Genomic DNA, 121,896 nt, shown 5'->3' with positions numbered 1-121,896 from the left:
ATACTCGTAGAACAACAATGAGTGCGGCACCGCAAAGAGAGATCCACTAAAAGAATCATTATCTGGCATGTAGAGCCGATGTGAGCTCACGATTATTAAAGAAATTAATAGGGTGCAAGATCTTTTTCAAGCCGCGTAGTAACACATAATTAATATACTCTTCCAAGAATTTCATCGATGTCAAGTGATTTTTGATGACATTCCACACAATAATGCCTTGTGCGAATTACGATTGAAACATGTTTAACGTAATGTTTTATTGAAACATTATCACTTAACGCAAGTAACAGAGCATTCTTCATCAACGTAGTAATTAACTCCTGACGCGCACCATTTATTTGCATGATAATGTCTGCTTACATACTCTAGCATATATCGTGCGTGATCACTGAAGCTGTATTGATGGTTTCTTGGGCATTTTACACGGCACTAGTGCAATGTTTAGGTGCAATTGTAAGGGCACCGTACCAAGTAATATTGGAACAGTGACCATTGGTCGTAATAAACAACGCTACGGCGACTGCCGACGTCCTGGTTTCCATGATATTCCAAAAGTGTGGGTAAAACAAATGAATCACATTACAAGCATAAGGTGAAGACATTGTCGTGGCATGCAACCCAAAAAAAAAAACGGGGCGCGCTAGGCTGTCCCCCTTTGTGCGTTTCAAGAACGTCGAACTTCCCAGTGGCGATATGGGACACGTCTTCTTTAAAGAGACATCACGCTTTCTTACGATACAGGCGGGGCATAACATCTATTCCGGGAATGTTCACTTTCTGAGCGTTGTGTGAAACATTGCTGCATTAGCATCTCCAGTTTCTATTGTGCTGGCATTGCTGACGATGCACTGTAAGCGGAGGTGCTTTCAGTCGCTCCCTGGTGACTCCGCTGCCGAGCTGATGTGTTCAGGCGATAGAAATACAGGAGGCTGTAGCAGAAGTCGCGAAGAAGGCAGGGTACCGCTGCATCGCCAAGCATCGGCCAGCTCACGGCGTAATGACTCGGAGATATTCCTGCCGAAGAAGACGCAAATTGATTAGATAGATAACATACAAAGAATAGAAAATGTTATTTGACCATGGCTTTCCAGATTTCGAAAGTAAGGACATTACACACTCTTCTTAAGCTACAGCTTTCGGGCACGGCAGTGTACAAATAATTAGGTTTATGAATATATTACACTTATTCACCTGCTGATTTCCATGAAATTGCGTGGCGAAGTTCGCCCTCAAGGACAATAATTGACAGTGATAACAAGGACCAGCGCTTAGCTTCAACGTCTCGGTTGGAGTATTAGAGATACACGGGTGCAACATGTCGGTGAGGAGTCACTGCTGCGGCTGAACAAATGAAATAACGTGCTCGCAGCCACCAGACGCTTCCCAGGACTGGTGGGATGAGAAGCGCCTCCTATGGAGTTGCAAGCGTGGCGCACAGCGGTGGCTTAGCGGCTATGGCATTTCGCTGCTGAGCACGAGGTCCCGTGCTTAGCAGCAGTCGCGGCGGCAGCATTTCGATGGGGGTGAAATGCGGAAGCGCCCGCGTCCTGTGCATCGGCCGCAAGTTAAGAATCCTCTGCTGGTCAAAATTATTCCGGATTCCACCACTACAGCGTGCCTCATAATGAAGTCGTCGCCGTGGCAAGTAAAACAACATAATTCTGACATTCCTTCAAGGCGTCTCACCTCGGCAGTGCACGTGATGAGACTGATGGGAAACCGTCGTTGTTCATCAGCGCTTAGTGAATTATTAGGCAACGTTAGTGTACCTTAGCTTAATAGTTGTCCGTGCCCCTCAGACCAGTATACGCACAAAAATGCTCAACAGGAACGTCAGGATTCGTGCACACTGCCCTCATCAGCCTCTAGCAACACGTCGAAGGATTTAGCGCCTTTAATTTTTAACAAGCTGTAGCAGCTCAATGAGTTATCAGCTCAATGACTTAGCTGTACCGATCAATGAGTTAGTGGTAAGAGGGAAAATAGAGGAATTCCAGATCAAGCTGCAGAACAGGTATTCGGCTTTAACTCAGGAAGAGGACTTTAGTGTTGAAGCAATGAACGACAGTCTTGTGGGCTTCATTAAGGAGTGTGCAATAGAAGTCGGCGGTAACTCCGTTAGACAGGATACCAGTAAGCTGTCGCAGGAGACGAAAGATCTGATCAAGGAACGCCAATGTATGAAAGCCGCTAACCCTACAGCTAGAATAGAACTGGCAGAATTTTCGAAGTTAATCAACAAGCATAAGACAGCTGACATAAAGGAAGTATAATATGGATAGGATTGAACAAGCTCTCAGGAACGGAGGAAGCCTAAAGACAGTGAAGAAGAAACTAGGAATTGGCAAGAATCAGATGTATGCGTTAAGAGACAAAGCCGGCAATGTCATTACTAATATGGATGAGATAGTTCAAGTGGCTGAGGAGTTCTATAGAGATTTATACAGTACGAGTGGCACTCACGATGATAATGGAAGAGAGAATAGTCTAGAGGAATTCGAAATCCCACACGTAACGCCGGAAGAAGTAAGGAAAGCCTTGGGAGCTATGCAAAGGGGGAAGGCAGCTGGCGAGGATCAGGTAACAGCAGATTTGTTGAAGGATGGTGGGCAGATCGTTCTAGAGAAACTGGCCACCCTGTATACACAATGTCTCATGACTTCGAGCGTACCGGCATCTTGGAAGAACGCTAACATAATCCTAAACCATAAGAAGGGGGACGCCAAAGACTTGAAAAATTATAGACCGATCAGCTTACTGTCCGTTGCCTACAATGTATTTACCAAGGTAACTGCAAATATAATCAGGAACAACTTAGACTACCGTCAACCAAAGGACCAGGCAGGATTCCGTAAAGGCTACTCAACAATAGATCATATTCACACTATTAATCAGGTGATAGAGAAATGTGCGGAATATAACCAACCATTATATATAGATTTCATTGATTACGAGAAAGAGTTTGATTCAGTCGAAACCTCAGCAGTCATGGAGGCATTGCGGAATCAGGGTGTAGACGAGCCGTACGTAAAAATACTGAAAGATATATATAGCGGCTCCGCAGCCACTGTTGTTTTCCATAAAGAAAGCAACAAAATCCCAAGAAAGAAAGGCGTCAGGCAAGGAGATACGATCTCTCCAATGCTATTCACCACGTGTTAACAGAAGGTATTCAGAGACCTGGATTGCGAAGAATTGGGGATAAGAGTTAATGGAGAATACCTTAGTAACTTGCACTTCGTTGATGATATTGCCTTGCTTAGTAACTCAGGGGACCAACTGCAATACATGCTCACTGACCTGGAGAGGCAGAGCAGAAGGGTGGGACTAAAAATTAATCTGCAGAAAACTAAAGTAATGTTTAACAGTCTCGGAAGGGAACAGCAGTTTACGATAGGTAGCGAGGCACTGGAAGTGGTAAGGGAATAATCTACTTCGGACAGGTAGTGACTGCTGATCCGGATCATGAGAGTGAAATAATCAGAAGAATAAGAATGGGCTGGGGTGCGTTTGGCCGGCATTCGCAGATTATGAACAGTAGGTTGCCATTATCCCTCAAGAGAAAAGTGTATAACAGCTGTGTCTTACCAATACTCACGTACGGGGCAGAAACCTGGAGGCTTACGAAAAGGGTTCTACTTAAATTGAGGACGACGCAACGAGCTATGGAAAGAAGAATGATAGGTGTAACGTTAAGGGATAAGAAAAGAGCAGATTGGATAAGGGAACAAACGCGCGTTAATGACATCTTAGTTGAAATAAAGAAAAAGAAATGGGCATGGGCAGGACATGTAATGATGAGGGAAGATAACCGATGGTCATTAAGGGTTGCGGACTGGATTCCGAGGGAAGGGAAGCGCAGCAGGGGGCGACAGAAAGTTAGGTGGGCACATGAGATTAGGAAGTTTGGAGGGTCAACATGGCCACAATTAGTACATGACCGGGGTAGTTGGAGAAGTATGGGAGAGGCCTTTGCCCTGCAGTGGGTGTAACCAGGCTGATGATGTTGATGATGATCAGCAACCTACCCTTCATCCGAAATTCATGTCGTGACCATGTTACTTTTCTCACCGTAGTGATCATCAGAATAAAGTTAGAATTGGTGCATGTAACACGACATATTTTTACATTGGTTTTTGCCGCGTACGTCGAAAGATTGGAATGAACGTCCTTCTGATATTGTTTTGAATAATAATAATTGTAATTTTCGAAAAACACTAGCTAACACTGCATAACAGCAAGCATTTGTACGAACTACTGTTCGTTGTTTTCTGTTTTTTTTAATTTTAGTACATTGTATAATTCGTAAATATTGTTTATAAGCTCGTAATATATTTTCTTCCTATTTCTTCTATAACCCACTGTTCTCTCTAATACCAAAAGGACCTGAGGGTAAATAAATAAATAAGGGTAATATTAGCTCGGATGTTTTAACACCGTGGAAAAATTTGTGCAGTCGTGCGAGACATGCCAGCGGTTCAGAAAGACGCAAGAGAAGTGAAAATCACCGAGGGTGTTAGTAAAATTACCGAGCCGCTTCAGCGATTCGTGATAGGTGTAGTAGGGCCACTTCCTGTGACAGAGACAGGGTATCGGTACATGCTATGTTGCGCCCCACCACGAAGCTTACAGTCGTGCTTGCGTTGCGTGAGGTGGTGTCAGAAAGAACGGATTCGCTGTTATTGATCTTTTCCTAAGTTGGACTCCCTTCGGAGATCGAAAGTTATCAAGGCAGCGTGTTCAGAAGTATCCTCACCGCATCATATCTTGAGCGATGTGGCATAAAAGTAGTGGACCGCTCAATTCATTATCTACAGAGCAACAGCGTAGAGAGGCGGCGTTCCATTCTGAAGCGTGTCCTTAGATTACTGTGTTATGAAAATATATGCGAATGGGATGCACGACTACCAGCTGCACCTTTAGCTTTGCGGTAGGCGCCACATGAATCCATTGCTTTTATCCTCGCCGAGTTGGTTTACAGAAGGTCACTGCGCTCACCTTTACGAATGGTGCGGGAAACGTGGGAAGGGCGCGGAGAAGTCGCTACCGTGGTGCAGTTTCTTTGAATCTGCTGGAGGGTCTGCATAATGCTAAAAAATTGTGGAGGCCAGCATGAAATCAGCTCAGGGTCGATTCAATGTCTACTGCGATAGGACTTCCCGTCAGAGGACGCTCCGTACCGGTGACAAGGTATGTTACTGAGAGCCTCAAGAAAAAACAGGCTTGAAGTACAGTGGAGAGGGCCCGCGGAAGTGGTTGCAAACTCACACCAATTACGTGGTGAAATCCCAAGGAAACGTAAATATGTGCGCATTTATCACTGCCACCTAATGAAACCCTGCGTGCAAAAAGAGGCTGTGATGAATATGACCCTAAACTCTCTGAAGAGATGAAGTACAACTTGGTTTGTCTAGGTGGAGGGGGAAGTAGCGGTCAAGAACTCCTGAAGTGGACTGAGCAGAGAGACAAACTAAAGGAATCCTAGTTGTCTGATCATGGCGAAATAATGGCAGAATTTGATTAATAGTTCGTCGACAGCCCGGGCAGAACTGATTTGTCTGAGCACGATATTGGGCTGGCGTCCGAGGAGCCAGTGCAATCAAAGTGTTATCGATTCTCTCGTAGGAAGAGAGAAATCATTGACAGGGAAGTGAAGCGCATGCTTGAATCAGGAGTAATTAAGCCCTGCGAGAGCGAACACGCTTCGCCGGTGATCTTGGTGGAAGTTCCGAGTAAAGACCCAAGGCCCGTAGTAGACCATTCAATTTCAGTTTAAGTTCATTATTCTTTAAGTACAATGAATAGGTAAGATACAATATACAATATCGGAAATTAAATGCTCCCGCCAAGGATCAAATGCATCCAATCCCAAATATTAAGGAGAGTGTGGAACAGGTGAGTCGAGCAAACTATGTGACTACGCTAAAGCTTACTCGAGGGATCTGGCAAGTACACCTCAATGAGCGAGCAAGCAGATACGCGGTATGCGTCACACCAACAAGCACTTATCAACTGAAAATGTTGAGCTTCGGACTAAAAAATGCTCCCTTTCGTTTATCACGCCTCATGGATAGAGTTCTAAAGGGTTGTGAAGCATTTGCGTTGCCCTTCTTAGATGAACTCCCAGACTTTTCTGATTCATGGGAAACTATTGGTGCATCTTAGGGCGGTGCTCAGCCGTTTAGTATAAGCTAAGCTGACCTTAAAGGCCGAGAAATTTGGCCTTGCAAGGACGACCGTAGACTACCTAGGGCACCACATAGGCCAAGGTTTTACGACACCTATTCACGTTAAAATATCAGCGGTAGCAGACTATCCTCAACCGAAAACTAAGATTGACCTTCGGTCATTTTGGGGGCGACTGGATATTATAATGATTCCATACGGGATTATTCAATTTAGACAAGCTCCCTGACCGATGCTCTATTCTCTCTATTCTTCTGTACAAATTACTGCCCTGTTTGAGCTGTCTGTCGTTGCATCAAAGATGGACATTTTTCAATCCATCTGCCGTTCAACACTTTCGAAATGCTTCTGTAGTGTCGCATCTGTAGCGACTAAAACGCAGCAATGCAACGCGAGGTGCATATGCGACCTTGTGGCATTGCATGCATGCGAGAATGATATGCACACGCACCTGCGCAGCCGGCTTTGTCTGCTGGCCCTTCGCTGCTCGGCGTCGACGGCGCCCGACACGGTGGAGAGCACGGCCGGCAGCGACGACTGCGAGATATCTAGTGTGAAGCCGTACGAATCGTTGGCCAGCTGCTCGCCCAGCTTCGAGGCCCAGTCATGGCCGACACTCTGTGCTGCCGCTGGGGGCGCTGCCGCCGGTTCGCCGCCTTCCGATCGCACATGCGGTGAAGACGCGACCGCCTGGGACGCGTCCGCCTGGCTTCTGCAGGGACTCAGGACCAGGGCAGGTGCACTGGCCCGTCGCAATGAATGTACCGAAGCAAGCGGCGCATTTAGGGTGTCCAGGGAGATAACCTACGGGTAGATATCGCAAGGTATTCGCACTACCGAGCCTGGCTCGGCACAAGTTTAATAGCTTAAATATGCAGGCCCGAGCACACGTCTTTAGATCCCAGTACCAAGGTTCACAAGAAAGTTACTGTGCTAGAATTTCGCTAGGAGTAGGTGCCAGCCTTAACATGATATAATCAGTGAAGATGGCCAGCCGATGACAAATAGCACTTATGAACGAAAAGAATTGTAAACCATGAAAATTGCAGAGCTTTCCGCTCGTTGCAACAGAACTTGCCGCAAGTTCGTAAGTCCTCTTCGCGAATTATATTTCGTGTTATGTTTTACTGAACAGTTTTGTTGACTTAAATTTATTCATCGATACTGGAAGAGTATGCTTAGCATTTCCTAAAATTAGGATGGGAAAGAGCAATTTTCTAACCATTACCACTGCGTGAGTTGTGTGTTATATTTATGGGGGTTAATTGTGATAGTATAGTTAACCCTTTGTTTCCCAGGGGAATTGAACATAGTGCTCGTAACCAACTGATGTTGTTAGGCTTTCTTTTGTTCAAAGTATGAACCAGAAATAAACACACAACAGGTATACATTTGATAGAAGTTTTATTACTGCCATATATATGGCAGTGAGAAATGAGGCGCTGAACATAGGAAAACAGGTCTTGATTTCTACCTGCTCCCAGGAGGCACGGAAATCTTCGAAGCTGTTATCTTTTCAATATGTACCCACAAATACACCAACCTTTTTTTGCAGAAGAATCGGATGTGCCTTCTGCATGAGCTCAACTTGCAAACGCCAATGTTTTTGAGCCAGTTTCACAAGGCCATCATTGTCATGCCTCACAGACAGCTCTGCGTTGTGAGCTTTGTTTTATACTACAGGGTTACCCGAAACTTACGCCTCTGGTCTTGTGCCACTGAAGGAACAAGGACGGGTGACAGATCAACACATTCATTGTTCGATTCGGACAGGCCCGTCTTGCCAGCACTTCAAACCAAGTGCAACTGTTTGACTCAAAAGTGAGGAACTAAAACATATCATAATCAACAAGCTTCAGAAACATCTCCGAAGGGCCTCTCACTTTCTCCAAGCCATCTGCTCGCCTTAGAATGCTCTGTACTTCACCGCAGTGGATCTTGATGCCCTTTTTCGGTCCATGCCTTAATTTTTTCCGCTTATACTTGTGAGTCGATGTTACCTGCATTTCTAGCTCACGGCAGGCACGTACGCAGAATTACCCAAGGTAACTTTTCTATGCAAATGAGGGGGGGGATTTTACACGTACGCCTGTGCGATTCACCTCTCCTTTACTTGACAAACAAAGAACTATGTTAAATGGACTCGCGCAGGGAAGAAGCACCAAGAACAAATAAAGAAGCAAAAGTAAAATAAACATTACGTTAGTAAAATAGAACTGAAAAAGCAGCAGTTGGCAACAAAGGCAAACGGACCGCGCGGAGTTAGGTTACTCCGCCAGGCAATCACAGAAGTCAACAAAATCGTCGTCATGCGGTGTTTTCAAAATGGCGTCGTACTTGATACCTCCGGAGCGTGTGCTGCTGGTAAAGAGTCTTTTCATCGGCAGAAGCAATGAGGTGCGCAACGGACATGGACAAAATGTATGGAGTCTTCAAAAGTCTGCGCTGCCGTTCATTTCACTGCTGCGCCCGTTTTACTCACGAAACTTCACTGCCAACTGAAGTGAAACTTCACAACAAATAGTTGTAGCGAAGCAAGCATGTTATTTCAGTTCAATAAAGAATTAGGAATTCGCCATTCCACTATAATAGACGAGAGAAAAGGTATAAAATTACGCGGTCATAATTTTATTTTTATAGTTACCGCCTTATTTGGGTAACAGAAAAAGTTTCAAGTACGAATTATTTGCAGCCTCGCGGAGGAACAGTGGCTGGCGGTTATGAGGGTGTGGGCGGGGCTTCATTGCAAACTTCAGTTGTATGCGACTATATTAGCGTTTTTTGAATTAGCTCTGGAAGAATTATACAGAAATATACATTCGCGGAACACTCACAGTTGTTTTGGATCCCTCGTTTACTGCTCTAACAAGTGCCACAACCAACTCGTATTGTTATTTGGGATGTTACGCAACAATGCGTGGCCGCCAGTCGCGTACAACCGCGTAGAGCGCAGGAAGCTGCGATTCTAGACGTAATGCGCCCACCGCGAAAGGTTAGAAAAACACCTACATAAGCACAGCAAAGAAGTGGCTACGTTGGGCGGCTCTAATGATAACTGTAGAAGCGTCATTCAGAAAACACGGAATTGTCCTCCATTTCCGGCAGCGTTTTCTCTGTTTCCTTTTTAAATAAACAGTTGTTGATCCATAAATAATTTCATAAACAATAGCTAAATTTGTTAATTTTCGCTATTCCTGCCTGTTTGGCTGTTGTCTCGGCCCTCTCCCTTAGTAGATCGCTTAATTTCTCAGCTCCTTGAGACTCTTGTTTCCATTTGCCAATTGTACAGCACGAAAAGTGCTGTACAATTAGGGAAACACCAGCTGAATTAACGGGCGACAGCCATATTGCCTATGAGTTTAAGGGTTATTGCAGGGTTTGATGATTGATGCTGTCTCGCATTATATTATTTTCCACCTGATCTAACCCATATCACGGGTATATGGTTCCGAGGATCTGTCAGCGTCGCGGCGAGCCGTCACTCGAGCAAATAATGAAACAAAAAGAAAGTTCAACGCAATTGCCATTTTCTCTGGCCGCAACTCGTTTCACGCTCATACAGACCAGCTGACCACGAACTGAATCCCTTTCTTGGTCCCTGGATCAGACTAGACAAAGAAAGTTGAACTAACGGAGCAACAACGATGCGCGTGACCGCTGAATAGATGGTGACAACTGAATGCATCTCGAGTAAATCACGCGGGCACCGAATTGATGAGGAAACTGGCCTTCACATCCCAGGAGACGCCGATAACTACCGCCATCCAAAAGCACTGAAAAAGGCAACAAAATGTTGACAACCCAATAGCTGTCAAGTCTCAACATTGATTTGGCGGCGCTTTAGGAATCTGTGCGAGAAGTGGTGGCGTGGGCGGAGAGGGGGGGAGGGGGTATGCGCCGTAATTTCGGGGGGGGGGGGGGGGGGGCCCGGGCCCCCCCTTGGGTACGTGCTTGGCTCACGGTATGTAGAGCTTTCGCTGTCATTGTGCGACTGTCTCATTCGCAGAGTGTGCTTTTCGATGATTTCACTCGGATATTCAGGCTCAAAAACAATCTTTTGAATTTGCTCCTCTGCAACGCGTTGTCTGCATAATCGAAAGAAACTTTTTTCACATGTCAATGTAAACTAAAATGACAGCTAACAACAAGCGGATAACTTATTTTACGGTAAACGAATAAAGAACACATTACACAGCACAAGGACCAGCGTTACACTAATGATTGTTGATCCGCGAAACGGGACCTCATGATCCTGAGTGACACAAACGTGTGTAAAAGCCGAGACAATGCAAAAAGTATGCAACAATAAGTTCAGCAATAATAAAACAACCTAGGCGCCTTCCGCAGACTTCGTAGAAGATGTCGGTGTTTTCAACTTAATATTACAAGAAGTAAGCACAGAGAAACAAGAAAAAGTCGCACACTCCCCGTCTTAGCCACCCGCACGTACAAACCATGTTTGCAAGACACGAAAAGTCCTTCTATGGTACTCGTGTAGACATTTAGAAATAGCAAATGGGAGCATCGACTTCCACGTTTGTGTCCGCTAGGAAATAGGGGTTATGCGATTGAATATTCAAGAGAATCTTCAACAAAACTGCCACAAACGTGGCACCTTGGATAGAAAAGCGCCACTTTGAGCTTATGTTAAATATCTGAACACACCGCTTACAAGTTACTAAGCATCAGCTTCTTGCATACGCATCAATGGCTCCGGTTTATTGCGCGCGTGCCAATTCGCACATAAACCAGCGACTACAGAACTTAGCGGAGGGTCAGTTATACAAGTAAGAGGTGTTACGTTTGATCAAAATCCCGGAGATCTTTATATGTAGGCATGTTCGACTATTAATCCTCAGGGAATGAAGCTGCGTCTTCCATGTTGTAAGCGCGGGCGTCTATTACTGGTTATGCTATTCTACATATAACATAGCAGCGCGGCTTCGATCCCTCCCTAAAAACTATTTTCGTTGTAAATAATATATGCACCTCAGGTCTAAACAATGTGAAAGGTCTCGTCACCGGTGTATGCAATATATGATCAACCTGTATTCAAGCCACATACATATAAATGTCTTCAAGCAATCACGTTCATAGGAACTTCCAATCGGCATTTGTTGCATTTTCCGAGATGGTTGCCGAAGGTAGTAGTCGAAGTTCCCGCACTTCATAATCTAGTCATCAGAATTTCGAAACATAAGGAAACATTGAGAGGCTTCTTTTAAGGAAGCACTTTGGCCGATTTTGAACCTTCGAATTTTCTTCCAGCAAGTGCGCCACCAGGACATTTTCGGAAATGCGTACCGCGGCTGACCAGGGGGCCATTGCTGTCTGCGTTATGTTAAACGTCAAATCAGTATAACGCTAGCAATGGCTAGCCAATCAAACGTTTCAAAGTGCTATAATGACACGTGTTGTGCTTTATCTTTCTCTGGTGACCACTTTGACAGGGCTAACAAAGGCTAAACATTATCGCTCAGCGCAGGACGCGCCAGCCTGTATCGGAAGTTTCTCGAATGCTATCAATCGTTCTATCCGTTGTTTTTTGTCACCGAACCATGTGTAATCTGGTTGTAGGCGCGAAGCGAATTCGTAGCACTTTTGAAAGACACGCGAGCACCAGTAATTACGCTAGAACCTTCGGTGACTCATGTATAAACGCCGACACCCTTGAAGCATACAGAAAGAAATTCAACAAGAGGGGACGCTTGGCAAAAACTGGCAACAGGAAACAAGCCACGCCTAGTGTTAATCCCATCCGTTAGTTGACGTCAGCGTCGGGAAAAAAATTACGTAGATCCCGCGCACTGTGGGAATCGATGTAAGCGAAGCATTCCGTGCGGGATGATTTGACTGACGATAATTAGCGGCGATGTTGACGTCTAAACATTATTTTCTTCAACCTTTCACCTATAAGACGAGAGTGGTGATTTGACGTTAAACGTTACCTTGCGGACACCACTGCTGTTTATCTAGCTGCGTAGTACATAAAACACACACGGAGAGGTGTTTGCTTGAGGCGTTGTTGTGCACCATATTTCTTAACCTCTGAAAGGGTTGAGCATAGGCATTGCCTCACATGGCACATCACTTTGTGTCAGAAGTCTTAAACTTGAATTGGATTATGAGGCTATACGTGCCAATACCACAATCGGATTATGACGCACGCCATAGTGGCGGACTCCGCATTAGTGGTGACAACGTAATCTTCTTCAACGTATCCCCAAATATAAGTACACGTGTGTTTTCTACTTCGCCACCTTCGAAATGCGGCTGCCGCGATTGGGATCAAATCCACGACGTCTAGCAATGCCATAGCCGCAAAGCTAACACGGCGGGCACAGAAGTGTTGATTTGCCGCACGACCGCTTCCGCAGTGTCGCCTGGACCCTGCAGTGCACTTTCGTTAACGCGGCTCTGCTTCTGCACGCCCTGCGTAAGTTGCCGCTTGACATACTTGCATGGCGTTTATTTTTCAGAAATAGCAGCAACGTACAGTACGGCACATTGAACTTAAGCTTATCCAGTTTCCGCGCATCCGCCATCGCATAGTAGAAGGGTTTGCTTGCCGTCTCACTTCCCCACCCCTCCCTTCGAACTGGCACCGTAGAAGAAAAGGAAGCGCTGCAGTTTCTGCGATGCTTCTGATAGGAGCCACAGATTATTACAGCTGTCAAAAGGCTAATGTGGCGACGGCCAGGGAGCTCCAGAGGGCATTATGCACATTCGATGTGGTGGGGCAAAAACGAGTTTTTAGCGTTGGCTTTCCTCTCTGACTCGCGGTGTACGTCACAGCAGCAGCCACAGTAGCAGCCACAGCAGCAGCAACAGTGGAAAAGCCGGAGAGAGAGGTACAGAAAACTTCGCTCTAACAGAATGTGAAATGAACTTACAGACAACGTTTTATTTTTTGTACTCTTTCCCGCTAAAACTAAACCGTTTTGCGTATACATGAACTTATATATACCTCCTGACTTACTTGCGTTACCTAGCAACAAGCCAGCGGCAAGCCAGACGCGCCAATATCCAAGCGTCATGCGCCAGATGCCACCGAAACGCGTGAGGCCGGCTGCGCATGTAAAGTTCGTCTGTTCGGCAGCCCGTCTCTTTTGAGTGTAGCCTGTTTGTTGGGCTGCCGGCGTTTTCTTCCGTTCCTTCTGCATTTCAACACGGCACTAGTGCACTATTAGAGTACGGCAAATTGAGAAATATGGTGGTCTGCGACGCATTCCCAGCAAATTTAGGCCTGCGGCACAACACCGAGACTGGTGACCCAGTTAGCGGAAAAACAGCTGAGCCGTACTGGGGCAGTTAATTTGAGTTAATGACTCGTACTGAGAGATGTTAGCGATGTGTACTATGAGCCCCAATATCGTTGTAACTTATTTCGGTAGCTTTGGGGCACGTTCGCTGCACCCGGCTTTGTGACGTAGTTCGCGAAAACCAGCTCGACCGTGATGACGGTTACACGTGTACTGAATCTTACTGGGACAAGTTCGTGAAGCTTTCCCTGACCCCTAAGATTATTGTAATTAATTCAGCTACTTTTTGGGATACTTCTGAGGCACGCTCACCATGCCTGTCGTGACGCAGCGCAAAGCAGCCCGGCCCTTGACAGTTTGGCGTATACTGAATCTTAGTGGGACAAGCTTGTGACACTTTTTATGCGCCCGCAACAACATATACCTTCTTTCAGTACTTACGCTTGTCGAAAACGCGACGAGCGATTTCCAAGAGTGATAACACAGAAGTTTGTATCTTGTGCCGGCAGAACGCGCAAAAGATAACGCGGAGCAGCTCAAAAACCAAGAGCTTGAAAACGTTGTCTTTTAAACAAATGAAAACACGCTTTCCACCTCCGCCTTTGTCTTGAGTGCGAGTAGAGGGCATTCTGCGAGGGTCTCAGCTGGTCCGAATGAGAGCCAGTGCTGTGACCACCTTTCTGTACGTGGCGTACCATTGCGCCGGATGAGGCCAAGTTCTTTTTTGGAAACGCGCAGTCACTCGCTTATTTTTGCACGGAATAATGCCCGGGAAGGGGGGAATGCTTGACAATCAGGTTTATTGATATTTTATGGTATTATGTGGGAGGAGTCTATTTTTTACGCCATGAATGTGAAATTTAATATATTTGTAATGCCACCCACTTACCACTTACGCACGTTCCGTCTCTACACGCAGTATTCCTGTTAGGTCTATATACCAGAAGGACACATGCTTGTAATTTCTTTTTCAGCTGATGCAGTCCGGCGGAGCTTCGTACAACTGGTGCGGCGGGCCCGGGAGACAGGAAGAGCCGGGGGCCCCGGTCTAAGGGCGCTGTTAAGAACGGCCCAGCTGAGGTGCAAGTGCTGCCAGCCAGTTGCGACGACGGCGGCTCAACTTCCAAGGAACGCCACCGTTACACTCTAGCCTCGTCGCCGTTGTGACTGAATGAGCGAGGGTGGGAGTTGTGCGTGCGTGCGTGCGTGCGTGCGTGCGTGCGTGCGTGCGTGCGTGTGTGTGTGCGTGTGCGTGTGTGTGTGTGTGTGTGTGTGTGTGTGTGTGTGTGTGTGTGTGTGTGTGTGTGTGTGTGTGTGTGTGTGTGTGTGTGTGTGTGTGTGTGTGTGTGTGTGTGTGTAAGGCGTCCCGGAGAGAGGCGGCGTGCTTACAATGCCTGGACGAACGTATGCTCGAGACACTTTCTTAAGCAGTCATGTTGGACTGAGACACTCTCTGAAGCAGTCGTGTTAGACTGACGTACTTTCTCTCGAAGTCATGATAGACTGATGAACTGCATGTCAATACTGTAAATAAACCCTTATTCCTTGTTCTCGATGAGAAGCAGTCATTCCCTTCATCAACGTCGTCAGCGTGGATAAGTGGGACGACGGCATGGGCCAGCTACCTTCTAATTCATGCCGGACTTCACACTTGACAACGGATCACCAGCGATGGGATTTAGCCCCCAATCCTGACAACTAGCTGACCGCGGTGAGATGGACTTTGCGACGTGGTGCCGTGTCTGCGGTGAGTGCTTGGTTCTTCCTTTGACTCTCTAGGCTTCATTTTGTGGTTATTCTGATTAGAACAGTAGGGAAGCTAGATTGCTGAGTGTTAGCTAGGTTGTGTTTTCCTAGCTAGATTTAACGAGCAGGACCAAGGCAGTAAAAAGCAGCAATCATGGAGTTAAGGACACTGCTGAGAGACGAATTGTTGATTGTTGGTGAGGAACTTGGTCTAGATGTGGGCAAGGAAATGCTAAAATCGGAATTATTGGAGCAGATTTCCGATCAGGCGAGTGAGGAAGAAATTGAAATGGGATTGGAACTTCTACAATAGAGAGAGAAACGAGAGAGAGAGGAACGCGATAAAGATCACGAGTTAAGAAAAATGCAACTGGAACTTGAAAGCAAACGTTTGGAGTTGTCTCAGGAAGTGAAGGGGCTCTGGGACGATCAAGCGAGGCAGAATAGTACCGCATGGACAGGCTATTGCAGCCATTTGAGGTCGGGACCGACATAGGCTTGTTCCTAAGCAATTTTGAAAGGACTTGCGAGAAGATGAACTTCGGCCCGAGTACATGGCCACAGCGGTTGCTCTCTATGTCGCCGTGCGAGGCGGCGGAAGTAATCGCCGGTCTGAGTGCACAGGATGCATATGATTATGCAAAAGTTAAGGCTAGTCTCCTGAAGAAATACCGCCTTTCAGCCGAAGCTTTTCCGCAAAGGTTTGGGAGCACAGGCAAGAAAGATAGCGAGGGGTATCCGGAGTTTGCATACGGCTTAAAGGCCAACCTAGTCGAGTGGCTGGAAAGCGTGGAAGCGTACGACAGCAGAGAGATGATCATAGAATGCATGTGTCTAGAGCAGTTTTACAAAAGCATCCCGCAAGCTGTGAAACTGGGGGTGCAAGACAGAGGGAATGCAAACACTGTGGAAAGGGCGGCTGAATTAGCCGAAGAGTACGCAACGCGTAGAAAGTTGAACGCCGAGGACGGAAACTGGGACGATCGAAATGGACCGCGGAAACCCTTTCCGTTCAAAAAGGGTTCGCAGACTAGATGATCGGACGTGGAGGAAAAGCCCGCAGAAAAGAGCGAGGAGAAACTTAACGGAGAAACCGCACAAAAAGAACAGAAAAGAAAATTCAAATCTTTTAGACCAATTCGCTGTTATAAATGCCACAAACTGGGACATATAGCTGTAAACTGCGGGAAGCCTAGCGTAGTTTTCTCCTACGTGGAGGAAAAAGACGAGAATATGGAACTTTTAAGTCCATATCTTCACGACCTGCAAGTTAATGGCAAACCATGCCGAGTGCTAAGAGACAGTGCCGCCACGATGGACATTGTCCATCCGTCTTACGTGACGGTAGATGACTTCACCGGAGAAGGGTCATGGATCAAACAGGTTGTAGAAGAACACAGCGTGTGTCTGCCCATGGCCAAAGTCAAAATCAGTGCACCATTCGGGGAGCTAGAGACTGAGGCTGCAATTTCCAAATTTTTGTCACTGCAGTACCCTAACATCTTTTCGAATCGTTCAAATAAGTTACTGCTTGAAAAAAGGCTTAAACTGGGAGAGGGCATAGTACAGGCATTGACACGAGGCCAAACTCGTAAAATCGCATGGCTTTCGGCTGAAAATGCACAAGCTGCTCCAGCGGAAGCAGAAAAGGGGATAACTTCAATACCCGAATCCGGATGAAAAATGAGTCGAGGAGAGCCTGCCAGCTGACCAACCAGCTCAATGAGAGCGTATCACTAGAGTGTCGAAGTTCAAGCCTGCAGGAAGAGCGAGCTGACGCAAAAGCAAGCGAGACAGGGTCGTTATTATCACCGGCTTCAAAGAACTTTGATCAGCTCTTACGTGTGGATAGAGAGTCACTGGCAGCCGAGCAAAAGAATGATGAGAGCTTAGCTAAATTACATGACACAGCTAAAGAAGGCATTGCTAGGCGCAACGTGACGATACATGAGAGAGGAGGTTTGTTGTATCGGCACTACAGAGATCGAAAGGGTAGGATTTTAGATCAGTTAGTCGTACCTACTAAGTATAGGGAGGACCTTTTCAGTCTCTGTCATGGAAATGGGTGGTCCCGCCACCTAGACATAAGCAAATCAAAGGAAAGATTGCTTATGGAATACTACTGGCCTGGCTGTTTCAAAGACGTAGAAAAGTTTCTAAGATCGTGCGACGCCTGCCAGCGCTCTGGTAAACCAGGAGAGACATGGAAAGCTCCACTGAAGGTAGTGCACTTAATAACAGAGCCTCTCAGACGACTTGTAATAGACACGGTAGGGCCTCTACCAAAAACAAGATCGGGCTACAGGTACTTGTTTACCATGCTGTGTCCGGCTACAAAGTTTCCAGAAGCAATCCCGCTGAAAGAGCTCAGCTCCACCTAAGTAGTAGACGCGATTTTGACAGTGCTTGCACGAGTAGGGTTTCCAGCCGAGATTCAGGTGGATCAAGGATCAGTATTCACGAGCGCACTGACTTCAACATTCTTGCAAAAGTGCGGGGTAAAGTTAATACATAGTTCTGTCTATTACCCTCAGTCAAACAGTGTACAGAGGTGACATTCAGTGCTTAAGCGAGTTTTGCGTGCGCTCTGTTACGAGCATAAGGAGGACTGGGAGAACTGTCTGCCGGCAACTTTGTTTGCTTTGCGAACGGTTCCACATGAAGCAACAGGGTTGTCGCCAACAGAACTAGTGTATGGGAGGACACTCCGTTCTCCACTGAGAATGGTAAGAGAGATGTGGGAGGAAGAAGGGGAGTGTCCAACAGTGGTTGAATACGCGCTAAATCTGCTGGAACGGCTAAGCGCAACCCAAGAACTAGTCGAAAGGAACATGGCAACAGCTCAAAAGAACGCCAAATTCTATTACGACAAGAACGCGAGGCTTCGTACGTTCAACGCCAGAGACCAGGTAATGCTACGCACACCTTCCAGATAGAACAAGCTTGAAGTTCGCTGGGACGGGCCCGTTAAAGTGTTGCACACTTTCACATACTAACTATGCTCTGAAAATGCCCGGTCACAGGAAGGAGGTGAGGATATATCACTGCAATTTGATGAAGCCGTATATAGAGCGGAGCGGAGTCGGGAACTATACCATCAAAGAGCAGGATGGCATTAGTACCAAGTTAAAGGAGTATAGGGCGACATCCAACTCTGAAATCGGCATAGAAGAAGTAGTAAAACATTCGGTAAGCTCGCACGCTCTAAAACCCGAGCAGCTAGATGAGCTAAAAAAGGTGTTAGGGGAATATCTCGACAGATTCAGCGATCGGCCGGGTAGAACCGAACTAATAACGCATGAAATAGAGCTGACATCAACCGAACCCGTAAGATCAAAGCCTTACAGGGTGTCTCCAAGACAGAGAGAGATTATGGAGGTAGAGATACAGCGCATGCTAGAGTTGGGAGTTATTGAGCCCGCTGAGAGTGACTACACGTCACCGCTAATACTGGTAGAAACCCCTAACAAGGACCCTCGTCCGCGCGTTGACTACAGGAAGTTAAATGCCATCACTAGGGATCAGCTGTACCCGATACCCAACATTGAGGAACGAATTGAAAGAGTTAGCGCTGCTAAATACATTTCAACTATATATCTCGTGCGGGGGTACTGGCAAGTTCCCCTTTCAGAAAGTGCCAGCCGCTATGCCGCATTCATCTCACCTGTAGGCACTTTTAGCCCGCTCGCACTCAGCTTCGGGCTGAAGAACGCGCCGTTTAGCTTCTCTAAGTTAATGGATATTGTCCTAAAAGACTTGCAGGGGTTCTCCTTGCCATATCTTGATGATGTAGCAATTTTTTCAGACAGCTGAGAACAACACGCATCGCAGCTCAAACAGGTGTTCTCACGGTTAAGGGAAGCCGGCTTAACAATGAAACCGGAAAAGTGTAGGTTTGGTTATTCGCAGGTTACTTATCTGGGCCATGTTGGCGGCCAGGGCACGAGACGGCCGGCAGAGCTGAAAATAGCTAGATTGGAGAATTTTCTCAGCCACGCACGAAAACAGACCTTCGTTCATTTTTGGGACTTGTCGGGTACTATCAACGGTACATTCCGAATTACTCGCAAATGGCAAGTCCATTACCGGACGCCCTCCGAAAGGGAGCACCGAGTAGCGTACAATGGGATAAGGACAAAGAGAACGCTTTCCAAAGTTTGAAAACGCTATTGGTTTCTCGCCCTGTGCTTCGCGCGCCAGACTACACAAAGGAATTCATAGTTAAATGCGACGCAAGCGACAGAGGTATGGGCGTGGTACTTAGTCAGGTCGGCGACGATAACGAGGAGCATCCTATCCTGTATGCCAGCCGTAAACTAAATGTAAAAGAGGAAGCCTACAGCGCTTCAGAGAAGGAATGCGCTTGTTTAGTTTGGGCCAGCCAGAAGTTGTCGTGTTACTTGTACGGAGCGAAGTTCATCTTCGAGACCGACCACTGTCCTCTGACGTGGCTCAATCAAATGTCACACAAAAATGGCCGCTTGCTCCGATGGAGTCTCACTCTCCTAGAGTACAACTTCTCCGTTAGATATAAGAAGGGAAAGTTGCATAGCAATGCGGATGGTTTGAGCAGGCTAATTTGAATTGTGCGTTTGAGGGTCCCACCTAAATTTTAGGGTTACTAGCACGATTCCCTGCATGATTGCTGAATTTGTCAGCACGAAATTGCTTCAAAAATTTCCATAGCGAAATGCAGCATTTTTTGTTTCTGCACTTATGTTTTTTTTGAAGCATAGCGGGTCTAAAGTGAGAGCCAATATACATCATCTCGGCGCAAAGCCATGTTGAGGGGTTCATTTTGCAGTTGCCTGTCCTTGTTGGATGTTTTGGGGCGGTGACATCATTACACAAGTGGTTACTGCTAGCCAAGACATCACCCCCTGGCCACCAGCCGTTCTCTTCCAGCCCAGCCGTTATCAGCGCTGGACAGTCGAGACTTTCCGGGCCCTTGAGGCGCTGTTAAGAACACCCAGCTGAGGTGCAAGTGTTGCCAGCCAGTTGCGACGACAGCGGCGTCAACTTTCAAGGAACGCCACCGTTAAGCTCTAGCCTCGTCACCGTTGTGACTGAATGAGTTTGACGAAGCAGGATTTGTGCCGCAACACGACACCGCCAACCGGGTCGGCCGCGAGCGGGGGAGTTGCCGCGGGAACGTCGTCGGGGACCCGTTCCCACGCATCGACCAAGACGCAGGACAATGGCTACCCGGGGCCGCTGCGACGGTCCGCTCCGAGCTCTACGAAGTCCGTGTGACGTCGGTTCCGGACCGGACTATGAACCTGTGTGTGTGTGCGTGTGTGTGTGTGTGTGTAACCCGTCCCGGAGAGAGGCGGCACGTTTACAATGACTGGACGAACGTTTCCGTCCCCTTGTAATCAAGGGGGGGGTGTTTATAAGACGCTGTTGTGCGGATGCTCGAGACACTTTCTTAAACGGTCATGTTGGACTGAGACACTCTCTCAAGCAGTCGTGTTAAGACAGACGTACTTTCTCTCGAAGTCATGCTAGACTAATGAACTGCATGTAAATACTGTAAATAAACCCTTGTTCCTCGTTCTCGATGAGAAGCAGTCCTTCCCTTCATCAGCGTCCTCAGTGTGGATAAGTTGGACGACGGCATGGGCCAGAAACCTTCTAATTCATGCCGGACTCCAAACTTGACAACGGATCACGAGCGATGGGATTGAGCCCCCAATCCTGACAGCGCCTCATGCACAAGCAGGAAGACACCTGCTTGTCCTTTCTTTATTTCATAAATGTTTTTTCTCCTCTTCCTCCTTCGTACGGAAACTACTGCTGGGGCCCTATAACGTAAAACTGCTCCAATATGTTTTTATTCCAATCTCCTTACGTGAAACTTGCGTAACCGCCGACGAAAGCACCGGGCGGTGACCCGCAAGATTGTTTGAACAGACCAATCAAACGCTCTCCTTGTTCATAGGAGGTCACTTTTCTTTGCTTTAAAAACGAACACCATAGCCTACACTGAGTGGCTTCTCTTATCTAACTGGCTGGCAAGAAGCGAGGAGCACGCTCAACTGGAGAGGGATTCGATGGGGCAGAGCCAGTGCACTGAAAATCGATAACCGGACGAAGAGGGTGGTGCTGGCGTCTGCGATAGGTCCGCTTTCCCTTACTTAGCTTGCGGTGGCTGGTTGAAAATCGCGGCGGCATGCAACGGAAGGATAAGAATGCCGCTAAAGCGGATCCTCAGCAAAGAAAAGTTGGCAGAGCGGGGTCATAAACGTGCTGAAAGTGCTCGAAAACGTTACACTGCCACGCGAAAAGTTTTATTGTACGCAAATAAACCTAAGCTCTCCGGCAGGGGCAACTAGCTAGGGCCTGAGCGAACGGCGGCAGCCATTTTTTATTCCTTTCGGAACGGGGCAGCCTGCAGCTATGCAGAGGAAAATTCAGTTTTGCTCGGCATATTAATGCATTTTTAACACGTACACGTCACTTTGACGCGGTGAGTTTTCGCGCTTTTGTGACGTCGCGTGAGAGACAGGTGAAGTGGGTGCAGCTCGAAAACTTTTGAGCAATAGCCGATGGCTAACGGGGAAAAGGCGTCAAATCAGAAATAACTATTTTTCTTTTGTTCTGTCCAGTCATGCATAATCAGTGTGTACGCGTCATTTCTGATGGGGAGCTCGTATCCAGCTTTTCTGGACACAAGGGTTTAGTTCGCGTGAGTGCCACCACGTGGCGTACTGACCTTCAACTTTTCAAACTTCCCGCGGTGACGCGTGATGACGTCAACAAAAAAAAAAAAGCTATTCCTGCGCATTGAACTTCGCCACAATGCTTGTCCCGCCGGCGTTATCAGTGTTCTTGATAAAGTGTATTCGCTCGTCGCCTGGAAATTACTCGTCATCCTAAGAGCGTTTAGTCGCGACGAGGAATGGTTGATTCTGGGCTCATGAAGCGGTTCTTTTTTTTTCTTGTTTTTTTATTTTATTTTCCTTTTCTTTTTCTTTTTTTTCATTCTACGGAGTAAAGAAGCTAGCCTAACCGTCAGAAGCACTTCGGGACAGCCTTTCTTCTGTCGGCACACATTGTTAACGTCCGAACATCGCACAGCATCTACTAGAGACGTCGTCATGGACGGATTTTGATTTTGCCCTATCGAATTCGTTCAGGCGCACACAATTATTTCACTAACGACTTTTCAATGCGCACTCATGGGCTACCGCCGCAGCTGCAAATCTAGATGTGCTTAAGTATTAAGACATATGCATGGATATGTTGGTTTTTACCTTGACACAAAGTCACGGCACAAGAGTTGAGCAAACGGTCCCTGTGTCGTGGCAGGGTGTGAGACCGGGCTAGTTGGTATTCCATGCTAAAGTGACTAGCGCAATAGTGGACACAGGACACTAAAGAGGCGACAAGGATAAGCGTAAACTTCCAACTGGGCGCTTGTCCTTGTAGCGTCTTTTAGTGTCCCCTGCCTCTTGCGCTAGTGACTTCAGTCTGTGTCGTCGTCGGTTAGCATGCTATGGCCGAAGCTGCTCCCAATATTACGTCACATTTACTGGCCACCAGGCAAGGTACACCCTTGGGTACGACATATAAAGTACTTGCAGTTAGTTTCCAAAGTCGTCTCCTATGGCGGTTATCCACGTGCGTGAAGCAAGAACGCTCTTTAAAGTTATTGTGCAGTAATATATGCGGGATTTGTATATTCTTCACATTCTCTACCATGTTGCCGTTCCGCCTTTATTATATAGCCGCAATGTAGACTAGCAGCTATCGAACGCCATAAAGGCTATCCACATACTCAAAGACCTCGCGCACAGCTCCTGACACTTAATTATATTCAAGAGTTGTGCGTCTGTCCAGGACATCCTTAACGAATGTGACATAACACATTATGAGGTTTTACTTGCCAAAACCACGATTTCGTTTTGAGGCAGGCACGCCGTAGTGGAGGATTCGGGAATAATTTAGACCACTTGGGATTTTTTAACGTGCGCCTAATCCTAAGTACGCGGGTTTTCGCATTTCACACCCATTTAAATACGGCTGCCGTGGTTGGGATTTGATCCCGAGATCTCGTGATTAGCAGCCGAACCCAATAAAAGCTAAGCAACTACGGAGGGGAAGGAATGTTGGCAGTAGGAGGAAGGTGACAGCCGGCACGTGTCACAGTTTGTTCCCATCCTCATGGCGCGAGAATCGGTACCATCTGTCGAAGAATGACACCATAGAATGCACTGTGTTCAATGTGATGGAGACCGCATCCTATATTTCAGACTCGAATCATACTGTAACTATACTGACGACTAGGCATCTCGCTAATACGTGCAGTCGCTTGACAGCTGCCGAGCGCAGGCGTCGGCCACAGGACCTACTTGACCTTTGTTCAACACTTGCCGACATTCTCGCCTTATTTCGCACCATTGCGTTTCAGCTGAACTGCTTCAACAGCCAATTTATTTGTGCCAAAATTTGGCCACCCTGTCAACGTTATGGTTTCTTATACTTAAGTCATCTTTTATATTTAGGCTAATGCTGTGATGAAATTTGCAGCGGTTTCACCTTTCCCAAAATGCCCGCATTTTTTGAGGATACTTAATAGACGTGCAAACCATTGCGTGGCCCCCTGACCAAGCTGCTCAAAAAGTCATTATATATCCCTGAGGTCTTGTGCAAGCTTCTGCCTTCTTGCCGTTCATCAACCTCCTGATTTCCCTGTCAAGTGTATCCCATTTTCACGACTCCAAGCCCACGGAAGTTGGCAATGATATAATGTGCATGGGATTAAAGCCATTTAAATAAATTCTACTGTGGATACGACAGCCGCTTTTGCTCACTGTGAATGGAAATATTGCGTTAATGAGCGCCATTCTTAAGCATTTAAATTGACAGTCAAAAAATTATGCGGATCCCATGTATGTGCGAATCGATGTAAGGAAAGCTTTCTGTGTTTGTTGTCATTGTCATACGTAATCTCCACAGACTAGACAGGCACTCTCTAATGAAATGCTGTCAATGTTTGCCTGATTACGCCTGCCATTGTGATGCAAATAAACGGAACTTCAACTCATTTTCTCAGAAATAAACGCTGAATGAAATGCTGACGCCATCCTAAACAAGATCAACAAGCGCCGTAGTGCTCGATCTTATGATGTGCCTATTCGTAAGCTTATATTCGCGATTTATATATTTTTTTTTGGGGGGGGGGGGGGCGATGTGCTCTTGTACCCTAGAAATGTCCCTCGGATGTGTCTAATGAGCTCGGTTTTATTCTCAAGTGCCCAATGAAAACTCTCACCGCTGCAACTTCATGATGTCCTGGTGGGAGGCCACCATGGCGTGTCGCGCAAGTATGACCACGCTGATTCATTTGGGCTGACATAAACTATTTTGTGCGTCACACTTCGCCACATTCATTTTTAAAAGTATGGCAGAGATCGAAAAGGGCGGCCAACTCACTACGTCCCTTTCCCCTGTTTACTTCCGCAAAGTGTGTGTTTATCGCTGTGGGTACCAAATACGCCCAGTGGTATGCTACCACTCAAGCCTTTCTGGCGGCTGAGCAAATGAAGTCGCAGGCTTTATTCAACATGGCGTCGACGTTCAATATGGCTATCCTCAATTACTTTTCGCAGACTTCGCTCACCGCCGTCTCTCCCAGTGTCATCTCTTACACTACTCGCTCCTGCTAAACACAACACAAACACGCAGCGACCTTAATGAAACATCACTTACACGCTAGTTGACACGCTGTCTATGTATATTTCCGCTGAGCAACGGGATTGGAGCGTGGTCCTGTCTGTGGTGACATTATCCGTCTACAGCCTCGCTCATCAACACCGCTCGTTACTCGTCACGTTTCTTTTTGCCGGCGAGAGCATAGTGTATTTCCTCTGAATGTGCTTTCGGCTTTAGGTGTGACCTTGCACGCACGCTTATTCTGTTACGTTGACGGCGACCGTTGTCGTCAGGCTGCCGCCTCATTCTGAGCTTCGCAGTCACCAGAGAGCACAGAAAGCTGTCTTCACAAACAAACCACCAGGATTCGAGCCCATCTCCCAAATGCACCATCTTGCATTTGGGAGATGGGCACGCTAACCATTACACTACCACCTGCATCCACCAATTTCTGTTTATCTGCCTTCCCACTTCACGTTTTTGCCTTAGACGCAGGCAGAACGGATGCAGAACGAAAAAAAAGTAAAGATTGCTTGATCCGCCAGCTGACACATGACCTTAACTTTGACAGTGTGGTATAAAGTTTGTAAACAGGGATGAAGTGCCTCAGACAGGCTGGCCAACGTTTCGATAGGAGGACCTATCTTCGTCAAAGGCGGCCTCGTCATCCTCGGCGTGTTAGTTTTAAAAGGTTAGTGCAGTGACGTCACGTGCGGGTGTTGTCGCTGGCGGCTGGTTTTAAAGAGAGAGATTACAAGAAGAAACAAGCGCTGTCGTCCGACGTCTGTGAGCTTCATTCTCAAGACGAGAGGACAAGGGCGTGAGAGTGGGCACGCGGGGAGAGAAGAAAAGAAATAGAAGCAGAAAAAAAAAAGGGAAAAAAACAAGGCGGGGGGGAAAGCCAGGGCGGCACCAAGACAGACAAAAAAGGGGGGAGTGAAAGAAAAAGAAAGAGAAAAGTGAAATCTTTAGGAAATACGGGGGCTTGGGAGCGTGTTGGGGATGCGAAAGGTTAGGAGGTATTCAGGGGGAGTTGTTGGCGGCATGTTTTTGAGGCATTAAAACGGCCGGTCAAGCGGGCAGCGCGCGAGTAACACAAAAGACAAAAAAAAAAAAGGGAAAGGAGAAAACCCAGACACACACACAAAAAAAAAAAAGTATGAGTTGAAAGTGACTTGAGTAGCATAGTAGTAATACGTCCAGTAATTTTGAAATAGTTAAGGTGGCGACGAGGAGTCTGCGGTGCGATGTATGGGGTGACTGAAAGGCAGCGGCATGGTCTTTCAAGGGGCACTGCCCCACGCGCTTAACGTAGGTGTCGTTACGGCGGCATCCAGAGATGGCGATACTCTGGGTTGAGGCGCCGAAAAAGGCATATTGACTTCGGAATGTGTTGTCGAGGGGATTTCAAGACAAAAAAAAGGATTAAAAAAGAAAGGGGGGAAGGGAAGGGAGAGGGGGGCCGAAACCGGTATAACAAACAGGAGGGTGACGCGCGCAGAAGGGGGCAAGTGTACATGGAAGAAGGACTGTACGATCCCCTTCTTCCATGTACACTTGCCCCCTTCTGCGCGCGTCACGCTCCTGTTTGTTATACCGGTTTCGGCCCCCCTCCCCCTCTCCCTTCCCTTCCCCCCTTTCTTTTTTAATCCTTCTTTTTGTCTTGAAATCCCCTCGACAACACATTCCGAAGTCAATATGCCTTTTTCGGCGCCTCAACCCAGAGTATCGCCATCTCTGGATGCCGCCGTAACGACACCTACGTTAAGCGCGTGGGGCAGTGCCCCTTGAAAGACCATGCCGCTGCCTTTCAGTCACCCCATACATCGCACCGCAGACTCCTCGTCGCCACCTTAACTATTTCAAAATTACTGGACGTATTACTACTATGCTACTCAAGTCACTTTCAACTCATACTTTTTTTTTTGTGTGTGTGTGTCTGGGTTTTCTCCTTTCCCTTTTTTTTTTTGTCTTTTGTGTTACTCGCGCGCTGCCCGCTTGACCGGCCGTTTTAATGCCTCAAAAACATGCCGCCAACAACTCCCCCTGAATACCTCCTAACCTTTCGCATCCCCAACACGCTCCCAAGCCCCCGTATTTCCTAAAGATTTCACTTTTCTCTTTCTTTTTCTTTCACTCCCCCCTTTTTTGTCTGTCTTGGTGCCGCCCTGGCTTTCCCCCCCGCCTTGTTTTTTTCCCTTTTTTTTTTCTGCTTCTATTTCTTTTCTTCTCTCCCCGCGTGCCCACTCTCACGCCCTTGTCCTCTCGTCTTGAGAATGAAGCTCACAGACGTCGGACGACAGCGCTTGTTTCTTCTTGTAATCTCTCTCTTTAAAACCAGCCGCCAGCGACAACACCCGCACGTGACGTCACTGCACTAACCTTTTAAAACTAACACGCCGAGGATGACGAGGCCGCCTTTGACGAAGATAGGTCCTCCTATCGAAACGTTGGCCAGCCTGTCTGAGGCACTTCATCCCTGTTTACAAACTTTATACCACAGTGTGCTATTCCATCTGTCAGCCCCCTTCTTGTTTTTGGACTTAACTTTGACAGGTTATTCTCATTGGAGCGCATGTAGGCTTGCGGATGCGTGCAGATTGTGGGTCGCCTTAGCTTTATTGTAAATTTGCTTTCACCGGCTCTTTTCAGCTAGAACTGAAATGCCGGACAAAAATGAGACCTACCGTTGAATATTTTTTTCTTGTTTTCTAGGTTTAAACCAAAAACTCTCATTTACACAAATAGTGATTTTTTTAAGAAATGGCACAAGGATACTATATTTCGAGGTCATTTCGTTGTGTCAATACGGGCCCGCACCACGTATCGACGAAAGCGCATTACAGTGCCGATGCACGCGGCAGGTTACTGAATGAAGAAAACAGGAAACGACTGTGTTTCAGTTTTCGCAACATATTGTGCACAGAACACAAGGCACCCACCACCATGGCATTTTATTTTTGACAACAGCGACACACAGTGGCGCACTGATATACTTCCTTAAGGGGTTTCATTTTATTTTTCCATCGCAGAACCGCAAGCGCAGGTTGCGTCGCACGTATACCACAGCCACGTACTGTGGCCGCGCTCCTTTTTCTCTAACAATGTGGCCCCCGGCGGCTTCACGCGCTCCCGTAGGTGGCGGATTGGACTGTCAGTCCAGAAGTTTAAATAGATAACCTCTTTGCATAGAAACGACGGCATGATTGTTAACATATTGTTGGCTTGGATATGTCTGGCACGACGCCCAAGACCCTGTCTTCAAACGCGTTCTTATGTTTGCGTTCGCGTCTCTGTCTTGAAGGGACGCGCACCCTAACTTGCTGCATTGGTGCTTGCGTTGAGCGTATGTAAGGCGAAAAACGCGGTTCTAAAATGTCTGTTCACTAACGTGTGCAGTAAACCCATGTTTACAGTATTCGCGCAGTATAGTAGTAGTATAGTAAGAGTCACGAGTATGGCATCCGTAACCGCAAGCGTCATGTTATAGTCGTAACTTGTCGGGACAGCGTAGTTGTAATCCACAGGCCCTGCCACTAAGGAATACGTGGCTAGGCATGGCTGATGAATAAGTAATTGCGAAGATTGGTTTTCAGTAAAGGTTTTTTACCAAGAACAGCGGGAGCTTATACTGCCGCAAAGGACGGATGCTGGTCGGTGACTCCAATCATTTACTCGGCACATCACACATCTACACTGGAATTCAACTGGTTTCACCAACTCTTGCTTATATTCTCTCGCCCCTAAGCTGCGACTTCGCCTGCAACCCGGGCGTCAGCTTTTCCCCTTTGTCCCCCGCTTCTTTCCCAATCTGCTAAGACGTGCTTCCACTGATGCTTGCTCCTCCTTTTTCTAAATAAATGAAGGCATTCTTTCATGCATTCCTAAGTTACTGCAGAAAATAGCGTGTCTTTATCTCCTTAACCACCCTGTCCCTCACCTGGACTCTCCCATCGCAAATCAGTTTCTGTGTTGCAAATGCCTCGGCGTCACATATACAATTTTCTAGGAATGGCCAGTAGCACGGCGGGCAATTTTAGGCGTGTTACGAGACAGTATATAGAACACCTTCTCTGCCATATCCACACTCAGTGCTCTGCTTCGTGAGCTACTATTAGCAGCTACGACGAAGTACGAAATGAAAGAAACCTAGCTGGGCTGGTCGCGGGCAGCTCTTTTTGTATTCGTGATGCGTCGATTTGAAATATATATATATTTCTTATCTAAGCCTAAATGACAGCGATATAGGCGAGGTGAGTTACGGTAGCTCGTTGGCCTGGACTAACGACGCTCTTCACGCAGCACTTTCGTCTTATGTGTGTTTGCGAACGGGAATGAAAGACAGGTGGGTAACACGGCTTCCTGAAATGAAACATTCGGAATAACCCTTTGTTTGGAGGTTGGACATATGTCGAGGGTCCCCGATACGAACCACCTGCAAGTCTGTATGACCTTGCAAAGGGGAACTCAGATGAAACGTTGTCAAATGTATATGCTTTTAATTATCATAAGTATGTCTTTATATAAATTCGTTACCATGAGGTGAAAGCGACTAATAAGCATTTAAATTTTCTGTGTTATTGAAACGTCGTGTTAATATAAGGTTGCTGTGCTTTACAGCCCCCCAAATTAAAAAGTAACTTATGAACAATAAATTGGTGCGGTAAATGTGCAAACGCAGACGCAAGAAAAGGCTATAGCCCGTTTCCCAGTATTCACTCAATGAAGATGGAGCACCTCTATACTCTCACGTTGTAGTAATGTCAAGAACAAAACACTTCCGAAAGAGTCAGTCACGAATGTTACTCATTATAAGATGAGCTTGCGCTGGAAAAGAAAATAACACTCAAACATAACGATGGCTGCGCGCAAAGTGCTTCCTCTGATTCCGATCTACGGATCAAGGCGTCGGTTCGTCAGATTGGAATGCTCGTACATTGCAGCGCAATCTCGGGTCGTCAAATGTGATGGAGAATGTACGCCAGTATTCGCTTCACGCGCGCAATCTGATAAGATAACGCTCTTTCGCTATTGAATCCGTGACAACATACTGGATATTAGAAACACATGCAGGCGCATCTTGAACTAACTGATAACTTTGGAAGTGTGGTTAGACGCTAAAAAAAGCCCCCCCTTCCTTGAAAAATAGAGTACAGTTGCTTTCAATATTAGCTGAAACATAATGCTTGTGGTTTAAAAAGGGCCCCCAACACTGCACAGCGACGCCGACATACAGGAAATTCAAGAGCGAACCACTTTCCAATTACTGGTATTTATCAAACCAGCATATCGTGGTTCAATGTAGCCCTGTAGTCCAGGGGCCAGTTCCACCAGGGTACTGTGTCGGAGCTCATGTTTCATGTCAGCCTTAACTGTCACAAAATCACAGTATATTTTTCTTTAGATCTTATCATTAGACAGCTAAAATACATACAGCGAAACCCTCACCTTAATATTTCAGTACTTTTCGTTCTAACGTACATATCCGTGCTTATCCATATGTTACAAAGTACTGAAAATGTACCCAATGCTTTCCTCCAGGAAGCTGTTTTTATTCCTTATGATGCCAGGAAACCGAGCCTGATGCCACCAACGCTCAGAAACCTAATCGGGAGCGCGCACAATGTTCTCACACACCTTGTGGGATGTGCCGTAGCGCTGAGGTGCTTCTTGTATAATGTATGAGAATCGGTTGTAAAGACAGACGTGCAAGGTTGGGCCACGTGCTTAAGCTCATGAAGTTGATTTGTGCCAAGAGAACCTGTCCAAGCTTTCACACTTACTTTATGAGAAGTCTACAGCACCATCAATATGCCGGCTGCTTTTAACTGCACGAAACAAAACTATTGAAACGATACAAACAATGTTAACATCATTTTATCATTCGAGTATTCAGATTGGTAATCTCTAGATGGGCGGTGTAAGTTGAGAAGTTGTTTGCGTAATTAACAAAGCTACGTTAATTAAATTTTTAGTAATGGTTCTTATGTGGCTAAAGAAAATGAGCAGTTTGGAGCCCGTCCTCGAAATTATGCAGCCAAGCGAAAAACTTTCGACTAAACATGCTTCTGTAAGAGCCACGCGAAAAATTTTTTCCAAGTAAACACTCTTGGAAGGCGTAACTGACGCAGGAAAAGAACATCTGTAAAACCACAGAAAGAACAGCAGTTCACGACGGGACACAATGGAGGAAACACACACAAACTGCGCTAACTTTAGCCGCTGTTCTTTATGTGATAATGTAGCAACTAGCCCGTCAGTCATTGCTTCCAAACCTGTAAAGTCAACCTGACCACATCTAGCCTTTTGTGATGCTGTCATCAATAGTATGGCCCCGTGAACATGTTCCCCGTGGCCACATAGTCGCATTCCATTTTTATTCATGATGCTTTCTCGAAGGCAAGCATTTTAAAGTTTTGGTGTCAATGCGGCAGTGTACGTGTGCCGCCGAAAGCTTGCTTGGTCGCAGAAGCGATGCATGACGGAATGATGGTGCAGATTTAGCGCGTCGCTGGCATCAAGACAATGCGCGGCCGCCAAGGGATGGAAGATAACGAAAGTGAACAGCTTGGTAGCTGCTCACGGAGCCGTGCCGATGGTGACGGTGCCATCATGACGAAATCTGAGGCGGCGATATTGATGGCTGCAGCAGTTTTTTTTTTGTTCTTTTATTCTTTTTTTTACAGCGAAGTCGTTAAGAGGAAGCTTTAACACGGGCCCTACTCCGACTCGGCCTATTCAAATAGATGTAAAACGCCGAAACGCTTTTCTTAGATAACCCCTGGACCGATTTTAAGGAAATTTGTTGGATTCGGGACAGAAAGGTAAATTCTAGTGACTATTGGAAGCGGAATTTCTATTTAGGGCTTGAATTTTTGCAAGAGATATTCAAATATTCGAAAGTGCGAAAAGTACACAAGCACGAAGTTTACAAACTATTAACTCCGCATCAAGAACTGATATCGTGGTTCTGTAAACAGCATCCATTAGACAATTCAAAGCGGACAAATCCAATATGCCGATTTATATCTTACGTGAAGTCGTCACGTTGTGAACAAGGGTTATGGAAAAGCTGTATTTCCATATCATTAAATTTTTTGAGATTCATGCGTAATATATCAATTTTGTCTGCTTTAGATGTGCTGTTAGATACAATGTACATAATTGTGACATCAGTTTTTATTGCCGAAAGAGAGTTGTAAACTTGATGTTCTCGTTATCTTAAAATTTGCGATTTTTGACAATATTGAATAAACAAATGATGACCTAAATCAAGAATTCGAAACCAACAGACACTAGATTTTAAGTTTTTGTTTTAAATGCAACAAACCTTGTCAAATTAGATGCAGTGGTTGTCGAGAAAAACGAATTCAACTTTCACATTTATTTAGATAGGACCACCAGAGCTAAAGCTTCCTCTTAAGGGCTACTTTCCCCACTATCGCGTCCGCGTGTAGAGCCAAATCCCGAAGATAGCGTAATACCGGCCCGACCCGCAGCGGTGGTGAAGCATGCGTTCAGCGCTCCCCATACGTAGGCTGATCCCGAATGTAACGCCATGCCGGGGAGACCCGCGGTGGAGATGAAGCAGGCGTTAAGCACTCCCCATACGTGGGCCGATCCCGAAGACAGCGCAATGCGGGGCTGACATACGGTGGAGGTGCAATTCGCCATTAAGGGGCCCACATACACAGCTTTGCAGGTCATGTTTCTTCACAGAGTGGAAGGGCACTGAGCTTTTTTAGTTATCCGCGTTTATCCTGCATGCGTCTGCGATCAAAACAAGAAGCAGGTATGCCTGGAAAATCTAAGGTGGTGGAAGCAGGTGGTAGCGGAGAAGTTAGCATACCCAGCCCCTGCACGTACTTATATCTGCATTCACATAGGTTCGTGGTAGTGATAGCGACCAAAGCTCTACTTTTTCTGCGTACTCTAGTCATTGTGAAACTAAGGATGTGGTTAGCATGCCCAGCCACTGAATGCGAGTTGCAGCAGTTGCGAGTGGTGGAATCCCGCTGGGGCTGATTGTGAAGAAAGCTTCCTTTCTCTGTCCACTCTCGTGATGGTGAAGCTAAAAATGAGGAGGAGGCCTGACGGACACAACGTTGATCGTCACCATAACAGAATGGATGGACGATCTGCGGAAAGGACAAGGCACACCAAGTTTTTAGCACTTAACTTGTCCTACAGTAAAGCGCTACAATGGCAAGTATGCCCTCATGGGAATGGTAGACCGAACTGCTTCTCACTGCTAACACTGGACTGATACTAAGAAAATACTCCGTCCGCCGGCACCACGCTACACTGAAATTAGCAAAACAATGTCAGTTTATAAACTGATATTGCCAATTATCTGGTGTCCTCCTTGTGTGTGTGGAGGGCACAAAGGTCCTGGCAATGAAATGGCAGTATCTTCGTTTTTGCTGCAGTTGCACACAAACAAAATTCTTTGAAGTGATCGGACAGCGATCTACCGGTGGAGAGGACCAACCCCCAAATTAAAATAATTGCTGGTTTCAGATCTTCCAATGTACTTTACGCTTAGCTACCATCTGTTATATTTTTCTTTTTGTGCTCTTATAAAGAAGAAAACTCCACATTACTACAATATCAACAACCCTACACAAAATAGACTGGCTTTGAAGCTGTGGCCACGCACCGCACTTTTGTACATTTAGCACATGTAGTATTGGGGCAAGACTTGAGCAATATGATTAGGTTTTCGGTCAAATCACTGTGACAGGTGGGAAAAACTCGTTGTCATGCCTGGTCGAAATAATACCATCTGAAATCTTATTTACTTATATTCATTTTTGAAAAATCACTATAACCGTTTATACATTTGCTTCGTATGAGTTATATACTAGCTTGCCTCGTCAATCTCAAAAATGTATTCTCTTTTCGGGAGACGGCCTTCGTGAAAAACGACGCAACATGACAGTAAAACATCCAGCAAGGTTCTATCCAATGATGGGCGAAATTGTGCACTGAGAGCGTGTCGACTAGCGTGCGAGTGAAAGTTGAATTATGATAGTTGTAAGCTTGTGTTGCCTCTAGCACGAGCGAGTAGTGCTAGCGATGACATTGGTGTGAAAACGGTCAGCTCGGTCTGCGATTTGTTCTTGTGATCTCCACATTGAACGTCGCAGTTGTCACGGTGAGAGTACTTCTGTGACATTATTAGCCCAGTGGGCTGGGAAGGCTCGAGTGGTAGCTCACCTTGAGGAGTATTAATTAACAATTATTAATATACGTACTTTCGAGATCATGAAAAAGATGCAGAAACACTACTGGTGTTGTCTAACTATTCGTAAACGGGCCCCCAAATTTCAATTGGCCCACCCCCAAGCATTAAATAGGCCCACCCCTAAATTTCAAGTTGGCACACCCTCAAATTTAAATTGGCCCACCCCCAAATTTAATGTTGGCCACGCCCGATTTTCTTTTCTCCCAGCCTTAAACTTGGAGTTGGCCCAATGCCCAATTTCAATTGGGCCACCCCTAATTTTCAAGTTGGTCCACCCACGAATTTCCATAAATCGTCCCCCAAATTTCCACTCGATGCACCCCAAAATTTAGGTTGGCCCACCCCCATATCGCCCCCAAATACAGATTGGCCCGCCTCCACAACACCACCAAATTTATATTGGCCCACTCCAATACCACCTGCAAATCGAGGTTGACCCACCCCCATATCAGCCCCAAACTAACGCTGGCCCACCCCTCGATCACCTCAAATTTAGGATGGCCCACTGCAAATCATCCCCCAATATAGGTTAGTCCACCCATCACCCCCCCCCCCCTATTCAGCTTGGCCCAGCCAAACATCACCCCCATGGTTAGGTTAGCCCGTCCCCATGTTACCTCCAAATTTAGGTTGGCCCACCCCCATATCATCCCCAAATCCAGGTTGGCCCAACCCCATATCAGCCCCAAACTTAGCCTGGCCCACCCCTCTATCACCTCAAATTTAGGATGGCACACCGCAAATCACTCCCAAATTTAGGTTAGCCCCCCTACCTCACCCCCCCCCCCCCCGATTCAGCTTGGTCCAGCGCCATATCACGCCCATGGTTAGGGTGGCCCACCCCCCATATCACCCCCAAATTTAGGTTCTCCCACTCCCATATCATCCCCAAATCCAGGCTTGCCCACCCCCAATATTCCCCCAAACTTAGGCTCACCCACCCCTATATCACCTCAAATTTAGGTGGCGCCACCCCCATATCAGCCTCAAATTCAGCTTGGCTCACTAACATTTCACCCCAAATTTAGGTAGGGCCACTCCCATATCACTACCAAATTCAGCTTGGCCCATCTCTGTATCACGCCCAAATTTATGCTGATGCCACTTCCAATTTCAAGTTGGCCACGCCAACCCTTTTTTTTTATATATTTATATGGGAAATGCGTCAAGCTTTTGGCGTTACAGACACGATTTTGCACGATTTTGCTACCAAATTGCTGGGGTACTCGCCAAAGAATGCTGCGCATTAAAAGCAAATGCACCGAACGAAGGACACCATATGTTGATCCTAAATGCTGACGGCTAGCCAAGCTAGCTTCTCTGTAGAGAGAGCGGGGCAGACACAACACGGGACATTTATTCAAATGGTTTTTTACGGCCACACCTACGGATTGATACCACTTGGCTGTAGGGAACACATTAACAGTAGCTATTAATCCAGACGCTGCACATCTTCTCCTGGTTGGTGCATTTCTTATTTCGATGAATCTTTAGAAATAATTAACGTTCGGGCAGCGACTCAGCCTAGCAGATCCTTTGTTCCACACGAATGTTGCATAGGATTGGCACTGGCCACCGGGTGGCATTGGGGCACAGGTGGACGTGATTCGCTCGGAGTGTGTGCCATTAAGGACAGCCGAAAGTCGAAGAAAACGGACCTTCCAGAAGAACGCAATAAGAATAGCCATTTTGTTCTCCCACGTTCCACGCTACAAAGCACGAAAGTTTTTTTTTTTTTCATAACACAAAGCCATGCGCAAGCTTCTAGTTAAGATGTCCAATGAATAAAATCTTCATAAAACCGGTGACTTAATGAACACGATACTGCTACGTTTTATGAAGGAAAAATAGAAAGCATAATATTTCAACAGCACCACTGGAAAACCAGAACCGAAAGCAAATCTTGAATTTTTTGTTTCTGCCATTTGATAGCAGATTATAAAACTAAGTCCTGTGCGGCTTTAAAAAAATGCGCTGCGGAAAAACCAAAACCGAAAGCAAATCTTGGGTTTTGCGATTCTGCCATCTAGTGAGAGACTACAAAACTAGGCCCTATGCGGCTTAAAAAAAAGTGCGAAGCGGGAATCGAACCACGGCAACCGCGACGGGATACGAAAGCTGCGCGCGATTCTACCACTCGGCCACGGCTTCCGAGGCTTCGCCCGGTGGTACGCTCATGTTTTTATAGATACCACGTGAATTTTCACGACAGTGTTACAAAAAACGCTTTTGGGAACAGTGTTGCGCCATGTGTGGAGAGTCGAGATAGGCATCAATCGAAAGCTAAGTCTCCGGACTACATACGCTGCACTGCGTATTACGATAGACGTCGTAGGTTAATTACAGGCACCGTTCGTGCCTCGAAAATCGAGTACAAATTTTCGTCGTTTCCATAGGCTTCCATTGCTAAACCTTTAACCGCTGTGGGAACAAAATTCTTACGTACCATAGCGTGATCACTGTATTTGGATCGTGTGGATTGTCTTCCAGAACACGTCTGTCGCCTGCGTTTTTCGATAGTCGACCTGCAGCTTTTGTTATTCGCGAAAAACCCGCTCGTTCCATTGAAAACGCGCTAGCTTCGTGCCGGGGCCGCTTGGGGCGCTAGTTGGTACGTGTCCATTAAAGCTGGATATGATCGCGGTTTTCGTGACGTCGCGTGACAGACACGCGAAGTGGGCGCGGTCCAAAAAGTTTTTGACCAGTCGCCCAGGGCTGATTGCAGAATTGGAATAGAAACGTTTGGAATAGCTTTACGTTATAGCGCCCCTGCTTATCTGGTGCCACAACAGTGGCCAGGCAACAAAGTCCAGAACGAGCACTGATATAGTGCAAAATAAACATTTCATCCTACCAGAAGACGTCTTGCGTTTACATTATGAAATTGCACGTGGCCCATATTCGATGGAGGCTTGTAAAGATCGTACGGAATCACTTTTACTAAATCATAAAACGATTCCGCACCAAGGCCGCGAGCGGTTCAGCAGCACACGCTGGCGCGCAAAACGCGAGCGCCGGAAACCTAAGACCGGAAGGCGTTATTGGCATCCGCTCGCTGCGCTAGTCAATTCGGCCACTGGGCTATATGGGAGTGTCCACTCTTGATGAAGTTCTTTCTCTATGCTTGAGCGATTGATCAGTTTTCGACGATTGCCGACTGCGTTCGCCGCTACCGGTGTGCTTGGACTCTCACTCACTTTTGCGGGCACAATTATGCCCAATAAAAAGTTAGTTTCGTCATTCATAGTATTGATACTATGTTCTTTATGCTCACACGACGTGACATCTGGTGGAAGTGCTTGTCAGTTCATGTACCGAACGCCCACGCAAAGCCGTGATCCAAGCTCGAACCCCGAACAGAAAACCAGCCCCAACCCCGAACACAAACGTCACTCTTTGTGAAGTTATGGCATCTTCGACTGGTCGCCTGCATCCCCCGAAGCGGAGTCGAGCAGATCCGGCGTTCCCCGAGCTCAGAGGTAGAGGAAAAGCGCGCAAGCCGAACGTGCGACTCGCTCTCGGAGGAGGAAATGGCAGACGCGAAACCACGTGACTACTGCCAACGTCCGATGTTTCGGCTATCCAAAGCTCCCGGCGCTGCCGGGAAAACCGCTGGACGCGCCGGCGGGTCGAGCGTTCGTCGAGACTCCAGCATCTAGCGGCCTAGGTTGCCCAGGTGACGGTGGGCCGTCGCCAACCGCAGCGGTACGGTGCTGCGATGACTTTTCTATCTCGACGACTGCTCTGACGACAGGGGTTGGAGCTCCTCAGGGCATTCGCAGATGGAGGAGAGCAATTGAGAATCAGCGGAACGCAGGGCGCGCACGCTCTTTCAACCACCCGAAGACAACGCCGCTCGCGAGAGCGCTCCAGAGAGCTCAGAAACGACCAGCCGAAGACGGCATAAGTTAAGCAGGAAGTTGCCGTTGCTCATGGCGTTGCTCCGCCTGTCGGGCCAGTTCTGCTCGCTTGTTTAGATTTCTCGCGAAACCACGCCCCGCTGCGCGCAACCGGACAGTTCGGATGCGCGCGCACCGCCCCAATACTAAACAAAACGATGCAATCGCGATGTCTCGTTGCATTATGGTTGCCGAAGTCACGTTGAAAGAAGTTCATAATGAACTTCGCAAATCGGGCCGTTAGGTCGAATCGGCTGCTTTTACCGGCTTTTATGAAAATAAACGCGCCTTATAAGGCCAGCCAGCTGAACTGTTCTCACCAACCGCAGGTACCGGCCGCTCCCCAGTATTTGCGTTTTTTTTTTTAAACGTCAACTTTATCGCTGCCATCTACTTGCTTTTCTCTGCTTGTGCTTCCCGGGGCTCTCAGACGGGCTTGCGAGCTACGCATTCTCACTATATACGTATTATATACGCAATATACGCATTCTCACTGCGCTGCAAGAACGGGCTAGAGACACATACGACAAACCGACCCATCTGCGATCCATTTGGAGTTTATCAGCACAAACACATATCCTCGCTGTAGCTTGATGAATCGTCGTGCTTTATTGAACAAATTTTGGGTGGCCGCCCCCCCCCCTCCCCCACACACCACTACATATTCCATATTCCAATGGCGGCCTGTCCGGAGCCGGGGATTCTTAGCACACTCTGCAGCGTCGCAGGTCTGACCGCCGCCGTGGTCAGTTGCTTCGCAGCTGCTGGGGACTGAGGGCCGGGGTTTGATTGTTGTGTTCATATAGGAGGTTCATATAGGTGTTCATATATATATCTAATATGAACCTGGCAACGTTTAACGCTAGAACGTTATCTAGTGAGGCGAGTCTAGCAGTGCTATTGGAGTAATTAGAGGGAGTAACTGGGATATAATAGGGCTCAGTGAAGTTAGGAAGCCAAAAGAAGCATATACAGTGCTAAAAAGCGGGCACGTCCTGTGCTACTGGGGCTTATCGGAGAGACGAGAACTAGGAGTCGGATTCCTGATTAATAAGAACATAGCTGGTAACATACAGGAATTCTATTGCATTAACGAGAGGGTGGCAGGTCTTGTTGTGAAACTTACTAGGAGGTACAAAATGAAGGTTGTACATGTCTACGCCCCTACATCCAGTCATGATGACCAGGAAGTCGAAAGCTTCTATGAAGACGTGGAATCGGCGATGGGTAAAGTCAAAACAAAATACAGTATTCTGATGGGCGACTTCAATGCCAAGGTAGACAAGAAGCAGGCTGGAGACAAGGCAGTGGGGGAATATGGCATAGGCACTAGGAATAGCAGGGGAGAGTTTTTAGTAGAGTTTGCGGAACAGAATAATATGCGGATAATGAATACCTTCTTCCGCAAGCGAGATAGCCGACAGTGGACGTGGAGGAGCCCGAACGGCGGGACTAGAGATGAAATAGACATCATACTCTGCGCTAACCCTGGCATCATACAAGATGTGGACGTGCTCAGGAAGGTGCGCTGCAGTGACCATAGGATGGTAAGAACTCGAATAAGCCTAGACCTGAGGAGGGAACGGAAGCAACTGGTACATAAGAAGTCGATCAATGAGTTAGCGGTAAGAGGGAAAATAGAGGAATTCCAGATCAAGCTGCAGAACAGGTATTCGGCTTTAACCCAGGAATAGGACCTTAGTGTTGAAGCAATGAACGACAATCTTGTCAGCATCATTAAGGAGTGTGCAGTAGAAGTCGGTGGTAACTCCGTTAGACATGATACCAGTAAGCTATCGCAGGACACGAAAGATCTGATCAAGAAACGCCAATGTATGAAAGCCTCTAACGCTACAGCTAGAATAGAACTGGCAGAACTTTCGTAGTTAATCAGCAAGCGTAAGATAGCTGACATAAGGAAGTATAATATGGATAGAATTGAACATGCTCTCAGGAACGGAGGAAGCCTAAAAGCAGTGAAGTAGAAACTAGGAATTGGCAAGAATCATATGTATGTGTTAAGAGACAATGTATGTGTTAAGAGCCGGCAATATCATTAGTAATATGGATGAGATAGCTCAAGTGGCTGAGGAGTTCTATAGAGATTTATACAGTACCAGTGGCACCCACGACGATAATGGAAGAGAGAATAGTCTAGAGGAATTCGAAATCCCACAGGTAACACCGGAAGAAGTAAAGAAAGCGTTGGGAACTATGCAAGGGGGAAGGCAGCTGGGGAGGATGAGGTAACAGCAGATTTGTTGAAGGATGGTGGGCAGATTGTTCTAGAGAAACTGGCCACCCTGTATACACAATGCCTCTTGACTTCGAGCATACCGGAATCTTGGAAACACGCTAACATATAATCCTAATCCATAAGAAACGAGACGCCAAAGGCTTGAAAAATTATATACCGATCAGTTTACTGTCCGTTGCCTACAAAGTATTTACTAAGGTAATTGCAAATAGAATCAGGAACACCTTAGACTTCAGTCAAACAAACGACCAGGCAGGATTCCGTAAAGGCTACTCAACAATAGACCATATTCACACTATCAATCAGGTGATAGAAAAATGTGCGGAATATAACCAACCTTTATATATAGCTTTCGTTGATTACGAGAAAGCGTTTGATTCAGTCGAAGCCTCAGCAGTCATGGAGGCATTGTGGAATCAAGGTGTAGACGAGCCGTATGTAAAAATACTGAAAGATATCTACAGCGGCTCCACAGCCACCGTAGTCATCCATAAAGAAAGCAACAAAATCCCAATAAAGAAAGGCGTCAGGCAGGGAGATACGACCTCTCCAATGCTATTCACAGCGCGTTGACAGAAAGTACTAGGAGACCTGGATTGGGGAGAATTGGAGATAAGAGTTAATGGAGAATACCTTGGTAACTTGCGATTCGCTGATGTTGCCTTGCTTAGTAACTCAGGGGACCAACTGCAATGCATGCACACTGACCTGGGGAAGCAAAGCAGAAGGGTGGGTCTAAAAGTTAATCTGCAGAAAACTAAAGTAATGCTTAACAGTCTCGGAAGAGAGCAGCAGTTTACGATAGGTAGCGAGGCACTGGAAGTTGTAAGGGAATACATCTACTTAGGACAGGCAGTGATTGCTGATGCGGATCATGATACTGAAGTAATCAGAAGAATATGAATGGGCTGGGGTGCGTTTGGCAGGCATTCTCGGATCATGAACTGCAGGTTGCCATTATCCCTCAAGAGAAAACTGTATAACAGTTGTGTCTTACCAGTACTCACGTACGGGGCAGAAACCTGGAGGCTTAAGAAAAGGGTTCTACTTAAATTGAGGACGACGCAACGAGCTATGGAAATAAAAATGATAGGTGTAACGTTAAGGGATAAGAAAAGAGCAGATTGGGTGAGGGAACATACGCGAGTTAGTGATATCTTAGTTGAAATCAAGAAAAAGAAATGGGCATGGGCAGGACACGTAATGAGGAGGGAAGATAACCGATGGTCATTAAGAGTTACGGAATGGATTCCAAGGGAAGGAAAGCGTAGCAGAAGGCGGCAGAAAGTTAGGTGGGCGGATGAGATTAAGAAGTTTACAGGGACAACATGGCCACAATTAGTATATGACCGGGGTAGTTGGAGAAGTTTGGGAGAGGCCTTTGCCCTGCAGTGGGCATAACCAGGCTGCTGCTGCTGATGATGATGATGACAACACTACAACAGCGCGCCGGCGAGGAGGCAGAATGTCATTTCTGACTCCACGTTTAGATTCATTGACTGCGGCCCGAGGTGCCTCCTTCCCACGGTAAATGAAGCTTCACGGAACCAAAATTTTGCGATAGGCGGCGCACGGTGCAGAACAGTACGTGGGTAGAACCGGCCTACGTGCGACCATGGAACAGCTGTTTGATGTGTTCGCGGGCGTACCTTCTGTGGAGCCTTCCTCGCTCTTGCAACGCATCCGCTAAGCTACACTTCCCTGCGCTTCTCGCGCTCACAGATAAGGTGCGGCTGCGGTAGGAAGGGTTCGTTCCTTAAGTCAAAGCAGCCGCTTCTTTCCGATTTTCCAGAATGAAGCGTCGGCTGGCCGGCGCACGTTGGCGGGGGCAGCAAAATGCGCATATTCTGCGTAATGCACTATCACGACGTGTACGAGGTTCACCTGTGCAGGTGTGCATGAACCTCGAACGCGCTCTGCTTAAAAGACTTCGTGCTTTCGCGAGTATTGCCAGAAACAAGCAACAGTTAAGCAACACGTGTTTTAATATGCACAAAAGCAAGTTGCACTGAACACGAATGTTCTAAAACCAGGACTATGCATTCTTGCATAACGTACGTTGTACGTGCCGCAAATGCACCGTGTGCGGTCAAAAGCAGGAATCACTGGCCTGCAAGGTGTTCATTGTACAGATTCTGAAACGCATCGGCTCACGCCTGTGATGGCACGTTAGCATGATTGCGCCAATGCGGACAATATTTCCCGCGGATACTCCTTCATCCGTTGCCATTGCCGTAGCGTGGTACATTGCGTACAGCGTAGCATGCGCGTTAATTTCACGAACTTTAGTTCCTCCTGTCCCACCTGGCCTCAGCAACATTCGGGAGAGAACGGTCGAAATAACACAGCGCAACAAAATACGGAGACCTACGCAAACCTGCCCACACGGCGCCTTTGCCCCGGTATGCAACCTACGGAGCAACACGTGTGAGCACACACAACCATAAAAAAGCCGGCATTGTGGCCCGAAAGGCGTGGCCGCTACAACAAAGAAATAAAAAAAAACAGCAAGAAGGAGAACGTACTACGTTATCTCCTCCACACATTACTCCTTGCGCGCGGACAAGGTAGTGTCTCGCCTTAATTTTCCTTCCTCCACGACTCGGAGTGATGCTCCTTCTTCGAGGGCGTCGGCCGCCTCGTTGCCAGGTAAGCCGATTTGCGCGGGAACCCACTGCAAGGCTCAGTCTAAGCCCTCCTTGGCAGATGACGGAGTTTTGAGCCGACCCGCTGCACAAACGGAAGTCCGAGATAGCCCTTCGCAAGCATACAGAGTGCCGCGCGCGAGTCAGAAAGGATCGTCGCAGAAAGGACACCACTCTGCTGTAGAAGGTCAGCCGCAAGGTCGATAGCAGCGAGCTCGGCCACTGCCAACCCGTCACCACATGCAGCCTTCCAGGAAGGCGCGTTTGGCGCGCCCCCGACCACCATCCGCTCTGCTGTCACTGCGGAGAAACGCGCATCGTCTACCGCCGATGCCCATACCAAGAGATGCGCCTACGAGGGTTCGCAGTGAACGCGCCACGTTCACACCTTCGTGAGGGGCCACGTGATATTGCGGACTACATCGACGCAACGCAGTTGATGCCACAACGTCCTTAGCGCTCGCCGTCGCCAGGACGCTACCTCTCCCTGCAGCGCCGACCATACTCTGGCCCAGCTCGAGGCCGGTCTGTAAGGCTATATGCGGAAAACTAAAAGCAGCAACTGACAGAGCTGCGGGTGCTGCACGTTGAAATGCCAAAGATCTTCCGCCGCTGACAACGATGTTTCATTGTCTATCTCGACAACGCAGCAACCACAAGCCGCCATCATGAAGAAGCGTATAAGCCAAGAACACGCCACCGAAAGAAGACCTGATGACACGATGTACCAGCCGCAGGTCAACGCGGCACAACCCGGATCCTGCGTCAAGACCTCACTGCAACGCAAGACAAAGAACCACGCACCTCGACGTGCTTCTCGACGGCCACAAAGACACTGCTCTTGTAGAAACTAGAGCCGATTTCTCCATCATCAGTGGACTATTTGCCTCCATGTTCAAGAAAGTAAAGACTTCATAGAACGGCCCTCAATTTCGGACAACTGGAGGAAACCTGACAATGCCAACGGGAATTTGCACGGCGAGAATTAGAGTTCTTGACCGGACCTACCTTGCGACGCTCGTTGCCCTCCAACAGTGGTCATGAGACGTAATCTCGGCATGGACTTCCTCAATAAACACGACGCAATCATCGACCTGGGGCCGAAGCCGATAACGCTATTGTGGTTATCACGCAATCATGTGCGTCAAGAAAAAGGGCCTTTATTGAACGGATGATGTTGTTGTATGGGGGTTTTTTGGCGCAAGGGCCAGGTATGGCCATAGAGCGCCATGTCTGTGCTAATGGGTTTGCATTGTACTTATGATTACTATGGGGTTGGTGTGACGTGGTTGTAAAGGGGCCTTAAAATATACGCAATAAAGTGCGTAAAATCTGTATAATAAAATTATGGCGATGACGTATGACTTGTACTATGAACATTTAGATGCATTTAAAGAGAATGATACGATAGGTAAAATATAGCAGATTATAAGAAATGCTAGAGCACTACTGCCTCCATATGGCCCTTGAAAACACAAGGGCCTGGAGGCATGTGCTATTCAGAACAATTATCGCAGCGGCATCCTCTGGAGCGAGGATGCTCTACGAATTTATTGGGCTTATAACGTGTAGAACTACATCCTTTAAGAAGTCGAGAACTGCCTTGGTGTTGAAAAGCGGTTCCTTACCAAGAAACATTGCTGGGTGAAGAGGTATGCAATGACGATATGCAAGAGGAAAACGCTTCTTTCTTTCAGGTTCGGCTTCGCGACACTCCAAGAGGACGTGGAGGACGGTCAGCCTCTCACCACATCGACCACAGGTTGGCGGTTCGTTTCCAGTAAGAAGAAAATTGTGTGTACCAAATGTGTGCCCTATTCTGAGGCGGCAGAATAGGACATCTGTTCGCCGTGATTTGGATGGGAAGGGCCAAAAACCTAGCTGTGGCTTTATAACGTGCAGTTTATTGTTTATTTCTGCGTTCCACATGCGTTGCCAGTGTTGTCGCAGTTTCTTACGCAAGAAAGGCTTCAGATCTGTGAACGGGACAGCAACTGCACAAGAAGTGTTTAGTGATGTGAGTGATGTGGCCATTTTATCAGCCAGTACATTGCCCTCGATACCTCTATGGCCAGGTACCCAGCATATTATGATGTTCTGGTTAGATGAGTACGCTTTACGCAATACCGAATACAGTTCATTGAATACGGGATTTTTATGTTTGCTGAGTGACATTAAGGCCTTCACGACGCTGAGAGAGTCTGTATAGATCGCTGCTTTTGGAAGTTTCGATTTTCTTATGTGCTTTACAGCAGAGAGTAGTGCGTAGGCCTCGGCCGTAAAGATACTTGTTTCCGGATGCAGTACATCGGATTCCAAAAACGATGGGCCGACGGCTGCATAGGATACCCCGGCATTTGACTTCGAAGCGTCTGTGTAGAACTCTGCGCAGGAGTGATTTTGCTGGAGTTCTAGGAAATGCATTCGGATTTCAGCCTCAGGAGCGCGCTTTGTAACTTTTATAAAGGATATGTCACATTGTATCACCTGCCACTCCCAAGGAGGTAAGAGCTTGGTTAAGTGCATTAAGCGATGCTCGAGGAGCGGGACATGCATTTCATCGCTAAGCTGCTTCACACGCAGCGAGAAAGGCTGTCTTATGGAGGGACGATTGCTGAAAAGTGTAGTGCACGTCATATCGGTAACGTTATGAAAACATGGATGTTCAGGATTGGCGCGTACTTTAAGGAAATATCTAAAGCTAATGTATGATCTCTGTAGGTGGAGAGACCATTCATTTGATTCCACATATAGACTTTGTATGGGACTCGTTCTGAAAGCGCCAGTGGCCAGTCGGATTCCCAGATGGTGGACTGGGTCTAGCATCTTTAGCGCGCTCGGGGCGGCAGAGTTATACACAACGGCACCATAATCCAATCGAGACCGAATTAGGCTCTTGTATAGGTTCATTAAACACTTCCTATCACTACCCCATGTAGTCTGGGATAGAAGTTTCATTAAGTTCATTGTTTTCAGACACTTTTCTTTAAGATGTTTAATGTGTGGAACGAAAGTAAGTTTATTGTCGAGTATAACACCTAGAAATTTGTGCTCTTTCATTACAGGTATCTGATGTCCACACATTTCCAAGCAAGGATCCGGGACCAGGCCTCTCTTCCTTGTGAACAGCACACAAGAACTCTTTTGAGGATTGATTTTAAAACCATTTTTCTCTGCCCACCCTGACACCTTGTTCAAACCATGCTGTACCTGTCTCTCGCATACTGCGAGGTTACAGGATTTGAAGCCTATTTGAATGTCGTCCACGTAGACAGAGTAAAAGATGGCGGGTGGTAGTGAAGCACGAAGCGTGTTCATCTTCACGATAAATAGCGTGCAGCTGAGCACGCCTCCTTGGGGTACACCCGTTTCTTGCGTAAAAGGACGTGAGAGTGCATTGCCGACTTTTACCCGGAAGGTACGATTTGACAGATAGCTTTTTATTATATTAAACATATTACCGTGGATGCCCATTTCTGACAGGTCTCTTAAGATTCCGTAACGCCACGTTGTGTCATACGCCTTTTCCATATCGAGAAATATCGAGAGGAAGAACTGTTTATGTATAAATGCGTCCCGGATATTTGTTTCAATACGTACAAGATGGTCGGTTGTGGAGCGCCCTTCTCGGAAGCCACACTGACAGGGATCAAGCATTTTGTTCTCTTCAAGGAAATGGATGAGTCGCCGATTTATCATTTTTTCAAATACCTTACACATGCAACTTGTGAGGGCTATCGGGCGGTAGCTTGCCACTGATGAAGGATCTTTGCCTTGTTTTAGAACAGGGATCACAATGGCTTCTTTCCATGCGGTCGGAAGGTACCCTGCGTCCCAGATAGTGTTGAAAAGTGTAAGTAGTGTAACTTGGGTGTCATTTTGTAAGTTTTTGAGCATTTCATACATGATTCTATCAGATCCTGGTGCGGAGCTCTTGCATGCGCTCAAGGCAGCTCTCAATTCGGCAATACTGAAAGGACGGTTGTAAGGCTCATTCTGTCGGCTTTTTCTTGTTAAAGGCTTACGTTCTTCTATTTCTTTATGTATGAGAAAAGATTGCGAATAATTGTTTGAACTTGACACGCTCTGAAAGTGCTCCGCAAGTGAGTCTGCCTGATCTTCTAGTGTATCGCCTTGTGTATTTACCAGAGGGAGTGAATATGTTTGTCGCCCTCTAATTCTATTTACCCTGTTCCAGACTTTGGCCTCGTCTGTAAACGAGTTAATGCTCGATAAATACTTCTGCCAGCTTTCTCTTCTGGCCAGTCGGCGGGTTCTCCTGCCTTGGGATTTTACTTGCTTAAAGTTGACTAGATTCTCTGCAGTGGGAGAAGCGCGTAGCAACCCCCACGCTTTGTTTTGTTTCTTTCGAGCGATCCTACAGTCTTCGTTCCACCACGGGACCCGCCGTTTACATGCCAAGCCATGTGCTTCTGCTATGCATTTAGATGCCATGTCTATAATGAAGGCTGTGAGATACTGCACAGCAGCATCAATTCCTAAACAAGACATGTCATTCCATGAGATATTTGTTAAGTTTCGGAACTTCTCCCAGTCGGCTGTATCGATCTTCCACCTAGGAGCCTGTGGTAGACATTCTTTTTCTTTATGTGTTTTTAGCAGTATGGGGAAGTGGTCGCTTCCGTAAGGATTCTTGGTGACTTCCCATTCGAGTTCAGACAGCATACAAGGGGAAACTAGGCTGAGGTCAATTGAAGAAAATGTTCTGTTTGCGAGAGAATAATATGTGGATGTCTTCTTATTCAGCAGACACGCACCGGACGAAAAAAGGAACTGTTCAACGAGGCGACCTCGCGCATCGATACGAGAGTCTCCCCACAGGCTGTTGTGCGCACTGAAATCCCCAAGCACAACGTAAGGTTCTGGCAATTCGTCTATGAAGGACTGAAATTCATGTTTAGTTAATTTGTAATGGGGGGGTATGTAGAGCGAGCAGACAGTGATAAGTTTGTTGAGGAGAACAGCACGAACCGCCACTGCCTCAAGGGGCGTTTGTAGCTGCAAACGTTGACACGCTATGCCTTTCTGAATAACAATGGCAACACCGCCCGATGATGCGAGAGCATCATCGCGATCTCTGCGAAACGTAACATACTGTAGCAGGAAATTTGTGTGTTTAGATTTTAAGTGTGTTTCCTGTAGACACAGCACTTTTGGATTGTGTTTGTGGATGAGTTCCTGCACGTCGTCAAGGTTTCTAAGAAGGCCTCTGACGTTCCATTGGATTATTTGTGTATCCATATTGGAGGTCAATAAGTGCTGTGTGTACAGAAACAGAAGTAGTGATTATAGAGATTACAGAGATTAAATTACAGAGCCCTTTCGAGGCCCTGTAACGGGAGTTCTGCCCTTTCTGGAGCGTTCGAGGGAGCCTCGCCGCTCCTTAGGCGCTTGGTGCGCCTTGAGGATAGGTGTAGTGTCCATTGCCTCTTGTGAGGCGCCGGACACATGCTCTTGCGAGCGGGAAGATTTCAGAGGGAGTCCCGCCTTGGAGGGCAAGACCCCTGCGCCCACCAGCCCGGAGGTCGATGGGGCTCCCAGAGGGATTTGGCTACGCCGGCCGTTGCCAGCGCAGGAAGGAACCTCGGAAGTTGAGGCAGCCTCGGCTGCGCCCTCCTTCGGGGTCGATGGTTCCTTCTCCTCGGTTGACGGGGCAGCGCTAGCTGCAACCGTCGCGGGGGCAGATGGCGTGACTGCCGACTCACTGCTTGTGGGTCGGACAGCCGCCGGAGGCCGTTGTGACGCTGCCCCCTGACGCGCCACTTCGGCAAAGCTTTTCTTTGGCAGGTATGCAACCCGCCTGCGTGCCTCCTTAAATTAGATATTTTCTTTCACTTTGATCGTTACGATTTCTTTTTCTTTCTTCCAGGAGGGGCACGACCGCGAGTATGCGGCGTGCTCCCCGTCACAGTTTACACAGTGGAGAGCGTTATCACAAGCATCAGAGGTGTGTTCTTGAGCACTGCATTTTGCACATGTTTGGCGGCCTCGGCAGCTCTGCGAGCTGTGACCGAAGCGCTGGCATTTGAAACATCGGAGTGGATTTGGCACGTACGGCCTAACACGGAGCTTGATGTACCCGGCCTCGATTGACTCGGGCAAGATACTTGATCCAAAAGTAATTATTAGGTGCTTCGTCTGAATCTCTTTACCATCCCGCCTCATCTTAATTCTTCTGACATTGATCACATTTTGTTCGCTGAAGCCCTCCAGGAGTTCCGCTTCAGTCAGCTCAAGCAAATCATCATCTGACACAACACCACGGGTGGTGTTCATTGTACGGTGTGGGGTTACTGTTATGGGGGTCTCGCCAAATGACACTAGTTGCGGTAGTTTCTCATATTGTTTTACATTGCGGAGCTCCAAGAGGAGGTCGCCGCTTGACATCCTCGACACCTTGTAACCTGGACCAAAAACATCAGTCAGGGATTTTGAGACAAGGAATGGTGAAATGTTTCGAACTACTTTGTTTGGCTTTTCAGAATGAATAACGTGAAAGCGGGGAAAATTCTCGGTTTGGCGTCCAAAAAACGTGAAGACATCTTCGGTGCGCCCTCGTTTCTGAGGGCGATCAGCAAGGGAGGGGAAAGAAGTTTCCATGGAAGAAATGTATATATTCGGCAACAGCGCCGACCGCCCACCACGGAGCCCAACGAGGGGACGCGGCAGAGCTTGCATGCAAGTCTGCACGACGCCAGTCGTACACCGTCACTATAACCGAATATGGTGTACCCAAGGTTGGATAGCCACACAGGGTTAACCCTTGCCGCCAGGAGAAAGGAAGTAAAAAGAAGAAAGTAGGAGACAGGAAAGGTCAAAAAGTGAGAGATAAAGACGAAGATTCGAGGAGGGAGAGACAGGAAAAGGCGACTGCCGATGTCCTCCAGGTGGGTCAGTCTGGAGGTGCCGTCTATGTGAAGCCGAGGCCGAAGAGGTGTGTTGCCTCCGCCGGGGGGCCTTAAAGGTCCAAGCACCCAGCTTCGGCTCAACCCCCAGGATCCCCTTTTCCCCAGACACGGCTCAGCCGCGCACGGCTACACGCGGGAGGGTCCAACCCTCGTGTGCTCGGGTACGTGGTGTCGCAACGCACCAAACGCCTGCTTGCGCAGACGCCCCTGCGGGCAACAAATTTATTGAACGGAACACACTCGTATATATACATACTACATACAGCCAACTGAGCGTGTGTGTGCATGACAGTGCATTGCGTCACATCTTTTTTTTAATAAATCAAAATCACTCAAGTTCTGGCATCGGGAATCTTCGTGGTGGTCGGCGGTTGCGTTCGCTTCTACGCAGTTGTGGCTCTGTGGTTCCCACCATGAGTCGATGTTCTTTGGTGGGCGGCAATGAGTCTGCCGCAGGAGTGGGTGCCAGACGAAGGTGTTCTCGGTCTATCTTCGGAGCCTATCTTCGGTCTCGACAATGTAGGCTCTCGGGCTGTTGGCAGGCTTGACAACTCTAGCAGGGGGCCAGGTTTTTGATGGAACGCTGTACACTGTGACGCGGGAGCCATCAGGAATTTCTGGTAGAGGCCTTGTGCCTCGGTTGTAGAAGGAGCGTTGTTTACTGCTGATGTCGTGGAGCCGTCGTTGCACGTCTTGAGGGAGTATGGTTTGCGGTCGCATGTGGCTTTCTGCGACTGGTAGCAGCGTCCTCGCCTGTCGGCCTATAAGTCTCTGCATCGGAGACCCTAAGTAGGAATCGCGAGACGTATTTCTCCACTCAAGCAATGCAGCACAAAAATCCACTGTACCGTACTGATACCTCTTCAGTAGTTTTTTGGCTTCTTGATTGGCACGTTCAGCCATTCCGTTTGATCGGGGGTAATAAGGACTGCAACGGATGTGGTGCAAGCCAATCTTACTGACAAAATCGCGGAAGTTTTGGCTGCTGAATGGCGGCCCATTGTCGGTGCATATTCGCTGCCGGAAGCCGTGTGTGGCAAATATGTCGGCGCAAGCAGCAATTACCTTGTCGGCTGTTGTCTGCACGGGTCTTAGTTCGAAAAAGAAAGAATAAAAGTCAACGACCACCAAGTACTCTATGCCATTGTGATAGCAAATATCAGCTCCTACAGCTTCCCCAGGTAGTCTTGGAATTTCATGATTCACCATTGGCAAGCGTCGATCTCGTGGCTTGTGTTTCTGGCAGGTCTCGCAGCGTCGGGCAACTTCTTCTATATCACTGTTTACAGAAGGCCAAAAGAGCACTGTTCGGGCACGTGCCTTCATCTTGTCTGCTCCTGGCGCACTGGCGATGTTGCACCATCACCGGGTCTTCGTCGGTCTCTTGGATAACTTGGCTCAGCCGACTTTCTGAAACCATGCCCAGGAACGTCTGCAGCTCCTTCTGGTTACTTGGCGTCTGGACTTGCGAGATTTCTTCTAGCCGCTGTGGATCTTAACTCAGCCCGTCCCGTGTCAGAACGTGTCCCAAGTACTGCACAGATTCCTTCTCTCCTTTAGTGACAACGACCGTGTTGCTGGCCCACTCCGTCGGCTCTGTCACTTGCGCTATCACTCCCAATGTCTCCATGCGGTCCAGCTCTGCTTTCACCTTGCTTTGCAATGCTATTGGAATCCGCCGTGCTGGTTTTACCGCTCCCGGGGAACTGGGCTTGAGCTTCAGGTGGTAAACCGCACCCTCCAATTGACCTAGGCCCTCGAACACGTCTTCGTAAGGCTTCGCAGCATCGTAAAGCTCTAGTTGCTCGACAGAAGAGACTCTTTGGAGTAAACCTAACTCTACAGCACCTGCGCCGCTCAATGTCACGGCAACTTCGTCTTCCACCACAAAAAAGTCTGAATCTTGCTTCCTCTCGTTGAAAGTTCGAGACGAACGTGTTTCGTAGCTTTTTTTTCTGGAAGCCAAAGAACGTGTTTAAAACTACGGTACAGTCACGTGGCTGCTTGTTTGTTACTTACTGCAACTGGCTGCGCGCGATAATTGAGCAGGTTGCGCCTGTGTCCAGCTTGCAAAAAACTGGTTTTCCTTCTATCTGAACGGTAGCCGTCCAGCGATAGTTTTTCCCACGTGCATGCGATACTGTTTCCAACCAGAAATCGCCTAGCGTTTCCCTGACTTGCGTTTCAATGGATGCTACCTTTTGCTCTCTCCGGTAAAATTTTTTGGGCATCTTCTTGCAGGCTATGGTGAAGCGATACCTTCCGCCGCATTTTCTGCATGTACGTCCTTTTGCGGGGCAAACATGGCCAGTCTGATGAACCTTTGCGCACTTTGTGCAACGCCGACCTTTTGCTTCATATAGTGCGTTTATCTCGGCCGCGTAATGCCTTTTGGGGCGTGCCTGTATTTTTTCGCACTGTTCCTTGCCATGTTCTCGCGAGCGGCACATTTCTACCGTCTTTGCAAATGAAGCATTTCAGAGACGACCTTTTCTTGCAGCTTTTTGTCTCTTATTCCGAGAATAATACGGCTTCTGAGCATGCGCTCTTCGAGTTCCTCAAACTCGAAACTTTTTGCTAGCACTCGTAGGTCTGTTAACCAATCGTGGAAGCATTCCCCCTCATTTTGGTGACGCTTTCCAAAACGAAACTCATGATAGCCTAAGTTTAAGTGCGGGCTTGTAAAATGCCTGAACTTCAAGCTTCAGGACTTCTACGTCCGACTTGTCTTCATCCGGTGCAAAAGCACAAGTGCTATACGTCTTGCGCGCGTCCTCTCCGATAATCATGAGAGAAGTGGTTGCCTGTACCTCTTTGGGTTGCTGGTTTAGGTACATTGCCGTTGCGAAGAGTTCGAACTCCTGGCGCCACGTCTTCCAACTTTGCCATACGTCTCCTGTGGTGTCCAGGACTCTCGGCGGTGGCAGTAGCGCGGTGAGTGGGGCGCTTGTCTGCTGGCGCTGTTCCCCATTCTCCATTCTCGTACAAGTTCGTACCTTCGAGCCGTCCTTGTTGGCTTGCTAACAATCCGCTTTTCCTTCACCGGCTGCGTACATAAGCCGCAGTCCGACCACTTCTGACACCATGTGGTTTGCACGCAATCATGTGCGTCAAGAAAAAGGGGCTTTATTGAACGGAACACACTCTTATATATACATACTATCAAAGGGGGCGTTACAGCCAACTGAGCGTGCGTGTGCATGACAGTGCATTGCGTCACAGCTATCCACACACAAAACGGTACCACTGGAGAGGACTTCCAGTCAGCGTGCCTAGAGTGTACTTGAGGACCAAGGCAGCATTCCACCTGGCACCAGCATTATGATTTACCTCAAGGCAAATACAGCCGAGGTCTTGAAAACCATCGTAGCCAACGACTGAAGCCTGCTACTCGACTATGAAATCGGCGCTGGGAGAGGCACCATCAAGTTACACGTTTGAAAAGCGGAGGTCTTGGTGACGAGCTTTATCCAGTAGTATAAACACCTGTACATGGGCACGAATATTGTATACGTTGCGAGAGTTACAGCCGTCAGCGATGCATTTGTCCTATCCAAATCTACTCCAGCTACAATGAGGGTGGGTGTTCGTGAACCAAATTGTGATATTATTAGGAGTCTTCCCAGGGATAGGGAAGAACAGCTCAAGAGTATCCTCCAGAAATTCAGACTCATTTAGAGCCCAGCTCTAGGCGCCCGTTCCTGCTGCGTACGTCGGCGAAACCGAGCGAACGAGCACAGCGAAAGATGAAAGCGAACGCGGAGCGCTGGGTGAGAAGAAAGCCGTGCACCCCACAAGATTTGTGACGGACGGTATCTACGAGAGGGCGCACGAGCAGCGTACCGTCGCCCGTTCACCGATGGCATGTGGTGAGCGCGTCGCACGATACCATTTATGGAAACAAAGTGCTGCAGGAGCAGAGGTCTGTCTGTGGCAGCTGTTGTGAATTGTGCCCACGCGTCCCCCCCGCGCTGCCTGTCATGAAATCCAGACTGGCGAGGCAATTTAGTCACACTTCGTTAAACGTGCCGCACAAGACCGATTGTCCGCTCGAGCCCATAATCGCGAAATGGCAACACGTATCCCGCTTCTGTCAAATTTCCCATTAGGGAGCATCGCAATCGTCGGTAAATTTTTCTTCGTCATCTGGGATGCGACAAACACGAGCTGCTAACTATAGCAACCATTCATCCGACCAGTCCGTCAAAGCCCGTACTGAGTTTCGGCAAGATAGCTAGAGGACACAAAGCAACAAGTCAACGAAGTGCTCCACGACGAAACCATTCAGCCATCGGGTATTTTGGAAAAAAATTGGATGGAATTCTGCGATATGTAGTAGATTGACGTTGCCTCAAATAAGTCATAAAGAAGCGCGTGTACTCCCTTCCACGAATAGGCAACTCAGTGAACCGGCTCTGTAATACGAAATGCGTTTCGTCCATGGACCTCAAGACGGGCTACTGGCAAACCGAAGTTGACGAGAGGGATCGACTGAAAAACCGCCTTTATGAAGCCAGATGGCCTCTATGAATTCAACGTCATGCCATTCGTAATTTACTCGGCTCCCGCAATATCCCACAGCCTAATGGATACCGTATTGGTTGACTTGAAGTGGCAGACCTGCGTCGTCTACTGGGATGACTTCGTCGTCTTAGAGCGCAGCTCCTAGTAGCGCGTTCCTGTGCCGAGCATGGGCGTTGTTCGACAGCCTCGGCGTAAGTGAGCGAACGAACGCCGCGAAGAATGATGATGACAAGATGTATTTATTCAGCGAAAGCTCGAAAGCCAAGAATCAAGCGAACGTGGAGGGCGCAGGCACATGAAACACAACTTTTCACGAATCGCTGAGCCGCTGACACATATAACTAAATGTGATTTCGAGTTCAAGTAAGAAACGCCGCCGTCCGACGCATTTCGAGAACTCAAATGACACCTGCAGTCGACACCGCTACTTGTGCACTTCGACCAGGACGCAGATACAGAAATCCACACTGACGCCAGTAGCCTAGGCCTCGGCGTCGCCCTACTGCAAATATGGACCTGAAAGGGTGATAGCTTATGCTAGCAGGACGCTGTCGAAAGCGGAAGAGAATTATTCTTCGAGCGAAAACGCACGACCCGCCATCGTTTGGGCTAAAGCGAAATTCTCCCCTTACCTGTATGGCAGGCCGTGCAATGTCGTAAGCGATCATCAAGCATTCTGTTGGCTAGTGAATTTAAATGACCACTCAGGGCACCTCGCACCATAGACCCTCAGAGTACGAGAATATGACATCACCGTAATTTATAAATCTGCACGAAAACTCTGATGCCGACTTTCTGCCTCGCGCTCCATTGGAACTTCCGGCCCATGATGACCAAGACGACGACGTCTATTTACGACCAATGAGTGAAGAAAACTTTGCCGAGCAGCATGCGAGCGGACCTGGAGTTCAGAAGCCTTACTGAGTACTTGCAAGGCAAGAGCGACTTTGTCCCGCAGATATTCAGGCACGCTGTGTATTCGTTTTTCTTGCAAAACTGCATCCTAGTGAAGAACATTTCGGCAGCCAGCGCAAGCTACCTTCTGGTTGTAACCGCAGCGCTACGGTTAGAATTCCTCCATGCCCTGCACGCTAAGACCGCCAGGCACCTCGGGTTTTTTTTTTTTTTTTGTACGCTCGCAAGAATGAAAAATAAGCACTATTATTTGCCGCGCCTGACCGCCGACGTCGCCCGTTACGACAAGACATATCGAGACTGCCAGCGACTCAAGACACCACCGACGAGGCCAGCAGGATTACTACAGTCTCTGCTACAGCCGATCGAGCCTGCCAACCCACCGTTTCAGCAGATTGGCATGGAATAGATGGGGTCCTTTCCGACTTCAACAACTGGAAAAAAGTCGATCATCGGGGCCACTGACTACCTTACCCGCTAGGACTGAACGAACCCCTAGCGAAAGCGGCAAAACGTTACGTCGAGGACATCCTGCTACGACATGGTATGCCAGAAGTCATTACTGACAGAATGGCTCTCACAGCTGAGCTTACTCAAGCCATCCTGCAGTATCGCCAGACAAGTCATCGGAAAACCACTGCCTGCCACCCGCAGAGGAATGGCCTAACGGAACGTCTGAACAAGGCGGTCACCGACATGCTGGCGATGTACGCCGACGTCGAACATAATACGTGTGATGCCCTCCTGCCATACGTAACCTTCACTTACAACACGGCAGTGCAAACAATACGGATCATGCCATTCAAGGTGGTTTACATAAAGAAATCGCCGACGGCTCTTGACGGCATGCTGCAGCGTGTCTACGACGAAAATAATCTCGACATCGCCACGGATCTCTAGCGCACCAAAGTAGCCCGACAGCTCGCCCGCCTGCGCATAAAGAACCAGCAAGTGACCCACTGTCTGCACTACACTCTTGGACGAAGCTACGTGGAATACCAGACCGGCAACCGTGTTTCGGTTTGAACCCCGATACGATGACGAGGACTTAGCGAGAAACTGTTACGTCATTGTTTCCGACCTTACAAAATCACCCGACGTATTGCACACTGGGCTATGAGGTCGTACCAGACGGCATTTCGCAATCACGGTGGCGCCACGCACGCCCTCCAGTCGCTCACGTGGAGCGTCTTAGCCTTTCTACGCCCGCTGACGAACTTAGGGGCTTTGTTTCTTTGTTGTTGTTCTTTCCGCTTTTCGCCGGCTAACGAAGGTTAAACGTTATCGCGCCGCTGAGGACGCGCCTGCATGTATCGCAAATTTCTCGAATGTCCTCGATGATCGACGATTCTATCCCTTGTCTGTTGTCGCCAAACCTTTTGTAATCTGATTGTAGGCGCAACGGGAATTTTGTAATACTTTCCCGAAGACACACGGGCACCAGGGCTTCGAGGACTCATCTATAAAAGCCGACGCGCTTGACCCGCCGATCGGATTTCCCCAAGTTCCGGATGTGTTCACCGCTGTCATTGTGCTTCAGGTGTCATTTGGTTTTTGTGGGCACTGCAACGTACCATTACATAGTGGGATCTGCCATAGTAACTGTAATGAAGCTGACCCTTCCTTCTATCTTTTGTAGTAGTCTAAGACGGGTGGTTTCTAAAGATCTTTCTAGCAAGTGTCAAGTAAAGGAGGAAGGCCCATGCATTGACACAGTTGGTCAAAATTTATGATCATTCGCCTTTCGTGCCATACCACAGGCTTGCTCGGAGCTTAAGAAGGTGGTATCGGTCTTAGACAGCTCCGTTGTGGTTTATTCTGTGTATTTGAAAATGACGAAGGCTGCCTACGATTTGCTTGTGTCATAAAGTATACACGCTGATGAATGCGCTCGTGGTCTGCTCTACGGCGCAACTTTGAATAGTTCACTAAACCACAGACCATAAACACATCATTTTGAATATGCGATATGTAGTTGGAATATAGAACAAGGAGCGAAGAATGGTCAGTCAGTGTTTGAACGCCAAACAATAAAATATATAGTGACAAAAGTCGAAAAATAACTTGACAACTGTCTAAGCAAGGACTGTAAATATAGGGCGCTTCCAAGTCTAACAACGAGAAAAAGGAACAGAAGCCATATATTTGTTGGAAAGGAGAAGAATGCCGAGAAAGTGGTGGAACAATGAGATACGAATACCGATCGATCAATGACATGAAGCCTTACGAGCGCATAGAGAAGCAAAAAGCCTCAGTTACCGCGTGATGAATTAGACAGACAATGCGAAATGGGCCGGGAAAAAAAAGCTATGGTTCAGGTACTGGTTCAGGGAAAGATAAAGGCGAAAGCGAACGTTGGTTGCCGGAAATACGTGAGAAAAAGAAGGCCCCACCTACAATATTTTGAAAGTACTTAAGTTATTAGCTAGGAGGTATGGAACAATACAACAATATTTAAGTATGTGTTTAGAAAAAATATTGACTAGCAGTGGAGAAAAAGAACTAGGAAGCTTATCAGCAAGCCTATTGCCGGTATATTAGGCGATATGGTAACAAAGGACGTTAAAGGCAAAGTCAGGGAGGCGAAACCACCTCCTGGATGACGGCAACAGAAAATAAACCGACTATGAATAACTGCCTAAAACGTAAAAACGAAACAAAAAAGAACAATTTATGTTAAATAAATAAGAAGCTCTTTACTTTTCGAAGTGAAATCAGGATGCCTTAGAAAATGTTATAAAGCGAGGTACACCAAGAAAAAACAGCATGCACTTGCTGCAGTAAATCAAAAGAATCGATGGAGCATGATTTAATAGAGTGTGAAGACATCTGCACAGCTGTTGGTTTAGGCTCCGCTGGCCTGCTTGAAGCCGTTTAGGTCAGGGATAGCAGGGAGAACGCACACATGTCCGCACGAGAGATTAGTAAAGGGGCATGAGAGTTTTAGTAGCAGAAAAGTAGTGGACACCAGAAACAAGGGAAGCGCATAAAACAAAGTTCTCAATAATGGTTCAGGAAAGTTTGGTTCTGAGAATTTATTTATTGTTTATACAAATAAGATGTGTAGGACATTAGGCAAAATAAAAAGAAAAACTGATAAGCGTCCCCTTTTCAGAGGTGACGGACATCACGTCCATCTGTTCATCCATACATCCACTGCGGCCGTTAACACATATGAGATCTGATTCATGACTCTTGTCTGATGTGAGTGAAACCCATCGGGGAAAAGGGGCGAGAATTCACCCCTATTTTTACTCATAGGGAAAATTCACGGAGTGTAGGTCTTTTAATGGTTACAGACACAAATTCACCTAAAAACCATGGAGTTGAAACGCAAACCCATTAAGGGTTTCTGAGTTGGAAAGCTTCGAACTTCTAGAAAAAAATTGTTCCGGTGTGTGGATCGAATCTATTACAACGCCCATTCAGGGTGATTTCTACACCACCTGGACTAATTACAAGGCTCTGCACTGTGGAATCATACTTCAAGTTGAGGCACGCTTACAGAGAGTATGGCAAATAAGCTCGGAAATTAGTAAGGTAGGACAAATTTCACGAAAAGGAATAATTGTCATTCACTGTGTGCTTGTAACCTGTTAAAGACGAGAGATTAGCTGAGCTCGTCGAACGCTTTTTTGTTTTCAAGGAGGCCTGAGGACGATTTGAACTCCTGCGTTGCACCACCCTTTTTCCTGACGGTGCGCGTTTATTTTGTGCTTGTTGTAAATGACATCTGATGGCTCAAGGAACTATTAAGGAGTGAATAAAGTATAGAAGTAATACTCATTTATGCGCAGTGCTGCCCACCTTTGTTAAAGTGAGAAACTTTCTTCGTGGTGAATTACACCTTTATGACATAATTTCTTCACAGGGTTTTCCTTTACTTGGCATCAAAATCGTTTGCACATAAGTTTGGAGCATAAACCCACTTGCGTGTAGTGAAGCCAGCCGTTTTTATTGCTGTATAAAAAGACCAACTTTCTTTTCCTAGCCAACTTACGTTTCTAGAGAAATTATCCACATGATCTTGCTTGATATGAGCATAGCAAATCATTTTCAAGCAAAAAAAACAGAATTATTTTTTTGACGTTCTCTGTAAAACTTTGGTGCCGTCGTAAAGGTTCAGATAGCGTTAAGATTGAAAATAAACCTTCGGGTTTCTTTCGTAGCAACTTCTACCATTCAGATCTTCCCAGAACAGATCTCATACTTTTTGTAAATCTTTAGGAGAAATGAAAAAAGGTCAAAATCAATGTGCACTATCACATCTCATGTAAGGTCTTTCAGCCGCAACTAGCAAAACCGAAATTCTCACTGTGCTCCTCGCATTGACTTAGTTCAGGCGTCGACAATGCCGTGCTCGGTCGATAAAGCCTTTGCAGAAACACACACACACGCACACACACACACAGATATATATATATATATATATATATAAATCTGTGTGTGTGTGTGTGTGTGTGTGTGTGTGTGTGTGTGCGCGCTACTCTGGCGCTATCTCATAGTCATTGTCGCCGCACTACGCTTTTCTTCACTCTTTCGCCTTACCCTCCTCCGCTTTCCTCCTCATGTCTTTCATCCCCACTGCGCTCTTCGTTAGCTTTCATCTTTCGCTGTGCTCGTTTGCTCGGTTATGCCGATGCCAATGCTCGCCGCAGGAATGGGTGCCTAAGCGCTGCGGCACTATGAAACTTTAGACTGCACATCTGTGTTCATGCTACTCTTAATGGCCTCTCATAGTGATGGTGGCAATGCTGGAAAATAGATGAACACGGAACAATAAAGATGGGATGACGTGCTCTGCATCTTTCAGCATCCTTTATGTGTTGCTTTGTGTCACCACAACAAACACTATCTATTTCACTCATCTTAGTCCCGTATGTCACTTTGTGAAGCAGTATCATGATGACAATGCATAACTTGCAGAATGTAACTTTGTTCTTTGTAAAGACATCTCTACGTAAATATAGCTGTATGGCATGTTGAGGTCATAGCAGTTTGCTCTGTAGCCACTCCCATGTCAACTGGAAATTGTGTGCAGAATGTGACTGATTACCTGCTCCTAATTGTATTTTATTTTGGTTCAACTTGTTTTTTAGTGAGGATTATGCTTACAATACATCTTCTGGGGCAGCCTTGCTGACACTTTCCTTTGAAAAAGTGACTGAAATATCTTTCATAAGAGAAAAATGGGGTAGGAAGTATTTCAAGTTTGTTGCTTATTCCATCCTGAAAAAAGTATCCCTGTTGCCATGTTTGTTGTTATTATGCTGTGAACAGGAAGTACTGCTTTCATGTAGCAACTATATAATGCAACCTTGTTCCACATTGTACAGTACCTGGGTGTTGATTTGCTCTGGTTATTTTATATATTATATATATATATATATATATATATATATATATATATAATATTTGCCTGAACTCTACATGCATTGGAAGTGCCTAAGTTCCAGTTACGTCCCATTTCACCCTTTGCAAGATAGCCTGGACCTGAACTTGTTGCCACGGCTTCCTGAGAGAAAAAAATTTTGACCGACGACTACCATACTCCCTAATGCGAAATTGGAGCGCAGTCGTACACGCATTTTCATTTTGCGATATTGTCACGTAGTAGCAACGCTGAAGAAAGCAGCAAATCTGTGAATGGCGAGAATAGCGTTTTACTTGGCGAACCTGTGCCCTCAAAAATAGGCTACACTCAAAAAAAGAGAAAGACAGCTGCTAACACAGTCGGCGATCGTAAAAGATCTGATCAGCGGGTCAAGCGCGTCGGCTTTTATACATTAGTCAGCGAAGGATACAGACTAATCGCTGGTGTCCGCGTGTTCTACGCAATTCGCGTCTCGCCTACGCGCAGATTACACAAGGTTCCGTGACAACAAACAGCGGATAGAAGTATCGATAACACTCAAGAAACTTCCAAATACATGTCGGTGCGAGCTTCGCTGAGTGATAACATTTGTTAAACGATGAAACATGGTCAGCCGATGAAGATAAACAAGTACACCTGTCAAGGTAATGGCTGGCGCGGACAATCTGTCTCGTGAGGCACGACGCGAACGGAGCGCAGTTTGGCTAACTGCCACGCTAATCGGGAGATCGCGAGAGGAAGCGCGTGGGTGACGGGTGGGCGCCCTGCACAGCAGTCGGCGAAGACAGACCTCCGCTCATGCAGTGCTTTATTTCCTTGTATCGGAGGCTCGTCGGTGAAAAGGCGACGTGCGACTCTGGCCCCATCTCGTGGTCATCGTCGCGGCAAAGCCCGTCTAGCGCGGCAGTACGCTTTTCTTCTGTCATACCGTCCTGCTCGACTTTCCGTCTCATGCTTCTGCTGCATCCTCCTCCTCCACTTTCCTGCTCGCACTCTAATCGCTATCGCCGGCTTTCATCCGCACTCCACGATCGCTCCTTCATCCTAGGCTGTTCTCGTTGGCTCGGTTACTAGGACGCCAAGAGAGGACGCCGATGTTTACTGCGCTCTCAAACAGTGCGAAAAACGGGTCAAAAACGAGAGGACGGAACTAGGAGCAATAAATTCGTGATTTCGCACTGGAACGTGTATGTCTGTAAATAACCACTCACGAAAGCACAGTACCTCGTATTGCGGTGCCACTTCAGTTTGACTGATGCGACTACGCTATTCAAATGGTCTGAAAGAGGTCTTATATTTTCACTAAAATATTTAGTCCCATAATAAATAAAAGAGAATACAAGTTGATCTTAACAAGATGAAAATGACCTAATGCGGGTTCCGAAATTCGAAAAACTAAAAAAAACATTTCTGAGTTTACGTAAATTCGGCCCCGGAGATCGGCAGCATTGAGAGCAAAGTCCATTATCTTTCAGACTACTTGTCTCTCCGTAGGTTTTCCTTCATGCTTTCATGATGCCGTGCTCTATGGTGTCCAAGCTCGTACGATGCTTGGTAGGTTTTATATCAATTGTTGGTTCTATCATATACGCATCGGTTTGCTTGTAAGCTAAAGCGAAAAGCCCCTGTTCGCTGACCAGCTGCTTGACGAATCATCGCTAGTAGTGAAACCCCTAAACAGTAGACAAGCATACGCTGCCTACCTATCAACTATCGTGTGTTTAGTTCAAATATTCAATACTGTTTTCCATTATAATCAAGAAGACAGACTAATAAATACTCAAAGGATTACCAAGCAATCAAATGCATGATGAACCGGACAACCACATGCATGGCTACAACCTATACGAGAAAAAAAAATCACCTGCAGCTCAAGGCTCGGCTCTGAGCGATCGAGCAGCACGACGGGCGGCCAGCTCGCCCCTTCCGCAGCCAGGCTGCACGAGCTGCGGCCCAGGTCTCCGCGGGGATCGTCCAGGGGCTGCTGCAGCCCGTGGCAGGAGAGAAAGCCGCGTGGCAGAGGAGGCGGCGCCTTGCAGCTGCTGGCGGCCGACAGGGTCCTGACGCCGGTGCAGTGGGCGCCCTCGCAAGGCGCCGAACCCCGGCGCACGCTGCTGCCGACGCTCGTTCTGCGCGAGTCGCCCGCGCTGTCTGCCTTGCGACGGGAGAAGAGAAGGCGCTGCGCGGCCAAGTTGTTCAACACGCTTCCAGTCGACGGCGAGAGAAGGCACGACTCGGAGAAGCAGGCCGAATTGTGGCGCCTGGGAAGAAAACAAAGGGGTCGGACATAGTTACGCAAGTTTAAGGTTAGCGTGAGTTCAAAGAAGTCACAAGCGAAACACAGCAATGTTAGCGTGGTTCAAAATAAGATGAAAAATGCGGGAAAAAAAGCACGGGACGCAAACGAAGTATGGTGAGGTAAAGCCGCTTAAACTTCATACAGTAGCGGCACGTTTTGAAGAATGCCGCCGGCTCCTCGCGCGCTTTGGCCGAGGCTGACGTCGCGTCGCTATTGGCCTAATACCATCACGTGGCCCTTCGCACCTTGAATCAGAGCCATTTTTGCTCGCCAAGCGTCTACAGAGTGGCGAGGAGCCCATGTTGGCGCCGTTGCTACGCTCGAGCAGTGTAGGCGGCGCCACCGTCGTGGAGGTTGCGTGAAAGAGAGGAGAAACGAGGAGGAGTGAAGGCGGAGGAGGAGAGCGTCGCTACTTTACGAAGCTGAAGGGATTTTATAGTGAGGTCGACATGAACGCCATCTAACAGTTTCTAATTGAAATCAGTGTCGAGGTATGCATAATAAATGATACGGATCCAACGTATTGCAAGAATTTGGGCAAATAGCAAGCATTTCGCGAAAACTTGGCTCTTCTAAGCTGAGGGACTAGCGGCACCTGTCGGCAAGCGGGAAAAGTACGGCAAACGACTGGCGAGCGAGGCGGGAAATGGCATATCACGTGATGACGATCGTTCGGAGCGGGAAGACGCCCTCGCCGGGAGCTGATCCTTCAATCTGTAACCATCGTTAATAAATCCAGTTGTTTTTATCACCGGCCGTGCCACTATGTGCGTCAACCACTGACATGGCGGCGAGTATCCGTTAACGACACCAACGCGGACAAGAAACCGGAAAACATGCCACATTCAACGTGAGTGAACGACAACGGCAACTGACATTGCCGTACATGCATAGGATCATGACGCGACGAGCACGCAGCACGGCGTATGGAACCACGGTGTGAAGAATAAGCTGAACGAGGTCAACGAGGCTGGGCGAAAGCGAATCAGGACGTGCCTGCCCTCCACGGTGTCAGCGGACGAGGTACCATTCCCGAAACGAAGCACGGCGTGCAACGAGCGCACGGACGTCTAACATGGCGGATCGAGACGACGAAGCGATGCACTCAACGCTCAACGACGAGTATAGGAGTGATTAGCCGTTCGCAGATGTGCAACGAAACATATTTTTCTCTGAAACCCCCACGACAACACGAACGGTAAACGCGTACGGCACAACGGAGCTCAGGATACCCGCGACGGCGATGCAAATGATGGCGTGACTCTTGAAACGACAAATGGGATCGCAAGGTAACCCAGTCAACGCGTTTAACGGCGACAACGCTACACTACCGGTCAACGAAAGCGCTGCAAACAATATCCCTACAATGCCTGACCTCACAGCAAGTCTGCCATCGTTCTCCGGAGCAGAAACCCAGGCGAATGGATGACTTCCGTGGAGAGTATGCGTGAGAGATGGTCATGGAATGACATGGCTACGCTAAACGCCCGAATTTACAGACTTCGTGGACGTGCAGCACCTTCGCATCGCACGGACGGCGTAAGCCTAAAGAGTTGGGAAACTTGGGTAGCGGCTCTACGAAAGGAGTATGACATGCAGCCACTGTTCTGTGAATGGGTGGAGAACGTCAACGCACGGCGACAGAAGGAAGACGAAACCGTCACTTACTACACGCCCGAAGCGACGACCACATTGTGGACTGGTTAATTCAGGGTATGCAATCGGAAAGCGCAAGGCGTGTGCTCGCGGCGTTCCACGACCTGAGGAAAAAGAGCGTGTCAGAATTCATCAACTATGAACGACAATTCGACAGGCGCATAACATCGACGAGAAGCGACGGCACACACGTGAAGTCATTCCCACGAAACGAGGCCCCGAAGAACGCAATGAAAGGTAGACACCCGCAAGGCAAGCCTGCGAGACATTTGCGCTTGCTGCCTTCAGCGGAGGCACCGCGCGAAGGACTGCTCGAAACCCGACTCACGTACTGAGGAGAAGGTAGCCGTCTCACGACGAAAACACCAAAGAGCGGCGCGAGAGCAGCGCACCAACCGCATCGTGACGGCGCGCTCGTTCAATAACATAATCCTTATACCAACAAAGATAAATGGCATAGAGACGTAGCACTATGGGTTACGGGATCAACAGCGACTGTAGTGTCATCGGCGTTTGCAATAGAGCATAACTTCGATGTTGTGCCACACACGCATTGCACGCTCACTCAAGGCACCATTTGGAAACTTAACAGCTCCTGTCGGAGCAACCCAAGGGCACATCGCCATCGAGAATGCAAGCACAACCATCGATGTAAAAGGGGTGAACGACTTACCACATGACGCTGTCATAGGGACTGATTGGCAACAGTGCATCAAATTCGATTACATCGAGCGATGCACGAATGTAACACATACGCCTGAGTGGATAGCGAAAAACAGCTCGCAAGAAGCGCTTGAAGTGGAACATCGAATAAGCGACAACCCACAACAGCCACTGAGCAACAATGAAAACGAAGCCCCTGCAGCATGTGTGGAACCGTTGCCGTAAACAACTTCCACAAGCAACGGAGTCCCAAGCTTCCACCACCGTATGACGTGCGACCTGAGATATTACAGGTGCAACCGGCATATTTCACTACCGACGAAACAGAAAGGATAAGGTCAGTACTCATCGCAAACATTCATGTCTTTAAAAGCGCTGGCAACGAATTGCGTCTCTGCATGCATGCCGAGCATACAATTAACCTCAGCTATGAGAAGCCAGTTCGTATGCAACGGTACACGAGTGATATGAACAGAAAGTTCGTAAGGGAAGAAACCGAGGATTGGCTGAAAAGGGGCTTCATCCGCAAGTCGAAGTCGGCACATGCCTCACCTGTGATTGTTGTGGACCAGCCACACCACGAATCGACACCAAAAGTATATGCGTAGACTATCGCTTCCTGAACGCGAAGACCATCAAACGGGCTTACCCAATTCCAAGAATCGACACACTACTTCGCAAAACTTTATGTAAAGAAAGCTTTTCTCAATGTCTCAATATGCGAAGGTCACATCGAGAAGGCAGCATTTGTGACTGAAGACGGACACTATGAGCCAACACGCATGATCTTTGGCTTGTGCACAGCACCGTCAACCATGCAAAGCATCATGGATGAAGGATTGCAACCGCTCATCGACAGCGGACCTGTCATTGTGTATATGGATAATATGCGCATCTTCACTAATGATATCGAGCAACAAATCCAAACTGTGGATGTCGTTTTGAAGACATTGACATACCTGAACGTACGCGTAGACTTTAGGAAGTGCACTTTCGCTGCTGACTATCAGCTTCCGAGTGTACATAATTTCGAGAGACGGAGGTGCCATAGTCCCACGACGTACGAGTGCAATAAAGAACTACGGTCAGCCACGCTCAAAAACGGAAGTGTGATCATTCTTAGGATTGACGTCTCACTACAGGAAGTACATCAAAGATTACGCGAAGATCGCTCAACCACTGACGATTCTTACGAAGAAGGATGCACTATTAACATGGACTGCCAAATGCCAAACAGCTATTGGACATGCTGAAAGAGACACTGACTGAAGCACGAATACTCGCAAACTTCGACCCAGCACTCGCGACACAAGTTCACGTCGATGAATTATATAGTGCGTTTGATGCTGTCCTTTCGCAGAAACACTCGGACGAACCGCGCTTGTAGAATACGCAAGTAAAAAGGCGTCCGACTCACATATGCACAAGCACTCAACAGATTTGGAGGCGATTGCGGTTCGCTGGGCCATGTCAGACAGATTTCACCAGTACCTCCAAGGGCTAAAGCACTTGGAAATATACACCGACAACTGGGTGTTAGCGCGCATCATGTCAAAAAAGAATCCGCAGAGGCGATTCGCGCGTACAGTGCTGAACCTGATGTCATACAACTTTACGATTAGCTACTCGTTAGCCAAGACAAATTTCATCGCAAATGTGCTATGACGGGACCCAGAGAACTCAGAACCAGGGGCGTAGCCAGGCAAGGGTGGGTGCTTATGGGGCGTCAGCCCGCCCCCCCTCTCTCGAAATTTTTTCGGGCTGTCATGCACCGCCGACCAAACCAACCCCCCGCGCAGGAAATGATGCTGGATTTTGCCTAGAATGTCTTTTTCACGCTCAAAAAGACATTTGAGCGCGAACATTGCAAACTCGGGCTGGATTTCGCTCCAACGCCCATGCACCGCGAGTCACATCACAAAGTTTGATGGGAGTTTTGATGGCTAGCATGCTGGTCGCGGCATCTCGCGGAGGCCGCGGAATCTACGGGGCGAAAGGATTTCAATTATGGGCGCAAGTTCAATTATGTCACTTCTTTCGCAGAAAGTATTGGGCCACGGGTTTCATTTGCCGGATAGCCTTATTATATTATTGCCATATCAATTATATTGTCACGTGGTAGTGACGTATAAAGAACGCAGTAGCAATACTGTGGAAGACGAAACTAACATTTATTTGGCGAACCTGTGCGAACAAAAACAGGCTACAATTAAATAACGGCGACAGCGGCGAACACAGTCGGCGATCGTGAAAATCTGATCAGCGGGTGAAGCACGCCGGCTTTTATACACCAGTAGTCGAACGTTCCCGAGTATTCGCTGGGACCCATGTGTCTTCCATAAAGTTCTACACCATTTGCGTCGCGCATACATGGATTCAGATTACACAAGGTTTGGTGACACACAGCGGATGGAACCACCGATAACATTCCAGAAACTTCCTATACATGCAGGCGCGTCCTGCGCTGTGCGATAACATTTGTAAGGCCGTGAAACATGGTCACCTGATAAAGATAAACCTGTGTACGTGTGAGTAACCCCTCTTAAAAAGCATCGACCCGATGCTGCAAAGAAATGAAATTAGTAAACAAAACCACCCATTGCAAAGGAACGAAAAACTAAGGAAGTTCGTCAGCGTGCATAAAAGGGTTTAAGACGCACCACGTGGACCACTTCAGATCATGCGTGGCGCCGCTGTGAATGCGAAACGCCGTGTGGCACGACCTCATAGTCCCGTTCGCCAACACGTCGGATTTCCAGGTAGGGTCTGAAATAGCGTCGCAATAGTTTCTCACTGTGTCCTCGGCTTACTGTTCATGTATTTGATACCTCGACAAATGCATAACGAGGAGGCCGAGCTGCAACGTGAGCTCCACCTTCCCCCTTCGAACAAAATTTCTGGCTATGCCACTGCACAGAACGTCTTCATCCTGAAAGCTCAAGATAATCGACTCAGCAGAACGCAAAGAGATGACCCTACGCTTGCTCACATCATCGATCAAGCTCAAGCAGCAACGGATCGCACAATATATACATGTACACCTGACAGCAGATGGAGAACGAGAGAGTCATCGCATCGTAGTACCAGAAGGCCTAAAGCAGTCAGTTCTGACGTCGTACCACGACGAGGATGGCCATGGCGGTGCTTCTCGGACACTCCGAAAAGTCCAGCAACGCTACTTCTGGCACAGCACGAACCGTGATGTTGAAGACTACGTGCGAGGATGCAAAATGTGTCAAAGGTACAACGCTAGGACAGGAGCAGAAACCAGTTCGCTAAACCCGCGCATCCCAAGGCAGTCACCATTCAACACCATTGCCATGGACCGCGTTGGGCCAATAAAAAGTGAGGACACCAACAAGTATTCCATAACGGCTGATGGTGTCACCGCGAGATTCATCACTATGCGCGCCATACCCGCAAGTCAACGGAACATGTGCTACGTTTTCTTGATGAGGACATCGTATTCACATTCAGGCAGCCGGAAACTATATTAACAGACATAACTGAGTGTTCACTTCACGAGCTGCAACACGTTACCTCACAGAGAAGAGCATCTATCACAGGTTGACCGTACCCTACGCGCCCGAAATGAACGCTCTTGTCGAGTGTGCAAATGCAAAAATCTTGTCAGCGCTCAGAAATAACTTAAATGGCAACATGGACCACTGGACCGAATATCTAAAGGAAACAACGTTCCAGGTGAACAACCATCCGCACGTTGGTCTGCAAATGTCACCGTTTCAACTGCTGTACAATAACCGCCGTGGGTACTCAGTGGCTATAGTGTTGGGCTGCAGAGCACGAGGTCGCCGGATCGGATCCCGGCCTGGCGGCCGCATTTCGATGGAGGCGAAATGCGAAAACGTCCGTGTACTTTGATTTAGGTGCCCGTTAAAGAATTCCAGGTGGTCAGAATTTCGTGAGTCCTCCACTACGGTGTCCCTCATAATCATAAAGTGGTTTTCGCAACTGTCAGCACCGACGGAACCACAAGACCAAGCAGAAGCTAAGCGCGAAGATGGACGAACTACACTAATCGACTACTTGCACGAGGTCAAGCGCAGGTACGGCACCAAAGGCAAACCAGCATCTTTCAATGTGGGTGATGAAGTTTGGTTCCATAAAGGTACAAGACCAACAAAACTAAAGCCAATGTACGACGGACCCTACACGGTCACAGCAGTGGAGAAGGAAACGTACACCATCTCCAAGGGGACAGGACAAACAAGGTTGGCTACAGCCAGGCAGCTAGCGCATCTTCACGCACAATCCGATTTCAACCGTTCAACCGGACACAATCGCAAGCGGCATGAAGAAACAACCCGGGACTCTGACAAGAATGATCACGTTCAAGCGCAGTGTGATACGTGCGTCAAACTCCCGCTATACGAAGGTGAACAGATGCCGTTTCGAACAGCTGACGGTCGGCCACGACGAAAGAAACCGCCGCGGTGGTCGAAGACCACGTCGCAGATTATTGCGAGGGCGCAATAAATGGAAGATCCGGCCGTTTTAGCTGAGGGATTAGCGGCACCTGTCGACAAGCGGGAGATGTACGGTGTTAAGAATGGCGAGCTGCAAGGAAAAATTGCCACCCAATTACGACTGAGGGACAAGGCGCGCATCCCCCACTCTCCGTCACTGCAGCAAGACTGCGTTCGAAGAAGCGGGCTTTGTGCTGAAAACCGCCCCCATACACCAGCCCCATCTCGGTTGTGACGAAACGGGTTCGACGGACGAACTATTGTGCCCGAGGTCTCCAGCGCGAACCTGATTTCGCTACGCATGAGCAAGCCGCGGCGGGACAACGAGCTACCCAGGATGTCTCCGAGCTTCCCGGAACGACTCCCCTCGGTCGTCGACTCCAGTCCTTCGCACCTGTGTGTTTGCGTGTGTGTGTGCGTCACCTTGTCGCGGGAGGCGGCTAGATTTGCGATGACGAAACGAACATTCGCGGCCTTGTATCGCCGAAGGACCGAGCGTTTAAAAATGGCTGTTGGGCGGAGGCGCGACACACTTCTCTCGTGCAGTCAGGTTGGACTGACACACTTTCTCTTGAGCAGTCATGTTGGACTGACACTTTTTTTCTTAAGCAGTCATGTTAGACTGATTTAATTTCTGTAAATAAACCCATTGTCCTCGTTCTCGATGAGAAGCAGTTCTTCCCTTCATCAACGTCCTCAGCGTGTTTAAGTTGGACGACGGCATGGGCCAGCTACCTTCGAATTCATGCCGGACTCCAATCTTGGCAACGGATCTCGAGCGATGGGATTGAGCCCCCAATCCTGACAACGGCAAATGACTGGCGAGCGAGGCGGGAACAGGCATATAATATGTGAGGACGAGCGTTCGGAGCGGGCAGACGCGCTCGCCGAGAGCTGATCATGCAATCTTTAACCATCGGTAATATATCCAGTTGTTTTTCATCATCTGTCGTCACATCATGTGCGTCAACCACTGACACTGTGCATCATCCTTTGGAGTTATGCGAAGCGTTACTAAGAGTACCAGCATACATGTGTACCGGCAGTACACGTGTACCTAGGACGTTAGCAGCAGGGCATTGCAGCAACAGCGATGCCACAGTGACTTATGTAGTGTACTCCGGTGAAGGGGGAACGTTCCAGCCTGTTACGTTGTAACAAGGCTCGACTCACGAAGCGCTGCAGTGTCGCACGGCGTCTACCTAGTGATAGCTGCTGCGAATAAAGGACTGTAAGATGTGGACCAATCTTGAAAGTGATGCAGTGTAAAAAAGCGCCTTAAAGCGCTAGCTGTCACGAGAAAATAATGGGGAAAACTGTTATGCTGTCGTTGCTGGATGCTACGGAACGTGACGCATGTATAACACAGTGTTACAGTTGACTTTTACTCGCACATTTTATTCCTGCATCTGTCCTCTGTAGAACTGGCGCCTGCGCTCGCGCTAGTTGGCGTTGGCACGAGTAAAGTACGCATGCGTCTGTGGCCTATGCAATGGGAGGTCTATTCTAGACATTCCGCCATTTTCTTCGATGCGTGACGTAGGCGCGAAGCGTACAAAATGGCGCAGTTGGCCATGTTTTGCTTTCGTAGCGTGACTTGATTTTTTGCCTAAGAAACTAAAATGAAGGCACCGAACCTAACGTTCTTGGTAAAGCAAAACGGTTTTCGTCCTCGGTAAAAAATAAAGCAGCTAGATTAAAAGGAAACTTTAGCTCTTGTGTTCCTATCTAAATACACGTAAACGGGAATGCGTTTTTCTCGGCAACCACTGCCCCAAATTTGCGAGGATTGTTGCATTTAAAAAAAAAGCCTATATTCTAGTGAGTGTTGCTTTCAAATTTTTGATTCAGGTCGTCAATTTCTTATTTAAGGTCGCCAAACATCAAAAATTTTCAATAAACAAAACTATGAAGTTTACAACTCTAACGCAGCAACGAAAAATTATGTCACAATTCAGTGAATTGCATATAATAGTACGTCTAAAGCGGTCAAAATTGACATGTTAGACATGAATCTCAAAAAATGTTGTAATATTGAAATACAGCTTTCGTAGAACCCTTTGTTAACAACGTAACGAACTCAGATAAGATATAAAATGACCTATCATATTTGTCCTTATTCAATGATCTAATGGGTGCTCTTTACAGAACCGCGATATCTGTTCTTGATACAGAGTTATAAATTTGTAAAATTCGTGCTTCTATTTGTTTGAAAGTTTAGAATTTTTGAATATCTTTTTAACAAAATTTAAGACCTAAATGGAAATTCCGCTTCTAACAGTCATTAGAATTTAACTTCTCTCTCAAGTGTAACATACTTCACTCAAATCAGCCCAGGGGTTATCCCAGAAAACTTTTTTGCGTTTTACATATACTTCAATGGGCCGCGTTGGAGTTCGGCCCGAGCTAAAGCTTCCTCTTAAAGCCTACGATTGCTCCGTCGAAAACGATTCTCACTTCCATCGCCTGCTGCATACAAGTCGTGGTCAGCATCATTAGCTAGGATCCGTGTATCCGAGAAACAAAAGGAGTCATCGTGCGTTGGCGCCAACGCGCTTCTTTTCTACTTTGAGACAACATACGCGACCTACCAGTGGCGATAAGCGCACGTCCTAGTCCATGTTATCGCTATCTCGCGAAGCACAAGTGACTAAGCCCGACTCGGCTGGCTGAGAAACGGCCGAATAACACCGATAGCGTTGCGCGCGCCAGAGGTATCCGCTTGCGCAACGCAAGCGTCGGCACTGCCATCTCTTGTTTAGTTCGCTGGTTACTTCCACCGCGTGAGGAAACTTCAAGCTGCCGCCTTACGAACATTCCCTTTTATAGATTAAAAATTATGCAGATTCCACTCCCTGTGGGAATCGATGTAAGCGAAGCTTTCCGTGCTAGATATTTTGACATGCGATAGTCAGCAGTGATGTTGACGGCTAAAGCTTAATTCCTTCAACGTTGAGGCTAACACGAGTTTGGTGAGGTAATGTTAAACGTTACATTGCGTGCACCACTTCTGTTAGTCTGCGTAGTACACAGAACACAAATGGAGAGATGTTTGCTAGAGGCGTTGTTCTGCGCCATATTTTATAAATGGTGCAGCGGTGGCGTGGAGGGAGAACGTCCGCCTCGCGTGCAAGAGCACCCTGCTTCGAATCCCGGGGCCGCACAATTTTCGACCGGTATCAAAAAGAATCCGCGTGTTGATAAAATTGCTTAAACAAACCTGGAGTGTCACCTGATCCCGGGGACCAGAACCGGTAACGCACTCCCTCACCAGAGCAGGATTCACCACCCTGGTGCAGTATTTGGCCAGAACCTCCTATATGAACACAACAATAAAACCCCTGCCCTCAGTCCCCAGCAGCCGCGAAGCAACTGACCACGGCGACGGTCATACCAGCAGCGCAGCAGAGGGTGCTAAGAATGCCTGGTTCCGGACAGGCCGCCATTGGAATCAAAACCTGGCAAAGTTTAACGCTAGAACATCATCTAATGAGGCGAGTCTAGCAGTGCTATTGGAGGAATTAGAGGGCAGTTAATGGGATATATAGGGCTCAGCGAAGTTAGGACGACGAAAGAAGCATATACAGCGCAGAAGAGCGTGCACGTCCTGTGCTACCGGGGCTTAGCGGGGAGATGCGAACTAGGAGTCGGATTCCTGATTAATAAGGATATAGTTGGTAACATACAGAAATTTTATAGCATTAACGAGAGGGTAGCAGGCCTTGTTATGAAACTTAATAAGAGGTACCAATTGAAGGTCGCACAGGTCTACGGCCCTACATCCAATCATAATGACCAGGAAGTCGAAAGCTCTAAGAAGACGTGCAATCGACGATGGGTAAACTAAACAAAATACACTATACTGATGGGCGACTGCAATGCTAGGGTAGGCAAGAAGCAGGCTGAGGGCAAATCAGTGAGGGATATGGCATACGCTCTAGGAATAGCAGGGGATAGTTATTAGCGGAGTTTCCAGAACAGAATAATATGAGGATAATGAATACCTTTTTCCGCAAGCGGGACAGCCGGACATGGAGGAGACCGAATGGCGAGACTAGGAATGAAACAGACTTTATACTCTACGCTAACCCTGGCATCATACAAGATGCGGACGTGCTCGGCAAGGTGCGCTGCAGTGACCATAGGATGGTAAGAATTCGAATTAGCCTAGACTTGAGGAGGGAACGGAAGAAACTGGTACACAAGAAGCCAATCAATGAGTTAGCGGTAAGATGGAACTTACAGGAATTCTCGATCAAGCTACAGAACAGGTATTCGGCCTTAACTCACGAAGAGGACCTTAGTGTGGAAGATATGAAAGAAAATCTTATGGGCATCATTAAGGAATGTGCAATAGAAGTCGGTGGTCTCTCCATTAGACAGGATGCCAGTAAGCTATCGCAGGAGACGAAAGATCTGATCAAGAAACGCCATTTCATGAAAGCCTCTAACCCTACAGCTAGAATAGAACTGGCAGAACTTTCGAAGTTGACAAGCGTAAGACAGCTGACATAAGGAAATATAATATGGATAGAATTGGACATGCTCTCAGGAACGGAGGAAGCCTAAAAGCAGTGAACAAGAAATTAGGAATAGGGAAGAATCAGATATCTGCGTTAAGAGACAAAGCCGGCAATATCATTGCTAAATGGATGCATCGTTCAAGTGGCTGAGCAGTTCTATAGAGATTCATGCAGTACCAGTAGCACCCACGCCGATAATGGAAGAAAGAATAGTCTAGAGGAATTTGAAATCTCACAAGTAACGCCGGAAGAAGTAAAGAAAGCCTTGGGAGCTATGCAAAAAGGGAAGACAGCTGGGGAGGATCAGGTAGCGGCAGATTTGTTGAAGGATGGTGGGCAGATTGTTCTAGAAAAACTGGCCACCCTGTATACGCAATGCCCCATGACTTCAAGCGCACCGGAATCTCGGAAGAATGGTAACATAATCCTAATCCATAAGAAAAGGGACGCCAAATACTTTAAAAATTATAGACCGATCAGCTTACTGTCCGTTGCCTACAAAGTATTTACTAAGGCAATTGCAAATAGAATCAGTAACACTTTAGGCTTCCGTCAACCAAGGACCAGGCAGGATTCCGTAAAGGCTACTCTGCAATAGACCATATTCACACTATCAATCAGATGATAGAGAAATGTATATGTAAAGCCTTATATATAGCTTTCATTGATTACGAGAAAGCATTTGATTCAGTCGAAACCTCAGTAGTCATTGGAGGCATTACGGAATGAGGGAGTAGACAAGCCGTATGTAAAAATACCGAAAGATATCTATAGCGGCTCCACAGCCACCGTAGTCATCCATAAAGAAAGCAATAAAATCCCAATAAAGAAAGGCGCCAGGCAGGGAGATACGACCTCTCCAATGCTATTCACAGCGCGTTGACAGAAAGTATTAGGAGACCTGGATTGGGAAGAATTGGAGATAAGAGTTAATGGAGAATACCTTCGTAACTTGCGATTCGCTGATGATGTTGCCTTGCTTAGTAACTCAGGGGACCAACTGCAATGCATGCTCACTGACCTGGGGAAGCAAAGCAGAAGGGTGGGTCTAAAAATTAATCTGCAGAAAACTAAAGTAATGTTTAACAGTCTCGGAAGAGAGCAGCAGTTTACGATAGGTAGCGAGGCACCGGAAGTTGTAAGGGAATACATCTGTTTAGGACAGGCAGTGATTGCTGATGCGGATCATGATACTGAAATAATCAGAATAAGAATGGGCGGGGGTGCGTTTGGTAGGCATTCTCAGATCATGAACTGCAGATTGCCATTATCCCTCAAGAGAAAACTGTATAACAGCTGTGTCTTACCAGTACTCACGTACGGGGCAGAAACCTGAAGGTTGACGAAAAGGGTTCTAATTAAATTGAGGACGACGCAACGAGCTATGGAAAGAAGAAAGATAGGGGTAACGTTAAGGGATAAGAAAAGAGCAGATTGGGTGAGGGAACAAACTCGAGTTAATGACATCTTAGTTGAAGTCAGCAAAAAGAAATGGGCATGGGCAGGACATGTAATGAGGAGGAAAGATAACCGACTGTCATTAAGGGTTACGGACTGGATTCGAAGGGAAGGGAAGCCTAGCAGGGGGCGGCAGAAAGTTAGGTGGGCACATGAGATTAAGAAGTTCGCAGGGACAACATGGCCACAATTAGTACATGACCGTGGTAGTTTGAGAAGTGTGGGAGAGGCCTTTGCCCTGCAGTGGGCGTAACCAGGCTGATGACGATGATGATATTTGATAAGCTCTGAAAGGGTTGAGCTTTGCTATGTCCTCACATGGCACATCGCATTGTGGCACAAATATTAAACTTGAATCGGATTATGGGGCTGTACGTGCCAAAACCACACTCGGATTATGAGGCACGGCGTAGTGGCAGACTCCTGAATAATTTTGACACCGTGATGTTCTTTAACGTTTCCCAAAATATAGGTGCGTGTGCGTTTTCTATTTCGCCCCCGTCGAAATGCGGCTGCCGTGATTGGGACCGAATTCACGACGTCCAGCAATGCCATAGCGTCAAAGCTAACGCGGCGGGCACAGAAGTATTGATTTGACGGTCGACGGCTTCTGTTGTGTCTCCTGGGCCCTGCGGAGCGCTTGAATTAATGCGGCTCTGCTTCTGCACGCCCTGCGTAAGTTGCCTGCTTCACATATTTACATGGCGTTTATTTCTGAGAAATAGCAGCACCGTACTGTACCGTACATTGAACTTAAGCTTAGCCTGTTTCTCTGCAATCGCTGTCGCATAGTAGTGGGGTTTCATTGCCTTCTCACATCACCTCTCCCCTCTTTCATATGGGAACTGCCTCTTCTCCTCCCTCTCTTTCGGCTCCCCCTCTTCTTTCTAGAGTTCTATCTGCGTCCCCTCTGGTCTGGCACGTTAGTAGAAAGGGATGCGCTGCAGTTTCTCCAATGCTTGTGAATAGAGTCTCGCATAATTACATCCGTCAAGAGGCTAAGGTGGCGCCTGCCAGGGAGCTCCAGATGGCATCGAGCGCGTTCGACGCGGTGGGGTGAAAAGAAGTTTCTCCCGTCGCCTTTCCTCTCTTACTCGCTCCTGTCATCTATATACACGCTCTGAACGTCCCCCCGACGAGGTGTGCGCAACAGCAGCAGCCATAGCAGCAGCAGTGGGAAAGCCGAAGGAAGAGGCAAAAAAAGCTCCGCTTTAAAAGACGGCGTTGTCATAACTTGAGATTGTGCGAAAATGCATTAATCTTTATTACAATACAAACGCAGCAGTAAAAAGTGGACAACGTTGCAGAACATTTGCTATATTACATCAATATTTTTTTATATAAGCGCGTTCTTTTAAGAAATGATGGCCGAGAACACAAATGCCAACACCGCACGAGAGCGACGCAAATGCTATGAGCACGCGTTATGAAAAAAAAATGTTCATGGCGTCAAACTACGGGGAAAATGAGGCGATACGCATTCCTCTGGGCTGCCATTGCATACGGCGGCCATTACCATATTTTGCGATGATCGTCGCACCACAAATTATGAGGGAAGGTCTCTGCAATTCCGGCCCATCGCAACGTCACGCAACGTCAAATTGATGTTTGCGAAACGGCCTTTCCTGTGACGCTCCCCCCGGCATATGCCTTCAGCCAATTAGCAAGCTGGCATAACGCCAATCTTGGATCACCACCACATATTCGCGAAATTTCAGATGCATAGCACTGGCTTCTGGACACTACCACTCACTTTTTTTTTTTTGAAGCGCTAACGTCGCAATATAGCTGCCAAGGATTAAAAAATGTATTTGTCGATAAAATTTGAAGCCCGACATCACGTTTCGTCACCTTGATGCAAACGCAAAATTGCATTTTGCAAAACTTCCGTTTCCTGGCACGAATTTCAAGGCACGTGAGCTCTCCACAGCCAATCAGAGAGTCAAAATGGCGCATAATGGCATGCGTGCAGCCGTCATGCGTGTTGAGAATAGAGCCTTAGGGCATCAGGTTGTTGTGTTGGAAGACTTTGATTAGAACCCACAATCGAAAACACACGTTTCTGATCTGAAGGCTCCCAAACGTAAGCAGGCAAGGAACTTAATTTTTACCTACTTAGACCAACGCGTCTATTATGAAGCGGACGATACCTCGCTATAAATCGGCTGTTAATGTAGCAAGCGCATTCGTAAAATCTGACGATGTCTGTGTCGTTAAGTTTCCTCTATACTTCGTTTCACAAGCTGTTTGCAGAGCTGTGGATGGTGGGGGCCGCTCAGCCAATCAGGGCTGGAAGGCCACAGCAAATAGTCCGCCAAATATTTGAGCAGTTTAGGACTAGCTTTAAAACATTAAACGCAAAAATTTTAAAGAGTTTCGAGTGACATTCTTAAAGTATGTACAGCGCTTTCAATCAGTCGCGAAACTGATAGCAATGACCCGCACGAACACAGCTCCTCGGAAGCCTGTTACAAGGTGGTGATGCGCCGTCTTTCGGCATCATGGCGTCGCCCTATTCGGTTGTGTCCCGTGTGCAGTCCGTCGAATGTGTGCTGTTTTCCCAAGCTGACGAAGCAGATAGCTCTAAATGTTCTTGAAGGGCTTCTCGTCGAGTGCGGAGGCAGCTAAAGCTTGAATTCGCTTATCAAGAGGACTGCAAAACTCACCCAGGTGAGTGAGCGAACGCTCAGTGAGTGGATAACGGACACGGAGAAGGCGGACAGAGTGTTGTCACAGAAGAAGCGTTGAGCTGGAAAAGGCGGTGACCGGAGAAGGAAGCTGGATGATTTTTACCTGAGTGGGTTGCGAAGGGTGGTGCACAACTGCTTCCAGAGAAGGGAGAGTCTGACTCTCGCCAAAGTGGTGCAGCGTTTCAAAGAGGACGAAACGCTATCGACTGTGCTCACAGCAACAATGCAGAGGATGCTGAACAAGCTCGGCTTCCGATACAAGAAACGGTCTCGAAATTCACTGCTGATCGAGGCGACGCTCATCGTGCAGCGTTGCCGTCGGTACCTGCACCAGATAGCGGAGCTGCGACGCCAGGGTAGGCCAATATTTTCACCGATGAAACGTGGGTCAACGCCGGCTACCCGCGCAGTCGGGCGTGGATTGACGGTACCATCTAGTCTGCGCACGAAGCACGTCCATCCGTGCTCTCAAATGGTCTTCAGAACCCCAGCGGCAAAGGCGGCAGTCTGATTACGGCAACAAACGCGGTTTTGTCGAAGGCGCATTGGAAGTCTTCCAAGCTAAGAAGGGCTCGTGCGACTACGGCGACGAAATGAACGGAGACCACTACGAAAAGTGGTACTGACAGAAACTTTTTCAACAACCAGCACCAGGTAGTGTAATCGTCATGGATAACGCGCGATGTGATTCTGTAAAGCAGGATAATGTGCCGCGCATGAACAGCCTCAAAGAGGACAGAGGCATGGCTGCCGGGAAAAGGTGTTCCGTGGAGTAGCGACATGGTGAAAGCGCAGCTCATGAATCTTGTCGACAGCGTAAGCTCAGGCGGAGACCGATACCATGTTGACTGCATCGCTGAAGCTGCTGGTCACCTCGTTGTCCGCCTGCCACCCTACCATTGCTAACTGAACCCTGTAGAGCTTGCTTGGAGCGACGTCAAGGGCTTCCTGGCGTGTGGAAATAAAACATTTAAGCTTCAAGACGTGGAACCTCGGTTTGGCAAGGCGTCGCGCAAGTGATTCCCGACAAGTGGAAGATCTATGTGGAGAATGTTCTCAATCAAGAAGTTGAGATGAGAAAACTGGACCAGATAATCGACAATGAGGTTGACCACGGTCCTGCTGTTGTAATCAAGGTGGAACAAAGAACCAGCGCTGCTGATGTGAATTGTGACGAGGACGATGAATTGTGAACCCCTCTGAAGGGATAACATGGTTCATTTCTTGCGTGCACTGAAGTCGAGATCATTCAGTACAGTCGCAGTGGGAGCAGCGAAAATGAGAACGAGAACGTCTCCAATGACTATGGCATACACCGTATTCGAGCACTCCGGATTAATTTTGTCTGCTTGTGTGTAGAAAAAGAAATGAGGCCAGTCTCTTTGGAACGGGCGTCACCCATCCATAAAGACAATTAAAAAGGTCAGAAAGATATCAGCACCACCAGCTACAAAAATAAACCCAAAAATTAGTGCACTTCTTTAAACATAGATGGAGCCACCTGTCATTATTAGACACTTAGCATGTCCGCTATTCCGGCAAACGGGGGCGGTTTGGGCGGATTACCGGATGGTCTCTCAACCAAACACAAAGCTGAAATTGCAGTCTCTTACTTTATTCTGCTTCGCTGCTGGTGCACATTTTCGGCAGCGGCGTAATTGTGCTCACTATTACGCCGCTGTCGAAAACTTACACCCCAGATTAGAAGAATATAGTAATTGGCTCTTTGTTCAGGTGGTTGAGTTTTTCACCACTACCTGGCGCCACCAATCTGGCTGCTAACGCTTACGCCCCCGCTCATCCGGCAAAGCGCCCGTGCTTGCCGGAATACCGGAAGCACTACAATTCTCCATTATCACTGAGCGACAGGCGCTAAACGGCCCCTACTTTCCAGAGTGCAGCAAAGACCTTGTGAAACGAAGTATAGTCGCAGTTTGAAATTAGATTACCTGGACGCATGTGTTGTTTGCACGCCTTATTTTGCCAAGATACCCGTACGTATCTTTTGACTATTCGTACGACCGTGTGTGCAGGAGATTTTTCTGGCCTGGGCTATATCGCTCCGTTCGAAGCTACGACGCTACCTGCGAAGTTTGCCAACGCCGCCAGAAGCCTCCATTGTCTCTCGTTGGGCACCTTCAGCCTATAGATATCCCCCAGTGAGCCATTTTTCCGCGTTGGCCTGGGCCTCCTTGGCCCATTTCCAACTTCATCTTCCGGCAAGAAGTGGGTGGCCGTTGCGACGGACTATACCACGCGTTATGCCATAACGCAGGCTCTCCCTACGAGCTGCACAAGTGATGTGGCTGATTTTCTCCTCCATGAAGTGATCCTACATCATGGTGCACCACGTCAGCTACTCACTGATAAAGGCCGCTGTTTTCTCTCTAATGTTGTCTAGGGCGTTCTTCGCTCTTGCTCAACGTCCCACTACTTCACGATGGCTTACCACTCAGAGACAAGCGGACTTACCGACCGTCTGAACCGTACACTCATGGACATGCTCTCCACGTCACGGGATTGGGACTGCACCTTACCCTTCGTGATGTTTTCGATTATTTCGTCGCGTCACGATATTACAGGTTGTTCTCCGTTCTATCTGCTGCATGGCCATGACCCACTCCTACCTCTTGACTCGCTGTTTCCTTCCGATGCCAACACTACCCCGTTCCATGCTCACGACGCCATGGTTCCTGCGGCCATAGCACGTCGCACTGCCGATGACCGTCTTCTGGTGTCTATTACTATCCAAAAGCACCGTTACGATAGTTGTCGTCGGGACGCTTATTTCAGCCCTGGGTCACTTATCCTGATTAGTTACCCTCCCGTCGCGTTGGCCTTTGTGGAAAACTGCTGACACGATTCCTCATGGAATACCGAGTTCTTCGCCAAGTCACCAGCCTCAGATATGAGATATCACCTGTGACTTCGACGTCATCTATCCCACGAAGAACTGATATCGTGCACGTTTCGCGACTAAAGCTGTATAACTCGCAGACTGATTCGGCACCCTAAGAAGCATCGAGACCATGCCTCTGCCGCCGGGGGTCAATGTCACGTACGAGTTTGTGCCGTTGTGGACAAAAGGTCGTTGGGAGGTGAAAAGGAAGTTGAAGTGTCTCGAAGATCGGTAGATGGTATTACTCTGGCCACTGAGGTACAACCTTGTAACTGTATATATATATTGTAAATATCTATATTTTCTCCCCCATGACAATATTTAAACGGTCCTTTTAATTTTTATGCTTTTAGTCTTTTTTTTTCCCAAGGAAACCAATCACCTGTAAACATCAGTTAGTCGGCGATAAAACGCCACGCTCGTGGTGTCCCGTTTGCATGTCCTTCTGCCCTCGTCTTCCCTCGCTGCTGCCTTAGTATATCGAACCAACTAGCCCATCAAATTCTTCTCATTAAATCGCGATGACATTGACTTAGTATGCGAACAAAGACGTAACCTAGGATATACTTGGGGCTTGTGCTGGCAATGTTCAGAACATGTCTCTCATGACGCGTTTTCAGCACCCCAAATCACTTGCAGGACGTGCAGCATGCCAAAGCGTGGTTCGAAGATTGGTTTTCGATACTCTGAGAAAGTCGGTAAGCTGGTGTTGTAATGTGGGCATTAGAAAACGGTCGTCAGCAGCAGAAAAACGGAAGCGTCAGCCTAGAGCCAGCAGTTCGAAAAGAAGACTTGGGCCTTATCAGGTTTGCATATTTTCACTAACAGATAGGAAGAGTTACGGAATGGCGCAGTCTCTATATTTTCCTTAGCTTTCTTGTACGAACACTTGTCCGGCATATGCAGGCTATGTCTACACAGGCTAAGTCTATGCACGCTTATAAAGAACAGTCACTTACTTTGGCGGCTGGGCGAAGCAGAACATTAAGCCCGCAACGATGAGAGCGATGACGGCAAAGCAGGCTGCCCATATGAGTGGCTTTGTGACGCTTCCTGTGAGGAGAAGCAAATATATATAATTGTTACGCAAGCCCGCAAATTCTATGTTTTGCGTCCTCTAAAAGACTTGCGGAATCGACGAACCTTCCTAGAGCACTGCAGCTTCGTCGGCATCACCGACGATTCTTTACTACATTAATGGCAAAAAAGGTCGATACCTATGCAGCTCTCCAGCGATTTTCCCTGGCATGTGTGCTCGTTCGCTTCATATCTAGTAATTAAATGAGTGAAAAGCCCAGTACGTTACTATTCTACTTTCTTTTCGTGCGTTGCACTGAGCTTCATCTTTATTTCAGTTTCGTGGGCGTCGCTTGCCCTTAAGCGTTCTTCCTGGCCCCTGTAGCATATAATATGTGCTTCACATCCACCGCCGACGGAGAGGCACGAGCTGGTTATCTCCCCCAGCGTCGGTAACACGCAGATGTTGTGCTTATATTGTTGCACGCTAACAGTGCTGATATTATCTGTGCCAAAATCACACTTCACTGCTTTTAGATTGATATATCGCCGGCACCACTTGCCATTATTTTATGCGCATTCGTTAGGTAATACTGCGTCCGTGTCTTCTTCCTCTACCAGCTTTCGAACTGATTATTTTTTATTGCGAAAGCAATTATCCGGACACTCCAAGCGCATTTCGGCCGTTAGCGTCGCCGTGAGGTTCCGCACAAAGTCCAAGAGCAAATCGTCGCCGCGCGCCGTATGCTGTATCCGTGAGTGAAAGCGTGCGATTGCAAGCTTGCGATGACGGTTCTATTTGCGTACAGAAGGGAGAAAAACGGAGAGGAATATTCTGGCCCGGTGCGAGGCTCCGGGTGAAGGGTAAGGAGGGTGGATCGCGTGCTACTACGGCCGGCGCGCCCGCCCGGAATGCTGTATCTTGAAAGCCATCTCCAACGGAGAGAAGGCCCCCCGTGTGAAGGGAGGGCGGGGGACCACTCCAGGCGGCACGGGTGATCGAGCGCGCCCGCTGTATCATGCAAGCTTAGTGCGACAGGGACACAGTCCGCCGCACGCTGTGCTTTCGAGGCTTAGTTGGCGCTGATACGAGACGCAGAACGAAGATCGGTTTGGTCGCCGCACTTCCTCACTCCAGCGTTTTGACAACGAACCCCCGCCGTCATCGAGTGAGATGTGTTGATGTTGGCCTGTGCGCGCGTGACACCACGCTTGTTAATTTAGTTAGTATGCCTGCGCTCACAAGTTTACAGGGGCGACAAGATTGCTATCCTTACTTCGTATAACTGTTCACTAATTTGCTTTCAGGTGAAACTGCGAATTCTTTTTTTTTTTTTTTCAGCTTGACCGATTCCCAGCTAGCGCCCTTTCTTGTCCTATTTCAAAACCTCGTAGTATTTCCCTGTTTGGCGTATGCGTATGCATGAGCGACAACGTACAAATATTAAAGAAAGGAGTACAATATTACTCATTTGAAGTAGTTAAAACAGCAGATATAGTAGTGGTAACGGTATTGCAGGTATCATCTAATAATTATTCTGTCCTGTGTATTTATTTCCAAAGGCCAATGGCACCAAGTACAGCTTCTTTGAGCACAGAATGAACACGTTCTGGTGCCTAATCACGTCGCTTCTGCGCCGATTGAGGTCACCTTGGATCAGACACCACGCAATTTGCAAACTTGCCCAACAAAAACGGGATCAACACCAAAACACTCGCCACTTTTACAGCGCAGCTCTGGCACGCGTTCCTGCGTTTCGCGGCGCCGTCGTCCTTCACCGTCATCCCTCGCCGTGACCAGGGTCATCATCCGCGCGCTGCTCTAGCTGCGCGCTCTTGCTGCCATCTCTCGAGCACTGCGCGATGCTTGCTCTTCTTTAGTCCTCCAAAGCCGGATCCCGTGTTCTGGCCTATCCTCTCGCTCCCTTCCTCCGCGCAGCGCTGTTGTGGTGACTCGCCTCTACCGTCCACTCCGCCCTTGCCGTCCCTTCTCCCGTTGTCGCGGCACTGCCGCGGTGCCGGTAATGGGCGCTCCTTGCCTCCTCGCGCGTGATCCACGGCTTGCCGCTCCTCCGTCTCCACGTCGCGTGTCTGTACGCCTCGCAGCCGTGTCTCTCACTTCCCCGTTTGCGGGGCGTGTTCCGCAATGGCATTTGTCGCCTCTGGCAGTGCTTGCGCCTGGCTGCCCTTCTCCCGCCTACACTCTTGCCCTATACCTCCCCTTACCTGGCGCAGTGCCGTCGCGGTGACTCGGAAGACAGTCATAGCGCTTCGGCCCCTTACTTCTACTTCCCACCTTAACCTTGTGCGGCCACATTGAGGCCTGCCTGTGAGTGAATGAGTGTGCGACCTCTACTTAATACCCCTGCTCTCCACCCGTTTCCTCATCCCACCTGAGAAGAAACATTAAATAATAATTGCTAATATGCCCTCCTCCCTCTCCGCGGCGGTGACCCACTATACGATGGCGCAATGGCACCTCGCCGGAGCGCCTGCTCGATAGCGGCGGATCGCGGTGTGTGCTGCCCAAGCCGAAACGCAGATCCTCCTCTGTTCGGCACTGCGTGTTCTGTATGGTGTTGCCTGTTGTTGAAATAAGGCAGCAGCTGTGGTCAAAGTTCGCATTACCAAAAGCGTAATTTTCGGCCAATTTTTACCCATATTCTGCTATATTCTGCGCAGTCAAGCACGTGGTACGCCACTCAGTCAATCGTGTGTCATTTTTCTAACTCTGCTTCATGTATAACTGTGTCAGTTGTCTCAACAAACCAAAAATAGCAAAAAAGAATAATCAAATCAACAACAACCTCCTTCGCAATTGACAGACTGTTATTTTATTGCTAAACTGCGTGCATACATAGCATTTAGGTGTTCACTAAATTTAGTGGTGCGCTGAAGGGAAGGAAGCACACATTGTAAAAAACATTTCATGAAATATTTCAGTGAAAAGGACGTGCACCGTCCAACACCATGGTCATGAGTGGCCCTAGCTAACACTCCGACAGTCAGTTCTTGTACACACCTGAGTACCACAGTATGTGGAGGTGTAAACAGTCGTCGTCGCTCAATTAGTCATTAATTAACTGAATCGTTAACGCCACTGTGCAGTTTGTGCGGGGGATGTGGGTTCAGCTCGTACATTTTGATTCGTTGATGCAATGGCAGCGATAACAAGATCGAGCTTGACCTTCTCTGGTGGTGTTTCAACTATACGTGCTTCCAAATTGGCCACCTAGAGTACACTTTAACAGCACGCAAGTACAGTACACTCTAGCACAAGGCAACTGCTAGGCAGCACGAACAACGTGTCTCACAAGGCTGGTGTAATGACCGCGGCTAATGGCGTTGCAGGCGTCGAACCTCGATGGTGCACGATGTAAGACCGACAAGAAGCCTTTGACGTTAGTCAGCACCCACCAGTGAAACAATACGTTGGCTTCACATTTGCTGCTCATACTGGAGCACATACGCAGCCTCTCAGCAGAAGCGCTAATGTTCTTATATTGTGCGCGGTCACAACGCTCGTGCCAGCAGCAATAAACGCTGCTTTGCTCCACCACCGAGGCGACTGAACGCCGTGTTGGCTATCCCACCCTTCATTTTTGCAGCTAAACGCTCTAGTGTGTGCGTGCGTGTGTGTGTCCAGTATGCGTGTTTAATGTATGCGTGCATTGTGTGCGCATATGTGTATTGTGTGTGTGCAGTGTGCGAGCGTGCGTGTAGTGTGTGTGTGTGTGTGTGTGTGTGTGTGCAGTGTGTGTGACCGTGTTGTGCGCGAGTGTTTGTGTGATGTGTGTAGGGACTTTGCGTATGTGTATCGTGTGTGTGTGTCCAGTGTGTGTGCAGTGTGTCTGTGTAGTGGGTGCGCAGTGTGTGCACTAATGTGTAGTGTGTCCGTGGAGCGTGTGTACTAAAGTGTAATGTGCCCGTGGAGCGTGTGCGATCGTAGTTTATCCGTGTGATGCGTGTATTGTGTAAGTGTGTGTAATGTTTGGGTAGTGGGTTTGCGTATGTGTAGTGTGCGTGCGCAATGTGTGTATAGTACTGTGTGTGTAGTAGTAGTGTGGAGTGTGTGCCTACTTGGGTTCGCATGTCGTGCGCGCACGTGTCTGTGTGTATACAGATGTTGCCATCTGTCCATCATACCGTTAATGGACCTTATGCCGCCTTTGTAAATCATTGGCGCCCGCAAGGCAACAGGCCCATACGGTATGACTGCGGTTTACCTGGGCATATTGCACGACTCTGCCTCCACCGCATTCTGCACCCTTATGGATTTTTTTTTTCAGGCACTTCCCTATGCCAACGTGCAACCTTTCTAAGGCACTTATATTAGTCGGCCGTCGAGCGAACCACCAGCTAAGTATCCGTTACTTGTACGTCGCTCACCTTCCCCGCGTCGCCGCTCGTTGTCTCACGAGCATCGGCGTCCTAACCACGCAAGAGGGAAGCTAAGCGCTCCAGTTCAGGAGGCAGGAACTGCGATGCCACCAGTCTTTACAACACCTCCATTGCCGCCTTTGAACTTGTCAAACTTTCTGTTTACGGCATTCCTACTGTTGCGCTGATTCACCTATATTAAATGAATGGCTCCCTCACCATCTGAGATAAGTTAAAACGCCACTTTCTACGTTTTCCCAGCAAGCGCTCAGCCAGCTCAGCCTTCACCAGCACACCCAGGAAGATTTGTTAGTAAGGGAGTTCTCTGCAGTGTTGAGTTTGTGGTTCTGCAGTCGCGCTGCCACGACGTTGTACCTGGCTGGGACTTTCTCTCGCGAAGGAAATTAACGCCGTCATCAACTGTGCGCATGCTGAAGTCGAAATATTGCCTCTGTGTGATGCACCGCAATCCGGTGTCACTTCTCTTCCCGCTAAGCTGTTCCTATTGGAAGACATCGCATCACCGCCGTACTCGTCTACCGTTGTTCCCGTTTCCTGTCGTGCTGTTTCCGAAGCCTCTGTCCTCTTCACACCTTCGGAACTATTCATAACGCTAAAAACCATTCCTGTCCCTTTCGCCAGGCTTGAGATTTCAGCCGGCTTCAGCTACATAGTTTTGTGCAATTCGTTTCCGACGACACTGAAGGCTCTATGCGACAACGCACTTGGCCGTGTTTAGCCTCTTGATGACAAGATTATTATCGATGTACCGGATGCTTCCTATGGAGAGCACACTGACGTTTGTGCTCTCTCCACCTCTGCTACGCTATCAACTGACATATTCACTCATTTCATTGCCGACTACCTTACTTTAGAGCAACTTTCCGAGCCACCAAATCGACACCGGCTCCAACGCGCCACTCCCGCAGCGCCTCTCATCCAAAGAGCTTTAGGAGATCACTGAGCACATCAGCGACATGCTTCAACGAGAGGTAATTCAACCCATAGGTGAAAAGTTTCACTCCCTCCGGCCGGGCTCGGAAGCAGTGTAGTAGGCCTTGAGCCTACTGATCTGCACGGCATCACTGGACGCCAGAGTAGAGGGTGAGGTTGAACTGACAGGAGAAAATTCGTACGCCACTGGCGTCACCTGGCGCAGCACGCGGTAGGGCCCAGTGTATCGCAAAAGAAGCGTCTCCGAAAGTCCGACGTGACGAGAGAGCGACCACAGGAGCACGAGCTCAAAAAAAAAAATTGTAGTGGCTTAGCTCGGCTATGCCTGGATATACGTAGCGAAAGCTAAAGCATAGCATGGTTAGCCTTGGTTAACCTTGATTGCAAGTCCAGGTTAGTCGGGTTGTCTAGCTATGTTGCGGCGTTTAGCCAGTCGTTCGGCATGCTGTTCGTCTGTTTCCTGGGCGATTCGTTTCGATGGACATCTCGTTGCGATGTCGATTGCAGGCCTCCTCCTGCTTATCAGAATTCTCGCCGTCAATACTGCCGCCTCAACTGTGGTTACGGCACACGCGATCTCTCTTTTTCAATCCTCCGACATGTTATCAGGCATGCGACGCAGCTGGCTAAGCCACTGGAGGCGAGCGCGACGACGAAGAAGGCCGTGTGACGAGGAACGTGTTGTGACGTCGGGTGCCTCCTCGGAGCACCGCCATGGCGAAATCGCAAGTTCGCGGACAGTGAAGCTTTCGCTTTAAAACGAAAACTGTGCGTCATGATGGCAGGCGCTGTACAGACATTTCTGAATAGTTTGCGAGGCCGTCAGTCGAATACGGGTAAGCTGACGGGTATGGTCGGCGAGGGTGACGGTATCGTGCGTATACTCGCTTGTTGAGGTCGCAGCAGGCGGAAGTGCCGTATCAAGCCGCAATGTAGGTTCGCAACTGCACTACTGATAAAATGGAGCAAATCTGGTGGTGTCGTGCCGAGAAGAGCTGTTCGCAAATGTGACGTATGGAAGGGCAATGTACCTCTGATGGGGGTCCTTCAAAACGTACATGGACAGCATAACTGTGAGAGTACGGTTTAGTCGCTCCGTCAGCCCATCGGTTTGAGAATGGTATGAGTTGGTCAGCTTGTGTTGAATGGAGCAGGAGCAGGCAATGTCCGCGATAACTTTCGACAAGAATTTACGACCACAGTCAGGAAGAAGATATCTCGGGGTGCCATGAAGCAATATAAGGTCATGCAAGAGAAAGTCTACCACCTAAGTGGCGCAACTGGCCGAGAGAGCCCACGGGATGGCGTATCGTGTGGCGTAATCAGTTACAATGGCTACCCATTTGTTCCGAGAGAATGACGTGGGAAAGAGGCCGAAGAGGTCTCATCATCATCATCATCATCATCATCAGCCTGGTTACGCCCACTGCAGGGCAAAGGCCTCTCCCATACTTCTCCAACTGCCCCGGTCATGGTCATGGTCATGGTAAGAGGTCTAATCCAACACAAAAGAACGGCTCCGCAGGGGCGGAGACGGGCTGGAGATGTCTGGCTGGTAGCACCTGAGGCGTTTTCCGACGCTGTCAAGAATCGCAGGCACCAACATAGCGTCCGATGGAACGAGCGAGAGCGAGCCAATAGAATCGGCGGCGGAAGCGATCGTACGTCCGAGTTACCCCAAGGTGCCCTGCAGCGGGTGCGTCATGGAGCTAAAATAGCACAGTCCGTCACAGATGTTTGAGCACGACAAGAAGAACAGGTCCGCCAAAGAGGAAGTTACTTCGGTACAGAATGCCACCCTGAAGGACATATGGGCGAACGCAGGTGTCGGTAGGTGTGTGGTACAGACGCTCCATGAGTGCTCGCAGCGATAGGTCCCGGTACTGCTCATCGGCGATGTTAGCGAAGGCGGACACAAAAAATGCCACTGGTGGTACTGCTTCGGCATTTTCCACCTCTTCGACCGGGTAGAGAGACGGGATATCAGCGTCCGTTGGAGACAGCCAGATTTGTAGATGACGGAATACTAATATTCTTCGATGCGTTACGCCCAGCGAAAAATATTTCTGCAGGAGTGAGAGAGGTATTTCTTATGCTAGAAAAACTGAGAGGTCGGCCTGAATCAATCTTCTGACCTGCTACTCGGCGTTGGGTAAAGTGGAAAGGGTGTAGACAGAAGGAATAGAGAAGGTGTTGATTATGAGAATGAAGATGGTGGAAATAATCTTGCACACTCTAAAACTCTTGAAAGCCTCTTGTCCAGTCCGCTCTCACGCAAAAATTTGTTGAGAGCCTTCAGACTATCAGGCTGACGACGAGGTTCAGGCGAAGGTCCCAATAGAATATTTTCAAGCTAATGATCCAACGACAAATTTGGAAAAGATGTCTGTCAGCGATTTTCTCTGTACATCAAGGCGCGGGCAGTTGCACAATAAGGGCTGTGTCGTCTCAGGAATATCGCATTCCTTATAATTCGGAGTGTCCGCCCGGCCGATAAAATGTAGGTAGCGCCGGGTGAAGGCCACACCTAGTAGTAGTCTGTGTAGGAAGTTTGCATTACACTATTTTGTGTTCAGTGGTATCCGTATCTTCATCTCTGGGTCGAGTTCGTGAAGGCGGTGAGGACGATGACCTGGCGAGGCGCAATACACTGCCCTATTATCGCGCAGGTGTCTGTACACCAGGCATTTACTGTCTGGTCGCTAGAATTGGATGGACACGGGTGTAGCATTAATGTGGGCCATATATGCCTACGAGTCGGCGAGCTCGTTTCTAAGTAGGCCGCAGTGTCCCGGAATCCACTGAAACCTTATGCAATGGCCAGCTCTTAGGGCGACATCGTGTGATTCGATCACCTCTTGAGCAAGGACATAATAGGATCCTCGTCTAAGGGCAGAATCCATCGCCTGAACATTCCTGTACGATATTTCAGTGAGCCCAACCAACAAAAAGCGTCATGATCCATGACGACTGCAAAGGGTCGGCCATACAAGTATGGGCGGAATTTCGCAACCGCCCGAACTAGGGCTGGAAAATTTGCTCTGTGATGAAATAGTTGCGCTTGGAGCTTGAGAGGAGCCTGCTGGCCTAAGTGATAACACAGTCGTTGTCGCGCCGGCATTGTGCTAGCACTCCGCCAAATCCGTGGCCGCTGGCATCCGTACGGACTTCGGTGGACGCACAAGGATCGTAATGGACCAGAACGGGTGGCGTTGTTAGAAGGTCGATTATATGCGGAGCGCAGAGGCGTCATTTATAAGCCCCACTCAAAGGGACGTCTTCAAAAGCTCGGTTAGTGCTCGTGCTGTGGCCACGAAATTTTTCACGAAGTGGCTGAAGTAAAAGCAAAGGACGATGAAGCTGCGAACATCCGTAACACTCTTCAGAACAGGGAAGTGCATAGCAGCAAGGATTTTGCCTGGGTCCGGTTGCGCTCCGTTCGCGTCAACGAAATGTCCAAGCATGGCAGTCTGGCGACGGCGAAAGCGACTTTGGTGCGTTGAGTGGCAGACCGACTCAACGAAAAACATCCATGACTGCTGAGAGATGCTCGGGGTGCGTAGCGAATGTTGAGGAGAATATTTTAACGCGGTCTAATTAGCACAGGCATGTGGACCATTTCAAACCATGAAGAAGGAAGTCCATCATGCGTTCAAATGTGGCAGCAACGTTACATAAACTGCACGGAATCACTTTTAATTGAACACCTTCGGGTGTTGCAAAGGCTGTCTTCTCGCCGTCTAGATTGTCCACGGCAATCTTTCAGGAGCCAGAGTGAAGGTCAATAGACGAGAAATAGTGAGCACCGTGGAGGTAGTCAAGGGCGTCATCAATGCGAGGTAGAGGATACACGTCATTTTTTGCAACCCTCTAATGGTGCCGATAATCGGCGCAAATTTGCCATGAACCATCTTTTTCACCAGTACAACAGGGCACGTTTATAGACTACACGATGCTTCAATAATGTTCGTGGCAAGTATTTCGCGAACTGCTGCGTGAATAACTTGGCGCTTAAGCTGCTGCACTCTATACGGCCGGCGATGAATAGGATGGGCATCGCCGGTATTTATGCAATGTTTAATAGCTGGAGTTTGGGAAAAAGGACGATCGTTAAAGCAAAAAAATATCGTGGTATCAAAAAAGAATGCGGCAGAGCTCGTGAGCGTAATCGGACAGCGTCGGCCTGCAATTCGGGTGCAATCAGTTTTTTGTAAATCGGCGATGGTACAAGTGGCCGACTGTGATGGCAGAGGAGGGTCGATCTTATTGTCATCTACTGCTATAGATGCTACTGGGTGACCCTCCAATGAGGAAAGCTGTGCTAGAGCCATCCCACATGGCAGCACTTTTGTCGTCAAACCAAAATTGACCACTGGCAGACAGACGCTATTCACCGTAATAAAGCTGTACGATGTACTGTGATACCGTAAGGAGGACGCCTTGCATGGGAGCCGTGATGTAGTGACCGTGGTGGCACTGGTGGGCACGACACAAAGGCAACGTAGGTCAGTGAAAAAGGTGGCAAGCGAACGAAGTCTACTGAACTGAGGCAACTGGGGAGTGGTTCAGCGGGATTCAGAAAAGGCAGGTCAAGGAGGAGAGTACTGGTTGAACAATCCGTCAGAGCAGAATGCGCGAATAGGAGTCCAGGCCGAGGATGGTGTCGTGAGGACAGTTGACGATGACTGTGAAGAAAACGATAGTGGAGCGATCGGCGAAGGAGACACGGGCGGCACACATACCTATTACGGGGGCTCCTCCGCCGTCGGCGACATGGGCAACAGGCGTCGAGGCGGGTGTTGTTTCTTTCAGGCGCTGACGAAGGTGAGCGGTCGTAAACGGTTGAACGTACGTGACGTACATTCAAGAATGGCAAGTTGGTGACCGTAAGGGTTGCCGAACAAGTCTCGGAGCTTTTGCTCATGTGTAACCCAACTGATAAGCACATCTTCGTGTGTGCCAAACCAAACTCGAGGCGTGACACCGAGGTAAGAGGCTACATTGGCGAGCGTGATAGTAGTGTCCTACCAGTTATTGGTGCTAACGCGTTTGTACAGACTGATCCATGTCCTCGACGTCTTCTCATCTTTTCCCGAGAATACGCCAAGGTCACCGGGAGTGGCAAGTGCGATATAGGTAGCCGAAGTGGCAGCAGGTGTTGGAGCCGGTGAAGTCGAGCGGTCGTCGCCGGGAGCCATGTGGAAGCCTCCACAAACCGTCCACTGCGAAGTTCCGTGACGAAGTACAGGGGCCATCCACGTTCCCCAAATATGTAACATAGGAAGATGGAGACGAGAAGGTGTATACATATATATTTACAAACAACTACGCCACACTTGTTGCTTTGACTGAAACAAAGACTGTAGAGAAATATGTTTTGAATTCTAATGAAGTAGATAAACGTGTGAGAACATTAAACTGGGATTCTTTAACGCGGCACAGCCATCTAAAGTATTACGAACTGTTTGTAGAGGCATTAAGAGCGATTTACCTTTGCTCCGAAAAGAAAATAAAGCTTAAAAGAACAAATAAAAAGAGCCCGTGGATTGATAACGAAATAATGGCTCTTTGCAGCGTTAGAAGCAAACTCCTTAGAAAATGCCAAGATAAACCCGGGGACGCTCTTGCAGGGGAAGAATTTAGGCAGATGAGAAACAAAGTAAACGCTAAAATAAGACTAGCTAAAAAGCGCTACCACTCAGGCAAGCTGGCAGCTTGCAGTCGTAATACCGGTAAAACGTGGAAGTTGGTTAACACTCTAATAGGGAGACCTGCAAAAAAGGGTATTGATAATACTCTTGCTGACGCCTTTCTCGAGTCCCCTGCGGTTCAGATAGCGAATTATTTTAACAAACACTTTATCGAATCGGTAAACAACATTACAAATGGGTGCATACAGGCAAATATCCGAAACAACGTTACGTTCTCTAACATTCATTCTGCTTTTCTGCCTACTGTTGATGAAGTAGAATTGTGGGATATTATACGATCCATGAGTTTAACAAAATCTCCAGGTTTTGATAAAATTAGGATAAGAGACATAGCTGCGAACTCCGATGTGCTCAAATCAACACTACTTTACATCCTAAATGAAACATTAAAAATAGGTCAGATGCATGAAAACATGAAAGTTAGCATTGTGAGACCTCTTTATAAGAAAGGATCTCGAAACCTTTACGAGAATTACCGACCAATTTCAATTCTTTCGTCTTTGGCAAGCATATTGGAAAAAATAGTCTATGTTAATATGGCCTCATTCTATGAAAAGTTTAGCCTTATTAACCCAGTGCAGTTTGGCTTTCGCTCGGGACAGAGTACTGTGGCCCTGGTGGAAGATTTTAATGACTATATCTGTAACGAAATTGATAAAAACAATGTTGTTTTGACTCTTTTCATTGATTTACAACGAGCATTTGACACATTAGGCCATGAACCGTTGCTATCAAAACTAAGCAGATGTGGTTTCAGAGGCCGGTATTACTCATTATTTAAAAATTATTTAACAGGCAGACAGCAGTGTCCGTGTGGCGGAGTCCTATAGTTTTTTGTTGTGTGTTAAATCAGGGGTACCGCAAGGGTCCGTATTGGGACCGCTTTGCCCAAATGAGGGTTGGGGGACTTGTCAAGCTGTTCAATGGACAGCTTTCTTTCCTCCACCTCCCCCCCCCATCTGTATCTTACAAGATCTGTACCTTTCAAGATGGAAAATAAACTTTCATTTCATTTCATTTTGTTTAACATTTACATGAAAGATCTTGCTTGCTTACCACTAAAATGAAAAATTTATTTATACGCTGATGACACGGCTTTGGTTGTATCGAACAAACTTTCGAACGAAGCCGCTAGAGTGTCACAGTATGATGTCCGTAAACTAGTTGATTGGTTCATTAACAACAAAATGTTCATAAATAAATCGAACACTAATATGATATGTTTTCACAGCCCATGTAAAGCAGTCGCGGATATTTACCCTGTTTATCTCCACACCAGTGGATGCCTTGTATGCTCATGTCCTCCGGTAACTTCGGTAAATAGCACAAAATACCTGGGGCTACACTTCGACGACTCGTTGTCGTGGAATGTCCACATTGAAGAGCTCGCAAGACGCTTACGTGCTGTGTGCGCTCATTTGTATGCCCTAAAATCTTTCTGTGATGTAAATGTTCGTAAAATGGTTTACAAGGAACTTGGGGAATCGATCATAAAGTACGGAATAACAATTTATGGCTTTGCTTCTTCTAGTAGACAAGATAATTAACCGCATCTTAAAAAAATTCCCTATAGCCTCTCGTATGGCACACTTGGTCATGGGGAAGATGTCTTGCTGAGCATTTACCAGTCAGACATGTTGTTTGTCGAGCAACAAGTTTTGTTCGAAGCCATGTGTAAGAGTTATTTTTCTACTAAATTCAAAAACTTGAACGTGAGATCTCGCAGCTTACGTCAGACAGAAAAATATGTGGTACCTAGTGTGTACACAAACTACGGCAAGAGGACTCGTGCTTTCTACGTGCCAGCTAATTTCAATAAATTGAATGAAAATGATATCGCAGGAATATTTAAACAAATAAAATCGCGTTTAAGGTCATGGGTGATACGTAATGCCCATATTCTTTGAAGTTTTCTTCGGGATTTGAAGCATGCGAACCTGATTGTGAAGTCTTCTTTAATGTCAATGTGTTTTTTTTTCCTGCTGATGCAATGATATCTTTTGTTCAAATAATATCTTTTGTTCATTTTTTGCAATATACTTTTTTTCCTATATTTTTTTTTATTTATTTGCACACATATCAGTACTACCAGCTGACTGCCCAGCCTCGCACACAAGCAATGTTGCTTATGCGGGCTGGATCTGTAACGTTGACATGACTGGATGTAATAAAGATTATTATTATTATTATTATTATTATTATTATTATTACTTGCCCAGAGGCAACAACCGCGCTAGCATCTAATCGTAATAGTCATCATCACAATACTGGCCTCCTCGTCATCGTAAATACCGGTTCGTAGCAGTATATTATAATTAATGACACTTGAACTTGCAGAAACTGTGTCACCTCGAAGAATCGTTCACGGATGTGACGGCCTTATGTGAGTACTTACAAGTCCTCGTTAGGACCAGGTTCGATTTCACAGCCCTAGTGCTCTCGCACCACCAATAATCTGGAGCCTCTCGGTGATGTAATCTTCCTCTGCGTATTTAACTCGTGCTATGCTATCTCTAATACTGTTTCATCTTGCCGGCGAAACTGCAGCCTCTCTTTTTTTTCCGAATCTCAACGCTGCTGCACACGACTGCTATGCATTCTAAATTTGAGCGAATCCGCTTTGGCCTCATTTTTGTGCCTGAGTGAATTATATATTTTTATGACCCCTGCATGCAAGCGCCGATGTTTCCATCCCTAATAAATGTTGTAAATTATTTACATAATTTTTTACGAGTCATTAGTATTTCTTACTGAAAGCAGATGAAATACTGAGGCCTACCGCTCTCGTGCGTTTCACATGTCGCTCATAACAGACTCCCCCGAATGGGTCCCTGAAGTCTGCGGGTTCCTTCCAAGGTCAAAAGTACGCAAAGCAATTTGAAGGGAGGCGAACATATTGCAACATATTCATTCTCTTAGCATATGCTCTCCATACCATTAAAACTAACTGTTAGCTGGCGACCTTCATCTCCTTAAAAATATAATGAACTTTGTCCTCTTTATATATTTAAATATATTGTGCATGTGTATATTGTTTACAATAGAAATAAAAATAAAATGATGCAGTGAGAAAATAAGAATGAGGTAGCCGCCTCTCGTGCTTTTAATGCGCTTGTCGTCCTTTTGTGAGGATTTGCAGAAATAAAATGAAAGTAAGAATTAGAAGCCATGCACGTCCGCGCCTGCAATGATGTAGTAAGCTTTTGGCCACAATAAAATTTTAAGTGAAAACGTAGAGGCGACTCAAAAGACACTTCAAGTGATGTGGGTGACAGAGCTCTGGTACTTACACTTTGGGGCGGGGGGAGTCGGCTACAGCACCACCGGAGGGGGGCAGACTCCCCCCCGCCCCCTCCGTGGCCGGAAAACTTCGGAGGGGCTACGACCCCGGAGCCACCCCTCAACCCCATCCGTAGTCGGCGCCTATGATTAGACATTCAATATTTCGTGGGCAACATCGGTGGTGCTGGTCACCAAAAAAGTGATGGTTCCAATCGGTGTTGTTGATAATCGTAGCCCAATAGGCTAATAAGAAAAAAACGTTTACCCACTACCACTCATTGACGAGGCTCTGGACACCTTGCAAGGCGCTGAATTCTTCTCTTCGATAGATTTCCACTCGGGCTACTTGAGTTGAGTTGAGTTGAGTTGAGTAGTTGTAGGCTACTGGTGGGATCAGCCTTGCAGTAGCTGCCGGCAATCGCTCCACCGTAGCGACACTTAAAATACATAAATCATATAAATCAGACAGAGACCTCACAACTACACATAGTCACTCCTAAGGTCACCATGTGGAGGCCAAATCTGTGTCTTGCAGGTAATTTAAAAGAAGGCGAGAAACCTCCTTCCTATCTAACTGGTTCCCGCGCGGGAAAACAATGTCCTGAAGAAAACTGTGGGGAATTCCTGTCTTCTTGAGGGACCCGAATAACACACTCCTTTCCGCGTTATACAGAGTACAGCACATAAGGTAATGTTCTATGTCACCGCACACACCACACGTTGAACATAATGGAGACAACGCCAGGCCAGTCTTATACATCCACGCAGGGGTACGAGCAGAGCCCGTGCGAATGCGGAGCAGTAAAGTGGCTTGGTTTCTTTTAAGGCCCTTAGTCACACATGGCTTGTGAGGTGAGCTCCACAAAGAGCTGAAGTGGCACGACACCGCTTCTCTGAAGAGTCTCTAGTCCTCTTGAGGCACTTTTCTCAAAGGATTCCTAGACAGCGCTCTTGGGCCAGGCTGTCCGCCATCTCATTGCCTATGGTACCTATGTGCGAGGGCACCCATTGGAATCGTACGGAGAAGCCTTCGATATGGAGATTGTGCACCGAGCGTAGGGAGCTTAGACATAAAGCACCAGTAGGGAACCCGTGCTCTAACCTTTGAAGGGCGGATTTCGAATCTGTAAGAATGACAACAGGTTGAGGCATACAATACCGTAGCTTCTTTAGAGCTGCCTCAATGGCAACGCTTTCGGCCGTTGTGGAGGACACGACTGCAGTGAAGCGAACCGACCAATCATACTTCAAAGAGGGCATGTGAAAAGTAGCTGCACTAGATCCTCTGACCTTGTCCACAGAGCCATCAGTAAAAATTTGAAGATGACGTGCATATTCAGCTTCAAGATGTTCCAGTACGAGCGAACGCGTTGCCGCCAAAGGAGAACTCCGCTTAGCACGAACGTGAGGAATTGTCAATGAACAATCGAGGCTCGCGAAAGACCAAGGTGGTATTAAGGGTATTAAGAGTATTAAGGGCCAAGTACGCTCGGGACTCAGATCTCTTTCGAAGGCTCTGTAGAAGGGCCCGAACGGCTATCGTCTGTTTGAGGCGGCCAATTTGCATCAATAACGTTTGTGAAGCGACTACGCTAAGAGCTCTCGATAGAGACTCATAAAGTACTGCATTGTTAGGAGCAGTCTGCGGAACGCCAAGAGCCCTCCTTAGGCCCTTTCTGTGCAAAACCTCAAGTCGTTGCAGCTGTGATAGTGAGGGGGAAATTAAAGGGAGCTGGTACATTATTCGACTAGTCACTAGTGCGTCGTGCAGCCTGATCATTGAAGAAGGGTGATTTCCCCATTGCTCACTTGCAACTCTACAGATCACATTGAGACGCGGAGATAGTGATGTCACAATTGAGTCCACAGCTCGTCGCCACTGTAGACGGTAGTCAATAATGACGCCCAAAAAGCGCTTGTGCTTCAATTGACGAAGGCAAGATTGATCAAGGTCTATCTTCAGCCGCGCATACCGTCTTCCTCTACCTGGAAACATGATGAAGCCCGATTTTTCCACCGAGAGAGTCAACCCAACACCTTGAAGGTAATTTTGAACTGAAAGTAATGCCTGTCGAGCTATCAGAGCTAAACGCTTGTGTTGATATCCGCTTAACCAAATACAAATGTCGTCCGCATATATCGACACATGGATATGCCTGCAATGTTTTTGCACTTCAGCGGGAAGACCAACCATTACAACATTAAACAGCGTCGGGGAAAGAACACTTCCCTGAGGTACACCTTGCGATACCGCCCTTTCGGTGCTTATGGTACTTCCTAACCGCACTTCAATTTTACGATCACTGATAAGTGAGTGAATGAATCGCAGAAGATAGCCCTGTACGCCTATGTCCAGCAAGATATTTAGTATTGAACTCTGAAGGACGCTATCATAAGCCTTTGATACGTCTAGGAAAATAGGTGGTGTTGCGAGGCCGAAAGCTCTCTGATGTTCAATGTGGCTTATCAAGTCCAATACGTTATATTGTGCGCTTAAACCTGTGCGGAATCCTGTCATGCATGTTGGCAGAGCCCTTCTATCTTCGAGCCACCATGATAAACGCTTACTTGCCAGCTTCTCCATGAGCTTAGCCACACACGACGTCAATGATACAGGACGATATGAGGCGAAGTCTGTCATTTCTTTGCCGGGCTTCAGCACTGGGACAACACAAGCCACCTTCCATGAAGGAGGAACGTCGCCAGTCTCCCATACTCGATTGAGATAGCTCAGGAGCATCTTCCGGTGTTCTAGAGGTAGATTCTGCATCATCTGGTTGGTAATGCCGTCAGGACCTGCTCCACATCGACGCCGCAGGCTGCTGAGTGCTGTCTATAGCTCTCGAAGTGTGAACGGGGCGTCCATAGCAAACGTAGATGTTGCAGGCCGAGCACATGGATGAATTCCTGAGCTTACACGTACAAATGCATCTGCAAATTTCTCTGCCAAGCACGCGAGAGGTTTCTGCTTGAGCAGTGCAAGCGCTTCGAAAGGCTTACTAGAACGAGAATTACCAGCAAGGCGACCAATGACTCGCCAAATTCTCGTCATCGGTGAAAAAACAGACAAGCTGGCGCAGAAGGACGCCCACTGCGACCTACAGAGCTTGTTCGTATGGCGTCGAATGGCAGAGTTAAGCCTGTTGAAGGTCGTCTTCAAGGATCTGTCTTCCTTCTTCCGTATCAATTGTCGCTCCGCTCTTCTGCGCGCTGCGCAAAGGTTCCTGAGTTTTAAATCCGGAGTCGGAAAATGATTAGGCAACTTGACCGCCGTGGTAGCAGCCATCTTACCATAAATGATTCTGTCTATCACATCTCCAGAAACACTTGCAAGTTGCTCCCTGTACTTGTCCCAATTAACAACATGGCTCATTTTAGCGCCGCGCATATGGATGTCGGCAGTAAACACTAAAATTGGATAGTGATCACTTCCCATGCGGTCAGGTGCAGTTGACCACTTCACACGGACGTCAGGTGAATGCAAAGTTAGGTCTATAGATGTGGCTGAGGCTAGAGGCCGGAAGAAAGTGGGACTTCCATCATTGGCCACGCAAAGGTCCAAATTGTCGATAATTTCTACCAGTTTGCGCCCGCGGGAGTCATTTCTCACAGGAAGTGCCGCCCTTTACATACGAAGAGAGATTCCTCATGTGGCTGTGAACGTCACCGATCTTTGCACCGATAGTATTGAGGTAGCGGCGGTGAAGATACGGCTCGGCTTCCGAACTCTTTCTGTTGCATCGGTATACGTGTCTCCGCGGAAGAAGGTAGCAATGGATTTGTTTCTCCAGCAGCTTTGTGACCGTTGCCCAGCGCCCCAAAATATCTGCGGTGACTTCAATGCCCATCACTCGGTCTGGTGTGACAGGAACACAGACTCAGGCTACTGTCAGGTCCTGACTTCAGCAGTTACTCGCTCTAAAACGTCATTCATTACCCCTAGCTGTTTGTACAAATTTAACATGATGCTCTTTGGAATATGCAATGCGCCTGCAACGTTTGGACCAATGATGCACAATATCTTGCGGGGGCTAAAATCTAGCACGTGTTTCTGCTGTCTGGACGCCATCGGTTTTCGTCGCCACTTTCAACAAGCATCTTTCCGACCCTAGGCAAGAGTGGACGAGCTTTACCAACGCCAGCCTGCAATTGAACTGGAAATAGGGGCAACTCGCCGCGCGCAAGCTTATGATTCTAGATGACGTTGTATCACAAGACGGAATCCTTCACGACCCATAAAAACTTCTGGCTGTGTCAGAGTTTCGAAAACCTGAGATACTCAAAGAACTCCGTGTCTTCATCGGCCTATGTTGTTAATTCAGGCGCTTTGTTCAGTATTTTGCCTCGATTGTATCACCTTTGACACAACTTTTAAGTGGCACCAACGACCTATTCTCCCCATATCCTGCATGCGACACCGCGTTCCTGATCTTACCCCGTCTCCTCACGTCTTCGCCTAAACAGCGGCACTACGACCCCACCGACCCAAGTGAAGTGCACAGCGGTATTGGCATTCTCACTGTCCTTGCGCAGCGCAAGCCTGGTTACTTCGAGTACGTCGTTGCTTACGCCATTCATTTACTGAACAAAGCGTAAATCAACTCTAGCGTCACAAAAGAAGAATGCTTGGTCATCGCTTGTGCAGTCGTAAATTTGCCGCATTATTAAAGCGAAGCTTTATATGGCTATGCGAAACGAAAATGCGTCTGTCTTCACCTGTGTACAGAAAGTTCTCATCATCAGCAATGGCTCGAGCGTCGTCGTCTTCCATAGCTACCTCCTTGGCGCCCCTCGGCGCAACCGCGCAAACGCGCTCGTACCACTGCTCCCGCGTCCGTCGTCGTCGCCATCTTCTTCCACAGCTGGCTCCGTTGCCGCTCGTCATTCCAGTGTAGTTAATTTGCCTTCTCATCGGTCGTCGTAATGGGGAGGCCACGTTTTTGGGAGTATAAGCCATTGCTTAAGGGGACATGTGCCATTAATTGTCTTACGTGACAGTCAGATTTAAGTTTGAAGTAATTTAATTTTTATGAATCCAAGCGTCGATGGCGGGCGGATGCTGCTGGCCACGCCGCCGAGCAAAGCCTAGACATCGAACGCCAGCGACAACGGTGGACTGAGGGCATACCGTCACTAACGTCGTTCTCCCCGTCACAGGCGAACGTGTGTGTAGCCTCTTTAAGAAACACGAAGACATAACCAATAATTGAGAAAGAGTTCAATAAACCGTCGAGATTAACCCAGTGATAAACAGCGAGGACAAACGTTTCAGTTTCGCTGGTTAACCATCTGTGCAGAGTGCTTGAGTGGTGCATTTTCTTGTTCGACCAGCCTCTCCACGTGGCAACTGACCACCACGCACTTTGTTGGTTGTCGTCTGGAAATGCGAGGAGCCCGCTGGGCTCCTCGCATTCAAGACTACGAGATAAATGTAGTCTACCACTCAGGCCACAAGCTGACTGTCGCAAATGCACTTGTGGCGCTCTTCTGCCTCCCTCTCCACCTTTGAGTTGATGTGGTGAGTCGACATCGACACCTTCGCATCAGAAGCATGAGAATATTAGTGTGGCCTCTCTTTGGGATCACCTTTCTGCTTCGCCTGCATCTCTCATCACCCGTTCCCTGCGTCTCCAAGCTGTTCCTTTCGCCGCTCGGGATAACCTCGTATATCAAAGCAACTACCAGCCGATGTACACAAGTGTCTCCGTGTTATCCCGAGAACACTGCGTTCCGACATGTGCGCGTCTTTCCACACCGACCCACAATGTGCATACTCAGGTCTTCAAGACGTATGAGCTCTTGCGGCACCGGTACTAATGGCGAGGAATGTTTAGCATTGTCCAAAAATTTCTGCGTTTGTGCCCGCAATGCCAACGCCGTGAATCCCCGCTCATTTGGCCCACAGTTTATTACATTCGCTTCCGTGCCGTGCTAGTGCCTTCGATCGTGTGGGAACTGACCTGTATGGACCGCTACCGCAGACACCCGCTTGCAAACAATGAATCATCGGCGCATTTTATCGACTTACACGGTATGCTGAAACCGTCGCTCTATCTACAGCCAGCGCCAGTGACGTTGCATCCTTTTTGCTCCATCATTTCGTTCTTCATTGTGGCCCACCTAAGAACTGCAGAGCATTAGGTCACATGTTTCTGTCGCAAGTGGTTGAAGCTCTGCTTGCTCAACGGCGTGATGATCATCGAACCACCACGGCGCACCATTCTCAAGCTAACGGGCTTACAGAGCGTTTCGATGGACCCTTGGCCACAAGCCCGCCATGTACGTTTCAGCTCATAATACAAACTGGGACATCAGTTTGCCGTTCGTCGCGCACGCATATAAGACGGCTACATAAAGAGCTAAAAGATTTTCCCAGTAATTTTGCCTCTACGGTCGCAATCCTTCCCTTATCAACTAGAAGGCATTACCCTATTAACTAGACGCGCCAGAATGTGCTGCCACTTCGGCCGTCAACAGATATACTGAGGAATGCCTTGAGCACGCAATTTCACCGTTGACCAACAACGACTAATTTTCAATCGTAATGGCGACCCTACCAACCCGAACTTAGCTCCCGACACACCTGTCTTGTTGTCCGTGTCTTGTACAACGCATAGACGTTCTACAAAACTCCTTTCGAAGTATGACAGACCATACCGCATCGTCGAACGCACCTCTCCTGTCACTCATGTCATAGAGCCGCTTAAAGCGATATCCGACGTGCCCCAGCATAGATGGGATGCTGCTCATGTTCAGCGCCTGAAACGATACTAGGACCTGCTCGTCTGCGCGTCTTAAGTTGCCAGGATGGCTCGCTCTTGCACCGAGGGTAAATATAATGAAGAAGGTCGCACGCACAAGGCCAGCAAGATCGTCTATTCGATCCAACTGAGACATCTGGATTGCCAATGCTTGGCACGAGTGTGAGCCACTCGGGCATCCGGCTCTTCCTGCTCTGCGACGCCTAACCTTTTGTTACTCTGGACGCTAGCTACCCGCTCAACTGTTGGTTACGCCCCTTAGCACAATTTTTATGTTGTTCTCGCTCTCATACGGCGCAATAAGTGAACTGCGCTTGCACTTCGGCTGCAGCATTATGCTAGTGCAAAAATATCTTACTTAAGAAATTGCGCATTAGCGGCGCCGCTTAGTGATTTCCGCCCCAGTTTTGTACTTCTATTTCTATGGGCACCCTGCAATGCAGTTTGCCTGTACATGTCGCGCCACCTGGCAGCGGCGGTGAGCACCCGCGGGTAGGCCCTCACCGCTCAGGCCCGCCTGCAAGCCTGATTTTCCAATTTTCTAATGGATTCCCCGCGGCCTCTTGGCAGCTTCTTCGTGAGAAGTGCGAACAAAAAGAACAAGCGCAGATACTGCTGTGTTAAGGACTGTCACAACCGCGAAGGGGATGTCGGCATCAAATTGTACCGCTTCCCTTTAAAACCGGGGGAAGCAACCCGGCAGCTGAAGTGGATCGTCGCGGTTCGTGTCGGTCTTGCGAATTGCTGTTCAACAAATAAGACGTAAGTGCAAAAACAAGAAAAAAATATGAAAAAGAGCCAGCAGCGGCATCTGTAAAAACACACAATAAAGCGTCAACTGCATAAAAACGCGTGAACTGATTCCGGCTGTTGTAAATCAGTTTTGATAGTTGTTTAGCTCGTCTTGCTCCAAAACAAACGCGCAGTGGTTGTTAGGTGTCAAATCTAGCTTCGTAAGTGCTCCGTGCTGGAGCTCTGTATGCGCTGTGCTTCTTCCTGCGCCAAGATCAAGAAGCGAATGCTGCGCCAAGATCAATACGCGAATTCGTGCCGATGTTCTCTCGTGCTTAGAACAACAGAACTAGGGTTGGAGTACACTGCAGAACACGTCGAGTATTCAAAAATTACCATTTCCGTCGCACAAACAAGCGCATATTTGTTCAGTCTTCACGTTGTTTAGTCTCAGCTGATTGCTCTCTATGAGTGTTCAGCGGTAATGCCCTCTCACATTCGAGCCCGAACGGCAATACCAGAATATGCTCGAGGCACTTTGTCAACGGAGAAAAAAGCACTTACCTGCCAATTCGTCAAAACCTCTACAATATTGTGAGGTGCAAGTCACGCTCCAAGTAAGGAAGCGACAAATGACAGTTCAAAGACGTCCACGGCCGTATTTGCTCACTTAAGTGGCATAAAATAATTATTTGTTAACGCACTTTGAGATCGACGTCGTAAGCATACTTACTTTGTTGCGACAAATACTTCGCGACCTGCGGTGGTTGCTTAGTGGCTACGGTGTTGGGCTGGTGAGCGCGAGGTCGCGGGAATAAATCCCGGGCACGGCGGCCGAATTTCGATGGGGTGGAAATACCAAAACACCCGTGTAATTAGATTTAAGTCCACGTTAAAGAACCCCAGGTGGTCCAAATTATTCCGGAGTCTCCCACCACGGCGTGCCTCCTAATCAGATCGTGGTTTTGGCACCTAAAACACCATAATTTAATTTAAGCACGTCACTGTGATGTCCGTGCTGTTTACTTCTTTGACATGGTATACGTGGTTGTAGTCGTAAATTTTATGTCCTTTCTCAAGCGTCGGTGGTCAAAAATGGGCCTCGACGTTTTCGATTGCCTTGAAACCGGAATTTAGAACGTCCGAAAGGTTTCAAACGAGCGCCGCAAAAGCATGCCTCCGCAGCAGTGGCCGCCTCGGTGTTTCGCGCAACTGACACGGTGGCGCTGACGGCTGAGCCGATCGCCGCGCCGCCTGACCATTGCAGGGAGCCCATAGATAGACGCTACGTTGCGCTCTCCCTGTAGTTCGAGTTTTGTTCTTCATAAAGCCGCCATTCCGACAGTTTTCGCTCCGGGCCATCACCTAAGACCCAGTGAAAACGAAGGCCACGTCACTTTACAGTCAGACACATGCCGGCTACAAAATCTCACGTGCTCTGCAGACTCCACCCCATGGCGACGGCCTTCCGACGCACTGGCAGCGGCCCCTCCTGCAGTCGAGGCCCGGATCAGTGGCGGCGCACTGCTCGGACCACACGCACGCCTCGTGCACTCCTCGCAGAGGCTCGCACAGAGGGCTCAGCCTCTGCTTGCCGCTGCCGCCCAGGATGAGCACTGGGCGCGAGAAGGGGCAGCCGCACGTCCCCTCCACACACATCAGGGCCCCGGGACAGCCGGCGTCGGTGGTGCACGAGGGGAACACGAGCGACGACGCGTTGCCCGGCTGCACTGGTGGCTGGACTGAGCTCGCGTTCTGCTGAGAGTCGGCTGTGGTCCTGAGAAGGGGAGGCCAAATGCCAGCGAATCCAGGCGTTTGCCGAAACGTCGCGCTCACCGTTACTGCGCACAGTGAATGGCCTTTGCCTGTCACGCAATTCACAAACTTGACATGGTAGAGAAACTGCATTAGACGAAATACCTGCGCGTGTGTTTTCTCCTATGACCTCCGAATCCCGCGCAACGCATGCCTTGCTGCAACTCGGTGGAATTTCGGCAAACGTGCCATTAATTGATTCACTAAACGTTGCACTGTGTAGCTCGTGATAGTAACCCTCATGTGGTATTGTATGGTCACGAAAGAAAACGTGGCCTGCACAGAGGCGTCCTCGCTATGCTACCTGACCAAACATCGCCAATTGGCTCAAGAAAATGCCAAGTCGTGCGACGCCATTACAAAACAGACAAACGTGCAAGTTTGCAAGAATCAGGATCGCGTGGCAATGTAGCTAGGCACTGTGAGTGACTTACGTTTCTGCCTCTAGAACGAAGACGTGGTCGCGTCCCGCAGCGGCAGGCGCCAGCAGTGTGAGCAGCAGCGCTGGCCAGGCGGCCGACACAAGCGCCATGGCGCCGCGGCCAGAAGCCGCTGGGGTAGCCACGGTGGCAGGCTCGTGTCAACTGGCTCGCGCCTCTGACGCCGATTATATCCAGCCGTAGCCTGATGTGTTCTGCGAAACTAGTCTCGCAGCCGCAATGAATGTTGTCTAGACTAATCCGGGGCCGTTTCCCAGTGAACGGTGACAAACTTAAGTTTTTCGCGCAAGAACAACAAAAGAACCAGACTAGCCTACTGCCGGATTTTAGCTAACGGTAACAAGGTGACTGCTTACGAGGTAAACATGAATGGTGATGGTGATGCACCTTTAAAACATGGCACGGACCCGCTACGGGAGACGGGCACAGGTCAGCCGACTCACAAGCGGATACACTGACTTATTTAACAGGCGTGAGATAGAGCTCTATTAAGCAACCAAAACTGCGACTAAAGATTAATATGAATGGGGGTGAGCACAGATGAGTTCCAGTGGACGATAGCAAGAACAGAGTGACCGCCTGTTGTAGTGATTACGAACGAGAGCCACTGACGCTGATTTGGGGAGAACGTTGGTCAGTGTCGGCGAGTGATAACGGACGTATGAATATGAATGATTGCCGCTGAGCGGGAGTAGACACAAGCACGAGCGCGAGTGGGTGCGGGTAAGTGTGAATGGCAGTGATTATGAGCGCAAGTAAGCTGAGGCGAATGTAAAAGCGAGTGAATCGGGGCATTATCAAGTATTGGTGAGTGAGTATGAGTTAGCGACGGCTTATTCTGCCGAACGATGGAAATGAACCAAGGAACGGTAGAGGGGCGCAGGCTCATGGTAGATAAATTCACAAAACTGAACTTGAAAGGCACAACTGCGAACAAAAGAGCATTGCGTAATTGGGAAATGATACCAAAGTAATAGACGATTATATATTAAAAAAAGATACAGTGAATGGGAAGAAATTGCCAAAGTTATAGTATAAAGAGTATATAGTAAGGAAAGTAACAATGACCGTAATATTCATCTTCTTAATCGAATAAAATCAAACTCAACGTCAAATACGTGCATTTGGCTAAAACCGGTATCGAGGCCCCAAAAAATGGTAGTACTCCATCACTTGAATTCAAGCCTGGTTCACTGAATGGCATTTCAAGAAGACTATTTACTTCTATTTTAAACCGCCGGCACATGGAAAATTTATTATCATTAGATTTTATTTTCACACAGAATTGGCATATAAAGATACGAGACAGCGATAATTTTACGGTTAAATTAAACAATTATATTTTGGGGCTATTGGCACCAAACAACAATCTTGTTATAACTCACGCCATAGTGAAGGACTCCGAATTCATTTTGGTCACCTTGGGTTCTTTAGCGTGCACCTAATGTACGGGCGTTGTAGCATTTCACCCCCATCGAAATGAGGCTGCCATGGCCGGGATTTGGTCACGCCACCTTGTATTTAGCATCAGAACGCCATAGCCACAGAACCATCATGTTGAGAAACGTATGTTAAGCGGGAAATACATCAGCGTAACCTAGTAATCATCACCTCTAATAGACTGATGCGTACACATGATTTTTGCAGTGATCCCTTACATGTTGTAATTCTGTGAAGCACGTTATTGATGATTTCGTGGAATCTCTAAGCATTGAATGTGTGAGGTGTCTCATCTCTGTAATGAACGCCGATACTGTGAGAATAGAAAAACATTGGTCCGTTCAGGGATGATCGCGTTAACGAGTCAGCCATTTCGTTTAGATGCAGCCCACAGTTACATGGTTCCTATAGCAATCGACTAAGATTTTACTGCAAGAGAACTAATGGTATGAAGGCTTTCAATACTGGTAATATAGAGGAATTTGTAAGAGAAGACCAGACGTAAAGACAATCAGTGATCATCATAGTAGTGAATGCATTTGTAGGAAGCTTGCGTAGCGCGAGAATCGTCGCCAAAAGTTCAGCTTAAAATATTGTAACAATACCTAAAAGGGAAAGCGAAAATTGTCATTTACCCGCGTTAAGCACCACGCTACAAAAAAAAAACCTACGGGTTGCTGAGAAAGAAAGCTGCAATTGCGAAAGAAAGATCCTCAGAAACACAACTTCCGAAAAATCTGAGGTCAACTAAGGACTTCATACGAGTTGTAAATGTGAAAGCATTTATGCCCAATTGGACGCCACTAGCGGTTCTTTGAGTTTTGCGAGTTGTTGGCGGATAGCTGCTCGAAGGCGATGGAATGTTGTCCGCCAACACGTGATCACCGGTTGGATCTACCATTCTCGATCCACGAACTTAAGGCAGCATTAGCTTTGTGTAGCCGCACATCAGCGCCAGGACCTGACGGAATTTCCTACCGAGCTCTGTGTGACCTGGGGGAGCGAGCGAGAGGAGTTCTTCTTGAGGTGTACAATGAATCTTGGAGAAATGGCACGCTACCAACAACCTGGAAGACAAGTCGCCTTGTTCCACTGCTGAAGCCTGGCAAGTCACTGTTGGAGCTCTCATCATATCGCCTGATCGCTTTGGCGAGCTGTGTGGGCAAAGTAATGGAGAGGATGGTCCTAGGACGCCTGGAGTGGTACTTGGAGTACCACAACACCTACCCAGATGCCATGGCGGGCTTCCGACGCGGTCGATCATTGATCGATAACGTCGTCCACCTGGTGACCTACATTCAACATGAGAAATGCCGTAAGCGTTTCTGCGCAGCCTTATTCCTCGACGTTAAAGGGGCGTATGACAACGTTACGCATGAAACCATCCTCTCTGCTCTCGCAGAGGTGGGAGTGGGTGGTCGGATGTTTCAATGGATACGGAGCTATCTATCCATGCGATCCTTCTTTGTAAGCACCGAGGAAGGTTATACTTCTCTACATTATAGCTACCGCGGTGTCCCCCAGGGTGGTGTACTTAGCCCCGTGTTATTTAATCTAACACTAATTGCTCTCCTTGAGCACGTGCCAACCACAGTCAGGCTATCAATGTACGCGGATGACATCTGCATATGGACATCTGCAGTAACACGCCTACAGTTGCGAGCGAGAATTCAGAGAGCCGCCACATAAACTGCTATCTACCTCCGTGATCGAGGCCTGGAAAATTCCTCCGAGAAATGCGCACTAGTGCCATTTACGCGCAAACCCATGGCAAACTACAGTGTAATGATAAATGGCCAAATAATACGACGGGTCCGATCGTACAAGTTTCTAGGTGTCATAATCGACAGGGACTTGTCATGGAGCCCACATATATCATACGTGAAAAAACGGTTGACAGGCATCTGCCTCCTGTTCAAGTTTTTCGCTGGCAAGACCTGGGGAATGTCGCCTAGTGCGATGTTACAACTGTACAGGGTGCTTTTTCTGGGATTTCTGCGATACAGCTTGCCAGCAATAAACAACACAGGCAAAACGAATCTACGCACAATACAAAGTCTTCAGGGTCAAGTGCTCCGGATCTGTCTAGGCCTGCCTCAGAGTGCTTAAACAGTGGCTACGATAGCAATCGCTCGAGACCACCTTGTCAAGACCCACATTGAAATTGAAGTACTCAGGACCCATATAAGGCATCTAGCCAGGACTCCTCGTCACCATTTAGCCTCTCTACCAGCGGACAGACCACACACATCTTTCAGCCAAACGATAACTGCATATGATGAATCATTGCCAGCTTGTTTCACTCCGGCTGCGAGACCTTCGATCCCTCCATGGTGCCTCGCTCAGCCAAAAATCAACCTCGCAATACCTGGTATCTCGAAAAAAGCTGATCTGTCATCACCAGCCCTTAGACAGCTCACGCTACTATATTTGTACGAGAACTACCGTGACTCTACGCATATTTACACTGATGGATCTGTCCTTCCAAGCAGCTCCGCGGCGGCAATCGTCATACCAGCGAAAGATACAACAATTAAATTTAAGACGACCCACGCGACAACATCGACGGCAGCAGAGCTCGCAGCGCTCTTTACTGCCCTTCATCACATTGGTGATGAACCGCCACACAAATGGACAATATTCTGACATTCGAAGGCGGCACTGCAGTCTCTACTGTCACCTTTACGACGCGGACCGCACGAACAGCTAATATTCCTTATTACAGAGGCGTTACACCATATAAGTGATGCAGGCCATGAAATAACCTTCCAGTGGCTTCCAAGTCGCTGCGGGATTATCGGCAATGAACGGGCGGATCACGCTGCCCGCTCAGACCATACTGAGGAGCGCCACGTCCCAATTCCTGTTTCTAGAACTGACGCGGCACGGAAGCTCCGCCTACTTGCTCGGCAGTGCACCGCGTCGCAATGGAATGAGCCACATTTAAGAAATACGCGACTGCACTCACTTGATCCAACATTAAGTCTTCGAGCGCCATCACAGCTTCGCCGTAGAGATGCCACGCTTTTATATCGACTTTGGTTGGGCGTTGCCTTTACTAAAGCCTATGCCTTCCGCATAGGGATGACCGACACACCAACCTGTGACCACTGCGGCTATGAAGAATCAATTGGCCATATTTTGTGCGCCTGCCCGCAGTACAGTCCACAGAGGGCATGCCTTAGCCACGAACTTGACCAACTGGACGTCCAACCGCTATCCGAAAAAAGAATTCTACAACATCAAAAGGACCTACCTTCACAGAAGAAGGCCGTGCAAGCGCTTTTGCGCTTCTTGCGATCTACCGGCCTGTGTGAACGACTTTAACTGGAACGCCTTTTGTGTGTGTGTCTCCATGTGTGCGCGTTCCTTTATTTTTTTTAATTATTTTTTTCTTCTCTGTCATGTTTCTAACCCCTATCCCCCATCCCCAGTGTAGGGTAGCAAACCGGAGACTCATATCTGGTTAACCTCCCTGCCTTTCCTCTTCATTCTCTCTCTCTCTCTTTTGCGAGTTGTGTGTGTGTGTGTGTGTGTGCGTGTGTTCGTGTGTGCGTGTGCGTGTGTGTGTGTGCGTGTGTGCGTGTGTGTGTGTGTGTGTGCGTGCGTGCGTGCGTGCGTGCGTGTGTGTGTGTGTGCGTGCGTGCGCGCGCGGCAGCGGTCCTAACAGGGCATCGACGGGGCGCCCCGCGGCGTCGAGTCGCCGTATCTGCTCCGTCGAGGCGCGCTGCTGACGTGGCGATGCCCTTTCCTCTCACGCAACACCAGGCGTGCTATCGCGGCAGCAGCTGTTCCGTTTCGCCCACTGTCTTCCGTTGAGGCTCGAGAGGGCAAGCGTGAACCAGGATCAGGAGCGCGCGAGGTGAGCTGGAGACGTGGCGTCGCAACCAATGATAATTTTAATGCCATCTCGTTTTTACACACGCCTCCGGCTATTTCGCTCTATAGACCATTTGGCGTTTTCGAATAAATAGCGCCCTTCTTCAACTGCTAAGCTTTGTAAGTTTCCGTTGTAAAGGTAGGTGAGTACCACATTTTCGTATAATAATCGAACATGAATAGTCACTCCCGAATATTTACTTAAATATCGAGCAGTCAGATGAAAACATACATTTACAGCAGGAAGATTTGCTTCGGTACAGTTTGACAGCTCAGCTGTAATGAATGGTGCAATAGTCCAGCTAGCTATCAAGGATGAAATGTCAGTTTTAATAACAAGAATACTAATTTCATTTAAAAGAATGCATGAGCTACCTCTCAAGAAACTTAGCCTGGTCCCAAACAGGATTCCCCATGCCTCCTGTATCACTAGCTTTCCAAAAACTGAAAACGTATGGTTGCCGACAACAGCATAAAAATTTATGGAAGAAAAATGGCAGACGACCCTTATCTTTGACTTACCTGTCTCTTAGTGGCACTCGCACCTAGGCGTTGGTGTTTTTCAGATTAAGCAAATGAACGTCTTTCCCCAGGCAAGATATCCGGGCGAGGAGTGAGGGAGGGCGAGGATGGATGGATGTCATGAGCGTCCCCTTTGGAAAGGGGTGGTAGGTTGCTCCAAGCTCTTGCGAGGAGGAAGCGCAGCATGCGCCACCTGGCGGGGCGTAGTCCCCTAGAGAGTGGCACACGAAGCGCACCTTAAGCGCCCTCTCCGTTGCTGACATCAGAGCACGTAACGCGCGCGCGCGCGCGCAGCTATTTCTAAATAATCCTAAATATTCCAGAAACTTCAGCAATTCAACTTGTAACTAAACTTATTCTCTGGTATCATACATATAATGAAGCCCACAAAATTTATACTGTACTACTTTTACTATATTTTTTTTCTGATTCGTATTGAATTTCGTCCCCAGTCGCCTCTGGAGGTGAACAGGAAATGCTGCGCCAGAAACAGGAGTATTACTCCATGCTCGTGCCAAAAGAAAGCGGCTCAAGGTCATGTGTGCCGGAGAGTCATTTAAAAAGACCCGCTGGAAGGAAAACAGCCCTGCTTGGGGCGTTCACGATAAAACTACATGACTAGAGTGCGAAAAACAATAAATGGCCAACTACAAGAAAACAATCTCAAGTTACCATCTAAGCACTCGCCGCGAAACTAAAATCAAAGCTTCCAGTACCCATCTGTATAGCTTTGAAAATTCTGGTTGTTGACGCATGTCCGATAATTTGCGACTATTTGTTTAGCAGACCGAGAACAGAAGCCAGGTTTTGACAGTAGGTAGTTGCAAAATATTTGATTGGTTTTAAATATCAGAACATACGGAATAGTTCGTTATTTAATTCAAATATATATAGTTAATGTATACTATTGGATTCGTATTCGGAATTTCAAATATTTGCCGACCACTACTTTGCAGCTTCGTGCTACGGGTTAATAGATTTAGTTGATTTGTTACAGTAATGTTCTACGATTTAACAAGTACACAATAAGTAGCACAGACGCTTGAATGACAATATTTTCTTACATGCAGCTTATTACCCCTTGCGGTCAACCGCAGAACTGGTTTGCCATATCCAGGGTCCCTGTGCTTCGATTTGCGTATAATTTTGACCTCGTGCTGCCATCGGTTACCCTATGGTTAGGTACGATTGTAGAGCAAGAACCGCGGTAATTCATTGGTCCGGAATTTAATCCCTGGACAATGACAAATTTTTCTTCAACTACAAAGTGTTCTTTCTATGAATCCTCCCTACTAAAAAAAAATAAACTCCACATTCCCAGTAACCCTCATATCCAATAGAATAATACAGCATATGAGGAAATAATAGAGGACATATATATTTCAAATCGGTTTATTGGATTATCGGATTATTCGTTAAGGGGCGTGTGGGTTTTTCCGTGGGGCTCTATAGGTTTCCTTTGTCGCTTCCTGTTACAACAAGGGTAACTGGCATATTTCCCTTTCGTCAACTTTCCTCTACCTTGCAGGCTTATCGAATAACTGATATACCGCAATCTGGGAGTCCTAAAGAAAACAACCAGCGAAGTAAAGGGGAGGAAATACAGAACTCGGCTTACTTGTCACAGAGTGAAACGTCTGTCCCTGGCTATTATATATAGTGGAGAGACGCCCGTTTTCTCGTTTTCATCGGCTTTACAGGGAGTTCAGCTGCACGCTTTTGTTCAGTGTTTATAAGCTGGCCAGCATAGCCATTGCTCACCAAATCCTGCGTCACTCTCTTCAACTCATCTCTGCGCGCGTCAGTAGTCGAGCAGAATTAGAATGCACGGGTGAACAATGTCGAGGGAGCCGATCATTTTTGTCCAAGCGGGTGGGCCGAATCAAAGCGCAGATATTTCCCTGTGTGGGTAGGCTTACGATAAACACTCGTGGAAAGGCTGGATGCAGTGCGCATGACTTCAACGTCAAGGAAAGCCAAGGGATTATTAATTTCTTCTTCAACGGTTAATTCTATTGTGCTTTGGAAAGAGTTCAGGTGCTGCACAAAAGGTACGACGTCTTCGCGGCGGATAATGGAAAAGCAGTCGTCGACATACCGCAGGAGCAATTTTGGGGAGGGCTGGAACATCGTGAGGGTTTTATCTTCGAGGGCTTCCAAAGCAATGTTGGCATAAGACACTGACACCGATGCTCTCATTACCGTTCCAAACGCCTGCCTGTAAAATGATCCATTAAACGAAAAGTAAGTGTTGCGTAAGCAAAAACCCAAGAGGCGGCACACGTCGTCGACTTCGAATGGGGTGCAAGAAGGCAGAGATGCGTCATTTTGTAATGCTGTTCAGCAGCGGTCAACAGCATAATCCACAAGTATGCATGTGAACATAGACTTAACGTCAAAGAAAACGATGACGTCTTCGCTGTCTAAAGTCACGTTTGTGACCTTGTCGACAAAACCAGCGGAGTCCTTTACGTACGTCGGCGTTCGTCCAACGAGTGGCTGGAACACACCATGAAGATAGGCAGAGAGACGGCGCAACGGAGAGCGAGTGTAGTCTACTATAGGCCGCAGCGGGACATTAGATTTGTGAACATTGGGCAGGCCGTATATTGCAGGAGCTGAGCCATTGTGGCACAGCAGCTGGTTATACAGATGCTTCTTTTCACGAGGCACAAACTTCAAAACCTGTCAGTCAGTAGCTTCTGAAGTTCTGACTCGGTCTGTCTCGTGGGGCCCCGCTTGACCTTCGACGCACGCAGAGCTGAGTTGAAGAGAGTGACGCAGGATTTGGTCAGCAATGGCTACCCCAACCAGTTTATAAAGGCTGAAGAAAAGCGTGCAGCTGAACCTCCTGTAAGGCCGATGAGAACAAGCAAACGGGTGTCTCTCCCCTATGCACGAGGCGTGAGTGAGTCAATGTCAAGAATTTTCAATGATTATGATGTACAAATCTGCCACGTCCCTTCATGCAAGCTAAAGCAAAAACTCGTCAGAGTCAAAGACCGCCTCAAAAGAGAAAAATTTTCGGACGTCATCTACAAAATTCCTTGCCAGGACTGCCAGGCGTGCTTCGTAGGCGAGACGACGAACATTAAACGAAGGCTACTGCAGCACCGCAGTGATGTAGCCAAAGGACACACGGTTTCCAGCGCCCTGGCAGAGCATCACGAAAAGACTGGACACAGTATTAACTTGCATTCGGCTTCTATCATCAAAAGAGAGAAAAGATTATCATCCCGATTGTTCCTTGATTCATTCTGCATACAATCTACTACTAACAAGATAAAGCAGACACACACACCGTGGTTGCTTAGTGGCTATGGTGTTGGGCTGCTTAGCACGTGGTGGCGGTAATGAATCCCAGTCATGGCGGCTGCATTTCAATGGGGGCGGAATGCGAAAACATCCGTGTACTTAGATTTAGGACCACGTTAAAGAACCCCGGGTTGTCGAAATTTCCGGACTCCCCCACTACGGGCGTGCCTCATAATCAGAAAGTGGTTTTGGCACTTAAAACCCCATATTTGTTTTTGTTTTTATAAACAGGTCACGGGCACCCCTCCCCAAGTTGTACGCAAGCGCATTACGTCTTCCGACGCATATATAACAAAGAACATCATGCATTCGTACATTGTGAACAAGCCACCCGTATTGGGCGTCGAAACGTCAATCCGTGTTTTTGAATTTTTTTCAGTTGGCGAGTGTACTTATCCAGCCATGTTCTTTCCTTGCCAGTCGAGTTTTCGTCAAGTATGGACAGCTGGGCTAGTTGGTTATGATTATCATTATGAAACATCGTTCCAGCGCACAATTGAACACGGACGAGAAGAGAAAGACAACACGAACGAACACGTGCGTTGCGCAAATATAGCAATCAGAAAAACCAGGAAATTTTTGAAGCGTTTTGTATCTACAATGAAAACGATTACTGTGTCTGTGCTCCTTCTGTTGTACTCGGGAAAAAAGAACTTGATTATCTCAGGGCAAACGGGTTCGATATCCCACAAGTAACGCCGGAAGAAGTAAAGAAAGCCTTGGGAGCTATGCAAAGGGGGAAGCCAGCTGGGGAGGATCAGGAAACAGCAGATTTGTTGAAGGATGGTGGGCAGATTGTTCTAGAAAAACTGGCCACCCTGTATACACAATGCCTCAAGACCTCAAGCGTACCGGAATCTTGGAAGAACGCTAACATAATCCTAATCCATAATAAAGGCGACGCCAAAGACTTGAAAAATTATAGACTGATCAGCTTACTGTCCGTTGCCTACAAAGTATTTACTAAGGTAATTGCAAATAGAATCCGGTACACCTTAGACTTCCGTCAACCAAAGGACCAGGCAGGATTCCGTAAAGGCTACTCAACAATAGATCATATTCACACTATCAATCAGGTGATAGAGAAATGTGCGGAATATAACCAACCATTATATATAGCTTTCATTCATTACGAGAAAGCGTTTGATTCAGTCGAAACCTCAGCAGTCATGGAGGCCTTGCGGAATCAGGGTGTAGACGAGCCGTATGTAAAAATACTGAAAGATATCTATAGCGGCTCCACAGCCACTGTAGTCCTCCATAAAGAAAGCAACAAAATACCAATAAAGAAAGGCGTCAGGCAGGGAGATACGATATCTCCAATGCTATTCACAGCGTGTTTACAGGAGGTATTCAGAGACCTGGATTGGCAAGAATTGGGGATAAGAGTAAATGGAGAATACCTTAGTAACTTGCGCTTCGCTGATGATATTGCCTTGCTTAGTAACTCAGGGGACTAACTGCAATGCATGCTCACTGATCTGGAGAGGCAGAGCAGAAGGGTGGGACTAAAAATTAATCTGCAGAACACTAAAGTAATGTTTAACAGTCTCGGAAGGGAACAGCAGTTTACGATAGGTAGCGAGGCACTGGAAGTGGTAAGAAAATACATCTACTTAGGACAGGCAGTGACTGTTAATCCGGATCATGAGAGTGAAATAATCAGAAGAATAAGAATGGGCTGGGGTGCGTTTGGCAGGCATTCGCAGATCATGAACAGCAGGTTGCCATTATCCCTCAAGAGAAAAGTGTATAACAGCTGTGTCTTACCAGTACTCACGTACGGGGCAGAAACCTGGAGGCTTACGAAAAGGGTTCTACTTAAATTGAGGACGACGCAACGAGCTATGGAAAGAAGAATGATAGGTGTAACGTTAAGGGATAAGAAAAGAGCAGATTGGGTGAGGGAACAAACGCGCGTTAATGACATCTTAGTTGAAATCAAGACAAAGAAATGGGCATGGGCAGGACATGTAATGAGGAGGGAAGATAACCGATGGTCATTAAGGGTTACGGACTGGATTCTGAGGCAAGGGAAGCGTAGCAGGGGGTGACAGATAGTTAGGTGGGCAGATGAGATTAGGAAGTTTGGAGGGTCAACATGGCCACAATTAGTACATGACCGGGGTAGTTGGAGAAGTATGGGAGAGGCCTTTGCCCTGCAGTGGGCGTAATCAGGCTGATGTTGATGATGATGAAACGGGTGTGTCGAATCAGCTAGGTAGGGCGGGAGATGAGCAAGATTGTACTGAGTGATGTAAAAAAGAGAGGGAAGGGTTTTCTTCACCTTTTTTTCAATTTTTGCTTTTATTCCTTCCTTATTTTGGTTTGACACTTGTGATGACTGTTGCCTAGACCAAGGAAATATTTTTGAGTGGTCCTGCGCACTAGCAGCACCCCACTCCCTCCCCCTGTGTACATAAAGCAATGTTTTCCATGAATAAAATTCAGTTGAAGAGTGGCAAAAAAGAAAAAGAAAAACCAGTTGAAGACCGGCGTTTGTGTTGTCTTTCTCTTCTTTCTTTTCATCAAATCATAGACTTCATATTAAAGCGATCAACACATTTTGATCTGACATGCAGTAGCAAGATGCACACATTACCCTTTGTTGCGTACTCCAGGGTAGCGTATCGTACTGCTGCCGAGTTGTAGCGACACCTGCCTGTCGAAGCTCGGCCGACGTTACTATTGGGTAGCGTGGCGTTGTCGGCGGGCTGCAGGCATCCGGTAGACCATGGCGACAAAGCAAGGGCGAGACGATTTCTAGTGCGAAACTTGCTCGAAGTTTGGTGAAAGATGAAGAAAAAATAATGAAGGGATCAAAAGTACATTTCGGAGCCCCTTATATAGGCTCTCTACAATCGTGGGAGGGATCTTGCTTCCGTCGACGTCACGTGACCGGCACAGAAATGGGCCCCTCCTCCTCTGGTTATACCGAACCTGCTGCAAAGAGGAGGGCGTCCGGCCTCCTGGAATTGTAGACGCTTGTCCCTGTCTTTTACGCGTTGCTGGTTCGTGGAAGTTCTCCTGTACAGTTTGGCCGTTTGAAAAAAGGGTCCCTCTAAAGTCGTACTCACACACACACACACACACACACACAAACACACACACAAACACACACACACACACACACACACACACACACACACACACACACACGCACGCAAAAGAGGCCTGTAAACACTGCGGGGCTTCCGCCAGACCGGCAGACACTCGAAATGGTCATGGCGAATTAGGAAGTCACGCTTCATTTCGACGAGGCCTGGTGGAAGAAGGTCTTGAGAAATTCCTTTCTGCACGTGGTGCCAGACGCCAACCGTACCATCTTGTAACCCCCAGAGTAAGGGTGATTTAGCTGTTCGTATGACATAACTCTGAAACGCCAACTCATATTAGCAAATGCACAGGCATGTCCACAAGAATAAGCGTATGCAAAGTGCTCCTGCAATTGTAATTCCACAAAGCAACCATTATATTTGATGCCGATGTATAACTCGATGCTTGACAATTCACCGAGTTCATAGACATAAGCACCCTTTCAGTTTCGCACCGGGCACGGAAACCGCAACAGAAGACATAAAATGAGACCTATAATCACACCATTTCAATACATGAGCAAGAACAGTTCAGTCTTAGGTCTAAACGCCACGAGAGCGATTTAGTGTGCGATGGCGACGAGCGACGGTTTCGACCGGCCACCGCTTGAACAGATCGCTTGGTTGTGGAAATCTATAAATCTTCGCTCGTCTCCCAGAAGTGCTAATTGCGACTAGCCAATAGCGCGAAGCCGGAACTCGATGTACATACTACCGATTGTCACACAAAACGAGCAAACGATAGACTTTTTATACGTGCAAGGATAAGAACCTACTGCAAGACCTTCGGAAATATTTTATGCTACATTTTGCAGTAAAACACATCAACTTAAATTACTAATGCACGTGTCACGCTAGTTTCGACGCGTGTTTGCAGCCCTCATACCGGCAACACCGGGGAGGCGTCGCTCAATATCGTCGCTCGCACGGAGTATGACCTGTAGGCGACGATCAAACGCGGCAGCCATGTCTATCTCATCGCTTGTAGCTGTCGCGCGCAAGATAGCTTATATGGGGTTTATACTTTATTCAGCATAAAACATGGATTCCTCCTGCGTTTTCAGTAGGTTCAAGATAACGCGCCCAATTGACTTCTTGCAGCATGCAGCTGAATGTGTGCGGCAAAGTTTCTAACTAGCACTGGTGCTGCACGTAACTTCAGCGGTGGCAGATTACCACTGGCCGAGACAGCGTTAAGAGCGTGGCTTATTAATAACAAAAGCATGTCCCCAGCAAAATGACGCCTTCTGTTAAGTGACTCCTTATTTCAACAGCGTTCCGTACACCGTAGATTGCCAAACTGAATAAATTCAAACACACAAAACGCACGCTAAGCACGCTCGCATAGGCTTGCAATCATGGGTTGGTGAACAAACCATTTTAAGCGTCCTCTCGCCTTACATCTTATTGAACATACCATGGTTCTGGCAGCGTTTGCGATTCTCAAAGCTCTTACGGATAGCGGCAAGTTATAAAATCACATGTAGTTATCCCGACGACTGGCTTTTTCGATTGACATCGAGAGACACAGCGCACTTGTCTAGTCCGTTGTCAATCGCGTCGGCTAAGCGCCGCGACGACTTCCTGGCGATAGCATGTCATATACGCAGAATGTGCACCTAAGTTAGAACTCACTTACCGTGCAGGATTTGTTGTTATATCCAACGAATGACGAACGACTGTCTTGCTTTCGCGGCAACGCGAGATGGCTGACACACGTTCTCCCTTGGATGGCCTTCGTTGCAGCTGGCTGGACGGATTGACTTTCTCCCGTGCTGTGCTGTCCGCGATGCTGAGCGCGCTTGGTGGAGCAACTCCGAGTGAAAAAGTAGAGCACTCGCTCCGCGTTCCTTTGAATTGCCGCTGCCTCTTCTCATAGAAGCAGAACGGTGTGTTCGTTACTCAGCGCGCGTGAGGGATGCATCGCCGAGTTCGGGGCCAGCCTCCTACAGTTGAAGCAGAAGAATATGCTACGTTTTGTTCTCTATTGCCGCAAGAGTAGAACGAGCATTCTACTCTCTCTCTCTCTCTCTCTGAAGGGCAGAGTGAAAAGCAGATTTCAATCTCTCCGTGGTGACGGAGTGAACAATGCATTTCACTCCACTCGACATTTTGCGAGTGGAGTGAACACAGCTTTGAAGAGAAAATCGGCCGCTTCACTCCTGAGATATCCTGCCTAGTTTGTTGAGCGCACGAAAGAGACACATAACGTTTTTATATCATTTATCCGAGACAAAACAAACGGTTTAAAGAAGGCACGAGTGAGACAACTTCGCTGGTAAAACGTCGTATGTGCCTGCTAATGTCCGGCTTAATTACCTTCTTTTCGATAATCCAGAACAGCTCTTCAAAACGTATGCGAAAAGCTTGTCTTTAAATAGAATTGGGAAGGACACAAATGATCCCTTTGCCAGGAATCGTCATATATTATTTCTAAACGCGTTTCACACATTATCTAAAAGCTGGTCTAGAAGTAGCCTTGAAAGGTTTACGATAATCTGAAGCTTGTTATTGCGGTTTCTAAATTAGTTGAAGCGTCGCTGACTAGCTCTACTCAGCTCCTGGCGCAGTGCCAAGCACTGTTGCCTGTAGCGGCCGACGCATCCTCGACCAAGTCACCTGAAAAGGCACATGTCCACGAAAAAGAAATCGCAATGCCGCCTTTGGTATGCAGCAACGATGTTTATAACAAAAATGGGAATGACATCCCGCTAAAAAATAGGCGCGTCTTGATAATCAGCCAGGCCAGGGCTTTTGTGCCAAGAATGCATAAAATGAGCATATCACAAAGCAACTCTTTATTGCAAGAATAATACTTATGCAAGGTTTGCGCAAAATATGAGAACTTGAAGGTAAGTTAAATTAAAAGCACATCAACAATAAATAAAACTGCGAGAAACAATTCTTAATAAAATAGAAATTTATCTCAATGACTAGATCACGCATAAACGAAATTCGTAAGTACGCATGCAATGACGAACACAAAGAACGCGAAGTCTGCTAAAGTTTCTTATTTTTCACAGTAAAGATCACATGCTATCCTATGCACAGGCAACAGTTATTTAGAAATTGATATCACAGCAACTGCAGGAATCAGAATGAAAATGCGACATTTACTCATATGGTATCTGCCTACAAGCGATGTTACCAATACTCTAAAGGCTTGAAAAGGCGACAAAAAGGCATAACGACACATACCATAAAAATCAATGCTTCGATAAAAACCAAAGAGGAACA

At 47.7% G+C, this 121,896-nt stretch overlaps 1 protein-coding gene across 1 annotated transcript; it reads right to left on the bottom strand.

Moving 5' to 3' along the window:
* Positions 1–232: 232 nt before the first annotated feature.
* Positions 233–106,735, bottom strand: LOC126523456 (uncharacterized). Its single transcript, XM_050172064.3, has 6 exons — positions 106,403–106,735; positions 105,587–105,930; positions 82,276–82,369; positions 62,506–62,902; positions 6,638–6,990; positions 233–1,014 (listed from the first exon to the last, which is right to left on the bottom strand). Exons 1-6 carry the CDS (start codon positions 106,498–106,500, stop codon positions 867–869), a joined length of 1,434 nt encoding a protein of 477 aa, XP_050028021.2. The 5' UTR covers positions 106,501–106,735; the 3' UTR covers positions 233–866.
* Between the last annotated feature and the right edge of the window lie 15,161 nt (positions 106,736–121,896).

Source organism: Dermacentor andersoni, chromosome 6 (genome assembly GCF_023375885.2).
Source record: "Dermacentor andersoni chromosome 6, qqDerAnde1_hic_scaffold, whole genome shotgun sequence".
Classification (NCBI taxonomy): domain Eukaryota; kingdom Metazoa; phylum Arthropoda; class Arachnida; order Ixodida; family Ixodidae; genus Dermacentor; species Dermacentor andersoni.
Note: the sequence above shows the minus strand (reverse complement) of the source record. Positions and strands in the feature narration are given on the sequence as shown.

Bases quoted from the DNA above. Each gene is read 5' to 3' on its own strand.
- LOC126523456 (XM_050172064.3), bottom strand. From the start codon at position 106,500: ATGGCGCTTGTGTCGGCCGCCTGGCCAGCGCTGCTGCTCACACTGCTG. The intron at 6,991-62,505 runs GTGATTTTTTTT...ATCTACCCGTAG, and splicing joins AGCCGAGCCTTGAGCTGCAG to GTTATCTCCCTGGACACCCT. The intron at 1,015-6,637 runs GTGCGTGTGCAT...CTTCTTCGGCAG, and splicing joins AGACAAAGCCGGCTGCGCAG to GAATATCTCCGAGTCATTAC.